Source organism: Peromyscus californicus, unplaced genomic scaffold (assembly GCF_007827085.1).
Source record: "Peromyscus californicus insignis strain IS unplaced genomic scaffold, ASM782708v3 Scaffold_20__1_contigs__length_68692818, whole genome shotgun sequence".
Taxonomy (NCBI): Eukaryota; Metazoa; Chordata; class Mammalia; order Rodentia; family Cricetidae; genus Peromyscus; species Peromyscus californicus.
The window spans coordinates 269,483-413,661 of NW_026294503.1; the positions used below are offsets into that span (position 1 = coordinate 269,483).

General features: G+C 42.0%; 3 protein-coding genes across 6 annotated transcripts in view; 1 reads left to right on the top strand and 2 right to left on the bottom strand.

The window, feature by feature from the left end:
• Positions 1–1,284, bottom strand: part of LOC128116388 (cytochrome b-c1 complex subunit 7) — a 5,280-nt gene extending 3,996 nt beyond the window's left edge. The window contains exon 1 of one of the 2 annotated variants that reach the window (XM_052747567.1): positions 1,116–1,284. In XM_052747567.1, the coding sequence (XP_052603527.1) occupies positions 1,116–1,134 (19 nt within the window). In that variant the 5' untranslated portion in view covers positions 1,135–1,284. The remainder of the gene's footprint in view (positions 1–1,115) is intronic. The other variant, XM_052747568.1, reaches the window with a different exon arrangement.
• A 9,385-nt stretch (positions 1,285–10,669) lies between these two features.
• Positions 10,670–36,446, bottom strand: Mterf3 (mitochondrial transcription termination factor 3). Of its 3 annotated transcripts, XM_052747570.1 has the most exons (9): positions 36,088–36,446; positions 34,435–34,495; positions 32,569–32,905; positions 30,839–30,991; positions 24,722–24,911; positions 20,370–20,517; positions 19,928–19,999; positions 15,462–15,623; positions 10,670–12,937 (listed from the first exon to the last, which is right to left on the bottom strand). In XM_052747570.1, exons 3-9 carry the CDS (start codon positions 32,891–32,893, stop codon positions 12,743–12,745), a joined length of 1,245 nt encoding a protein of 414 aa, XP_052603530.1. In that variant the 5' UTR covers positions 32,894–32,905; positions 34,435–34,495; positions 36,088–36,446; the 3' UTR covers positions 10,670–12,742. The 3 variants fall into 3 exon arrangements, with proteins under 3 accessions (XP_052603530.1, XP_052603532.1, XP_052603533.1); XM_052747572.1 differs by lacking the exon at positions 34,435–34,495; XM_052747573.1 differs by lacking the exon at positions 15,462–15,623.
• Positions 36,447–36,559: 113 nt separating this feature from the next.
• Ptdss1 (phosphatidylserine synthase 1) lies at positions 36,560–105,056 on the top strand. Its single transcript, XM_052747569.1, has 13 exons — positions 36,560–36,859; positions 48,131–48,222; positions 54,967–55,011; positions 57,952–58,076; positions 62,775–62,933; positions 70,464–70,615; positions 74,704–74,845; positions 76,742–76,854; positions 79,039–79,104; positions 95,237–95,336; positions 101,485–101,553; positions 102,571–102,640; positions 104,035–105,056. Exons 1-13 carry the CDS (start codon positions 36,681–36,683, stop codon positions 104,142–104,144), a joined length of 1,422 nt encoding a protein of 473 aa, XP_052603529.1. The 5' UTR covers positions 36,560–36,680; the 3' UTR covers positions 104,145–105,056.
• The last annotated feature ends 39,123 nt before the right edge of the window (positions 105,057–144,179 follow it).

A 144,179-nucleotide genomic window follows, 5' to 3' on the forward strand; every position in this document is an offset into this window, starting at 1 on the left:
GGGCTACATGACACCCTGACTCAAAAAATTCAAATATAAAACTTAATGAGTAAAAAAAAAAAAAAATCTAAAAACAAACTCACAGGAGCTAAACTGTACACACAGCCACGATTAATATTCATTTAACACGTATAGTGTGCCAGGCACTACTCTGTTCACCCTTTCCACATTAGCTAGGTTAAAAGCCTGTTGCAGAAAAGGAGGGAGCCAATTTGACCTCTGTTGCAATCAAGTCTCTAGTATTAAGCACGAACACCTACTCTGACTACGTTAAATTTGGTAAGGTTCCTTAAAATTTTGTCAAGTAGGTGACCTTCACAATTTCTAGGGACTGTGAGAAAGGTACCAGTATTGTTTTGAAACGCTATTCCAATTTATACCGCCAAAAGGCAAAGATTTGCTCTAAAAAAAAGGGAGGGGGCAGGGGTAAGGGATACTACTTGAAGTGAATGTTTTCAATATTCTGGCATTCTACCCCACGACACATTTGTTCTAGTGCCTACAGTAAACACAAGTCCTTCCAACTCTGCAGCTCCAGCTCACGCTCCAGATACACCTCAGCATAAACATATCTTATGTCCCTCTAATTGGACAGAAGCTCGTGGTGCTGAATGTGGGGTCAGAACGCTATTTGCTCCGGTCACTGTCACCAGCGTGAAACAGAACAGAAGCGGTAGGATTTATGTAGCTAACGCAGAGGGCAGCGTCTGGCTCTTAAATGCTCCCTCAGTTCACTGCGGCAGACTTCCGCTACCTTCTCACCTCCTCACTTCCCCAAGACGCCCTAAGGCCGAGGGGAGGCCGAACCCGCTGTCCAGCCACGGCCGGCTTCTTCCAGCAGAGGTCCCCGTTCCAACCCTCAGGCTGGCCGGGCCTGGCTCAGCGAAACCTGTCCTTTGAGCTGTGCTGGGACGTCACACAGTATTTTCCCCATTGTGTGACGAAAAATGTTTCTTGCAACTGAGCGCACAAAATCATCAGCCCAATGTGTGGACTTAACTCAGATAAGAAAGCCTAAACAAGAGCCTTCCGCGGGCCGTCAGAGCTCAAAGTGACTAGGCAGAGCAAAAGGGGAGCAAGCTGGTAGGAAAATCAAACCGAGAAGGACCACTTACCAGCAGGTCGGCCCGCCATTTTGACCTGAGAGTGAAGCGCTGCCTTCTGGGTAAGTCCTAGAGGACGTGCGGGGCTCACGCGCAGGCGTCCTGCATACCTTAGGATGGGGGAAGGGGAGGCGGCGGCGGCGGAGGAGGAAGTGGGGGGGAGGAGGAGGGAGGAAGGAGAGAGGAGGGAGGGGGGAGAGAGGAGGAGGGAGGGAGGAGAGAGGGGAAGGGAGAGGGGGAGGGGGGAGAGAGGAGGAGGAGGGCTCACGCGCAGGCGTCCTGCATACTGGGGGGGGGGGGGGGGGGGCGGGGCGCCCGCGCAGGCGCAGCTCTGACGGCCCGCGGAAGGCTCTTGTTTAGGCTTTCTTATCTGAGTTAAGTCCACACATTGGGCTGATGATTTTGTGCGCTCGGTTGCAAGAAACATTTTTCGTCACACAATGGGAAAAATACTGAGCGAGAAATTAGGAGACGATGATATTCAAGGTTCTGTTACAGGAAGGTACTTTTACGGTATTAATGGAACCATTACTTAGAGACGGTTAATTTACATGTATCTCCTGCATTCTTTAAATAACCTCTAGGTTACCTTTAATACAGGATATGAAATAAACGCTACACAAATAGCTGTTACACTGCATTATTTTGGAAATAACACAGGAAAATGTACATACATGTGCAATACAGATATATCCTGCCCCAATCTGTGGTAGATTGAATCATTAGATGTGGGATCTTCAGACACAGAAGGGTGGCTGTATTCTCACTTAATTCTAAATCTATGGTGTAATTACCGTCCTTATCAGTATTGGAGAGAAAAGGAAGCTGAACCTCAGAAAGATTAGATAACTTATCCAAAGGCACTGAATTGGGAGGAGTCCACTTCTTTTTTTGTCTTTTTTTTTTTTTTTTTTTTTTTTTTTTAACTAGAATTGAGAAATACAGGTTCAAATTCAGGTTTCTTTATTTCTAGAATCATATGCTACACAACTAATCCCAGAAAACTAAACCTCTAGGCTTCACTTTCTCCACGTAAGGATCCATATCAGACCATTTTGGTAGAAAGTTAGGTCAGATAAACTCTAAAAATAATGACTTTAAGGCGGGAGTAGTGACACATGCTTATGATCCTAGAATTCAGTAGGCTGAGGCAGGAGGATCACTGCCAGTTCTAGGCTGGAGTTGTCTACATAGTGAATTTGACACCATTCTGGATCACCCACCACCCACTCACCTAAAACAAAACAAAAAAACATATTAAACCTAAGGTATATTTTAGAATCTGTATATAATATTAAAAGTGTAGCAAGTACATAGACTGTATACTTTCAAGGTCTCAGCCCCAACAGGTGAAGTCTAAGACAGAAGGTGAAGTCTAAGGACAGAAAATAGGGAAACTGATAGTACTGTTGAGTTTGACCATGATTCAATATTGTCTTTACCCTGCTGTCTTTCAGTCTTAAGTTGAAACCTGGGACAGCATAGAACTGTATCATTATGAATTCAAGATGTTATTTAATGGCTTTAGTCACAAGTTCTAAAGTTTTGTTGCCTTCTCCCTTCTGTTTCTGCTACCTTATATCCCTCAGCTCTAAGAGTGTATGCAGTAGTCAATACGAAGTGTGAACGACAGGAATATACAAATAGATTAGTACACTGGCATATTGCTTTGCAGAGGTTATTCATTAAACTCTTCATCCTGACATGTTTCAGCATCAGGGTGAAAGTGGCTAGAGAGGAAGATCAAGGTATGCCAAAGTATCAAATATCCACGACAGTAAAAAAAAAAAAATCCAGCTTTATAGGCAGTAAGCCTAGGGCTTGGTGTTTGTTAGTGCTTGTTAATGATGGTTTAAAATGTTTTAGGGGATTGGGGAAATGATTCAGTGGATACAAACACTTGCTGCTCTTCCAGAGCACCTGGGTTCAGTTTCCAGTACCAATGTCAGGCAGCTCATCACCACCTGTAACTCTTCGCTCCAGGGGATCTGATGGCCTCTTTTGACCTCATGCATGTGTGAACATACACTCACACACATATACATGCAAATTACTACAATGAATCTTAATATTTTAAAAATTGTTTTATTTCTCTACTCCTGGCATAGAGATTACACTACTTTGACTCCTTAATACGTGTGATGCTTTGGTGTACCCTGCCAAAAAAAAAAAAAGCTCAGCAAGTTTTAAAGAGTAATCTTTGACATTTCTTTTCCCTTTAGAAGATTGGTGACACTCCAGTCATAATGAAGACATCCAGAATGCATCAATCTGTTGCATTAAACCACTTGTAGTCTGAAGATAGACATGCTCAAGAAACAGCCATTTATGTTTTAAATTGCTTAAAACTTTAGGATTGTCCATCACAGCAGCACAGCTAACACATTCTTTGTATGCCCTGTGTGTGTGTGTGTGTGTGTGTGAATATGTGTGCATGTATGTGTACATGTATGTGTGTTGACATGTGCATGCCAGAGGTCTAAGTTGAACATTGTTGGTTGTTTTCTTACTCTTTCTTTGTGGGCCTGTGACCCAGCTCCCAAATAAATCACACATGGAGGCTTATTCTTAATTATGAATGCATGGCCTTAGCTTGGCTTGTTTCTTGCCAGCTTTTTTTAAAATTAATTTTTTAATTCGTTTTACATTCCAATCACAGATCCCCCTCTCTTCCTTCCTCTCATCTCCCCAGCCTCCCCCCCTCCAACCCACCTTCCATTCCCTCCTCTGAAAAGGTAAGGCCTCCCATGGGGAGTCAGCAGAGCCTGGTCCATTCAGTTGAGGCAGGTTCAAGCCCCTGCACCAAGGCTGTGCAAGGTGTCCCACCACAGGCAATGGGCTCAAAAAAGCCAGCTCATGCACCAGGGATGGATCCTGATCCTACTGCCAGGGGGCCCCAGATCAAGCTATACAACCGTCTCATTTATACAGAAGGCCTAGTCCAGTCCCATGGAGGTTCCACAGCTGTTGGTATAAAGTTCATGAGTTCCCATTAGCTTAGTTTGGTTGTCTCTGTAGATTTCCCCATCATAATCTTGATGCCTCTTGCTCACAGAATCCCTCTTCCCTCTCTTCGACTGGACCCCTGGAGCCTGGCCTGGTACCTGGATGTGGATCTCTGCATCTGCTTCCATCTGAATGAAGGCACTATGATGATAGTCAGGGTATTCACTGATCTGATTACTGGTAGTGGTAGACCACTGCTAGTAGTCTAAGCTGGGGTCATCTTTGTGGAAAACCAATTTGGTTTCTCCCTATCCCCATGATGTCTACTTCTATCAAGGTATTTCTTTCATTGCCCTCCCACTTTGTCCCTGTTCCAGCTTGACCATCCCATTCCCTTATGTTCTCATCCCCCATTCCCTGCTCTTTATTGCCCCCCCCCTTTTAGTTTACCCATGGAGAGCTCATCTAATTCCCCTTCCTAGGGTAATCCTTGTTAGCTACCTTCTCTAGAGCAGTGGGCTGTAGTTTGGTTATCCTTCTTACCAGCTTTTCTTAACTTTAAATTAACCCATCTGTCTTTTGCCTCTGAGCTTTTACCTTTCTCTATTCCTGTATACCCTTCTTTCTTACTCTGTTGCTGGTTGTGTAGCTGGGTAGCTGGTCTCTGATGTCTCCGCTTTCTCGCAATCCTAGATCTCTTTTCTCCCAGATTTCTCCTTCTATTAATTCTTTCTGCCTGCCAGCACTGCCTATCCTTTCTCCTTGCTATTGGCTGTTCAGCTTTTTATTAGACCAATCAGGTGTTTTAGACAGGCACAGTAACACAGCTTCACCGAGTTAAGCAAATGCAACATAAACCAAAGTAACACACCTTAAAATAATATTCCCCAATAGTTGAATGTCTTTCTCAACTACTCTTCACCTTAGCTTTTGAGATAGAATCTTTCACTGTATTTAGCGTTCACCAATTTAGACAAGATTGGCTGGCCAGCAAGCCCGAGGGATTCTTCTGCTTCCATCTCCCCAGCATTGGAATTACGTGTGAACTGTAGCCCTCAGTTATTACATGGGTTCTGGGTATTAAACTGAGGTTCCCGTATGTGAGCAGCACTTGGCTGACTAAGCCATTGCCTTAGTTAGCCCCAAGCTAGCCTATTCTGAGTGGATTGTTCATAAAGGCAAATGAAGTCCCCAGACATAGACAGACCAGGTAGCTGTTTTTTGTTTGTTTATTCATTTCACCCTTTGGAGAACTGATGGAAACACACAACTGTGTCACATTAACCAATGTATTTTAGAACCTTAAATGTCAAATTAATAAGTAATAGGAAAGATACTATATCTGGTCCTGAGCAATCATCAACTTAGTCAATCATAGTAGTCTTTCAGGATATCCAATACAACATAGAACTCTGGTGTAAAATAAACTACATCCTAATTAAAACTCATTATGTCCCAACTTTGACTTGGCTGGGTGTTTCTGCAAAGACTGAAACACTCACACTGCTGGCTTTCCTACCTCACATCACTTGACATGCTGAAATGGCTGGATTTTTTTTTTAATTGTTATTTTGCCAGCCATCTTCCTCTCCACCCAGTTTCTCCGGTAATTGGTCCTCTTTATAGTTCTAATAATTATTCTAAGACTAGCCCTAATATATAAATGGTTTTTAAGGCACTGCTTAATAATGTTCAATGAGCCAAACCATATTGGCCCAGAGTCACTGTGGGAGGAAACTTCTTGAGCAAAGACATAGGGACCAAGTCACTTGCCCTGGTTAACATATAAATAGTAATTGGGGAAAATGTACCAGCTCATGCTATAAATCTTGCTGGTGCTAAGCCCAAGGTTTCTTATGGCCATCACTATGTCTCATTGCTTATCTTCAGATTTTCCTGATTCCCAGTAACTAACTGTGGACAACTTTAAATACTCATGCTCAGAGAAGGTGACATGATGGATAATCCCAAATGGTCTGTTCGAGTAGAGCAGGAGATACTGGATGAGTGACATTTTATGCTCGAGCAACTCATAACATTTCAAAAGAAAAAAAAATCTGTAACAAAACTATTTTCAAAGACCAGTGAATGCAAAAGGAGAAAATCCTCCACTATTCTCAAAGCTTCCCAGGAATGACACATTGTTGGCCTGTAGTAAATTTACTCCTTTTCTCTAAGCTCACTATATTTTAGTTCTTCTTAGGAAGGATGATTAAGTCAAACACAAATTAATTTACTGGAAATTTGTAAGAAATACCTACCAAGGTATATGTCTACAAATAGACAACATCAAGAAATCATTTCTGGGATTAGAGAGATGAATTAGTGGTTAAGAGCACTGGCTGCTCTTCTAGAGTTCCTGAGTTCATTCCCAGCACCCACAAGGCAGCCCACAACTGTCTATGACTGTAGTCTGAGTCATGGGATCAGATGCCCTCTTCTAGTGTGCATACATGCAGACAAACACCTATACATGTAAAACACATAAATAAATCCTTAAAAGAAATCATTTCTAATGAAACCATCAACTTACAGTAATAAAAAATTTAAATCAGCTGGGATGATGGCTCAGCTAGTTAAGGGCTTGCTGCACAAGAATGAAGAACTGAATTCAAATCCCCAACACCCATATAAAAATGCTACCCACGATGATACACACTAATAACCTTAGCTCTGGGAAAACAAAGGAAAGAATGTCCTTAGGGCTTGCTGGCTATATAGTCTTGTGGAATTGGTGAGCTCTGGGTACAGTGAGAGACCCTGTCTCAAATAAGTAGGTGGACAGAAAAGATATGACTTTGACCTCTGACATTCACACACACACACACTTTAAAGATTTTATATTCTACTACAGACATTTGCTTAGTTATGTTCATTGCCACTCTATTTACTAGCTAGGAAATGGAAACAATGTCAATGTCCTTTAACTGATAAACAGATAATTAAAATGTATATAACCACAATGAAATTATATTCTGCTGTAAAGCAAAATGAAATAATAAAATTTGCAGGCAAGTGGATGGAACTGGAAAATAATATACTGATTGAAGTGATCCCAACCCAGAAGACAGATTCTGTTCTGTTACTTGTGAATCCTAACTTTGAATCTTTAGGTTTGAGTGTACAGCCTGTAGTAAAAGGAGCCATTTACTCCATTCCATGCAGGAGCCAGGAAAATAGAAAGGCATCCTGGGGCAATCAGCAAAGAAGGAGCTCTTTGAGGGGATAGTAGGACAGAGAAGCATGGAATGGGAATTGGGGGGGGCACTTTAACTGGGGAGGGAAGAGGAATTATATAAAATGGAGTTATTGCACATGGGGTGATAATGCTTTCAAGATCCATAGACTACAAAAAAAATTTTACTGTCAGCCATGGAAAACCTCCCTTCAAGTTGTTGGTCAGGAGCCAGGAGACTACCCACAAAACAAAGGCTGTTGCTGTTGCCCTAGGTTGCCTCCCATACTTGGTGGATTTTCCCTGTGATAAATATGTAATGTCCTTCCTGATCTCTTTCAATTGATTTTAGTTTGAAGTCTATTTTATTAGATATTAGGATAGCTACACCAGCTTGCTTAAGTCTATTTGATTGGAAAGCCTTTTCCCAGCCTTTTACTCTGAGGTAGTGTCTGTCTTTGAAGTTGAGGTGTGTTTCTTGTATGCAACAGAAGGATGGATCCTGTTTTCATATCCATTCTGTTAGCCTGTGTCTTTTTATAGGTGAGTTGAGACTATTGATTGATGGATATTAATGGCCAGTGATTGTTAATTCCTGTTATTTTTTGGTGGTAGTGTTGTTTCCCTTCTTTGGTATTTGTTGGTGTGGGATTATCTATTGCCTGAGTTTTTCATGTGTGTGTGTAATTTCCTTAGGTTGGATTTTTCCTTCTAATGCTTTCTGTAGGGCTGGATTTGTGGATAGGTATTGTTTAAATCTGGTTTTATCATGGAATATTTTGTTTACTCCGTCTATGGTGATTGAGAGTTTTGCTGGGTGTAATAGTCTGGGTTGGCATCTGTGGTCTCTTTAGTGTCAGCATAATGTTTGTCCAGGACCTTCTAGCTTTCATAGTTTCCATTGATAAGTCTGGTGTTATTCTGATGGGTCTGCCTTTATGTTACTTGGCCTTTTTCCTTTCGGCTCTTAATATTTTTCTTTATTTTGTATGTTTAGTGGTTTGATTATTATGTGGTGAGGGGACTATTTTTTTTTTTTTTTTGAATCCAGCCTATTTGGTGTTCTGTAAGCTTCTTCTATCTTCATAGATATTTCTTTCTTTAGATTGGGAAAGTTTTCTTTTGTGTTTTTGTTGAATATATTTTCTGTGCCTTTGAATTGGTATTCTTCTTCTATACCTATTATTCTTAGGTTTGGTCTTTTCATGGTGTCCCAAATTTCCTGGATGTTTTGTGTCAACGACATTTTTGGCTTTAGCGTTTTCTTTGACGAACGAATCTATTTTTTCTACTGTGTCTTCAACGTCAGAGATTCTCTGTTCCATATCTTGCATTCTGTTGGTTATGCTTGCATCTGTAGTTCCTGTTTGTTTAGTCACATTTTCTATTTCCAGCATTCCCTCAGTTTGTGTCTTCTTTATTGTCTCGATTTCAACTTCTAAATCTTGAATTGTTTCCTTCATCTGTTTAATTGCTTTTTCTTGGCTTTCTTTGATTTCTTCCAATTTTTTGTTTGTTTTTTCTTCCATTTCTTTTAAGGGACTTTTTCATTTCCTCTTTAAGGGCCTGTATCATCTTCTTAAAGTCATTTTTAGGATTGATTTCTTGTGTTTCTGCGTTGGTATGTTCAGGTCTTGCTGGTGTAGAAACACTAGGTTCTGATGCTGTCATATAGGTTTTTATGTTGTTGCCTGTATTTTTGCATTGGCATCTATCTACTCATCTCTTCCTCCGCTTGGTGCAGGCGATGCCTGAGGGTGCCTCTCTTGTTCTAATTGGTAGTCTTGGTCCACTGGGAGTTTTTGGTCAAATCAGTGCTGATGGGCTCTGTTTCTCCAGGAGCAGCTTAGTCCAATTGGTGTTAATGGGTTCTGTCTCAGGGAGCAGTTGTTCCCAATCAGTGCAGGGTGGACTTATGGCTCCGATCGTTGTTGGTGTCACATGGGATGGTTTTCTTGGTGAGGGGGCAGGGAAAGAGGATGCTCTCTGGTCCCTGGGGCTCCACTGGCAGGGACCAAGCAGCTGCTAGAGGGGCTAGAGATCTGGTCTGCCAGATGGGAGATAGGGCCTTACCTGTTCCCAGTCAAAGTAGGGTGGGCTTATGACTCTGGTGACCCGGTCTGGTGACTGGACGGCTTCTTCTCTTGTGTTCTTGGGTTGCACTCTGCCAGCTCCTCAGCTGATCTTGTTTCCTCAGACTACAGGCTTCTGAGACCTCTCCCTAATTGCCTTGCATCTTCAAGGTGATCTGTATGCAGGTTGCACTTAAAGAATGAAGGATTCACTTGACGCCCTCTTCTGACTTCGTGTGCCAGGGTCACACAGCACCTCCCATACTTGAAAGAAAGCCTATTGCCAGAGACACCACATGCTTTGGACATAAGACTTAGAGAAATGGAGCTGCAACTGACCTGGAAGCCTCTTCCCTAAGGACAGGTTCTTAACATATTGGAAGATGCAATGAGATCTGTCAAGGGACAAACGCAATCAACAGTCCTACCCAGGTATAAAGCCTATGACTACAAAAATGATGGGCCTAGAAAAATATCCACAACTGTGGAATAGTGGGGATATCTTAAAGGGTAATCAATAACTTTCTATTTGGAGTTAATTGTCCAATCAGCCTGCTCAATAGGCGGGAAATGCATGCTTGCTACTGTAAACCTGCCAACTACCTGTTGCTGGAGACATCACAGAACCTAGAGAATCTACTATTGCCATCTTCCCAAACCAACATAATTTCTAACTGTATCTAAATACTTATCCACAATCTATTATCACCACTTTACTAGAGCAGCATAACTACTTAACTTTCTAAATCTTATCCTTATACCTAGAGATAAATCTAGCTACTACCTTTCATCAGAAAAGCCTGTCTTTACCGTAAATGGAGACCATCACAGAAAACCACAACTGGATAAAATGCAGAGATCAATGGATTGTGGCAAGCTCAGTCCCAATGGATACATCTACATCACAGCTCTTGCATGTATGGCTCAGAGAAGATAGAGGAAGACGGGGCAGAAATATTTAAGAGCCAGTGTGGTGATACTTTGTTTGTGATCTAATCAATAAAGCTTACCTGAAGATCAGAGTGTAGAGCTAGGCCACTAGTTAGCCATAGAGGCCAGGCAATGGTGGCACACACCTTTAATCCCAGCACTTGGGAGGAGGAAGCAGGAAGTTCAGGAGTTCAAGACCACCCTGGGCTATACAAGATTGATCCAGTCTATAAGAGAAACAGGGAGTGGTGGCACATACCTTTAATCCCAGCAGTAGGGAAGTGGACACAGGAAGTCATATGGCTGGGCAGAGAGAGGACTATAAGGTGGGAGGAGACAGGAGCTCAGTCTTTCAGGCTGAGAAGTTCTCTGAAGTAATGTTAGACCCCAAAGTTTAGGGTCTTGAGTGGGCGCCCCAAGAACCCAGACTCTGATCCAGTTGATGCAACAGCACGAGGTGTTTATTGAAGAAGCAGCTGTACAGTCGGGCTAACTCAGCTCCAAAGAGCAAGAGTCGTGCCTATTGTAATCACATGGGTACTTTTAAAGGAAAAACCCACAAAAGCCATAAGATTACAATTCCCATACAATTTCATGGCCTGATCACAGGGTGCTCACATTGTGGGTACAGTCACGTCCGCATGCACATTCTTCCAGAAACCTCAAAGGGGGTATCAGGGCGGGAGTGGAGTTTACACAAAGGTCACAATGGTTCTTCCTGGAACACTTACAACTATCCCAGTCACAGTTGAGCGCATCTCTTAACAGAGATCTCTTTACACTGTTACATTGTGGCAGGGGTGGTTGAATGATGGCTGAGTCAGGTTGCCCTTGGAACTAGTTTTCTTTTTAGTTCCTTATTCTCCTGGGGCTTGGGGGGTGTAAGCCTGAAGGGTTAGGGTCTTTCAGTAAGAGGTGGTAGTTGTGGCTTGCTTCTTTTTCTCTCTGATCTTTCAGCATTTACCCCTATATCTGACTCTGGGTTTTTATTATTCAGACCAAATAAGATTCATGCTATAAGCCAGGACACTAAGAAGTCTACTATGAAACAATCTCTCTTAGAAATGGCTGCATAAATAAGACTGGGATGAATGGCAATATCAATGGACATGCCAAACATGGAAGGGAGAAATTTTTGAGGGGTCCCACCCCTAGACAAATAACTATAGGCAACTAATGACTACTGGCAGAAAAATTTAGACTCTCTCTGTGATGAGCTTCCATATTGATTGGTGTAGTGGTTTGAGTAAGAACGATTAGTTACCAGGGAGTGGCACTATTTGAGAAGAATTATGCTATGGGATGATCCTTCTGTACACTGTTTATAAGTATTACTATCATTGCTTAATAATAAAGTTGATCTGTAGGTGGAGAGCTTTTCTCTCCGGGTCCCACCAAGTCCCGACAGTCTTGTGGCTTACTGGTACCTTACATCTTGCTTGTCCTGTCAGCGGCTCCAGGCAGTCTCCCTCTCTGCCTTCCTGTTCCCTCAATTCTCCTCTCTGTTAGTCCCGCCTATACTTCCTGTCTGGCTACCGGCCAATCAGTGTTTATTTATACAGAGCGATATCCACAGCACTGATCAACCTACAGCAAGGCAGGATAAAGTTAGGTGGGACAATCAAACTGAGGACTGGGAGGAAGAAGGTGAGTCAGGAGAGACCCAAGCAAGCAGCCCAAGAAACAAGACACCAGAGGATCAGTAAAGCCATGGCCACATGGCAATACATAGAAATAGGTTAATTTAAATGTAAGAGCTAGTCAGCAATAAGCCTGAACTGGCCGAGCATTCTGTAATTAATATAAGCTTTTGTGTATTTGGGACTAGGAGGTCAGGACAGAAAAGCTCCACTTCCATTTACAGAATTAGGAGGTGTGGACGTATTGGCCCGTGCCAGGCCCAGTCTCTTCCTCTCTGCCTATATATCAGGATGTAGAACGCAAAGCTACTTCTCCAGCACATATCTCCTTGGATGCTGCTATGCTCCCTGTCATGATGATAAGGACTAATCTCTGAAACTGTAAACAACCCTCCAATGAAATTCTGTTTTATAAGAGTTGCCTTGGTCATGGTATCTCTTCACAGCAACAGAAAAGTGACTAAGACAGTTAGCTAATGCAGAATGATGAACCCTGAAACCATATACACACAAGCAACAAAAAGACTCAGCACACTGTATTTGTATATTTGTGCATGCACATATATACATGTATACTTGCACTTAACAGTAATAAAAGGGAGCTATTAACTTGAGGGAGGGTATGGGAAGTAGGGGAGAGAGAGTATCTGAGAGAATCTGGAGAGAGGGAAGGAAAGGGGGAAAGTGATGTAATTTCTTCTAATAAAATTAATAATAAATGTAAAAAGCCAACCAAACCAAAAAATTACCAAAAATGAGAATTATGAGAAAAATGTTTTCAATATTGAAAACTGAGGCATTTATTTTTAAAAAATACACTGATTTATTCATGTATACATTTACTTTACAAGAATATATTTAAACTTTCATCAAAAACTAAAGCGTTTTTAAGAATTTTTCAAAATCTTTTACTGAAGTTTTGGCAATCTCTTTGCAGAATACTTCATCAGGAACAGATACGAACTTGTCCAAAGAGACATAGTTAGGTTTTGCTGGATCATACTGCACTTTTCCCAAGTAGGTAAGAAACAAGTGTCTTTCTTTAATTTTAAATACTCTTGTATTAAATACCTGGAAAAGAAAGGAATTTACAATAAAAAGCTGAGGGGGTAGCTCGATTGAAAGATAAATGTCTAGGAGAGGCTCTGAGTTTGAGCCCCAGCACACACGTTAAGTATTAATAGATAAGAAATTACGAGTTGAGCATAGTGGTGTTCACCTACAATCACAGCACTTGGTAAACTGAAGCAAGAGTAGTAGGTGTAGTGGTAGCCTAGGTCATGTAGGAAGTTCCAAAGTAAGCCTGACATATTGAGCAGAAATCCTGGGCTATAGGGCAAAAGCCCATCTTTAAGAAAAAATGGAGAAGAAGAAGGTAAATTATAATTTAAGAGGGACTAAAAACCAACACAGAATAATAATGAAAGAAAGCCTTTGCTGGGCAATGGTGGCGCATGCCTTTAATCCCAGCACTTGGGAGGCAGAGGCAGGTAGATTGTTGTGAATTTGAGGCCAGCCTGGTCTACAGAGCAAGTTCCAGGACAGTCAGGGCAACACAGGGAAACCCTGTCTCAGGGAAGAAGAAAAAAAAAAAAAAAAGCCTTCATGAAATGCAGCCAACACGATGACTCTACAGACCTGGGAGAGCATTGGAAGAGCAAATCCTCAGGTCTCACCCCAAAACCACTTCATCTGAAACTTGGAAATGAAGCCCAGAAATCTGTTTTAACTAGCTTTTTAGATTCTAGATTATCTGCCAAGTGTGAGAACCAACATTAGAGACCAAGATCTGTGTCAGCACAAAGGAACTCATCATCTGTGTAGTGTTAAAGTGTCTCTGTTTTGATCTTTAAATTCTGTTACCCAACAAGAATCAAAATAAAATAAGGCTGTCCCTTTGGGGGGGGGGGTGTGAAAAGGGAAAGCATGCCTTTTCCTATTAAAATCCTCACTGTTGAAAAGTAACTTGCTTTGAGAACAGTGACCAAAGAAAGTACATGCTGCTAACTTGGAGTGACATTGGTATGCTTCTGGAACAATCCCTTTGTGTCTCTGCACTGATGGTCATGAGGTCCACAGAAAAAGAAACATGAGACCGAATAACATGTAGCAAAAGGAGGCCTGTGTGGACTGGCACAAGCCATCAGTGCTGGACTTGTAGACAAGATGCTGGACTGGAAGCCCCCGTGTAATGTTATAGAGAAGAGTCAGAATAAGAAAAAAATAGACTTGACTGCAAAGAGACTGAGAAGACCACTGTTGGAAATTAACTACTATCAAGAGAGGCAGACTGGTACCCTCCAGACACACCTACAGCCTACAGATCTTCAAAACCCACTGCAGGTTTTAGTGAGACAGTGATTCCTGGGCCAGTGGTAGACAGGAATCTCACTTTGTCCCTTTGTTTTCCTCTTTTGTCAAATAGGGATAATTGTTGGAAGAATAATTATAATGAGTCCATACACACAAAGCAGTGAGAACTCAATAGGTATTACTATATCTATGATTTTCTCTCTCCATACCAAATTAATTGCCCCATGAGCCCTCTACTAATATGTAAGCTTATTTTAAACCTCTGCCTCTCACATTAGATTACAAGCCATGTATGACTGAGTTCTGTAATCTTAGTGCTCACAAACATTCTAGCCCAGGGTAGATTGTCCATTTTATAATGAATTTCTGGACTCCACTTGTGGGATAATCTTTCTGTACACTGTAAAGATGTGTCTCTGCCTAAGTCACCTTTTGATCGGTTTAATAAAGAGCTGAACAGCCAATACCTAGGCAGGAGAAAATAGGTGGGACTTCTGGGGAGAGAGATGAACTGAGGAAGAATCTGAGGCAGGCAGGAGATGCCAGTGAGATGCAGAGCAAGTTGGGCATACAGAATGGGAGAGAGGTAAAAGCCATGTGGCAGAACATAGATTAATAAAAACATGTTAATTTGAATTATAAGAACTAGTTGGGAACAATCCTAAGCTAAAGGCCAAGGTTTCATAATTAATAATAAGTCTCTGTGTCATTACTGGGGAGCTGGTGGTCTCAAGGAAAATCCAACAAGAAAGATAATTATATCCAATGGGAAGGTAGGAAGAGGTCAGATTCTCATATAACCCACTCTCAATTATCTAATGGTCTAGAAGACAACAAACTGTCACTGCTTTTTCATAGATTACTTATAATTATTCCATAAGCTGAAGTCCCACAATTCTATGCCTCCTATACTTTATTATAATGAGCCAGCATCATCCTATATTAAAGGCCATTCAGAGTATGATGGGTAAATACACATCACTCCATGTGAAGGAAGTGGACTAAATGCAATCTAGTTTTGAGAATTATTAAGATTATATATCTTTTCATATCTCTACACCATGAACAAAGGACTTAATATTTTTAAACTTAATGGAAAAAAACCCAAGAGACTGTTTGAGTTTTCTCCTGATTCCAACAGTCAAAGGTAGGAGTAGGTAAAAACTACAGGGGTAGAGACAAACCTCAGGAGCCCTGCAGCTGTGAACTTCCTACAAATACACAGCACCACACCTGGAAGCCTGCAAGGGCAGCTGTCTGAGAGGGCTGGGAGATGTGTTACCTGTGGGAACTTGACAATGATGTGGTGGGGAATATTCATCACATTGTGTACATAATCAAAAGTCTCCGTAAGTTTCCTTTTGTTTGCGGTTAGCATCTTTGGGATTCTGGTGACCATATGTTGAATTTCATTATGTTTAAAACCAAGTTCAAGGCGATAAACCTACAAGAAAGTAAATTCCTGGGAGTTATGAGTAGAAATAGTCTTTTGGTACTACGCTGGAGGACAAATTGATTCTTCTGAAGTTTAAAGTAATGACCTTTTAAAATTCAGGGGCATTTATACCAGTACACCTCAAGGGATTACAGTTCACTCGTTGGGGTCACCCAAATTTCAAACCCCTTACCTGAGCAAGAGCTTTTCTGCACTGATGGTCATGAGGTCCACAGAAAAAGAAACATGAGACCGAATAACATGTAGCAAAAGGAGGCCTGTGTGGACTGGCACAAGCCATCAGTGCTGGACTTGTAGACAAGATGCTGGACTAGAAGCCCCCGTGTGATGTTATGGAGAAGAGTCAGAATAAGAAAAAAATAGACTTGACTGCAAAGAGACTGAGAGAACTACTGCTGGAAATTAACTACTATCAAGAGAGGCAGACTGGTACCCTCTAGACACACAGCCTACAGATCTTCAAAACCCACTGCAGGTTTTAGTGAGACAGTGATTCCTGGGCCAGTGGTCAAGAATCTCACTCTGTCCATCTGCATGCTGGTATGCAGAGATTGTGCCATCTTGAGTGATAACCTATTATTTGAAACTGAGCTATACTGGAGGCCTGAATTTGGGGAAAAACAGTGTGCTTTAATCCAATCTGCAATAGCCTCAGGGTGAGAGACAGCCTGGGGAGGTAGTTGTGGAGGCAGAAGATGAAAAGTACAGGTGGCAGGAGGCCTACATGGTGAAATGCATAGGGAAAAGTAACCCTGCCCTTGGTTGCCAGGAGCACGTTGGCCTCTGGAAGACCCATCTCCTGCTCACTGCTGTAAAGCCTAAAAATTGAAGCTTCTGTGGTGTACCTGACATCTACTGCTGCATCCCTCCAGCTAGCTGAATAAAACTTAGAGAAAAGTGTGAAGACAGGTCCACTGCCTGAAGAGATCTCAATGTTGTGACTGCTTCCCACACTTTCAGTGAAATTGGGAGATAGGTCCAACTGGAAAGTAGTCAACATAGGGATTATTAGCTGGGGAGTTTTGTGAGGGTAAGGGGACCTGCCCAGCTTATGGACTGCAGAGCTAAGTGAATACAGCTATGGTGGAGCTTCCAAATAAGCTAAATCAGAACCAACACAGGACCAAGCTATACTACTCTTGAGTCTATACATGAAGAAATTAAGTCAACATACTGCAGATACTTGCATATTGATTTTTGTTGCAGCAGTAATATGGACTCACTCTAGATGCCTATGAATAAATGTAATAGGTAAAAAAAATGTGGTACATATACACAACAGAATTTACTTCACCTCTGAAGAAAAATGACATTAAAGGAAAATGAGGCTGGGTGGTGGTGGTGGCCCATGCCTTTAATCCCAGCACTCGGGAGGCAAAGGCAGGTAGATCTCTTGTGAGTTTGATGCCAGCCTGGTCTACAAAGTGAGTTTCAGGATGGCCAGGGATACACAGAGAATCCCTGTCTCAAAAAACTAAAAAAAAAAAAGAGTAGAATTGGAGACCACTATGTTAAGTGAAATAAGCCATACTAAGAAAGTCAAATACCACATGATTTCTCATATACAGACTTCAGACTTAAATTTAGACATAAATGTATCTATACCAGTGTGGATGCATGTGCATGTAGGTCATGAAAGTAGAAAGGAGACTGTGAAGGGGTGGAAAAGATCTTAAAGGAGGTGGGAGGGGAAAAAAAGAGAGCAATGGAATTCATGTTGACTTACAGGCAGAAGGCGAGCTACTTGGGGAAAGCAGAGTACCAACAAAAGGGGTGTAAGGAGATGGGGAGGGCAGCAGAGGGGAGTGAATAAGAACAAAGTAAAATAGCACATATATAGGAAACCATGATTTTATATAACTTAAGAAAACAAAAAAAAAAAAAATAAGATTTTCAAAGCAGTTTTTGAGCTTTTGCTCCCAAGCATATACACACAGTTGTCATGGAATAGAAATCCAAATTCTGGATAGAAATGATAGATGAAATGAAACATCCAAATATCATAGGTCCTCTCTATATTTTTGCCCTCTCTGAAACTGTCACCACACCCTACCCCACCCTGGCCAATCAATCTACCTCATCACTTTTGACTATACTCCTTTAAATTCTAAGAGCCATGAGAACAGGGAATCCCTCCTCAGAACAGCACCTAGGTGGGAGGTTATTATAATAGCACTTCAATGACTGAGTATGAAATACTTCAGCATCCCAGAGAACAGGCCTTACCTTACAATTTCTACTCCTACTGCTGTTTTGTGCAAACCACTGAACTGCTATTGGTGTCATACTACACTCTCTTGGAGGAGAGACAGGAAAGTGTACTTGGCATGTTCTGTCATAGAAATGGAGCTGACAAGTGACAACTTAACAGAAGTTGAGTCAGCCTCTGTACTTGATACAAGCTAGAGTCATCAGAGGAAGGAGCCTCAGTTGAGGAAAGGTCTCGATGAGATCCAACTCTAAGTCATTTTCTCATTTAGTGATCTGTTTGTGGTGGTATTGTGTTCCCCAAAATATTGTGTACCTTAATAAACTTATCTGGGGTCAGAGAACAGAAAAGCCACAAGATACTTAGGCTAGAAAATGTTAGCACACGCCTTTAATCCTAGCATTCCAGAGACAGAAATCCCTCTGGATCTCAGTGAGTTCAAGGCCGCATTGGAAACAGCCAGGCATGGTGACTCATGCCTTTAATCCCAGGGAGTGGTGGTAGAAAGCAGAAAGGTTTATAAGGCGTGAGGACCAGAAACTAGCAGCATTTGGCTGGTTAAGCTTTCAGGCTTTCTAGCAGCAGTTCAGCTGAGAGCCATTCAGATATGAGGACACAGAGGCTTCCAGTCTGAGGAAACAAGACCACCCGAGAAGTTGGCCAGGTGAGATAGCTGTGGCTTGTTCTGTCTCTGATCTACCAGCATTGACCCCAATAACTGGCCTCAGGTTTGATTTTATTAATAAGACTCTCTAAGATTCCTGCTACATCTGTTGAAGAATATTACTTTAACTATGTAAATATATGCTACATTTGTTATGGTGTGTAATATTACTTTAACTATGTAAAGGTGCGTTCCATTTGTTTATGCTCCATTTGTTTAATTATGTAAAGATGTACTGCTTTGCCTGCCTATGGCACTAGATTGGTCTAATAAAAAACTGAATGGCCAATAGCTCGGCAGTAGAGGGATAGGTGGGGCTGGTGGGCAGAAAGAATAAATAGGAGGAGGAACCTAGGCTCAGGAGGAGAGAGAAGAGAATGAGGGAGAAGATGCCTGGGGCCAGCCAGGCAGCTCAGACAGACAGACATGGAAGAAGCAAGAAAGTAGGACATACAGAATGAAAGAAAGGTAAAAAGCTCCAAGGCAAAACGTAGATGAAGAGAAACAGGTTAATAAAATTATAAGAGCTAGTGGGATAAGCATAAGATAAGGCCAAGCTTTCCTTCATAACTAATAAGTGTCTGTGTCATGATTTGGGAACTAGCTGGTGGCCCCAAAGAAAGCCTGAAACAGTGATTAAAGGGGGAGGCCCAGCCCATGGTGGGTGGTGCCATCCCTGGGCTGCTGGTCCTGGGTTCTATAAGGTGGGCTAAGCAAGCCATGGGGAGCAAGCCATTAAGCAGTACCCCTCCATGGCCTCTGCATCAGCTCCTGCCTCCAGATTCTACCCTGTTTGAGTTCCTGTCCTGACTTCCTTTGTGATGAACAGCAATGCTGAAGTGTAAGCCTAATAAACACTTTCTCCTCAACTTGCTTTTTGGTCATTGTGTTTTGTAGTAGCAACAGAAATCCTAACTAAGACAGCCTCCAACATTCTCAAAACATAAATTCTCATGATAGTCAAAAGTGGTTTCACAGAATGAAAACAGGCCAGGAAGCACAGACATTGCCTGTCACACCAAGTAATGAAAAGCTGTTTCCAGGTCCCAATTATACCTTACTGCTTCAGGATCCTGGGTCCTAATGTCTACAGGTTATTGACTTAGGTAGAGTGGGTAGCATATGCAAGACAACTGGCTAAAATAAACTGTCATTTCTGTCCTTTAGAAATAACTTGTTAAAAATCTGTTTTTTCTTTTTTCTTTTTGCACGATGACAACAGCAATATTTAGTCTCTTATGAAAACTTGGCCAAAGGTGGTGATGGCTCATGTCTCTAATCCCAGCACTCAGGAGGCAGAGGCAGGACACCCAGGATTACACACAGAAAAACCCTGTCTCAAAAAAACCAAAAAAAGCAAAGAAAAGAAAACTTAAGTACATAAAGAAATTAGCTTCTTATAGCTTGAAGATATGTTACCTTCATATTTTCTTTCACAGGCTCCAGACTTCCCGTTAGTAGCCTTGGAAGACGAACAACCAGATCTCTAGTCTACAGTTAAAACATAATAATTATCATCACTATACATGCACATTTAACTAGCTTGGAAAACTAAGGCATTATGAGGAATACCAAGCTAAAATTTAAAATATGACCCAATCAAATAACAGAAAGCTTGGAAATATGTATGAACTTAACATTATTTGATAAGAAATCCAACATGGAAACAGAATTTAAGGAAGCTATTTGGCAGTATATTATAAAGTAGTGGAGCCTCCCTTTTAATCTATCAGGGTTACTCATTTTTGTACACAAAGTATCATGCATTTACAGGATCTGTGTGGGTCAGGCACTTAGAAACATGACACTTAAAGGTTACTAAAAGAGGGAATACATTTCCTTACACTTTTTTCTTTTTTACCTTCTTCACACTCAGTTCAAGTTCTTTCTGAAAAAATCCCAGTCTGTTATCCAGTCTTTCCACCGAGAAGCTCAAGAGAAATGGTGCCTGTCTGACCATCCGTGCGATATCTGCATTACTGAAATGTTTTGACTGTAGATAAGCTACTCTGGAGAAATAATAAAAAACAAACATATGCATGATAAACACTTCCTAGAGCAATAAAGCATATTATGTTACTTTCTGAACATCTAAAATTTTTTTGAGGCTTTGAGTACATACAGGAGTACTATTATTTGCATAATTTCCATCCCCACTCCTCCTGTGTCCCGCCCTCATCTCTTTACAATTTTTACTTTTACACATATATATTCACAATATGTATATATTAATAGAAACTTCTGAGTCTACTCAGGACTAAAGTAACTTTTAAAGGATTCTATAACTTCCCCATAAAAAAGATCAATAAAAGTACTCTGTAAGCTGGGTAGTAGTGGTGCATGCCTTTATCCCAGTACAGATAGGTGGATCCCTGAGTTTCAGGCAAGCCTGGTCTACAGAGTGAGATCCAAGACAGCCAGGGCTACACAGAGCAACTGTCTCAAAAACGTCACCCTTCCCCCGCAAAAAAACCTCTGTAATAGCTGAAATATGGGCACATTTTCAGGAGAAGCACCTGATACATTTTTTACTGGTTTCCATTTACTTTGAATCAGAAAATAATTCTAATATACTTCTGGGTAGATCTTTAAATTAAACAAATTATTATTATATGCATATCATGGGGGAAAGGAGACATGCACATGCCTTGGTGAACAAGTGGAATTCAGAGGGCAATCTTAGGGGTTGGCCCTAGCCTTCCACCTTGTTTTGGGACAGGATCTCCTATTGTTCATGGCCACATAAGCCAGTTTAGCTATCGTCTGAGCTCCAGAAGATTATACTCTCTGCCTCCCATCACCAAAAGCCTGCTGAGATGGCATCTGGCTTTTTGTGGGTTCTGGGGAATCCATACTCTAGTCCTCTCACATTTAGATGGCAAGCACTTTATCCACTGAGCCATCTGTTTCCAGCCAAAATTTTTGGTTTTGAGACAGGGTTTTATTACCTACCCCAGGCTGGCCTTGACCTTTTCATTTTCTGGGCTTAGTTTCCCAAGTGCTGGAATTATAAGCATGCATTTTCATATGTCACACAAAACAATATATATTTATATAAACTATATGCAGTTTATTCATTTGGAAATTCTACAAAGGACTTGCAATTTTACATTCTAAGTTATTTTCATTGAAAAGAAAATGAGTATATAAAATTGGTGCTATTATGGATATTGTAGAAAATAAGCCTGCTATATCTAGCAAAGTCAAAACCCAAGTTTTTTTGTTTTTTTGTTTTTTTCCCGAGACAGGGTTTCTCTGTGTAGCTTTGCGCCTTTCCTGGAACTCACTTGGTAGCCCAGGCTGGCCTCGAACTCACAGAGATCCTCCTGGCTCTGCCTCCCGAGTGCTGGGATTAAAGGCGTGCGCCACCACTGCCCGGCCCAAAACCCAAGTTTTAATTAAATATTTTTTATATTCTTTCATATTCACTAGAAACTCACTGTTTATCATATACCTTTTTGAGTCTACACAGATAAAATATCTACAAAGATTCTAATAAACATTTCTCTAGCAGTCAAGAGCATGTGGCAACTTGAACAAGAAACTTTGCTTCCTTAACACAGGTTTCTTTCACAGAATTAAATGTAGGAAGATGCTATGTACAGTAAGTATCAAGACTCTGGAGTTTGGCCAACTTAGTTGGGATCCTAGCTCTGCCATTTATACTGTGTGTGTAATCTTGGTTAAATAACTTAAACTTTCTATACCTCATGCAATAATTATGGTGAAACCTCTCAAGTGAGTCCCACTGCCTGACATTCATGCTTTTCTAGAATAAATCTGGTCTAATGAGGTGCACTGGCTTTTGAATGAAGAAATCTGTACCTGCAGCCAGGATGCTGGGTCTGAGTTTCTTAGAATCACTCTTTCCCTGTGCCACATGATAGTTTGTAACATAGGACTCTATAAATCCCATGATGAGAGAGCATCAGTCTTTTAAGTCTGATGCCTGGTCCAGCGCCTTAACTATGTAAGATGTGTGATATAAGAAATGCAGATTATTGAGTTTCATTTTTTTTTCCCTAACTCACAGAAAAGGATTAGTGTATTATTAGCCAAGAAACTGCCAAGCCCTTAGCAGATCAATTCCAATGTGGAGAACAATCTACAGCAGTGGTTCTCAACCTGTGTGTTGAAATCCCTTTGGTAAAGGGTCAAAAGACCCTTCCATAGGGGTGGCATATCAAATATTTACATTATGAATCATAACAGTAGCAAAATTACAGTTATGGAGTAGTAATGAAAATAATTTTATGGTTGGGGATGACCACAACATAAGGAACCATATTACATGGTAAGCATTAGGAAGGCTGAAAACCACTGGTTTATAGGGATTGGAACTGGGCAGCAAGAGACAAGTGTGATCTTGGCAGGACCGGAGGCAAAGTATCCCAGGGAGAGATTGAGAGAAATGTGTAGGCAGAAGTTTCTGTGTCCAGCCAGCAATTCCCAAATAGCTGGCAGCCACTTCCCAAATAATTGACTCTGAGGCTTAATATTACTTATGAATGCTCAGCTGGTAACTCAGGCTTATTACTAACTAGCTTTTGTGCTTAAATTAACCCATAATTCTTATCTATGTTTAGCCATGTGGCTTGGTACCTTTTCTCAATATGACATTCTTATCTTGCTTCCTCTGTGCCTAGCTGGCGACTCCTGACTCCATCCTTCATTTTCTCAGCATTCTTAGTTTGGTCATCTTGCCTACACTTTCTACCTGGCTACTGGCCAATCAGCATTTTATTAAACCAATTTGAGTGACAAATCTTTACAGTGTACAGGAAAATTATTCCACGGCAGAAATGTCCAACTGATGTGACAGGTGATTGAGGTTGAACTGAGGGGTCTTGGTGTTTCATTGGAGGTGGATTGTTGTAGAATATTATTTTAAGGTGTGTTATTTTTGTTTATGTTGCATTTGTTTAACTCTGAGAAGCTGTGTTACTGTGCCTATCTAAAACACCTTAACTGGTTTAATAAAGAACTGGATAGCCAATAGCAAAGCAGAAGAGAGAAACAGGCTGGGCTGGCAGGCAGAGACAATATATAGGAGAAATCTGAGAGGAGGGGAAGAAAAAGATGGAGGAGTGAAGGAAGAAGTAGCCAGAGAAGTAGGAAGACTCCAGGGGCTAGCCACCCAGATACACAGCAAGACATGGAGTAAGAGTAAGATTTACAGAAGAGAACGCGAAAAGCCCAGAGGCAAAAGGTAGATGGGATAATTTAAGTTAAGGAAAGCTGGCAAGAAACAAGCCAAGCTAAGGCTGGGCATTTATAAGTAAAAATAAGCCTCCATATGTGATTTATTTGGGAGCTGGGTGGTGGACCCCCAAAAGAGCAAAATCCCCCAAGTAACAACAATGGATGCCAAAAGTTATAAGTGATAGTTGTGATTTAGGTAATAAGGTAAACAGAATAGTACTTCTGAGAATACACACCAACACATGGGAGACAAATGGTGAAGTGAGAGTTAACCTAAGAACAGGGCCCTGTCTTGCTCTGAGTGTTATTCTTAATGTCTAACACATTAACATCTTATAGTAAATGTTTCCACAGATTAATAACTCTTTGACTGATGAATGAAGTGCAAAGATGTTTATAAATGTTCTATTTAAAGAAATGGTCATCAACTAATCTTGGTTGTCAACTTGACTACACCTGGAATCAACTAAACCCAAGTTGTTGGATGCACAAAGCTACACATAGAAACCCTGTCTTGAAAAACCAAAAAAAAGAAAAAAAAAGAATTAGAAATGCTGGGTATGGTGGCACACATCTATAATTTCAGTACTTAGCAAGCAAAAGTAGGAGGGTTATGAGTTCAAGGCCAGTCAGGGCTACATAGTGAGACCATGTCTCCAAATATGAAAAAGTACAGAAAAACAGTAACAACAGTAGCAATCTGCCCAACTTGTAAGTCTGCGTTTAGATAATTCAACTACTTGTTAATAGAGACTTAAGAGAAAAATTTCCAGGTTCTGAAGAGAAATATTTCAATACTAACTTATCAGTAAGTTGAAAAGAGAAATAATTGACAGTTGACAAAACAAATACTTCAAATATTCTATTTCGATTAAAAGTCCATAGCTAAAAGAACCATTCATACTCACTCAGTAGATCCTTGAATAGCAGACTAGAAAATTTCTCACACATACATAAGTAATTCTTCCATAAGCACTTCTTAGGTTATGTGGGAATAACTTCAAACTTTACCTTGTCTTAAGATTTTCAAGGTCTTCAGAGAAAATAGTATAATTTTTTGTCAGGAATGGTCCCAGGTGGTTATCTTCTAAACCCAAATCTTTAAGAAATAGGAGTATTTGCTTAATGTCCTTTTCAAAATCCAGTCTTAGAAGGAGGTTGGCTACATCTAGATGTCTTTCTATCCTAGACAAATCCACTCCTATAACAAATGAAAAGGATTAGTTAGAACTCAATTTGCTATTCAGCCATTAATTTCATACAGGAAAAAGTACTCTATTTAAGGGAGAAATGACATAGACAAATGGAAACTTAAGGTATTTTTAAATAAAACTGTTTGCAGAAATAAATTTAAATCAATAATTGTATTTATGTCAAAGGTCAATGTAGAGAGGAAGACAAAACATTTGTGTTTAAATTTCCCCCAAAGAGAAAGTCACTAAATCACACGGACAGCTACTTTGGGAGGCTGAGTCAGGAGGATCATAAGTTTGAGGCCTGCTTGGGTTATATAGTGAGCTCATGTTCAATGGTCAAACTTGAAGAGACAAATATTTTAAATACAAAAATAAAATTAAATTAAAAAAGGCTAGAGAGGGTAGTTCAGTGATAGAGTGCTTGTTTAGTATACATAAGACTATAAGTTCAATCCTTAGTACCACAAAACAAAAACCCATTTTCTAAAATTATTTCTAGAGGTACTTTTATATAAGTCTTATTTATAAAAGCAATGAAATAACATTTTTACCTAAAAGTATCCACAATCAAAAAAAATCATCATATTCTCTCTTTGAGTTTGAGGCCAGCCTGGTCTACAAAGTGAGTTCCAGGACAGCCAGGGCTGTTAAAGAGAGAAACCCTGTCTTGAAAAACCAAATAAAACAAAATAAAATAAAATATCATCACATTTACTCACCAATTTTAGAAACAAATGCACACCTACCCACACCACACATGGAAAAGAGACCAGAAACTAAAATAATTTTCTACACACTAGTGATGGCATTTAAATTCAGTAAGAAAAAGATAATACTATTCCATTAAAGTACAATGGGATCACTAGTTACACTAAAATGTTTTTGTGTCTTATTTCCAGATTGATTAATAATCTAAATATGTGTTCGTTCTATACATAGAAAAAAAGAACATAAACAAATATTAATTATGGAAAATAAAAAAGCCCATGGCTAGCTTTCCATTTACTTTGTAAGAGAAAGGTTTGGAAAGTTACTCAACAAACTGGTAATAGTAGTTATACTTGGGGGCAAGGGTACCTCTTGGAATAGCTGAACTTTAATCAACTACATGTAATTCTTTTGTAAGTGAAAAATAATACAAAATCAAGTGTAATTAATGAGTGAATAAAAAAATGAGATGGAAGCCAGTTTGAAAAATCTGTGATAAATTAGGGAAACATAGCTTTAAAATAACCGAAAAAAACTTGGACTCCAAGTGAGTTTACACACATGGGAAGGTCTTCCTCAGTGTGAGCTGTTACACCCTGGCTGTGAGGAAATGGAAAACTGCTTTTTAGCAGCAGTGGGAGAGCAGAATCCCATCAGGAGAGCACAAGGCTTACTTAAGTCACTCAGCTCACTCAGGATTCTACTAAAATGAAAAGCCAGACACTGGCTGCCCACTGTGGACCAGATACTTTTGCTAAGCACTGGGAATAGAAAATGAGCAATATATGCTGTAACAGATATTGACATTGAATCTATTACTGTTACATATATTTAGTCATCAGTCAGATCTGCAAAGCAGTAAATATTATTCTACAGAGCTCAAATAAAAAGAAATGTAAGACAGTGGCATGAGCAGAGCTAAGTGGACACACAAAGGCTATCTAGCAGTAGAGATAAGGAGACCAAGCCTTTTCTGGAGCTCAGAGGGAACTGTAAACTATTAGGGAAGTGCTGCATGATAGGAGCTGTTGCCATGGAATGAGCAGTTATAGGACCTGGAGAATGAAGAAATGACTGACCTGGCCCTTCTGGCCTTTAGCTGCTCTGGCAGAAGCTGCCTAGAAGCCAGCTGGCCTAGGAGCCTCTGTGCACAGGACTGGCCTCCTGGGAAAGGAGGAAAACAAGCAGAGGAGGACCATAGCTTTGTTACTAAAACACTGACAAGCACCAATGGATCCTCTGAGTTACTGCCATTTACAGTTACTTCTAAGACATGCTGTTGAGGTTATCAGCACATACAAAAAGAATGGCTGAAACATATCTGAAATCTAAGTATACTGTAAATTATTTATAGGTCTATGTTGATCCTTTATCACCCCGAGTAACTGCTCTAGGCTAGGGAAGCTGTTCTGGAAGGAAAGGTAACTTACTCTCCTCCATCAGATGTCATCTCTCACCTCTGAACTTACTACAGAAAGTCTTTTAAGCTGTGTACATTCTGAGGTTCAACAGATGTTTAAGGTATATCTACACTGTTTAATGATTAAACAAAGGTAATTAACCTATCACCACATGTACCATTTTGTGGATATTTAAAACACACTTAGAACTAAGTATGGAAACTCTGTACCCTCCCACCATCATCTCCCTATGGTCACCTGCCCTACCCCAAAACCACTATTCTTCTCTCTCTCTGCTTCTAATGTGACATGCGTTTGTATGCAAGTCCTCGAAGTCCTGTTGGAAATGACAGTACTTCGCTCTTGCTACTGGTGACTAGTATTGCATTGCGTATATGTGCAGGACATTTCCTTTAACCATTCATTAACTTATGGATGCTTAGGTTAATGAAAGAGCCTTTATTTGTATTTCTCATTTTGGACTTCTCATTTTACCTCCATCTTCATCTTCCAGATCTTCTCAAATAGGTATTTGTAACCCTGACTAGCCTAGAACTCACTACATAGACCAGGATGGCCTTGATCTCAGAGATCCACTATTGGTTTAAGTATTAAGGCAACTCCATGTAGTTAAAAGGGAGGTTTATTTTGTGGGGTAACTTACAAGTGAAGGGATAGGTAACAGGGTCTGGGAAAGTGAAGCGCAGTCCAGCGGTGTTCTCTGGAGAATTCTGTTCGGTCTACCTCCAGTGTCCAGGATCCAGAAACCAAAAGAAATGGCCCATTGGGATCTCGGGTCTTCAGGGGTCCTCTCTTGGCTCTGCCTTGTAGGCGTGATAGTTACCAAAGCCTCAAGTGGGTCAGAGCTGGACCCACTATATCCCACCTATCTCTGGCTCCACATACAGGGATTCAATGCCTAGCCTCACATGAAGCTCTGTGAGAACATAAGTCATTTCCTACACATTTGGGTAACATCTGGCTAACTAGGTCCCAAACAAGAGTGAAACATTACCATATACTGTCATTAGTGCAGGCATAAAAGCAGGCAGAGTGGAACTCAGAAGGGTCACTCAGATGGTAGGGCCAGAAAACACATATCTATGGTGATATTTTAATTATGCTTAAATGTGGTGATATTTTATCTGTGCTTTATTTAATAAATCCTGCCTGAAGATCAGGGGAAAAGGCCAGACATTTTAAGTAAACAAAGTCAGGCAGCACACACCCTTAATCTGATCACTTAGCAGGCAGGGTCTCTGTGTGTTTAAGGCCATACTAGGGAACAGAGCCAAGCATGGTCACACACGCCTTTAATTCCAGTACCAACCATAGAGACCTGGAGGTCTGTACAGACAGACAGTGACAAGGGAGCTGGGCTAAGAGCCAATGAGAGGGCAGAAAAGCAAGGCATATAAAGGTGTGGGTAGAAAGGAAGTAGCTTGCATTTGGAAGCTGCATTGGTGAGATAAGGTTGGCTGGTGGCTCTCCCTATTTCCCTGATCTTGAAGGGTCTCACTCCTATATTTGGCTCTGTGTTTTTTATTTAATAAGACCATTTAGAAATCTGTCTACACATATCAGAAGCTGCTTGAACTTGAGGTAAGTTCTCCAAGGGTGAAGTAGGCAAGAGGAGAGGCTGACAAGATGAGCAGGAGCAAAGCAGGGAGAACTCAAAGGCCTTGGAAGGCTTTGAAGATTTGAAGCAGTTAACCAGAGCTCTCAATTGGCAATTTAGAAGGAACACTACAGGGAGTTTTCAGGGCCAATACAGTGAATAGGAAGTTATCAAGTTAGGGGCTGGAGTTAGGCTCAGGAAGTATAGTGCTTGCCTTGTAAACATGAGGACTTAAGTTTGATCCCCAGAAGTCACATTTAAAAACACCCAGCAGGGTGGTATGCACTTGTAATCCCAGCACTGGGTAAGTGGAGACAGATACATCTCTGGGGCTCACTGGCCAGTTAGTTTAGCCTATTTGCAAGTCCAGACCAAGGAAAGAACCTGGCTTTTGGCCACATTTACACACACACACACACACACACACACACACACACACAAATTTAGCCTATTTGCAAGTCTAGACCAAGGAAAGAACCTGGCTTTTGGCTACATTTACACACACACACACACACACACACACACACACACACAAATTTAGCCTATTTGCAAGTCTAGACCAAGGAAAGAACCTGGCTTTTGGCTATATTTACACACACACACACACACACACACACACACACACACACACACACACACACACACACACACTCTCACACAGGATTACCAAAGTAGGAGGTGCCTACCTGATAATTCAGTGACAAATGAGTTCTAAAGAAGGGTAACTACAGAATAAGAGCAAACTTGAGACATGGACTTGTAGCTTAAAGTCCTCCTGTGCCCACCCAGCTCCTGTATCCTCCTGGTCCTGCAGCCTCTCAGATCCAAATGAACACAGAGGCTTATATTAATTACAGACTGTATAGCCTATTGGCTCAGGCTTCTCACTAGCTAGATCTTACATCTTAAATTAACCCATTTTTATAAATACTTTACCACATGGCTCATGGCTTACCGGTGTCTTTACAACTGGCTTCTCATGGCAGCGGCTGGTCTCCCTGCCTTGTTCCTGTCTCTCTCTGAATTTCCTGCCTGCCTCTAAGCTGCCATGCCATAGGCCAAACAGCTTTATTTATCAACCAATCAGAGCAACACATATTCACAGCATACAGAAAGACATTCCCCTATCAGGGACTATGGAGGATAAGGTTCTGAACAGATGCTAAGGAAGGAGGAAGGAAAGAAACAAGGACAACCCCTAAGGGTTGTCCAGAGATGGCATGGCACAGGTATTCTTTTCCCTTTTCTGATAAACAAAACAGCTCTCCAAGACATGGGGAATGAGAAACAAAAGGGAGCATCTTTGGTAAAACAAGATTTATCTATATCCCCCAAACATAACATATAAAAACAGACTTATCAGAGAGAATAAGAAACTGAAAGGTCCACAAATAAGAATTCTAATGGAAGATGCCAGTATGTGAAACACTGAAAGTTTTAGAATTTGGACTTTTTGGGTTTTGGATGATCAACTCATAAAGTCTATGCAAATATGCTGGATAATATGAAAAAGCCTCAAATCTCAAACACTCCTGGTTCCAGGTATTTTGGATAAGGAGTGGTTGTGTGAATAAAAATGACCCCCAATGGCTCATAGGGAGTAGCATTATTAGGAGGTGTGGCCTTGTTGGAGGAAGTGAGTCACTAGGAGTGGGCTTTGAGATTTCAAGCTAGGCCTAGTGTGACTCTCTCTTCCCGCTACCCGTGAATCCACATGTAGAACTCTCAGCTCCTCTCCTGAACCATGTCTGCCTGCATGCTGCTATGCTTCTAGCCCTAATTAAACGTCTTCCTTTATAAGAGTCCCTAGAGATTAAGAGGTGCAAGATGAAGTAAAAGCTAAAAATGGGGAACTATGTATGGCTATATGTGGAAACTTTGATTCCTCCATCTCTTACCTATCCAATTCCTCTCAACTCCCCAGGGTCATTACTGAGAAAATCAAGTAGAAGTGCCAAACCAGACTCAAGGAAGACAGGTTCAACAAGGTTGCTAGATTACAGATAGAACCAAAGGAAAAGTGTGCAATGAACAGCTCTAGCTGCCTTTAATAACCTAGATTCAAGGATAATATACTAGCCAGCATATTAAGTTATGCAGGCTGAGAGAACAATCCAGATGAGGTCAGTTGGTTCCAGGAGGAAGGTTAGGGATAACATCGCAGACAGCAGTGCACCACAGGCTGACTGGTAGGTTAGAAACTTACCAAGCTGCACTAGCTGCTGCAGAGTCTTGGAATGATCTACGTAGTCTCCAAGTGTGAAGGAGGATAGGGGCAACAGAGGGTGTGCAACAATCTGAATAGCTTCCTCCTCTGAAATTGGTTGTATTGGAGACAATGGAGGTAAGTCATCCAGTTCTTTGCAGCGAGTCATGAGGAAAGAGAGAGGCAAGTTAGCACTGTCATGCACATTTGGAAAATTATTTCTATAAAGGGGCTACAAAAATGGCTCAGTGGTCAAGAGTATGTATTGCTCTTGCAGTTTGGATCCCAGCACCTACATCAGGAAACTCATAATCCTATAACTTCCGTTCTAGGACCTACCATCTTGTGGACTCCATGGGCACTAATACTCACATGTACTCCCACAAATACGTATGCGTAATTAAAAATGAAATACACCTTAAAAAGAAAACAACCTAAAATTTCCATAAATATTATATCTTCTTTAGTTTGTGTCTTTCACTGGTTAAGTACTAAGGTCATTTCAGAATTAGATGCTTATGAAGTCTAAGCATAGAATAATGGTCCATACCTGTAATCCCAGCATTCCACTGGGCAGGCTGAGAAAGGAGAATTACAGCAAGTCTGAAGCCAGCATGGCCTAATAGTGGCGACCCACACAATATCCTAAGATTTAAGAGTACCCAGAGAGACTATTCTCCCTTCAAGGTAAGAAGTTTGTTGGTAAGGTTCAAGGCATTCAATCCATTTTTGAGACAGTGAACACAACCCAGGCAATCCTCCTGCTTCAGCTTCCTAAATGCTAGAAATACAGGTATGAGTCACCTTGTCTGGGTAAGGCACAAAACTACTTCTCTACACTTTTCATCAATAGGTAAGAATGTTAAAGGTCTACTGCTCTTCAACCACATTCTGAAAGACATGGTTTGTGAACATGGCCAAAAGTATGACTTTTTTAAATACCCCAAATCCACATTCTAAAGTTATGATACCCCGAATTTATTCATTTTCATCCAATGCCCTCCTCTGCAAATTCTCTTAAGAGAATTTCTATGTTCCTACCATCTGCAATCCTTTGCCAATCCTCTATTCAGCCCTGATATGTAATTCTTTGCTGTTGTTTTAATACGATTGGTATGAAAGATATTTGAAATTGTAACTTTAAGGACCCCAGACTATGATCTCTTATTGTTTTACCTTATTAACAATTCTTTCTCATTTTTCACAGGCAGCTTCTCCTCCCTGCCTCCCCTTTTAGCAATCATTCACATTCTCCTAATGGAGTATTATTATACCTGTGGCATAACAATGTATTCCTATATCAAGAGGCATGGAAAGAGGAGGGTAGACTATACAGCAATTCAAGGGAAATTTGAAGTGTAAACTCACTGTTCCATTTGGTAATTATTACACAATTAAATATATGTCAAAACTGTATACCCCAAAGATAAGTATCAATTAAATCCTAATATTTCTAATTAATGCCAAAAAAGACACTTTTCAAAAGAAGCTACAAAATTAAATATTTAGAAAGCAAATGTTTTATACATTCAGCTATAAAATAATCTGACACAAATTAACCTAGGAACTTACTAAAATAACAGTTTAATAGAACTAAATGAATACAACCGACACTGTTCCTTTTCCTGCCTGGTACAAAATAGGACATGAAATGGGTGAGTATTGTCTAAATATATAGCATGATCAAAACTAGCCCTGAAAAGGGGACTTTACTCAATGTCCAGAATTACCTTCAAGAGGCAGCTCAGAGTCAAAACTGGATATCCTGTCTGGTTTTTCACTCACTGAAGCAAGCAGAGTGCTTTGCACAGAACTGCTCTCTTGTCTATTGGAGTTGGCAGAATGGAAACTATTCCAAGATGAGGAAGTCCTATAAGTCTTAATTCCACACTGGAGTAAGCAATTGTCAGAGGACAACAGAGCCTGAGATGAGAAGCCACTTGACAATGTTTTTCCTGGTCTTGCAGAGTGTTTTGTGATTTGCGCAGGTTTAATGAAGCTACTCAATTTAATTGAGTTGAACCATCTGGGTATCTGTTGGGCTAACAGGGCCATTTTTTTCTTAGTCTACAAAAGAAAAACAAAATCATCAAAAGAAGAAAGATTAACTTACTCAAATGTTTAAAATAGCAGTCAAATAGCAAATAAATAGATAATAAATTACTTCCTAAAATAAAGAATTTAAATAATTATGTCCAGGGTAGGCAAATGTTTCCTATATATGAAAAGCCACAAGCAAAAGTAATCTCAGCTACCAATCAAAACAGAAACTTATGAACTGGAAAAATAAAGATATGACTTACAATTTAAAAACAAAACAAAGAATCACTTTAAACCAAACAAGTCTGTAAATGCTCAAATTACAACAGACCCAAATCAACTGTTAATTTGCTCTTCACGAGGAGACTGTAACAGTAATAAAATGAAATGTTCTTGGAACTTGGTTTGAAGTCTACATAGGAAATATATTGCAGATTATAATGCTGAATTATTAAAATATATTTTATGCATATAAGTTAGTCACAAAGTAAACAAAAAGAAATACTATTGGGGAATATTATTTTAAGGTGTGTTACTTTTGTTTATGTTGCATTTGTTTAACTCTGTGAAGCTGTGTTACTGTGCCTGTCTACAACACCTGATGGTCTAATAAAGAGCTGAACAGCCAATAGCAAGGCAGGAAAAAGAATAGGCAGGGCTGGCAGGCAGAGAGAATATATAGGAGAACTCTGGAAGGAAGAAGTAGCCAGAGGAGGAGGAGGAACTCCAGAGGCTAGCCACCCAGATACACAGCAAGCCACAGACTAAGAGTAAGATTTACAGAAGTAAGAGAATGGAAAAAGCCCAGAGGCAAAAAAGGTAGATGGGTTAATTTAAGTTAAGGAAAGCTGGCAAGAAACAAGCCAAGCTAAGGCTGAGCATTTATAATTAAGAATAAGCCGGGCAGTGGTGGCACACGCCTTTAATCCCAGCACTCGGGAGGCAGAGGCAGGCGGATCTCTGTGAATTCGAGGCCAGCCTGGTCTCCAAAGCGAGTTCCGGGAAAGCTGCAAAGCTACACCGTGAAACCCTGTCTCGAAAAAAAAACCAAAAAAAAAAAGAATAAGCCTCCGTGTGTGATTTACTTGGGAGCTGGGTGGCGGGCCCCCAAAACAGTACAAAGAGTAAGAAAACAAACAACAACAAAACCCACTGTTTTAAATGAGTCATAAATAATATTGCTAAATAGAACACTGAAACTGTTGACTGGTCTGATATCCAGTCCTTCAAAAGAGACCTGAAAAAAGGTGGTTTGGCAAAACCCTGCTGCAATAAAAAGAACAGCTTTCAAACAGAAAGGGTCAAAATAAGGAGCAGCTGGGCATGGTAGTGAACGCCTCCTGTAACCCTCTCTTGGGACACAGAGAAAGCATTAAAAGTTTAAGGCAAGCCAGAACAATGTATTTGAAGCTGTTAAAAAAAGAAAAAAAAAAGGACAAAATCCAAACAAGTAACAAATCAACTCCAAAACTAAAACAACAGAAACAAAGAAGTGACCAGCAATACTTAAATATTAATTAAGATAATACATATAAAAGTATGGGGGGGGGTCATACCTGTAATCCTAGTACTCAGTAGCCTAAGGCAGGATTGCTCAAAGTTCAAGGTTAGCATGAGCTACAAATGTGAGACAGATTCAAATAAATAAATTAGAAAGGCTCAATAAATGTTAGCCATAATTATCAACTAGACAGACAAAAAATGTTAATTATGAATTAACTCTTGCTTATGCCTCTGTATTTTCTCTATACAGTGGAATTCAGCTTGTTTTATGCCCTGAATGGAGGGTCTAATGTCTTGGAGGTTTGTAGTTTGGGGACAATGGCTAAGAGTTATACAAGAGCAAATCTCTTTCCTTCTGAAGTGACCTGAGGAAGGATGTGTTTGTAGTAACTTTGTGGGATAGGTAACTTTTGCTAAATTTTAGTTGGAAAGGAATTTCCAAACCTGTCAAATTTTCACTCAAATTTCTTCTGGTCTCCACAGTAGTTACACCAAAGTGGGAACTCAGTTATGTCACATACACAAGACCAAATTTCTAGGGAAGGTTCAGTACAGCCAGGCAGGTCCTATCCACAAGTGGTCAAGGACAGCTATAAACGGTGTGGTTCAACACAAAATCATAAGCTTTCTTAAAACATTTTCTCCCACGGGAGTTGTAACTTGACAGCCTGGTTCTTGATGTGAACTCTTGGCAATGTCAGACTGGACATGCCATTCTAGCCCATGATGATGGAGGCCCAAAAACTGTTCTCTACATAATGCTTGTATGTGTGCTGTGTTGGAGAAAACTCACAGCTACAGTTTACCCCGGGCTACACTCTCAGCTTCAACTACGTTTCTATAAAGGTAGAGAATACAATAAAACGATTTGTCTAAGCACTTTGTGATACATTCAAACCAACTCCCAGAACCCCAACTTCATTCTGGAGTTTGTCTAGAATCAAATGCAATAACTTTTCCACAGCTAGTGGACTCACTGTTAAATTCCAGTTGTATTCAAAGATCTGATTGCTAAAGACTAATTTTTACCCCTCTCCCCCTTTTATTTGCCACTACACTCCCTCACATGACCAGTGTCTAAACCATCTGAACAACTGGCTAAAGCAGAAGGAAAAAGCAGAGCTTCACCCCCTCCCTGGACCCACCTTCTCAGGGACTTTTCTGCACCAAGCTAGAACCTTGAAAGTCAGGGAGTTCCAGTTTATTGAGTGGGAGTGAATACAGGTCAAGTGCAGGCACACACAACACTCAGAAACGAGAGAAGATTTGCACTTGTGTGTAATGCCCTGCGGTGTGTACATTAGTTAGACGAAAAGAAGAAAAAAGGTCCTTAACATATTTCAAGTAAATCTTAGGGGATTCCAGTTCTCGGCTGTATCCTGTACTATTTTGTTAGGAACAGGAAAAAGCGGAAACAGGCTTTTCTGGGTTCAAGATCTCTACGTTTAACTAATCCTGACCTTGGGAGGTGAAAGGCGCACTTCGTAATAAAGGACCTCTAGATAGCGCGGCCGCTCTCCCGCGGGCAATTTAACCAACACTCTTTAACCAAGAGTTCAGTCAGGACACCTTAGAGTCTCTAACAAAACTCCACAGGAAGCCAGGACACTCTCTGGGCCCCCTTCTAGTGCTGGTAAACAAGCCCTGCAGTGTTCCCATTACAAGGTTCAGGGACGCACCCCCTCCCCGGGTCACCGAGAACCTACCAAGCCGCGAGGCTCCCAGCTGCTGGCTGCATGCAGACCGGCCTCCAACACCGCCGGGCCGCGGCCTTGCGCTCCCGTTACACCTGAGCCAGGTCCGCGGCGGCGCAGACCGGGTGCACCGACCGCACCGCCCGGTCGCCCAGCAAGTCCGCGATTCGCCGCGCCCGCCCCGCGCCGCCACCTACGTGGGCTGCGCTCCGAGTGGGCGAGACCATCGGCGGCGATGTGGAGGGGAAGCCGCGGGGGGTAGGTAGGTAGTCGGGAATAACTGCCAGGGTCTTGGAGGCCCTGGGGCCGATCGACGCGCTCTTTGAATCCGAGGCTCCTCAGCTCTGTAGGGAGGATGAGTGCTCCGCGATGTCGTCCTGCCAGGGCCCGCCGCCGCCAGCTGCGCTCTCCCCCCACCCCAGGCCGCGGTGGTGGCGCCGCGACCCCGCCCTCGCGCGTCGGCCCTTCCCTCTGCGAGTACCCTTCTCAGGGGCCAGACCGGGTCCCAGCGCCAGGCAGCTACAGCACCGCGGTCCGTCACTGCCGGGGTCCCAGCCTTCGCGGGCCGGGGCCTCCGCTGCCGCGGCAGGACGGGGAGGAGAACCATGGCGTCCTGCGTGGGGAGCCGGACTCTGAGCAAGGATGATGTGAACTACAGAATGCATTTCCGCATGATCAACGAGCAGCAAGTGGAGGACATCACCATAGACTTCTTCTACCGGCCGCACACTATCACCCTGCTCAGTTTCACCATTATCAGCCTCATGTACTTCGCCTTCACCAGGTGAGGTGGGCCTGGCCGCGCGCGGGGCGCCCGAGAACAGAGGGCAGTGGTGGCAGGGAAGCTGTGGCGGGGAAGGTGGGCCGGTGTGACTGGTGGTGAGGAAGCAAGTAGCTGCTCCATGCGTGCAAGCTCATGGACACACGGCCCACGCAGCTCTTTCGCCCACCGCGTGGCTTACAATTCTCTCTGCCTGCTCTTCCACCTGCTACCCCTCACCTCCAAATCCCATCTCTCACATTCGGTGCCTTGGACCACAGCAGGAGCTCATGCAGGTCACCTAGCCGGGTCACCCACATCCCTCGCTCTGCATCATTCCCCACACGTCACTACCGGGATGCTCTGCTCCGCAACCACTTCATCCGTGGTCTGTTCCTAGCACACCGCATGAATCATTTCATGACTGCACCACTTTTAGGACAAACTACATACATAAAACACATCATGCGCAGGCCTGGTATACAACTAGATTCCCAAATGAACTCCCCTGGTATTCAGTATTTCCAGGCACACACAAACACAAATGCACACACTGTTTTTTCCAATGCAACACCTCTTATATGCATTGCATACAATCATCTAACATAATCTTTACCCCATCTCAAACACCACCTCTATGCCACAGCATCAACAGTGGCTGTTGACACACATCCCAGTGGACAACTCCCATCAAGCACAGCCCAATATCCACCAGCTCCAATGCACTGTACTGCATAGACTACAGCTGATCACACATCACATGGGGCAGACCCCACCCTGTCATCCATCTCCTGACATACATGCTGAAAAGAGATAATGTCGAGCAATTGTGTAGTACTTGGAGACTACTAAACCCTAACTATAATAAACAGAACACATAAAATGTATACAACATAACACAGCTCTCTTAATCCTCTAAAATAATATGCATATGTTCAAAGCACTTCTAGTAATTGCATATGCTCATACTTTTCAAGGGTACTGTTCCTGTGGCCCCTTGACCCTAGCCAAGGAGCTAATGGATCCCAGAGCACACACACTCCATTTTTATTTATGATTTATATTATCTGAATTACATCTTTTAAAGACAGGGAAGTCATATCCTGCCCACCACACCATTATGGCTTCCAAGAGTGACTGAGAGAGACTGTGTTTTCAAAATTGGCTGTGGTTTTAGTGAAGTTACTTAACTTTGTTCTGAGTGTGAGGGTCCATGCCTGCAGAATGAATAAAATGTTTGTATTCACTTTAGGGTTATGAAGACTAAATGAATATGTGCAAACCTGTTGAGTAGAGTACCTGGTATATGATGCCCCATTAATGGTAGCTTTCTTGAGTTTCCACCCCTTTCTTTTTCTTTGCAATAGGATTAGGCAGTATAGCCCAGGCTAGCCTTGAACCCTCACTCATCCTGCTGTAGCCTAGTGTTGTGAGTATAGACTTATACTACCACACCCAGCTTCTCCTGATATTTTTATCCAATAATCAAAGTCTGGGGGAAATGTGCAGAGGTAAGTTGATCAGTCACAAGTATTTGAAGAAACTTCCGGTATTTAGTAGAGGGGAGGACAAAGGCATGTAATGGGACATGGGACAGTATTGTATCACACAGACTAGATTACAAATGTTTATTTTATGAATCACTTCAAAGATAGAAATAGTAGGTAACAGTTATTCTTTCTTAGGGGTGCCACTACCATCATTGAAAAGTCTACCAATATTTTACAGATCAGAACTTCCTTCCTATAGTTCCTAGTTTTGGAGAGAACTCACTCTTGAGACTAGTTACTGTCAGCTCCTCATCGTGTCATCTGATTTTACCACATAAGATATGTATGCTCACATAATGTGTTCAGCCCCAGTTTCCTCATCTATATGCAAAGTGAAAATATCAGCATTAACACCTCATAGGATTGTCATGAGAATTAATCTTTTTTGGTAGTTCAGCTCAGTGCATGGCACTAAGTTAAGTGGTTAAGAAGCAGGATTTCATTGTTTGATAATGCTTTCTAAATTATATTTGTTACTGAATAGGCTATAGTTTGTTCTGGAATTGAGAAAAAAGGTAGAGGCATTGGAATATGGACTTAGTAGAACATACCTACTCGTTTCACATTAACTTCAGCTAATAGGTGGATTTAAAATGACAGAATGGTGAGGGGGTTCTTTTGAAATGAGAAAAGCAACAATACCATCTAATGATGGTGAGAAGAAAGAATCAACTACATGTCTTTAGTATTATTGCAGACCATTTCAAAATAGATCTGTCTTTCTCCTTTCTAAGGCAGAAAGTAATGTTCTGGAATTTAATTTTATATGCCATATTCTGTCTAGTGGATGCATTGTAGCAGTGAAGTGCGAAAAATGAGTGAATTTTAGCAGCTTGTCAAAGATAATTAAAAAAAAAAACATAATCTGAACCTTGGGCTATAGACCTTTCCAGAAGTTATAACAATTTTATTTGTTATGCTAATTTCATAAAGAAATCACAATGAGGAACAAATCATACATTTTACCTTACATAAAATCAGAAGCATAATTAATAGAATCAGGAGTTATTAGTATCTATTTTTTGTAATAACTTATGATTCATGTAAATGGGATATTATAACGATAGCTCAATTTTACTCTATGAAGATTGAAAGTCATGTTTTTTTTTTTAATTTTTATTTCTTTTTATGGTCTTTTGCCTGCATGTATGTCTGTGTGAGGGTGCCGGATCCTCTGGAACTGGACTTACAGACAGGTGTGAGCTTCTGTGTGGGTACTGGGAATTGAACCCTCATCCTCTGGAAGGGCAGTGAGTCCTCTTAAACGCCAAGCCATCTCTCCAGCCCCGAAAGTAATGGTTTCTAAAATGAAAATTTTTCACACCATGCTCTTTTGTAATGACTGTCTGTAGTACCTTATATGAACTTATAGTTAGATAATGTTCAGTGCAATTCTCTCAATCAAACTTTTAAAATATGGCTTAATATTTGTTTTGCAAAGGCTAGTTATCTAAGAGAATAGAATATTTTGGGGGTTTTGTATTCCCAGGATGTAAGAATAGTGCCTGGTGAGATTATGTGCTATGAATACCCTGTAAGAATTTTGGAACGTGAAGGATTTGATACCTCAAACAAAAGTCTGAGGTAAGGTTGGTTGTCCGGGAGTTCTTCTGTTAGAGTTCTAGTGGGTTGAGTATTACTCAAGAGTCCTTATTGATGGGAGGTTAAGTACAGAATTGCTATTGGAAGATGGTAAAATCATTCAGAGATAGTGCCTATTGGTAGGTCCTCATGGTCACTGAGGGCATGTGCTTGGAAGGTTGCTTTTCTATACCTCACCCCGAAACTTCACTAGAAAAGTCTTAAAACCAGAGGAAACCTGTTCTCTCATCCCTACTTTAACTGCAGTTATTTGACATAGTGACTTTCTAGCAGCCAAGGCTACGTAATAAGACCCTGCCTCAAAAGCAAAATAAAACCCCCAAATTGCAATCACACAAGTTCTGCCATTGTTATCCATGATCTGAAGGGGTGCAGTGAGTTAGCAGCCCTGTTAGCACTTGCCAACAGGAATTGTTCCTTGTCTAGATGAGATTGCCTCATTGAAAATGGCTGTACCTATGTGGTTATCGGTTCACTTGTTCTTGTTTTCTCCAGATATGGAACTAAGAATAGAGGATAGACAAGGGACAGAGGAGTAGACAGATGTTTGATTTGTTTTTAAGTAATGGTTTTTACTTAATTTCCCTTTAGGAAGTATACTTTTTCATTTTTCCTTGAACCATATTTCTGGCTCTCTCTCTGAGTCTAGGGGTTTCTCCCAGCCTTCCTGATTTTTCCCTCAAGACCATATAAAGACCCTATAGAAAATGCCTCCCAATACTACCAATGAGGTTGTCTTGGTCCTGCTTTCCTATATTATATTTTTTTCTCTATGTAACAGAAACCTTGATATCTCTGGCACCAAGAATATTAATTGATGGTTTGTAGTAATGGCTTAAGAAGTACACAAATGAGGCTAGACCAACCCTAGAGATAGAAAAGAATACTGTTAGGCTATATTGTGTTAGGTTGCATTTGAAGGCCAGTTAACATTGATCCTCACTATTTCTCTTTCTCAGTTATTTGAATCATTTTAAAATTAGAATTAAATAAGCATCTTTTTATATTTTTTTGAACTCTGTTTTTTTTCGTTTTCTTTTTCTTTTCTCCTAATAAAATTGTAAACTTATTAAAGGGAAAAGCTGTATGTTTCTTTGAGGTCGTCATCTGTAGTGAATAGGCCCTTGGGTGACTCAGATATTTATTTGGTTTCAATGGTGCCCTACCCTAAAGAGATTATATGTCAAGGAATTACTGCCTCTTGGGCTCCTCTTTAATAAATGGTGCTAATTCAGGCTGGTCCTTTCAAATACTTGTTTATTGTTTCCAACATAGCACTGTTTATCTTGTGATAGTATCCTGGTAGCTCTAGATTGGTGTACAGGAATCAGATGTTTTTACATTTCAGCTAGTTCTAAAACCAGGATTGCTTCAGTCTGCTTGGTCTGCCTCCTTGGTCCTAGCTTTGTGTTCAGTGCTGCTCAACAGCTGAGCAATCCCTGTTCCATTCAGACTAACTCTTTGCCATCGTGGGATTCACCTGGTTTATCCTTATAGATCTTTTGGACCTTTCTTAGCTGTTCTTCTTTGACCATTTCAAACTTTAGCTCAGCAAATCATCAGCCCCTCAGAACGGCATACCCTCAGGCTCATTAGCTCTTAAACCAAAACTGTGATCCTGCCTGCCCCCTGCTTGATGGGTAGCTGTGTGCCTACCACCTGGGAAAAATGCAAGCTGGATATGGAGGCTCTACCTCGTGGAGTAGATTGTGTTTTGTTCCTCTACATCTGCACACAGCATACTCTTCAGACTCAGTCAACTCCCTGGCTTACCCCAGTACTGCTGTCTCTCTCTCTTGGCTCCTCTTGCCCACTCACAAGATCACAGCACCTCACACAGCTCCTTTGGATGGTTCTTTTCCTGAACATCTTCATGTTCTAAGAATCACAGAGGATGACTTGTATATATAGTTCTCAATGCCTTTTAGTATAGCTTCTCTCATTGAAATATTTGTTTCCTGTCATATCTTTAAGGCCCTATATCTTTCATCCTTGGAAGGCCCAACATCTTCCATTATTGAAAGGATGAAGAATGTCCTATGCAAACTTGAAAGAAGTTCTTTAGTGGATCTTTGAGCAAAGAATTCTTGACCCAGCTCCCAAATTCCTTTAAGATAGAATGAATGCATTGTTAAAACTATGACATCTGGGTGACATGGAAGTGATGATCCCTGGTTGTGACTTGGTTTATCTGATTCAAGTACTCAAAGAAAATTAGAGGAGAATAGGTACACATAGCCTAGAGGCCTAGATCTGGTCATATTTCTGGTTCCATGGAGAAAAGCCTTGTATAAAGGTCATGAATGAGTGGTTGCCTAGTCTCCTGAAGACTATACTGCAGTTGCCATAGATGTCAGAAATGGAACTGACGTAGAATCTGAGTCCCAACGCTCTCCTGATTTGTCCTTTTCCTGCTCTGGTTGGCTTCACTCTGGGTGGTTTCTGCACTACTAGATCCATGTTCACTGAGTGGAGGTGTTTGAAAACCTTACTAGACTACCTACTGTAGTCTCAGCAGGTCCCTGCAGGTGACCCTTTGCAGGAAAGTCTGTCAGTGGACTCTCTACGTTGGGCTAGAATCACCCTCATGTTATCCAAGTCCCACTGACTCTGCCATATCATCTGGAACATTCTTGCCATTACCCCCACCCCCACCCCCACTATATTGCACATGCTTGCTGTAAACCTGCTGAGCACTGAAGGTCCCTTGACAGAACCAGATGGGATCTGTGCCTTTGGGAACTTAATGACAATGTTGTTCACAGCTGGCATCTTTGCATTGCCATTGTCTGGCCAGTGCTCTTTAGCACAGGTCAAGTTTAGCGGAGAGAGGCGAGAGGGAGGGAGGGGGAGAAGGGAGAGGGGAGGAAAGGGGAGAGGAGAGAGAGAACTTTGTACCCCCATGCCTATGTGTTGGTGAATGAGAAACCTTGACCTAGAACCTGCATTCCAAAGTCCCCCAACACAGCACCAATGAAGCAGCAAATGGAAACAACAGAATGTTCAGACATGTGAACTAATGAGAATGGGCCGTTTTGTGCTAGGTACTCCTTTAAGTAGCCTTTAAGTCATTTAATCTTCATGAGGACCTCATGAAGTAGAGCTTATGACTAGTCTTTATTATTATTAATGGAGGTATTATTAATGGAGGAGGAAACAGGCACATAGAAGTTAAATAATCTGCCCACGGTCACACAGCTGGCATTTCAACTAGAGACTGTATCACTCATCACCCACTGTGTGACTCCTACACAGGAGACAGCTTGGGACCAGTCCTGGGACCAGGACCCATCGATAAGATGCAGCTATGATCACCTCCCATCTTAGAGTGAGTAGGTGGTTTACTCACAGAGCCTGTAGTTTTCTCAGTGAGGCACAGAACACAGTTGATAACCATACATAGAGTCTGGGTCTTGCCTGTGAGTGGGATTGCTGGGATCACTAAGTATGGCCCTTTCTGCCAAGTTCCTTGTTATGAATAACTGGAAACTATCTGTACACCCCAATCCAAGGCTAAATTTCTCAATGACTTGGAGTTTAGAGAAGATGGACTCATAGCAGGCCTTGAAAGTCTGGCCTTGTGTACTCAGGTTACCATGAGGCTAGATAGGCAGCCCTGCAGTGTTTGGGTCCTGTTGTGCATTCACACCTGTGCTCAGTGCAGGAGACACCATATCTTCTCTGTACCTAATGCACGCCAGATTGTGAAGGTGGGGCTGTGGCCTGACAAGACTCAGATTACCAACTTCACCTGTCCCCCTCCTAAAACTCACTACTGAGTTTGATTCTCCTGTTCAGGATTTTTTCCAATTTATTAAAGTCCTCATAGTCTTTACATTTTTTGCTAATTAGGCAGATACAACACTGCCATTGTTAGTGTTGTTTCATCACCTTTTTTCCTTTCAGACATATTTGGTTTTGCCCAATAATGTTGCTCAGAAATTAGAGGTTACAGGTTTGTTTTTATTATTAATCATTATCATAATAATTACTGTTAATAACAATAATAATTACTGTATTATTATTTATTATTGTTATTCTTTTGAGATAGGGTGTCTTACTTTGTTGCCCAGGCTGACTTGAAACTGCTGTATATCCCAAGTTGGCCTCAGTATTGATCTCAGGTTCTTATGTTGACGTGTATTTTCAAGTGTTTTGACTAGTCAGTAATTATTTTTGAATTAAGAAAAATGTGTTATTGTGTCTATGTAAGTGTGTGTGTGTGTGTGTGTGTGTGTGTGTGTGTGTGTGTGTGTGTGTTGGGGAAGTTTATGTATGTACTGAGATCAGAATACATCTTTGTGTATGTGGAGATCAGAATGCATCTTTGTGGAGTCAGTTCTGCCTTTATGTGAGTTGTGGAGATTGAACTCAGGTTTGCACACAACCCTTTATCGACTGAGCCATCTCACTTTTCAGTAATTTTAAATGAAGATTGATTTGCTGATTTCTACAGACATTTATTCACATTGTTTGAAATCCAGGTTGTACCAGAGGTTTGTGTAGGGAAAAATATCTCCCAATAACCTCTCTTTTAGACCCTAATGTTGAGTAAAGTCTATTTCCCTGTTTCGTGGGTGGTTGTGCAGAGACATTTTAGGTGACTGCAAGCACAAATTGTAGCTTATATTTCTATACATATTAACCCTTATTTGTACAAATCATTGCTTATCAGACCTACTATTCTAATGTTTGTTTACTTCATGATGTCTTTTTAACTCCCTGGGACAGTTTAATTTTTAGAAACTTTCATTCTTTTTTATGGCTGCCTAGTTTTCTAGACTAGTCTGTAATTCTGTCTTGTGTCTAGTCTTTTAAATATATATAAAATTTTACAATGAATGGCCTGGTACACATGCCACTTCACATTCACAAGAGTGTGTCTGAAGTAGAGGTTCCCAGAGTAGAATGGCTGAGCCACAGGATATATGTGGTTGTAAGTATAGAATGTTACCCAGTTACCCTCCATAAAAGCTGTAAATTCATACAACTGCAATTAATGCATAGGGTGCTTGCTTACCTATTTCTTCATAGCCTCCCCTGCTTAGATAATAAAAAAGTGGTCTCTTGATGTTACTTTAATTTGTCCATCTCTTCCCACGAGTGTCTTTCATTTTCTGCCAATTGATAATTTCTTCACAACTCTTTTCCCCATTTTCCTGTTGATTTTGCTATGCTTGTTATGCTTTGTTAATTGATTGTTGAAGGAATGCTTTCCATGTTAGAACACCTAGCCCATTGTCTTCATATGAACCACAGGTCCTTTCCTCACATGTAGATCTTCTTAGCTCCCGTTACTGCTTTGGTTTCCTTCACTTTATTGCTGTGCTGATTTATTATTTGCTCATGGTTTCTGTGTGTTGTGCTGTACTTTAGGAAACTTTCCACTCTGAGGTGGTTGACTTGTTTTCAATTAATCAAATTTTCTAGTAGACACCCCCCTCTTAGTTTCTAATAATACACAATATTTTGGAGTAAAGTATGAATTATGGAATCCCCCTTTTTTTCATACAACAGTGATTAATTTTACCCTGGAGTTTAACTTGTAGCACATATATAATGCGCCTGTCAAAGTCCTTCCTGCCAACTCTTTGCCTCTGTCATGACTCACACTGACTTCCTGGGTCAGGAAAAACCCTCCCAGCAGCTGGGCATAGGGGAAGCATCATCCTTGGGAATCTAGCAGCCCCGGTTCCAGTGCCAGCGCTGCATCTTCTAACCTGTGCAGCTGTGGGAAAAATTATTCAACCTTTCTGAGCAATTGTGTCATTTTTAAGATGTGGTTGATAATATCTATTTGCATTTGGCTGTGAAAATTAGCAATAGTGTTAATTAACTGTCTGTCAAGTGTTTAATACACAGTAGATTCTTGATAGAGGGGCTGTTATTGTCACCATCTCACAGCAAGGGCAGTGGGGTGTTGTTTTGAATGAAGATGTTGTCTTCCTCCTGTACAGCCATTCTTCAGTGAGACCTAGTACCCTAGAAAGAGAATATGGAGCCTCCTTGCTTCAGCCAAAGGGCATTGCAAGTTCCCTTATAAGGACCAAGCTGGCATTTTTAAGGTGATGTGGTGGTCAGTAAATTATTGGGGTGTCCATTAAAATAAAATTGCACAGTGCTGGCCTATGAGATCCGTTGGCTTCTGAGGTTTGGCATTGGAGTATGCTCTGTGAAGGAACTGGCGTTTGTTACACTACTCGGCACAGAGGACAGTCTAGGAAATACTGCATGATCTCATCTCAGAATCTGTGCTCGGCCCTGTCCTAACTCTAGAAGCTGATGGCTTGCTGGCAGAAACTTAGCTGCCTGCATAGAAGCTAGCATCTAACTTAACTTCTGTTTTTTAAACCAATATCCAAGGACTTGGTCCTTATCAAGGTAACTCATTATTTCATTCCTTGTTTCTTAATGTTCTGATGACTCAGACTTGTTTTTGTGTGAAAACTTTTTCCCCTAAAATTTCTAAAATTTCTTTATTGTGTGAAAGAGAGAGAGTGCGCGCACACAGTGTATGTGGGCTTGTGTGCCACAGCATGTATGTAGAGACTAGAGGACAATCTTGATCTCTCCTTCCATCTTTGTATAGGTTCTGGGCATCAAAGATTTGCACACCAAGAGCCTTTACCAACTGGGCCATCTTGCTGGTCCTTCTAAGATTTTTTTATCTCTTATTTTTCCTTCAGTAATGCTTTTCACTATATAAATTCAGCTGCTGCTGTTGCTTTCTTCTCTCTCTCTCTCTCTCTCTCTCTCTTCCTTGAAACAGGGTTTCTCCATGTAGCCCTGGCTGTCCTGGAACTCACTGTAGACCAGGCTGGCCTTGAACTCAGAGATCCACGTGCCTCTGCCTCTGCTTCTCAAGTGTTGAGATTAAAGGCATGCACCACCACTGCTCAGTACAAATTCATCATCTTTTTTTTTTTAATCAGTTTTAGTTGCTTGCTACTTGTCTCCTTGTCTTTAAAATATTGCCTTCCATTCTGTTTCATGTCGTACTTTCTGCCTACTCATTCTGAGTTTTAAAAACTGCAATGCTGAACTTTCCTCTCCCAAGCTTCTCAGAAATTATCAATAATTCAGGAAAACTCCTTCTTGTCTTATGTTTCTATTTCTCCCTTTGCATTTGCTTTTCTTGAGTCCCATATATGCTGCCAGTCATTGTCTGTCAGTCTGTCTGTCTTGCTCTTTCAACATAAAGTGTCCAACATTGTGTTTGCATAGTAGCTCTTCCTTATAAACTGTAAGTCTGCAATATCTGTTGAGTGTGTAGCATGTGTAAGGTCCCAAGAATGGAAGGGAATAAGTCCCTATTTCAAAAGTATGCTCTGGCAAGGTAGACAGGGAACACATTGACCACTGAAGGGACCAGGCCAATCACTGGGATGATGGGGCAATAGACAGGTGATGTTAGAAAGGCTGTGCCTGGGAAGAAGGGTAGCCATTTCCTTCTTTATCATTCTGCTTCTGCTCTGATTTTAAATCTTGTGGTTTTTTTTTTCTCCTCCTTGATTTTCTTTTTACGGGTCACTTTCTTGTTACCTGTTTTCATGCCTCTTCCTACATCCTATAAATCCCCAGCTTCCCATTTTCAAGAGTAGTTGATATAATCTTGTTACATTGCTGCCTTCCTGGTGATCTCTTGTTCCATTCTGACTTTTTGAAAAATTTCTTGCCCCTTCCTGTATCAACCAAGTGCATCTTTTATTGTTTTTGTCATCAAAAGACATTTCTCAAAAACGAACCTTGTGTTTTCACATCTTGGGGTTTTGTTTTTGTCTTTGAAGAACAGTGAGTCTCAAATGCATGTTTGAATAGAATGTATGTTGGTGTTTAAGATGATTGGTTTTATTTATATATTATTTAATATAATTTTGGTGGTGGAGACAAGCTTTGTGTGTGCTAAATACTCACAGCACTGCTGAGCTGTACCTTCAGCCCCCAGTTGCCTTTCCTGTAAGAACTAGGCTTTATTATGAGAGTGTTGGTTTTAGGAAGTGACACTAAGCAGTAAACTGTGTGTAGTGACTTCGGTCAGCAAAAGAAAATCTGCTGTCTCCAGGTGTTAGACTGTGGAAAGCATACTACTGTTTGGTTTCCTGCTTAGATCTGAGAATGAATTCTCAGTGTTTTCTATTTTCAGGGATGACTCTGTTCCTGAAGACAACATCTGGAGAGGCATCCTCTCAGTTATTTTCTTCTTCCTCATCATCAGTGTGTTAGCATTCCCCAATGGTAAGTAATGTCCTGAGCTGTTGTAGTTCTCCTATGCATCATGCCCTCCTGACTTTTTAAAATGCAAGTCATCTATAAGATGGGTTTTGTATAGCAGTCATGGGCACAGACTTCGTAGGCAGACTGCCTGTTCTGCCTCCTCTCAGCTCTGTGGCCCCTACTGTCCTTAAATGTGTTTCAGTTTCTCTGCTGTGTGATGGGGATAACAGGCAGATATTGTGAGAGCTAACTAAATTAATAATATTAAACCCATGTGTTGGCTTGTTTTTTATTGCTATAAAAAATACTTAGAACTATATACGTCATAAAGAATGGAGGTTTTGAAATTCACAGGTTGGAAGCTGAAATCCATTCTATATGTTACTGACTTTTGGTGAGGCTTCTTGCCTTTGCATCATAGTGCATTGTCTCATGACTTCCCACTAGATCCTGCCTCCTACAGCTTTCACTACCTTTTAATAATTCCTCCACATGAACCCTTGGGAGCCAACCTGGTGCAAACTCTGATGCATGCTAAGCTCTCTATAACTGTTCTTTTTGTTTGTTTGTTTGTTTGTTTGTTTGTTTGTTAGGTAATTGTGTTTTGGGGCTGGGGGCAAGATCTCCATATGTATTCCAAAGCTGTCTGGAATTGGCTAGACAGCACAGTGTGGCCTTGACTGCTTGATCTTCCTGCTTTGGCCTCCTGAGTGCTGGGATCACAAGTGATTACAGGCATACACTGCTGTGTCCTGCTTAGCTGTTCTTTTCCTTGATGTTTTTTATTATTAACAGCTGTACAGTACTCAGTTACTATTTTTCTTTCCCTCCCTCTTTCTCTCTCTCTCTCTCTCTCTCTCCTCTCTCTCTCTCTCTCTCTCTCTCTCTCTCTCTCTTTTCTTGGCAGAACTAGCTCCAATGAGTCAATTTGGCACCTGCTATCACAATTATCTTTGCTGATTGTGCATTTGGATTGAGCAGAAATTTGATGAATCTGGACCTGCTCTGTCAGGATTAGAGAAAGAAAGAAGCAATACCTTTCTTGTATTCTTCTAAGTAACTCATACTTTCCCTCTGAAGTGTTCCTTATAAATTGCTATATTTTGTTCTTAATTCCTTTCCATACCTCCTTTCTAGAAAATTCTGTGCTAGTTCTCTGAACCCATTTCTTTTTTTTTTTAGACGGGGTTTCTCTGTGTAGCTTTGGAGCCTGTCCTGGAACTCACTCTGTAGCCCAGGGTGGCCTCGAACTCACAGAGATCCGCCTGCCTCTGCCTCACGAGTGCTGGGAATAAAGACGTGTGCCACCACTGCCTGGCTATCTGTACCCATTTCTTTTTTTTTTTTTTTTTTTTTTTTTGGTTTTTCGAGACAGGGTTTCTCTGTGTAGCTTTGCGCCTTTTCCTGGAACTCACTTGGTAGACCAGGCTGGCCTTGAACTCACAGGGATCCGCCTGGCTCTGCCTCCCGAGTGCTGGGATTAAAGGCGTGCGCCACCACCGCCCGGCAAAACTGGTTTTGGTTTTTTTTTTTTTTTTTTTTTTTCCGAGACAGGGTTTCTCTCTGTAGCTTTGTGCCTTTCCTGGAACTCACTTGGTAGTCCAGGATGGCCTCAAACTCACAGAGATCCGTCTGGCTCTGCCTCCCGAGTGCTGGGATTAAAGGCGTGCGCCACCACCACCCCGGCTCTGTACCCATTTCTAAATGCTCAGTATATTGTATTTTTCTCACACCTCTGAGATTTTTGGCAGTCTTCCTTATGGGTTATGCAGCAGATCTTCTCAGATTTTAAATGGTATCCTTCAAGATGTATTTATCATGTGGGTGCCCATGCTTTGGTAGATTGCTCTGTATGGCATAGGAATCTCATTCTAAATGATACTGCATGCTATTGGACATGGTCTATGACAAAGGCCTTTAGGTTTCCTAAACTGATGGCAATTGAATTTTGTTTTGTTGTTTTGCTTCTCCTGTGTAGCATTGTGTTTATAAAATTATGGTAGTTTTTGCTGGTAGTAATAGAAGTCAAGACAGTAGACCCACAACTCTGAGTTTCTTCAAGAAGGAATTCTAAGTGGCCCTGTTACTTGGAAGCTGAGTTTAACTTTCCTAACATTTTAGCCTGAATTTGTTTGCATTTGTGTGTTTGTGTGCTTGTGTGTATGCATTCACAAGTATATGTGTGTAGAGTGGAGGCCAGAGGTCAATGGTCAACATCAGGTGTTTTCTTCAATCACTGTCCATCTCATATAATGAAGCTGGTCTCCCAGTTGAACCCAGAGATTGCCAATTCCTCCAGAGATGCCCTGACTCTACCACTTGTGCTAGGATTACTGGTGGACCATCATGCCTGCCAGGCAGCTATGTGGGTGCTGGGAATCTGAATTCTGGTCCTCACACTTTGGGGACAACTTCTTTACCCGCTGAGCCATTTCTCAAGCCCCAACTTCAGCTTTTAAATTAAATTAACTTTAGTGGAAATCTTACACTATATGAAAGCCTACAAACCTTATGCAGATGTAATTAATTTTTTTTTCTTGATGATTATTCACAATTACTAGGATAGGAAGACAAGATGTACATTATTGACCTGGCTGTAAAATTTTCTAAGAACAGTCCCCACTGTCAAATGTTTTTTTGGCTCTACCAGCTTTCCTTTTCCTCCCATATATGTATTATTCATGGTCTTCGGATTTTAAGCTTAGAAGGAACCCTTGGTCATTATACAGCCACTTGTTTCCTTCAAGGGTGCCAAGTTGGAATGTTGCTGAAGTAGCCAGCTGTGAATGTCTCCCCTGTTCTGTGAGACTAATATTGTCTTTTAAAGGTAGTATATAAATATAGCTTAGTTCTCAGTGGCCACATTTTCATGACTTGAAGGTATATTTGTTTGTGTGTTTTCTGGTTATTTTGAGTCCAGAGCTTTCTGAAAATTTGAGGTGAGTCTCAATAGCACTGATTACCAAGTGTATCTTTCCTGGTACTTCTTCAGTAACTGGGCACCAGGGTTTCTTTCAACGATGCCAAAGGCATGGAGGTCGAGAGATTAAGTCTATTGGAAGTAACATTTGGTGTGACTTCTGGGTTTTCCTCCATTCTCCAGTAAAGCCCTCCAGTTGTGCCCTCCCTCCTCATGGGACTGTGCTTTTGTTCTGATTTGGGAAGGTAAACCTGTGCTGTTGGTCCCTATCTATGACCTATTCTTAGCTAAGCCATGCACACTCTATAGTCCATATGAAGAGAGGAACACCAGTCTACAGCTCATCTAGTTCAGCCCACTCAGTTTATAGATGAGAAAGCTGAAACCTGTGACCACCAGGGTCATCATCAGAGGTCGCCTGCCTGGCCCTGTCTGCCTGGCTTTCAGGCCTGGGTCTGCATCTTCCTTCCTCAGCCTTGCTCCAGCCATCTCATCTCTCTTATTAGGTGCATTATGTGGGGCCTTCACCTGGTTGTGTAGTATGTTTCCCTTCCTTCTGTTTCTTTTCCTTACTGTCAGCTTTTCTTTTCCCATAGTGTGGACTTGGTTGACCTATGCATAGACTGCTTTGGATATTGCAGAAGGCAGGTGAAGGTTAGGTATGGTGCTACTCTGCTACCTGCAGATGGTCTATGATTGGAAGAAGCTAGAAGATTGTTCTGAACTTTCCTGTGAAGAGATAAAACAGGAGCTGCAGATGTCTTTATAATAACCTACACTTCAGATAAATAACACAGGCTCAAACCCATTAACTAATTAATTAACAATAACTAAATAACTAAAGAGCTGCATTAATCATCCAAACACCTCTTAAATGCCCCTCTTCCCAACACCACCACAACAGCAGTCATCCAAGGAAGCAATCAGATTTCAGCATGCATTTCCAGAGCTTCCAGGGGACAAAACTTACCAAACCATAGCATCGGGAAGGCAGGCTGTGGGATTCTCTTGAAGCCATGCTTACATAGCACACATGTTTACATAATTTGTTTTCTAAAGGTCACTTGTTCACACTTTACATAGGTTGTAGAACTCATTTTTTCATGTGGAAGAATGCTTTAGAAGTAGCTTTAGGGTCTGGAGCGATGGTTTAGTGGTTAAGAGCATCTGGCTGCTCTTCCAGAGGTCCTTAGTTCAATCCCCAGCAACCACATGGTGGCTCACAACCATTTATAATGAGCTCTGGTGCCCTTTCCTGGCCTGTATATGCATAATAAACAAACAAACAAACAAACAAATAAATACACACATACATAAATAAACACATAAATAAATAAATAAATAAATAGATAGATAAATCTTAAAAAAAAAAAAAAAAAAAGAAGAAATAGCTTTGGGGGTCCCTTCAGAGAGTTTGCAGCCTTTCCCTTAGCTCCAGCTTTCAGGCTACTGGCCTTCCCGGAAGGCACCATAGAAGGGTACATTCTCAAGTAGAGTATATATTACATGACTCATCTCTGGCTCTAGTGTTGTTACCTTATTCTGTTCTTCTTACCCTTGTCTCATGTTCCCAAGTGAAGTAATGAAAACGAATGTGAGAGTGGGAGTCCCAAACTCATGTTTTCCTTCAAAGACATTTGGGGACATGCCTTCAAGTATAGCATACCCCTTCATAGGTATTTGTCCTTGACCTATGAAAGGCTGTTCCAAATGCTTGTATGTAAGTCAGTCTGTGTTCATGACCATGTGCTTCATCTTGCATGTGTGAATTCAGATACGACACCAGTGTTATAGTTTCGGTCTACGGACAGGGCTCTGATTTTTTTTTTTTTTTTTTGTAGGGCCTGAGTAAATTGAGTACTAGAAAATCCTCCTCGGAATAGCTTAAAGGATAAGGGAATTGTTGACTCTTATATAATGTTGAGTTCAGAGAGGCCCTTGAGCTTGGATAATGCAGCAAGTGGCTGTAGAGTCCCAACTGTCTTTGTGAGCGGTTAACCTTGGGCCTTTCCACCCAGGTGGTCTTCAGCAGACACCCAGGGTGAGTATTGTCCAGCAGCAGATGAGCCTAGGTGGTTTTCTATGTTGTTATGAGTGAAACAACTTGTTTTAGATTTTCAAAAATCTTTGTGTGTGTAATGGGTGTGCATTTATGTGCCCTTGTTGCTATCTATGGGTGAGTGCAGGTCAGTGATAGCCTTAGGTGTTGGCTCTCTGTGTTGTTTACCACTGCGTATGTCAGGGTATGTGGCTTGTGAGCTTCTGGAGATTCTTCTGTCTCTGTCTCCCATCTCAGCATTGGAACCCTGAGATTATAAATGTATGCTGTTGCAATCAGCTTTCTGGGATATGAACTTAGGTCCTTACATCTGCCTAACAAATGGTTACCCACTAAGCCACCTACCTAGCCTCCTGCTTTTGATTTTTGAGACATGGTCTAGTTATGTAGCCCAGACTGGCCTTGAATTCCTAATCCTCTTGCCTCCACTTCCTGTGCTCTTAGACTATAAGCTTGTGCCATGACACTGAGCTTGAAAAATTATTTCCTGGAAGCTCTTTAGTGTACTTGTTCTCAAGTCTTTTGGGTTAGAATTGGGGCATATACTTCTCTTGCCTAGTCCTGAGGACAGGGATTTATAATACCCAGAGGCCAGTGGGCATACAGATGTCTAATAGGTGTATACTGACTGAACATTTTCAGGGGACTAGGATTACCTCTGGTGGTTTAGGGTGCACCTGAGTTAAATGAGAGAGGGGTGGACACTCACGGGAATCCCTTGTCAGTGGGTAGTTGTGGCAGGATTTGGTTCCTAGGCTTCTTCCTAGTCCTGTAGGGAGACATCATTCTATAAGGAGGTGTAGTATAAGAGCCCTTGGGAGATCAGGGAAGGAGGCGTATGGTGTCTACTTCACATCCCCTACGATGCACCTCCTCCTTTTCTAGTCTCCATTCTTCTTTGTTTCCTTTAACAAACAAACAAACAACAACTAAACCTTGACGCTTTTAAGTTCTACCTCTATCCCAGGATAGCAAATAATTGTCAAGTGCAAGTTTAATTTTAACTAAACCATCCCGTCACTGGGGTGAGATGGAGTCCATTTGAATCTGCAGTTAGTTATGAGACTTCTTAGAAGAGGACCTTCCAGTGGCTCTTCTAGCTTTTGTGGGCCCTGGGTATATTCTGTAATAAAGACCTTCCCTTGACCCTGTGACCTCTCATGACTGTGCATCTCAGTGACTCTAGACCTGACTGAGAAGCTTCAGAATCTAACTGTACTTACACTATTGGCAGACTGTGTGGCTGGATGCAGACTACTTCATCATTCTAAGCCTGTTTCCTCATCTTGTTCCTCAAACCTGCTCACAACACCTGCTTGACATGATTGTTTTGCGCATTGGATATTAAACAAACAAACAAAACCAGGTTGTACTCTGCTACTTCTTCATTGAACCCCACTTGGAGCCATCCGTGTCATGACCTTCAGTTCCCATGTGAGGGTGCCACTGACCAACACTACCTGTGCTGGCTGGAGCTGGAGAAACACCGAAGATAGCTGTGGATCCTTCCTTGTTTTGTCACCAGCTCCTGGGGTCAGTTCCAGCAGTGGGCAGCTGAAGGCAGATCCTATGCTGTAACAGGCTGGGAAGAAAGTCCTGCCTGGCATCTCCCTCTTGGCATGTTTTTCAAGGTTAAGAAGCCTGTTTGAAAAGGTGTGGGGAAAGAAAAGAGAAAATGAAAATTAACAGTGGAGAGCCTTTCTTATTGTTACCTGTATGTAGATCAACAGAGCTTTCTTTTCTGGCTCAATCCAGTTTATTCTAACTTCATGTCCTCTCTTTGCAGGTCCATTTACTCGACCGCATCCAGCCTTATGGCGAATGGTTTTTGGTGAGTCCCATTAGTAGATGACAAAATTCTTTCTACTTTAAAATTTTTTTTTCTCACCAGGCAATGGTGACACACGCCTTTAGTTCCAGCACTTGGGAGGCAGAGGCAGGTGGATTTCTGTGAGTTCAAGACTAGCCTGGTCTACAGAGGGAGTTCCAAGACAGCCAAGGCTACACAGAAAAACCCTGTCTCAAAAAAACAAGAACAAAACAAAACAAAAATCTTTTCTCTGTGTATCATGATGGTGGTTTTATATTGTAGCTTAAAAACAAAACAAACCAACCAATTTTTTAGTGTACCTAATACAAAAAAATGTTGCTAAGATTCTTTGATCAAAAATAAGTGGTTGGTGATAGCACAAATTCTCACACATAGATAAGTACCCTTTCCATGTGCCTGCACTAATGCTTTTATTTCCTATTTCAGAGCTTGGCTTCAGCAAAGACCCTGTTTTCTGACTTGTTTCCTCTACTAGTGCAAGCTCAAGGTCATGTTAGGAACACATTTGTCTTGTCTGTGGAAGCCCAGCAGTGCAGTTTCTAGGAATTTGGAAAAGTGAAACCTCTTCTGGTATACAGAGCCTTCATTTGGTCTGGTTTGTTATTAACCTTATAAATATTGAGTCTTATTGTTACTTGATTCTGAAATTCAGAAAGTCAAATGGCCTGAGTGAGTATAAGATAAATTTTTAATACTTAGAATATTTGTCTTCAACCTGCCCAAGTAAGCCATACAATAAATTCTTGTAAGTTAAGGCAGTTTAACCATGCTTGGAAATGTAAGAGGATATTTTGCTAAACTTGCCCTCCTTGTTACATCCTTCAGCTAGTAAAGGTAACTCTTCATCTTTGTTTGTTTTTTGTTTTGTTGTTTTGAGACAGATCTGTGTAGTCCTGGATGTCCTGAATCTCACTATGTAGATCAAGCTGGCCTTGAACCTGTAGAGATTCCTCTGAGTGCTGGGGTTCTCTTCATCTTACCAGCTGTGTTCACTGAGTATGTGACAGATTTGAATATCTAGGCTATCCAGGAGAATAAGACAATTAAGACCGTGTCCTTGGGAGCTTCTCTTCCAGGACCAGAGGACAGCAATAGGGAGTAAACTATTAGAGTAATCAATCGTCAGCAATTGTTACTAAGTACGAGCTAGTTCAAGCCGGGTGAAGTGACAGTGACCAAGTGGCTGCTTCCACTGGAGTAATGAGGGGAGGCCTGAGGGAGTGACTCAATCTAAAATTTGGATGTAACTCAAGGTCTGTGCATGTAGCACAGTGGGGGAGCAGGGCCTTAGGTAAAGAGGCTGCTGAGGTGGTCTCATGTCTGGAAGTACTTGGCATTTTACAGGCTCAGGTAGGCAAAAGAGCGGAGAGCCAGCATAGACGGAAACATTCAGACTTGTGGGTGGGGTGAAGAGTGTGGTGTGCAAAGGACATCAGGAACATTTTCCTAGAAGGATTTTATTTACTACTTGAAAAAAATATTCCTGGGGCTACAAAGGTAGCTCAGTTGATAAAGTGCTTGCTTCACAAGTTTATGGACCTGTTTATCCCCAGTACCCCAAGCCTTCCCCAGCATGCATGCTCACACACACGCGCACACACACACACACAATTTTTGCTGTAGTAGCCATGGTTTCATAGTCCTCAATGCACATCCCCAAACTGTAGTCTAAACATTTCTGTGTCATAGGTCATTTTTTTTCTCTCTTAAAAGAATTGTTCAACAAAGATTGTAATTTTAAAATATTATAGTGGGGGGGGTTCATTAAAGATGAAAATTTATAAAACTGGTATACAAATTGCAAACCCAAGGTAGTTCTCATGTATCAGAAAATTTATGTTCCTTGGCCCTGGGATGTGTGGCTGGGTTGGCCCTGCTCTACAGGAGGCCTCAGTGCAGTGTTCCCCTTGGTGAGTAGAGAGGGGCTGAGCTAGAAGGCCTGGGGCTGCAGCCCTTGTAATGGATTCATTCCAGATACACACATCCTCTTCTCCGGGGTGACTGTTTAGAGATCAGAGCTAAGCCAAGTTTGTGATTCCAGGTGATAAGTTTGACAGTGCCGGGATGCCTGCATCACCGATCTAACTCCAGTAGGCTCAGCAGAAGAAATGGCAGTCCCTTCTGGTGACAGGGCAGGCAGTGTCAAGTCCTTTAGAAAAGTAACATACAAGCTTTTGCCTTGTAGTGTATTAGTGGCTTCACTTTTTTGTTATTTGTTTGGTTTTTTGGAGACAGAGATTCTCTGTGTATCCCTGGTCATCCTGGAACTCACTCTATAGACCAGGCTGGCCTCAAACTCACAGAGATCCTCCTGCCTCTGCCTCCCGAGTGCTGGGATTAAAGGCATGCACCACCACTGCCCAGCTGGATTTACTTTTTTAAATGACATCGTGTTTTGTTATTTAGGATAGCAATTATGATAGGTATGACAAAAAAATAGTACTTGTCAGGGCTAATGTGAAGGATAAGTCTCAGATAGAATTTGAAAGTGTGACCCCCTTGTAGTCTGCTCATTCACCTTCATAAAGCCTTGTTTTGTCATCTTTTTCTCCGTTGACCTTGGAAGGAAATTAATCCTGTCACTTCAATACCCCTTAGTTCATCCCCCTCTCTACCATCACCGCAGCCTCACAGTGAGATATCTCTCTTCAGGGACATATTTTCATGGCCTTTCTCTACTTCATGCTCCCCCAAATCCACCTTACACATTATCTGGCTGCTGGTCCTTCAAGGCTTAGCTTAAGTAGCATTTCCTCAGAGAGAAGAATCCCTCTCAACCTGAGTTAGGACTGTGTGTGTCAGATCCTCTCACCCAAGAAAATACCTGGCTATGATAAATTCTCAAAAGGCTACATTATGATATTCATGCATACTCTAACTCCAAACCACTTGGTCTAATGTGTGTCTTTCCTAAACTTGACCTTATTTTGTTTCCATCAGGCCTCAGTGTGCTGTACTTCCTCTTCTTGGTCTTTCTCCTTTTCCTGAACTTCGAGCAGGTTAAATCCCTAATGTATTGGCTAGATCCCAATCTTCGATATGCAACAAGAGAAGCGGACATCATGGTATGTACTTGTTAGTGGCCCTGTTGTGAATTTGGTAGGGTCCTGGGTACAGGATATAGAGTCCACATTTTAAGTTGATCCCTTTCCTTATTTCCTGGGTGTATAGCTAAAAACTGGATCTCAGGGTGCACTGTTATGTGGATTTTCCAAAGTGATGTCATCCAGGAAAATGAAAACCTCTCATGAAACAAGGGTGTATGCTAAGAAGAATACACATACTGCACACACTCCCATCACATGGCCTTGGTCCTGAACTCTGCTTGTATCACTTATCTATTCTGCAAGGTGAAAATGGTAATGCATGTGGTAGATGGGGAGGGCTTATTATGAACTGAACAGAGTAATGATGTCTAAGCATCCCACAAGGCCCGCACAGTGCTTGGCACACACTGGTCTCTTCAACTACTGCTGTACCAGTCAGGATCATGCTTAGTACTTCTGCTATTGTGCCTGAAGCCTGATGGTATAGTCCTTCTACCTGCGTGCACAACGGGGCAAATTTTGTTATGTATTTAGAACACGCATGTGTGAACCCTTTTTAGTGTCAGCTAAAACAACTATTATTTTTACTTTCTTTTATTGATAAGACTATATATTTGGGAGGAAAAATCTTTATACTCACAGCGATCATTTCTGTGATGAGATGTTTTGATTTTTTCCCAAACTATTCAGTTCTCCATCTCTTCTGACACCAGCAACACTATGTTCATGAACTGTTAGTCCCCATAACTAAGAAGTCAGTCCTCAAGACTGTATTCCATGTGAATCACAAACCTATATTGCCGTTTGTGTTTCTGAATACGCAGCCACACATAGAAGCATTGCACTGTCTTCATGACTTCAGCCTGCAGGACTCAGGGATCCATTTTACCAATTTATTTAAAGGGATATGGTATGAGATGCAGATGAATGGCAAGAGAAGAGGTACTTGATTTGATGGCTGGCAGGGTTCCAAATGCAGCAACTTCAGTCCCTTTAGAGGTAAGGTGTACCACAGTCCCAGTATGCAAATGTGTCACTCTCCTCAAAGCTCTCCAAACCCTACAGTTGAGGGGCTTTCATGGAGGTTTTGTCACAGGATGCAAGGTGGGTCTGGAAATTTGGTTTCTAATACTTCTTTGTCTTTTGAGTACTGAGCTCTCACCTGCCCAGGAGCCACCAAATATTGACTTATTAGAGTCGGAGACACTCCAACACTCTGAGGTTTCCAAGGCATTATGAACTCCCTCTAAAACAGGTCAAAGACCACTAGTACAAAAGATCTCAGTACCCTTTCTCCTCAGGAAACTGCAAGGGAGCCAGGGGCTAAAACCAAAGTCAGTAGCTATTGTTTTTTACTCTGATATTGTCTTTTAGTGTTTTGAATGCCTACTACCCAACACAGGTTGAAGGAAAAGCTGTGATGTTCTGGAGAAAGAATAGGCATTGGAGCACAGACATTTGCTCTGTCAATTAAAAAATAACAAAGAGCTTAAAAGATCAGGAAGGAATCATCATCACAGAATGGCTCGACCTTTTTGGGATGATACTTCTAAATGTTTATCTTAACTTTCCTAGGGTACACAGCGAAAGCAAAAACAAGAGGAGAAATTATTTAGAAGCCTAGTTAGGATTTCTCACTCTCAAGGAAAAGAATAACAAGGATAACTTAATTGTTTGTGATGATGATGATTATGTTAACTTTCCATTGTGATTACAAAACATCTGGGAGAGCTGGATGTGGTGGCTCAAACCTTTAATCCCAGCACTTAGGAGGCAAAGGCAGGCAGATCTCTGAGTTAAAGGCCAGCCTGGTCTAAGTAGTGAGTTGTAGGACAGCCAGGGCTATGTAGTATAATGACCCTGTCTTTATTTATTTTGCTATTTCGGAGGTTTCAGTCTGGTTGGTTGGCCTTGCTGTTTGGGCCTGTGACAAGGCAGAGCACCATGACAGGAAAACTGTTTACTTCATGGTAACCAGAGAACAATAAAGGACCGACATTCCACAATCCTCTTGGAGTACATGTCCCCAGTGGCCTAAAGCCTTTTTCTAGGCTGCACCTCTGAGAGTTTCTACCACTTTCCAGTAGCCTAAGTTGGCAACTAAGCCTTTAATGTAAGAACCTTTGGAGAATATTCAAGACTCCTGCTGTAGCAATAATTCAAATGATGATTGTAGTTTATTCTGCTAGACATTATACTGGACATTTTCTATATTCAATATAATCCTCACACACAGGTCAGCTATTCATACCATTTTACGGAGGAGGAAAGAGAAACTTTAATACTGTCTTGCTCAAAGTACAAAGCTCTTTGTGCTTCAAAACCTGTACTTTTCATTCTGACTGTGCTTCAAGTGTAGCATTATAGTAAGGATGGTCATGCTCATATCAGTCTTAGAAGTAGAAGAAAGGTATATTGTAGATAAAATATTATTATGGTCAATCCATGTGAGTCTATTAAATGGGTAACAGAATTTATTAAGATATAAATTGAGGAAATACACTCACAATTACAGAACAGAGTAGACAGCAGAGGTCATCATCCTCTGATCTGACCCAGAGCGAATCCACCTCACAGGCACGAGCAGGGAGCCTTCTCCTTTTCCTTATAAGAGGTCATGTACAAGGCAGGAAGCACCACCTCCTTTGGGCCATATAGCCCAAGGTCATGGGCAGAGCAAATACCACTATAAAATATTTTCTAAGGCAGCTTTTTTAGGCTTGATCAAAAGAAAGCCGACTCAAAGGAGGTTGTGTTGATGTTTCTGTCACAGGCCTCATGGCCTTTGGGAGCAAGTTGAATCCAATAATGTTTGTGACACTTCTTCAGAAATCTAACACCACAATCACAGCTCCACAATAGCTGCAACTAGCTTTTACAATCTTATTTCTAGTGCTGGGTAATTATTGCTAAGCCAGACAAGGTGTGCAGCTGTTTTCAGATTCCAGAAGTCTGGGTAATGTGGCCCCCATAATCTCATAGGGAGTGGCACTATTAGGAGGTGTGGCTTTGTTGGAGTTGGTATGTCCTTGTTGGAGGAAGTGTGTCACTGTAGGGGCAGGCTTTGAGGTTCCTATGCTCAGGATACTGCCCAGTGTCTCAGTTGGCTCCCTGTTGCCTGCAAAATGTAGGACTCTTAGCTATTCCTCCAGCACCACATCTGCCTGCATGCTGCCATGCTCCTTGCCATGATGATAATGCATGGAACTTCTGAAATTGTAAGTAAGCCACCCCACATAAATGGTTTTTTTTTTTTTATAAGAGTTGTTATGGTCGTGGTATCTCTTCACAGCAATAGAAACCCTAAGACAGATGGGATGCCACCCTCCTGCTCCATTCTTATTGTGGTGCTACATCATAGTTAGTGCCATTTTTGTTATCCATTGTTCAACTAACTTCAGATCAAAAATATTCAGAAGGGAAAATTACCACTTTACTAAACATGTACAGACTATTTTTTTGTCATTATTCCCCAAACCATTCAGAACATTTGTACTGTGTTAGGTAACCTAGAAATGACTTAAAGTATATAGGAGGATGTGCATAGGTTTTATGCAAAAACTCGTTTTATATGAGGGATATGCAAATCTAGTATCCTCCGTGTATTCTGGGACCTATCCCTTGGGAGAGAGGAGGCAGCCAAACTGCTATGCCTACCCTGCAGCAAGGACCTCTGGGGCCTCTGAAAGTGATTAATTTAGGGCCTCTGGAGGTGATTCATTGGTTAATCTACTTTTTAAAATTCTAATGCCAGGATATGCAACTTTGCTTTTTATACTTTTTTAAATGTCTTCCTGTAATAAAAGCATAAATGTATGTTCAAATCCCCCAGAAGCACTTCCAGTTTATGATTATGCTAAGAGTGGCCACTGAAAATAGACACTCCCAACCTAGGTCCTTACCTAGCCCTAAGCAGCAGAGTAATCATAGGGTGAGAGGTTGAGGAATTCTGGGCTGGTGGCACCTTGTCACTCTCCTTAAATTAATAGACAAGTGGCTTTAGCTCCAGGTTTTTTCTCTGTCAGCCAGGAAGACCTTGTAACAAGAACACATTGCTGCAGGATCTGGGAACTTGCCTCTAGGATTCCTGCAGTGAATGAGATCTTGATAGGACTCCAGCACTCATACATTTCCTGTTCAATTTAGAAAAGTCTTTTATAGCAAAAGGAGTAGAGTAATTTGTCATTTTATAAGTGAGTTAGTATAAGGAGGGTTTTAATTGGTAGTTTCTAAATGACAGTTGCAACACTGATAAAATGGGAAAGAAAGTAATTTGGTAAAGGTTCAACATATCTTTAAAAAGTGATGTCACATGTACCTGGCCACTGAGAATAAAAGCTAGCAATGAAACATAAGGAATCAAGTACACTTAGAAATTTAAAAACACTTTCTAAAAACCATGGGCTGAAGAAGAAATCATGGCTGAATATTTGTAAATTCCCAATGACAGTGAAAATGCTCAGAAGATACAGCTGAGGAAGATAGAAAGCCTGAATTGCTTTATTGGATAAGAGCTGACTCACTCAAAGGGAAGAGACCCCACCCCAAAATGTATTCAGTATTACGTAAACTCAAAGCTGAAAGTTCTCAAACACTTAAGAATGTTAGTTCCATTTCTACTTTTAGTTTTGAATATATTGTATATTTCTAAGTAATTTTAAATCTTATATTTGTTATGCAAGCAGTTATCATGTTTGAACTCTTTATGTTAACCAGGAGTATGCTGTGAACTGCCACGTGATCACCTGGGAGAGGATCGTCAGTCACTTTGATATATTTGCATTTGGGCATTTCTGGGGCTGGGCCATGAAGGCCTTGCTGATCCGTAGTTATGGGCTCTGCTGGACAATCAGCATCACCTGGGAGCTGACAGAGGTAAAGCATGAATGGGGGATCCCCAGGGCGATGCAGTAACAGTGTGTGTAGGGGAAGCTGTGAGTTGTCAGATGGAAGTTAGTCATTTCATCCTTCAGTCCCTGATGTACAAATTAAGACTTATACCATCCCTTGACAATACTGTATATTTTTGTTTAAGAAGCAAAAACTAAACAAAACTCTGTGTCCTTAAGGACTTGTGCTCCTTTGTGGTAAGTCTTAAAGAAAAACAAATGATACCAAGTTAACAAATGAAGTTGGTGTCCAAAGTGAGAGAAAACGATATTAAAGAGGAAATCTGTGTGTGTAGGAATGAGTCACTTTGCCCACACACCAGCTTTCTTTTTGAGATCTGTAGAATCGGTGTTCTGGATTACTAGAGCAGGTGTTGTGTCTCTGATCATGGTTTCCCAGTAGAGCCCATTACCTGTGATCCAAAGTTAGTGCCCATTAATTAATGAGAGGTACCCCCTGAGAAACTATTAACAAAATGAAAGTTGGAGAACTACTTCCAATTAGTTTTAAATTTATTAATCATTCCTAGCACACATAATTTGGCTATGTGCACAGTGTATTTCTCAGTGCTAGCCACTGCTGATTTGAACTTCCAGAAGCATTCCAGTTAGGTAGGCTTCTATCAGTATACTTCTGGTTTGGGAGGCCAGAGTCTACAATCAAGCTATGGGCAGGGTTGCTCCTTTGAACACTGCTCTGGCCATCCTCCCCAGGCCTCCCTCTTAAGAGCCTTTGCCCACTTGTTGTAGTCTTTAGCATTCCTTGACTTATAGATGCATCACCCTGATCTCTGACTTCATCTTCAGTTAGCCTTCTCCCTGTGTGTCTGAGCTTTTGTGGGCTTCTTTTTATAAGAAAATGAGTCATAAAAGGATCAGGTCTTACTTGACTCTAGTGTTACCTCTTCTTAAGTTGCTACCTCTGTAATGACTTCAGTTCCAAGTAAGTTTGCTTTCTGAGGAACTGGAGGCCAAGGCATGGGAATTCTGAGAGGATGAGGCTCTATTCATCCATAGTACTGCTCAGTCCCTTACATCCCATCAAGAATCCTTCTGATGAGTGGGGGGAGGCAGTATGTATCTGTTTCCATTGTACAGAGAAGGGAAGCTAAGTTTAGCCTGACATTGGAGAAGAGCCATTGCAGATGTAAAGCCTGCCTCCCTTCCATTGTATCACATTCTACCTGGGTAAGCATCATCCTTACCCAGTTGTTCTGTGACTGTGTAAGGCAAATGGCCTTTGACTCCTTTGTTTTCCTTCACCTGCCAGTGGTGTTTTCTGCTCTTCTTTGCTGCTCCCCAGCATCCTGTGGTCTCAAAGTCCTGGAATCTATTCTGAATAACTGTACAGCCACTGAAGTCTTTCATCCCTCTTCTACCACTCAATGTCTGATCCATCTTTTGCTGAAGTGTTTCTCTTCACATTGTTGTGAAAGTGATCCTTTCCAGTCATTCATCCTATCAAGACTTCTTCCTACAAACTCTTTAGTTGTCCATTGCTCTTTAGAATCAGCTTATGAGTCCCAAGAGGAACTGACTGCACATCCCAGCCTGGCCTCACTAAACCCATCTCCCCAAGCTTATGGTGCAACCATCTTTGTTATTTGTATTTTTGAAGACCTTCTCCATCAGAGCCCAGGCCCAGTCCTTCCCTCTTCTCTTATCCTCACCCACAAGCCTGCTGTTTCCCTGACCATACCTGAAGGAGTGCCTTCTTATCCCTACACTACCAGTGTTCCATGTTTAGACACAGAAAGAGCACCTCTAAAATACCACTCACATTTAGACCTTTCCTAGGCATCTCTTTTCTGACTTCAGAGGGTGGGACCCATGTCTGCATGTCCCACATCCAACTTCTATACCTTACATATCACAGGTGCCCCATAGTTCTGTTGTGAGTGAGTGAGTGAAGTTGTCTCTGCTCTCAAACTCCATCTCTCCCCAGAATCTTTTACCTTCCAGAAAGTTCCTAGGCTGAAGGGAGTCTTCCATGCCCACTCATGGCCATAGTTTTGTTTGTTTGGCTTCTGTAGTTTCTTCCTAATCTTAGGACAAGTGCTCCAGCTCTGCCTGGTAGCTCACTGTGGGGGGCGAGCCCCCACATTTATTTACCCGAGGGACTCTTGAGGAATAAGGGATAAGAGACTTAGGTAGAAATAAAGAGGGGAGAGAAACAGAGAAACACAAGATAGTCTCGGGTGGGCCTGGATCCTTATCCACCAGCTCGGAGCTTTATTCCAAAGGGCTATTTATAACAATGCCAAGGGGAGGGGCAAAGGACCTCCTGCTAGTACAGCCAAGTGTAGACCCTTACAAACACCTGATACTCAGGCCGGTAGTCTAGTCAACCTCTTATGCAGTCTTGCTGGTTACAGCCACTAGGAAACCTAGTGGCCTCCAACAGGTCTCTCTTCTTTATATTTTAAAAGAAAAAAACTTGATGCAACAGCACCAAACTTAAAGACTCCCTTAGCTTCATCATTAATATTAACAGATTAACATAATTCTAACATAAATATTGTTATATATAGTTACAATTCTCTCAATCTAACATCTTAAAGCAAACTTTTAATAAAATCATTTGAATTTCTTGCTAACAAAACATAGGATAAACTTCTGATGTATTCACATCAAACTTCAATACTTTCTTAACTTCACCAAACCATGGTGCGTCAATATCAATAGGTTAACATAGTGACTCTAACATAAACATTACTATTCATAATTATAAATTCTACAGACCTACTCTCAATATAACCATTAACACTTTCTTATAAACCTACATTCAAAAAACAATTTCTTAATAGAACTATAAAGCATAACATTAATTCACTCAAGTAACACAAAAATATTTTTTAAATTAAGTAGACTGAGGAATATTAACACTCCTCCTTTTCTTTATATTTTAAACTAACTCTCGAGCCAAGTTAGAAAAAAACCCAAACTTTTCTATATAAATGGTGATATTTTTAAGCGGTTCCATTTTTACATAAACAGTTCCATAAATCATCAGTGTTGATAGAGTCTATATGCATAAGTAAATTCAAACTGTCCCATTGTAATGAAGTTACTACTGTCAATTTCATTTCTTAAGTCCGAAAAATTCAAAAAGAGTACCAAACTTCTATTTTCAAATCTGAAGAAATGTTTCTCACAACTTTCTGCAGTTAACAATTCCAGCCCAAACAAGCATCTCTCTAACTTTTGTTTAGCCTTTTACAGCTTTTATAGTCCTGGTCTGTCTGTCCTCCCATAAGCAGGCCGTTCCTGGATCCCTGTGTCTGCTAGGAACTGAGCCGTTGCTTTCCCACATCAACTCTGACTCTGGGAAGAAAACCCAGCTGCTATGAACTGTGGCTTTCTTGGGCCTGTTACCTATCTTACCATGCTCAGCATCCTGGATCCCAGAATCCTCCGTATGCTGCTCTGTTGTATGCTGTCCTATTGCACCGAGGAATGTAGCCCGAGGGCAACTCCATGATTCCAGTCACATTCTGCTGCTGGGAGCATGGGCTGCATTCAGTCTCAGCAGTTCCCACAGAGCCCTGGTCTGGCTGTTCAGCCTGGAGCATTCAACAGTTTTCGTAGGGCCCCTAGTCTGGCTGTTCAGCCTGGACCACAGCTCTCACCTCCATAGCTACCTGGGGTCCAGCACACTTCAGCTGCTTGTCTGGTATTGACATTGCTTCTCTGGTCCTGGAAGCAGTCTGGTCTCTGCCATCTCTGCTGTTCACTGCTGTTCACTGTTCACTTTTCCAGCATTGTGGCATCATTGCTGGGCTTTCCAAGCTGCTGCCTGCCGATTGCCTTTCTCGAGGCATGGTGTCTCCATTCTGCTCCTCACCACGGCTTTTTCATGGCAGAAGGCTTGCAGACTCATGCTGCTAGTGCCGGCTCTGCTTCTGCTAGCTCTTGGCGTCTGCTTCTTGGGAAGCTATGACTCTCCACAGGTCTCAGCTGTGGACACACCTGGCTGCTGCTTTCTGAATCTGGCAGTGTCTGAAGTGGCTTTATTCTGGAGCTTTTGAAGCCAACTCAGACTGCCAAGTTTGCAGTCTGCTATGGACACTGCTTTTTGCATCCCAGGTTGGGAAAAACCTACTCTACCCTAAGTTTACCTAAGCCTTATTTAGGCCTACACAATATTTTTATACCTAAAGCTTATTCTACCTGAAAATATCTAAATCTACATTTCTCAAACTAAACTTATGACTTATTTAACCTTATATTCTGTAGGACTACTTTATAAACCTTACCTAAGTCTTACACTTCTTTTTTAAACTTACATTCTGTAGGTCTGCTTTATAAACCTTAACTGTTATCACTTTACATAGAACTAATAACACTAAAGCAAACATCTATAAGATATTTCTTAACACCTAGAAAAGATTTAACATCTAGAGAAGGTTTTTTTTAGCTAAACTATTAACAAAACCAGAAGTTTGCAAATCATTTCTAAAGTTCAAAGTTTATAGTAAAGTTCGGAGTTTATAGTCAGCTTTGATATTATTCTTAAGGTTTTTGAGAGTTTGAAACAAGAGCCTAATTTGACAATGGCTCTCTCAGCCCTGGGATTTTAATGAGTACTGTCGCTATGGGCTTGTAACACTTGTTGCTAGGGGGTTGTAACACTGTCGGGACAATACCACTCCCCAAAGTCACCTTTCCACCGAGTTCTCTTTGCCATTCTGGAACAGGCAGAGATGTACTCATTGGCAAATGGTTTCTCACCAGAGGCAGTCCCTTTACCCAAATTCATCACAGCTCCCCTAAGTGCTTCAATTCAGACAAATGCCATTGACTTCACTCAGTTACCACAGAAGCCTCGCCTCAGGGCGAGGATGAAATTCTTATTGAACTGCTCTAAAGCTCTTTGCAAAAATCTCTTGCACAGCTATTAGGCAATGTAACGTACTTTATCAAAGGAGCCTGCATTGATACTCCATTTCCCAGGCTGCCTTTTGAGTACACTAGCAACCTTCTGGTTCCCTTTACAGGATTTCGCTTTTGCAAGGGGAGATTTTTCTTCTTTTTCTGGAGGCAACAACCCTTTAGGGCTTCACTCTAGGTCAGTGAGGGAAACTGAATGTGCTGGAAACAAAGCTTTCAGAAAGCTCTTTTCCCTGATAGAAAAGAGAGCTTTTCTCCTGGATAGTTCTCTGTCCTGTCCTGGCTCAGCTCTTCCCCAGACAGAGATTCTGATGCTGCTGCAGCTGCAGCTGAGAGGCTTGGCTTTACTGCTTTCCCCATACCAGCAGTCCCTCCCATCAGGAAGGAATCTGCCTGTGTTCTCATCAGGCCCTTGCCTCGGGATTTTCCCAGAGAGGTCCAGGTGAATCTAATTTTGCCCTTACAGAAAGCAAAGCTGAGAATGAAATTTCTGAAAAGTGTTTTTTAGAGAGATTAAGTTTTTCCCAAGAGAGACAAAGACCACCAAGTTTTCCCAAAACTTCTGTTCTCTAAACTTTGGCTTGAATGGCCAAGAGGGAACTAATTCGGAGGGTACTATGTTTCCATACTGTGGTAGCATCAGCAGAGTGAAAGTATTATTTCACCTGCATTCAAGAAAAATTCTTTCCCTGCCACTTGGGACCAAAAGCTTCCCACAGGAATCTTTTTCTCACCGTTAAGCTTTTTGATAGATATTTTTTTCTTCTGATTTTTCATTCCTAGCCCCTTAGTTGGAAAATTAAGGACATCCTACTTTCCTTACTTCTCTAAGTTTTTCCTATAGTACATTTCTATTTCCTACCTTCCTTAACTTTGATAGATAGGTAGGTAGATAGATAGATAGATAGATAGATAGATAGATAGATAGATAGATAGATAGGGTGAGAGAAAACCTAGATCGAGAGAAAACCTAGATTGAGAGAAATCTAACACCTTAGCCTTGAAGCATTTCACTGCCTACCCTATACACCTGAGAATAAAATACCATTGCCTTCATTTTTCAGTTCCTTATCAGCATGCATACACTCAAAACACCCCCTTCATTCCTTTCACTGAGCCCTAGGGTTGTTTTTTTTCCTTTGTCTTTTTCTTTGTACCTGTTCAGTAGCACCATCTGTGGGGGGCTATCCCCCACATTTATTTACCCCAGGGAATCTTGAGGAATGAGACATAAGAGACTTAGGTAGAAATAAAGAGGGAGAGAAACAGAGAGAAACACAGGATAGACTCGGGTGGGCCTGGATCCTTGTCCACTGGCCCAGAGCTTTATTCCAAAGGGCTATTTATAACAATGTCAAATGGAGGGGCAGAGAACCTCCTGCTAGCTAGGTCCAGCCAAGTGTAGACCCTTACAAACACTTGATACTCAAGCCTGTAGTCCAATCAACCTCTTATGCAGTCCTGCTGGTTACAGCCACTAGGAAACCTAGTGGACTCCCACAGCTCACAACCTAGAAAAGCACTTCAGTGGTAATGTCAGCCCCTCCTTAACGAAGAAGCATAGCAGCCACAATCCTGTCGTGCAGTAGTAGTTGTACTGTGGCCTCTCAGTTGTAGGCACATCAAGAAATGTGTTTGTGTGCTGCTAACTGATAGAATGTTTAATTGCACTGCTGTAACTTCTTAGGATTCATTGTTACCAGTGATGACATCTGTATCTTTGTCATTTCACTTTAAACTGGATCTTCTCTCAGTAGGGTGTAGTACTTCAGACACAGCTCACATAACCTTTGTTTTGGATACAGCAGTTTCCCAGAGACTTCGTCTCACTCTTTATCTTACTATGGCCCTCTCTGGAATGGCCTCTTTTTCCATCTCTTGAACTCAGTCACTTCTGTTCACATCCCTACTCCAACATGGTCTCCTCCCAGAAACCATCCCCAGTTGCCCTCAGTCAGAGTGAGCCCATCTCATCCCCACAATCCATTGATGTCACCACTGTAGCACTTGTCCAAGTCTGGTTTATCTTGGGATTCAACTTCCCTGGATACTCAGCCTAGACTTACTGTTATCTGGCCACCGTTCGTACCATGGTGCCTATTGGAAGATGGCATTTTTGGGTACCGGTAGTTTAAATGTCCTGTTGAGTCTCTCAGTTTCCTTCACTGTGCCATCAGCAGCCAACTTTTCTGCTTTTACAATTACTCACTGATTGGTCACCACCCTGGAATTGTTTCCAAACACATTCTCATGCTTCTCATTTTGAGGATTTTGCAGCACTTCATTGTCAGCTTTGAAACATTTCTCTATTCTCCTTGAAGTTACTTCTGTGTGTCATTAGCCAATGTGACTCATTGGGGCTGTGACTCAGTGGCAACTGTTCTTTGAAATCCAGGTTTTTGTTTTCTTTTGTTCGTTTTTAAAGGAGAGCTATTTGGGTAAATGTTGTTTGCAAATCCTTCAATAAAAAAAGCAAGAGCCTGTTTCAGACTTTGTTATTGTTGTTTTTATATACATTATGGAAAAAGGAAACACATTTTCTGAACAGTGTGTTATTATAAAGAATGTATATGCATGGTACCCCATTAACAGTATTTTTCCAACCGTCGTCTCTTGTGTTCCTCAGCTTTTCTTCATGCATCTGCTGCCCAACTTTGCTGAGTGCTGGTGGGACCAGGTCATTCTGGACATCCTATTGTGCAATGGTGGTGGCATCTGGCTGGGCATGGTTGTTTGCCGATTTTTGGAGATGAGGACTTACCACTGGGCAAGCTTTAAGTGAGTCGTCTCCTTTGGAACCTTGGTCACAATTTTAGTATGGTTTGGGCTTTATTACAAATGGGTTTTAGTATGATCTCACAATAACAGATGAATGATACATTGGCAATTACAGTACAGATGATTATAAATCTGGTTTTAAATACCCCTCTAGAAAATGCTGCTGGGTGTAGTGATTCACATATGCCATCTCAACACTTAGGAAGCTGAGGCAGGAGCATTATGCAAATTCAAGGCTAATCTGGGCTGTCAAGTGCCTTTCATACCAGCTTGGGCTACATAGTGAGACCTTGTCTTAAAACATGAAAAATAGCTATAGAAAATGCTAAATCATTTACCGTTTCATCTTTGAGCATCCTTTTGTTCAAAATAATTCTCACAGCCACTCCTTTAATTCATTTCCATAGGCCAAATCCAAACTCATCCATAGATTCAGTGGTTTGCCTCTGGGGATGGCCTTCGCAATTTTTATCAGACTGTTTTTTGAGGGAGCTCTTAAAAAACATTAGTTTCATCCTGTCATACACCCTGTCTTAGGGATTTATTGCTGGGAAGTGACACCATGGCCACTGCAACTCTTATAATGAAGACATTTAATTGGGGCTGGCTTACAGTTCTAGCCCATTATCCTCATGGTGGGAAACATGGCGGCAGGCAGTCAGGCAGACATGGTACTAGAGAAGGAGTCCAGAGGTTCTACATCTGGATGGGCAGGCAGCAGAAAGAGAGAGAGAGTGATACTGGATCTGCCTTGAGCTTCTGAAACCTCAAAGCTTGCCACCACCACCCCTTGTGACATACTTCCTCCAATAATGTCACACCTACTCTTAACAAGGCCATACCTCCTAATAGCGCCATTCTCTATGAGCCTATGGGGGCCATTTTTATTCAAACCACCACACACGTCTGTTGTGGCTTCTTTAGTCTTAAGTATAAGTTGTCATCCACAGGCTGGGAGGAAAGACCTTTCTCCATGTCCCACCAGGTACCCAAAGTCCCATAGCCATCCACAAGCTCCTTCACTGGGGACTTGGTCTGCATTCCAGAGACTAGACTAGTCCTACTTTCCCTTGCTGACCCTAATGACTTGTCATCTTGTAGTTGGAGTTTTCCTGCCTGGCCCACAGTCAGGACAAATCTCTGTCACCCGCCAGTCCCACAGCCACTCAGACCCGACCAAGTAAACACAGAGACTTATACTGGTTACAAACTGTATGGCTGTGGCAGGCTTCTTGCTAACTGTTCTTATAGCTTACATTAATCCATTTCCATTAATCTATACCTTGCCACATGGCTCGTGGCTTACCGGCATCTTCACATGCTGTTTCTCATCGTGGCAGCTGGCAGTGTCTCTCTGACTCAGCCTTCCACTTCCCAGCTTTATTCTCCTCCTTGTCCCGCCTACACTTCCTGCCTAGCCAATGGCCAATCAGTGTTTTATTTATTGCCTAATTAGCAACACATTTGCCATACAGAACATCCCACAGCATCATCTCATCAGGAAAGCTTACCCTGACTCTAGTTTGAGTGTAACACCCCCCACCCCCACCCCCATCTCCACCCCTGCTCTGTGCTTGTACGAGGGCAATTTGTGTCACCACCATTCTGCTTCATTCATTGCTTCTCAGCTTGTGGCGAGCTGAGGTATGATAATGGAGGTAGATGTTTTCACTGCGTAGGAAGTTTATATCACAAAATATGAACATTTCTCCAAGTCAGCCAATATTCTTCTAAAAGATGATTTTAAAGGGCTTTTCCATATATATCTCAATTTATAGACAAATCATAAAATAGTAACTGGTTCATGGTTCATTTAGTTGTTTCTAAGGTTTTTTTTTTTTTTTGGTTTTTCGAGACAGGGTTTCTCTGTGTAGCTTTGCGCCTCTCCTGGAACTCACTTGGTAGCCCAGGCTGGCCTCAAACTCACAGAGATCCGCCTGGCTCTGCCTCCCGAGTGCTGGGATCAAAGGCGTGCGCCACCACCGCCCGGCATGTTTCTAAGGTTTTACTGTTACAAAAGCTACAGTGAAAATCATGACATGTCTGTGTATCTGTACATTTCTAGTCCTTGCTTTCTCTCTTTTTAATTGGTAATCTTCTCACAACTAGAGTGCACTGATTTACAGCTCACCCATCCTGAATTTGTACATGTATTCATTCACTGTTTCCTTGAATCTATTTTTAAACCTTTCAGATTCATCCTACATTAAATTGAAAGGATTTTTGCCTATTTCTTCAGGAGTTTTCTTTTCACTGCCTTTTATAGTTCAAGAATGCTTGCATGTTGCCATAAATGCTTTTAGCTTTCCATTTTGACATATCCTACTCCCACAGTAGTTGGATTGAGCCCAGTGCCTACATATGCTAAGCAAGTTCTCTACCACCAAGTCATACTCAGCTCTCTTTCCATCTCCAATCACATTAAATTGCTGTGGTGGCCTTCAACTCACTCTGTAGCCCAGGTAGACCTTGAATTTATAATCCTCCTGCCTCAAGCTATTAGGAATTTACTAACATAGCTCAGGCTGACCTTGAACTCCATCCTCCTGATTTAGCCTCCTGCATGCTGGGATTATAAGCCTACACAACCATGTTTAACCTAGGTCAGATTTATATTGGTATGTGGTACAAAGGAGAGATTTTATACCTTTTGCCATTAATTATCTAACTTATCCTCTTTAGCTTACTAATAATCCCTTTGCCTATTGACTTGAGGCCTTTGTAATTATTTAAAGGTGATCTACTGTGTAACAGTATCTGGGCTACACACTGCTCCAAGCAAGTCGAGCAAAGTGCCACTTTAGAGCCTTGCATCAGTCCTGAGGATATACACTGCTCCTCTCTTTGGGGTGGTAATAATAGCGAGGCCCCGGTTTAGTAACTTGCCTAAGGACACATGGGTCACTAAGCAGTGGAGTGTAAATTTATACCAAGCTGACTCAAGTACAGCCACAGTACTTCCCTGTATTTATGCATTTATCCTTCCGAGTTCAACTTGGAATCATTTTGTCAAGATGCCAGAATATAAGCCCACACTAAACAGAGGCTCAGTATTTTCAAAGCCACATTAAATATAAATAAATATAGACCTTTTAAACTAAATTAACCTCTTCACTGCATTAAATAATCTGTTTCTGGATTGTGTTGTATTTCAATTTCTGTTTTGTTACGTTTGACATTTTGAAAATACAGGACCTTTGCCATCCTTCTTAATTTGGGCAGTCTCTGTTCTTGTTGCTATCATACCTCCAACCTTGTTGGGATGTCTTCCCAGCACATCCTTATGCTGGGAAGACACATAAGGTGGGTGGATAAAGGACCTGACCTGCTTCTCTTCTGTCTTTTACTCCTCTACCTCTGGAAGGAAAGGTCTGGAATGTTGTTATTTATGCAAGAGTCCTCAGTATAAACCTCTGTTGAATTAGACTCCCCACCAGGTATTTAAATGGCTTGGGTTTTGGCTTAACTGGGCTAGTTGAAAGGTTCATACCCAGTTCCTATGTTGACAAAGCTGGTCTGCACCATCCACCTACTCTTTGAACCTAAATCTTCTCATGTGTAAGATAAATTGTGACATGAGACATTTGAATGAGTGATTTCTAGGATTAAACTCATGAAAAGTTAAACATCATTGTCACCACTAACTCTGGGGAAGGATAGAGGGAAATAAATGATGTTGGTGAGCTCAAGAACAGGAAGCATGAGCCCTTTTACCACAACACCCCCTCAGGAGACAGAGTGGGAGGGAATAGTATCCTTGCTCCATCTACTTTCTTCCTGAGTGCTTCCAGGTTGTCTTTAATTCCTGTTAACTTCTTTTGACAACACTTCACAAACTTAGCCCTCTCATATTTCAGCAGCACCCAGATCTCTGATCTCGTTGACATTATTGTACCCTTCCCATCATCCCTGAAGCCCCATCCCCATCCAGTGTGCTCCTGTGACCTGTGCTTGAGACCCTTCCAATAGAAAGGATCCTCTCTGCTCTGAGCACTTGCTAGAATATCATTGGTATGTTGTTTTTTTTTTTTTCCTTTTTCCCTCCTTTTTACTCCTGGATTTTCATGGTTTCTATTCTCTTCTTCCAGGGATATCCATACTACCACAGGGAAGATCAAACGTGCCGTGTTGCAGTTCACCCCTGCTAGCTGGACTTATGTCAGATGGTTTGACCCTAAGTCTTCCTTCCAGAGAGTGGCTGGGATATACCTTTTCATGATCATCTGGCAGGTAATCTGATAGATGCCCATTCTAAGGGGATGGGGGGGAACAAAACACGAATCTTCCTGAGACTAGAATTAAAGGCAGGTTACATTTCATGTCAGCTGGATACTTTGGAAGAGATTTTATAGCTGGCATATAGGGTAATTAAAATCAAGGCTACTCTCTGAGGAGTTGATTCAGTGTGGAGACATTTTAAGATAGGAGTCTCTGAATTACAAATTAGAAACTGATTTCCTGGAAAAGGTCATATTTAGTGCCCATCACCTAATGAATTAGGTGTAACACCGTTCTGAAGAATATTTTAAATACCAAAGGAACTATGGGAAGGCTTTTTAAATTTTTTAATTTAATTTTTAATTTTAGTTTTTGCAGTGCTGGGTATAGAATCCATGGTGTCCAGGGAATGTCCTGGAACCCATCCTTAACAGATACTAGGGGCCATTGCTTATAAAATCGAGGCAGTAAGTGGGTTGGCGTTGAGTTTTGTCTTTTCCTTATTAGAAGGAAGCACAGCTGGGTTTTCTAGGGTCTTGCACATGCCAGGCAAGCACCTTACCACTGAATCTTTTCTTATATTCCTAATTCACTTTTGGTATTCAAAATTGTATCTCAGCTTTTCCCAGTTTGTATAATGTTCACAGAGCTGTCTCAGCTTTGGGAATGGGACCCTTGCACAGTGTGAATCTTGAGGGAGAGAAGCATTCCAGGTGGAAGAAATCTCAGTATTACTGGGGAAGTATTCTCATGCCTCAGGTTTTGGAGACAGACTTTTTTTTTCTGTTTTTGCTTCCTGTCCCCAGAGGTTTTCACAGCTTCTGGAAACTCACCATGAGAAACCACATTTTGCTTAAAAGTTCTTTCAGAATCATCAAACATAAAACTTTAGGACCTTCATACATGCAGTGTGTTGCACATGTACATATACCACACACACAATAAATATATAAATAGATGGGAATAAAACATTAAAATAAAATGGAAAAGATCAATGTGTATCACTTTTAAGACTCACAAATCTTGTTCACACATGGAAAGCAATTCCTTTCTTAATAGATGGAGTTTATAGTTACAGAAGTGCAAGTGGGTAAATCATTACTGTGGTTTGGAGAAGTCACTCTGCTTCTGTATCTGCAAGGTCCATATCTGAAGATTCAACCAACTATAAATAAAAATATTTAAAAAAAATCCTTATAATCAGGGAGTAGTGGCACACACTTATAATCCTAGCACTCAGGAGAATGAGACAGGTGGATTAGTGCAAGTTTAATACCAACCTGGGCTACCTAGTACCAGGTGAGCCAGTACTGCGTCACAAGACTCTGTCTCAGAACAAAAGTTGGATCTGCCCTGAACATACACCTCACATGCCTCCGGTAGTCAGCTCTCAGATGGACCTCAAGTGTCTTTAGGTCAGTGCTGATTTATCTAGAGTTGAACTTTCTTTAGACTGGCCTGATTTCTATAAGACTGTAGAAGTACTGATTTGTATAGTTTGTCCTGGGCTCAAAGTCTGTCCTGACTGTCCCAGCAGATCACACAGAGGAACCAAGTGGCAGAAATGCAAATCAGGAAACATTTCAAATAGCTGATGACCAGAGATCATGCACTACCTTTCCACCACTCTAGTCATACATGTGCATGCGCATGTATGCGTGAACACACACACACACACACACACACACACACACACACACACACACACACACACACCGACCTGCTCCCAGTTGGTCTGTAGTTATATACGGTCTGTTACTACTTTAAGTATCAATCCCTGGGAGACCCCATATATTTTCTGAGAATGCTTTGGACATGCTGGTCATTTTTAGCTCTAGAAAGCCTGTTTAAGGAATGTATGCTCATGATGTAGCCTGGCACAGGGTAACTGATCTTTCTTCTCTTCAGCTGACTGAGTTGAATACCTTCTTCTTGAAGCACATATTTGTGTTCCAAGCCAGCCATCCCTTAAGCTGGTGTAGAATTCTCTTCATCGGCTGCATTACAGCTCCTACAGTGAGGTAATTCTGTCTAGTCCCACTGCCATTTATTGAGGACATATACTTGTTTTGTTTTTTCTTCCTAACAGATTTTCTGTGAAAATATTATGCTAAATAATTGTCCAGAATATGAAGAAAACGTTTTGATCTGAGACCTCAGTACAACAGTGAGATTTTTTTAAAGTGGTTACTTAGTGGCATTCCCCTACAACGGCCCTTGTTTTCAACACCTGTACGTGCTGTCGCTGCTGGTTTTCTTACATCCTGTTAAAAAGTAGTAAAGGTGACAGCAGGTTTCCTAAAATGGGATTATTGTAAGTAGAAAAGTTTGTATAAAGTTGAAGTCACGAGTGGCAATTTGTTTTAGAATGAGACTTTGTTGAGATTCAGTTAAGCTGACTCCCTTTTTAAGTGCCCTGAAAGTCCTCCAGGACAGCCATGGTGAGCCTAAGTGTCCATGCCAATATTCTTCTGCATTCATGTAGGGCCAGAAGAGGGACATCATTCACTGTCCTTCATGTATACCCCCAAGGGGCAATTTCAAACAGAACCTTTTCTTTTGTCTTAGTTTTCTATTTAGAAATGGCATTTACACAGTATAGCTCATAAAGAATGCAGTAGCCACATCAGTGATCTGCAGAAGGAATACATACATAGAAACTAAGCAGTTAAAGGAGTTGCTACCTTTTAAAAACCATAGAATTATTTAGCTTATCCACGCCCCCACCCCTTTTTCACATTTTAAAATTTATTTGGGGTAGAGGTGGGGGCCCAGGCACATGTGTGCCATGGCACTCCTGTGGAGGTTAGAGGACAAGTTGCAGGAGTCTTCTCTCCTTTCACCGTGTGGATCCCAGGAATGGAACTCTAGATTGTCAGGCTTGGCAGAAGGTGTCTTTACCTGCTGAGCCATCTTGCTTTTAATATCATTTAAAATATAAAATGATAAAAATAAAAAATCATATTAAAAGCCATCACTTTTAATATGCATTTGAACCACACAGGTGGAGGGGCTACCTTACCAAAGAGAGGAGATATTGTTGCCTTGCTCAAAGAGACTTTCCCAACCATTGCCTCTTGTCATTTGTTATTACCCCAACACCAGCTAACAAAAGTAGAAAAACTATTCTCTAGAGGGTAACATGTCGATCTAGTAAAGGCAAATAAGGTAATAAAAGTGTGGGCAAAATGAGAAAACCTGTGTTCGATTTTTTTTCACTAGAGACTTTGAAGTAATGAGGTCATAGTTCATGAATGAGTGTTATATAGTGTCTGAGTCCCACAGAGTTCAATGTAAAATTTGTGTGCATATATTATATTTCTTTGCCACAGAGTCTGTCAAATCCTCAAGGGAACCTGTAACCTCCCCAAAATGGTGAGCTCCTGGTTCCCTTACCTTCTGTAGGCACAGATAGAGCTCAGGAGTACTTGTGAGCTCCAAACCACAGTTTTGTTTGACATCTACTCACCAAACATAGCCAGTCCATACTGAAATGTGTGGTACATGTAAACACACATTTTACATGAGTTAATTCAAGAGCAATACAAAACACCTCATTCTTACATTTTGGTATAGTTTATATATTGGTCACTTTATTAAAGTGACTTTTATCTGTCTTTAACTTCATGTGACAGCTAGTAACATCTGAAAGGTATCTCTGACTCATATCTAGTTCTGTCAGTGGGTGCTGCTGTGAGCACTAGAACACTCTTTGCTAATCTTGTCAGCGGCATTCCGAGTCCTGTCATGCAACTAAAGTGAAGTGCAGCTGGGGCCCCTCCAGTTTCAGCAAGACAAAGATGTCTCTGTTTTACCTGTACAATCAACACCTAGATTGTATACCCAAGATGCCATAAGAGGCAGTTGAAGAAGCCCAGCGCTGATCCTCTGGAGTGGTCTCCACTCTACAGAGAGACTGGATCAGACCCAGGCTGCCTTGCTCAGGGCTGGACCAGTGTTGTCTTTGCCAACAGTGTGATCCTGTAAGCTGAGCTCCCTTCGCTCCCACCCAACCCAAGTTCAGAATCCCTTACAGGAGTGTTTGAATAGCCCTAGCTGGCTGCTCCCTTGAATACAACTAGACCAGGCAGCTAGAATATGGCAAGCAAGGCAGGGCAGGTTTTTTATTCCCTCTTCAAAGAGATACCATTGTGTAGAATCTTGGCCTGTAGAGGTGCTCATGAATTCCAATTCTGCTCTTTCAGACAATACTATGCTTACCTCACCGACACACAGTGCAAGCGCGTAGGGACACAGTGCTGGGTATTTGGGTGAGTATCTGTGATTGCAGGGGTTTCAAAATCATTTGAGCCTCTAAATTTCTTTGACTATTTCTTGTTAAGAGTCTTCCAGTGTAATTTCCCATGAAGGATGTTGATGAAGGTCAGAAACTATTTCCCAAAGAGAGTCCTTGTTTTATAAAACAAATTAGATCCAGTATGGATCAGTTGAATTTCTCTGAACATGTTTGAGTTTGGGACATCATCTTGCCCTGGGCTGAGCCACACTTCATGTTATTTCAAACTTAGAAGGCCCCTGTGAAACATCTTACCGCATGCCGAAGTATAATTTTATTGCTCCAAGAATTAACACAGCCACATGGTTACAAATTGTGGGTACAAATGCTGTTAGTTAATATACTGTTTACTGTTTCATATTCTCTATTACCCCTCCAAACCCTCTTATGCATGAGCCTCTTTTCTGTGTGTCAGGTAAGTCATTCTGCTGCGTAAACACCAATAATCTACATTCCTATTTCACATCCAGAGGGGCCTGGGCAAATCTGTATAGGAAGGTGAGTCCCTGAGGTAGCCTAGGTTCAAGACCTAATCTAGGTTCTAATTTGAGTGTGACAGTCTAAAATAAATGACTTCAGGCAGAGTTAGAAATCATTACACACATGGTTAAAACTTCTAAGCAAATATAAAAGAAACTATCATGCAAAATCCAGAGATGATTGTTGTGATCTTCCCTCCCAAATTCTCCTGTGTGTGTATAAACATGCTACTATAACAAAGATTCTAAGAGGTCCTCTATGGTTTTAAAGAATAAAAATTTAGATACCCAAGTTAGAATTCAGTAAGTTCTTCTCCACCCCAAGGAAACAAAGGGCCATTGTCACTAGTTTCTCCTGAGTCTGTGGGTGAGCCTATTTTCCTGCTCAGGTGATTGAAGCTTCAAGAGTAATCAGGTGGATTAAGTTTCCTTTGTTTAGGGCTGTGTGGGAAGAAGGAGAATTCACAGTTCTAGGATTCTGGTGGACTCTGACAGAGGAGGTCCTCTGACATCATGTGTTTAGTTCTGGAAAGGAGGGGTGTTAGCTGTTCCTCCTCGTGTCGATTGAAGGAATCTTTCCAGCCGTGAGCTCTTTGCTCTCAGTTAGGGATTCTCCGCATGTACAGTTTTTCCTTCATGTTTAAAAGTCTTCAGCAAAGATCTTCTCCATAAAAGTATATCAGTTTACTAGTGGAAGGAGACATGGGTCAGATAGGTGGGTGGTGATGTGACAGTTTCCTTCTAATGGCATATCCAAGAAATACAGTGCAGGTGAGTAGGAGAAACAGCAAAGTTAACAAGGCTAAGTGTGGCAGAAAGGTACGCCTTACTGGACAGTGATTAAAATTAAGTTTCAGGGTCTAGAGCAGTGGTTCTCAACCTTTGGGTCACAATCTCTTTGGGGAGGTCAAATGGCCCTCTCACAGGGTTTTCACATTAGATATCCTGCATATCAGATACTTACTATTCATAACAGTAGCAAAATTATAGTTATGAAGTAGCCACAAAATAATTTTATGGTTGGAGGTCACCACAACATGAGGAACTATATTAAAGGGTCGCAGCATTAGGAAGAGATAGTTCATCATTTAAGAGCTCATACAGGAGTTCAGTGTTCATGTTGGCAGCTCACAACTGCCTGTAGCCTGTAACTTCAACCCCCGGGGATGTGATACCTCTGGCCTCCTTGGTCACCTGCACACACACACACACACACACACACACACACACACACCCTCTTAAAAATAATAAGTATAAATTTTTGAAAATATGAAGTCAGGTGCAAATGTGAGCTGTTTGGGAACTGAGAACTGCTGGAACCCAGGCTTGGAAGAATTAGGGGCCAAGCTAAAAATGAATCAGTCAATCCCTCTTCATAAATCACAGGAGGACCCTATGAACACCAAGTAGGACCACCTTCAGTGAGGTACATACCAAGGTCTGGGAAAGGAACAGAGTCTACAGGCACTGAGCATTCACCCCACACCAGGCCTCCACTTCCCTCTTTTGCCCCACCCCCACTCCAGTTGCCCTTATATTATTTCCTCTCATAAAATCAAAAAGCACTGAAGTGTCTGATTTCTTTTAATAATTAGTAACTGTTGTTAAACGCCCTGCCACTCGTGGAGGGCCGTCGCCTGCGGCGGCCATGCCAGCAAAGGAGAGTGCTCATCAGAAGAATCATAGGCCATGGTTACCTTTTTAGAGCTTTATTGGGAGAGAGGGAGAGAGGGGGAGAGGGGGAGAGGGAGAGAGAGAGGACAGATGGAAGGAAGGAGCGGAAAGGAAAGAGAAGGATGCACAGAGGGCCCACCTGCTTTTTAGGCTAGGACACCGTCGCAGACTAATGACGTAATTAAGGACCAAATCCTTACAGTAACTGCTTTATACTTTTGTCACTAATTTAGGAATGACTCCAGGCTTTAGCAAGATGTAGAGGGAGAAAAGTATCTACATCCCATCATAATGACATTTTATCTTTTGGAAGGTGGCAAAGGGCAGGGCAAAGGTCAAACAGGGCCGCCTGCCTCAGGTTTCCTTTCCACCATTTCATACATTTTTCTCCTGAAAGTGATACTTTGTTCTTATACATATTTAACACTCAAAATGCTTCTGTGAATTAATTGCTGAGTTAGCTAACTACAGACTTGCTGTATCATCTCCCTCAGTTGAAACAGGTCTAAGTTGTTTTGTTTTGCTTGTGTGTGAAGTGTTTTTGCATGTGTGTGTGTTAGAATATGTGTTCACATCTGTGTGTGGGTGCATATGCGCTGTGTGTATGTACACATGCATGTGGAGGCTTTGAGTTAGATGTCTCCCACAGTCACTTTCTACTTTATCCACTGGGGCATCTCTCAGGTGAACCCAGAGCTCACTAGTTGGGAAAGTCTGATTGGTCAGCTTGCATCTAAGATTTTTTCCCCATCTCTGCCTTCTGAAGGCTGGAATTACAGACAGGCCACCATGTGTGCTCAGAACTTGCTGGTTTGGGACCCAAACTCCAGTCCTCATGCTTGCACTGCAAGCATTTTATCCCCTGAGCATCTCCCCATGCCAAGATCTGAGCTTTTCAGAAGTTTCTCATAATTGTGCCATTCTTCCTGGCTCACAGCCTGTTGTTTCCTGTTTACAGTCTGCCAGTCCCCATTCCTCAGCATAAGAATACCACTCTGACATCTAGAACTTTCATGCCTCAGTTCCAGTAGTAATCCCCACACTGTCTTGCTCCATTATCTCAGGAACTCCTCTCTAACCCTTGGCCCTGTATTAACACCACCCTTTTTCTGCCCAGTTAGCTAGCTGCCAATGGCAGAGCTGAGAGTGAGTCAGCACTCCTGCACTAACTAGGTTGTAATTTCCAGTGCCTGCCTCTAGGCAGAGGGCCTCAGGCAATTCCAATGTTTATTTGCCTTTTAACCTTGCTATATCTAGGTCACGGTGGCAGCAAGCATCAAAGATTCAGAAGGGGGAACTGTCTGAGATCCATCTACTGTATTGTCTGGCTACCTTGTTCAGCCTGGGGAAAAGCACAGGTATTTACATTTGAACTGAGTAAAGGGAGTGTCTCAGAGCCTTGCAAAAGGGCGATTCCTACCTCAAGGGTTCTGGAAATAGGTGGGGCAGTTAAGTGCTATCACAGTGGACAGGCTTTCTGTGTGCCAAGCCTTTGGATTTAGCCCAAACTAGTGCCATTTGAGTCTTAGTAGGAAAGCTATGCCAACCTTTTAGAAGGTTGCTGTTACTTAGGAATCCATCCAATGTGTTGAAGACAGTGTCTGGTGGTTAAATGAGTTCCTATGATTATTGAAACTAAATGCATCCCATGCTCACCACTTCCCACCCCCTCCTGCTGGTCTTCACACCTGGACTGCAGTGGTAGCGACCTTCTATCCACTCTCCTTCATACTATAGTTTGGCTCAACCTCCAGAATGATCTTATTAAAATGTAAACCTTCTTATATTAAACCCTCCCTGACACTAAAAGCCAATCCCTAGAGTAGCCTTCATGATGCAGATTCCTCTGGCTTCAACTTTACTGGTTCCCTTTGTTCCCTTCACTTCTGGCCCTTGCCCATGCCTTGCCCCTGCCAGGCATTCATTTGACCACCCACACCAAGAGTACCCTACTAAGGAGTTTCTCTGCCAATGCAGTATGACAAATCAAGCCAAATTGAAAAAGTATAAGAACAGGTATATTGAGCAAAGCAACTCCCGGGCTGGTTCACTAGCCTCAGAGAATGAGGCCAGAGAAGTCACCTGCCCAGGCCAGGGCAGGAAAGTTTTATAGATTGTAAGTAAGGGGTGATGATGCATCCAGCACAAGGTTTGTGCCCAAGTATGGTCAAAAGCTGAGCACTTAGGCGGGGACTTGGGAGGCTGGCAGGCAGCATTACTGGAAGAAGCTACAGTAGTCACCACGAATGCAGAACTGGGCTTTCTGGAGCCTATCCTTTCTGAGCAGGTGGGGTTTTGGAAAGACAGAGAGAGACAGAGACAGGGAGACAGATAGACATGGGAATGCAGCTTTCCGGACCATACAGGGGCACCGGAGGCTAACACTCACAGCTGGTCTCTTCTAGTCTTTGCTCTGTGAATCCCACCAATTGAGAAGAAGATCACCACCACAATTTTGACCCAAGTTTGAAGAAAGCTTGATTTTACTGGGGTGCACACAAGAGCTGTCCAGCAGACTGCCTTCTAAGTTGGGTTAAAGAGAACAGCCCGGGTCCATTTCTTGGGCCCCTTTTAAGGAATAAAATCATGAGTACTTGCAAAGCAGGTTTGCAGAAGAGAGACAATGGAGCGATAAGGAAGACCAGAAAAATCTCAAAAACCACCATGTGGTCTACATGTGGACTGAGGGTTAGGGAGGGTCAAACAAGTCAAGGGCATAGGTTAGGGCAGGTCAGGCTCCAAAACAGACTTCAAAGCAACAACTCAGCTCTAACATAAATGGAAACTTATTACAGCATAATGGCCCCTACCTTCAAAATGGAGTCAGGCAGTTCCTCATTCCTACCTGCACTTATGTGTTTCTGTCAGATCTTTGATAGAGCACTGTCTTTAATGATGCCATTGAGTGGCAATTATTATTCTAGAATTGTTTATATGATGGGTGATAAGTTGATAACATGTTGGAGGATACAGAGTCCGATTATAATAACTATTAGAAGTAATATTAGAGGGCCAATGAAGTGGGGGGAACCATCTTAGCCATGACCAGTCAAAATTTGTTTGAGAGACTTTGACTTTTCCTTGTAGATCATCAATTTAGTTGTCAATAATGTGAAAGAAATCAGAGATATTAAAAAGCACATTCCAGTAAATTGCTGACAACTAAGATTGTGTTTAAGTAACGGGTAATCTATAGTAAATCTATTTTGTAGAATAGTTGTTCTTGTTATGCCTAGATCATGGGGACCCTTAAAAGACCACCACAGAAACCGAATCCCATATGTAAAAGCAAAGAGCCTTTATTCAAGCAAGTTCCAGCTTGGACCCTCCGTGTATCCAATGCAGTACCATTGGAGAGTGCCGAGCCCAGGCAGGGTGGGGTTTTTAATTATAGTAGAGGTTGGGGGTGAGGGGATTTCTAGGGTTCAGGACTCTGGCTAGGGACATCTTGGTAAAAGGGAAATGGGTGTGTGCTTGGGCTAAAGGATACCTTCTAATGGTTGGAACTGAACGTTTGGAATGTCAGGTATTTCCCCTTAGATGCTGGCCCTTCCTGGGTAGAGTTAGCTTATAGCTTTTCCTGGGGACTAGGTGGTACCTACCAGTAAGCCTGTCACGGCAGCTGTGTGGTCAAGCTGTTTTGGGCCCCCACAGTCTCAGTTCTCGCATTTCTTGATTAGTTTTGGCTAATATTTCTACTGTAATATTAGTAGCTTTTGAAATTAGACCTGCTATTTTAGAAACCTCTCATTGTAGTGCTAATCCTGAAATTTGCCAGAAAGACCAGTTCCACCATTTTGGCTGAATTTAAACAAGCTTTTATTAAAATATTAAATACTATCCAAGATGGAATTTTATCTAGACCATCACCTGGAAACTTTCCAGGTGAGTGGCCACGAGACTTGTGTTGACAGAGCTTATATGGGCAAAACCCATAGGCCACCATACTTTCCCATGAGGCTTTGTCCTTAGTTTCCAAGAACTCCAACTCCCAGAATCCCAGGAAGTTATCTATCTGGTTTTTGGGCAGGTGTTATCTTTTAAGAACTACAGTTCCCAGAATCCCAGGAAGTTGCCTGGTCTTTGGGCAGGTGGGGCTTACAGGTTAACTTTGGGTCTAACAGTAGTCCAACAAAAAGCCCTGGGACAGGTAACAGAAAGGCCACAATAGCAGCAACTGTAGTGGATCTAATAGATGTAAGGAATCATCTCAATTTTCAGGAAGAGCTCTTGTAATTCTATTGTAAAGATTTGCTGAGTAAAATAGGTGTAACACATCCTGTACCACATAAGCCCTCATATCCTGCAGGGAGTACAGAATAAGTATTATTTTCACAGAAAAATGTCCATCCTAAGGCCAATCGTTTACCAAAAGGGAGAGTGTGATAAGAAGTGGAATTACAATAGGAAGGGACATTTGTGCAATCAAAACATAGACATTATCAATGGGAACACCAGCTACAGCTTTTGAGACATTAGTGGGGCATGTTCCATTTTGTCCTCTGTTATCCTTGTATAATTTTCATGAGAAACCCCTATTCCATACAAATTTCTTTCTTAGAGCCGGGGAATAGAGGAATCTTTTCTGACACAGAAGGAGTTTTCTCCTTGAGTTTTTAGTGTTAAATGGACCCAGACATTTTTAAGTTATAGATAGGGTTACTCTGGGTATGTTAAATTCAATTGAAGTGATTAATGAATCATCCCTTCCCCTTCTTATTTTTATCACATCTGTAATTTCTGTTATCAGAAAAATAAAACTGTTAGCCATAGGACAATCTTGGTGCAGATTCTAACAGCAAGAACACACTGTTTAAAGTTTGTGATAGTCAAACTTTAGGAAGTGTGATTTTTTTAATGGCCTTTTTTTATTCACTTTCTACCTCTGGGAGCTAGGCTCCTCTTCTGTGGGTTCCTTGGGTGCCTTCTTGAGATGTGAGTGATGAACCCAGGAAGGAGTACCAGCAACCTTAACAGCAGTTGGCATCCAGAGAATCACAATATAAGGTCCTTTTTGGTCCTTTCCATCTAGGTTCAAGTTGGCCAGGTTTGAAGCTGCAGACCAATACAGTTACTCTGGGTTGGAATGGGTGATCTGGTGGGCAGTGCCCAGCCAGTTGAGCATCCTAGACCTGAGGGAAAATCTTATCCAAGGTTAATTACAATCCTTTTAAGGACTTAGAGATTGGAGTGGGGCAATTGCTAACAGTAATGTACCCGAGGGATCGTGGGAGATGGTCACCCATAGACTATTTCATGTTTGGTGAACTTTTCTCGGTAGGAGGTACAACATACCCTGAGAAAGTTGTAAGGCAAGAGGTTATCAACCCAGTTATCAGTCTCAAGAGTATATTTAGTTAAAAATCTCTTTAAAGTTCTATTCGTTCTCTCTATTTCCTGAGCTCTGAGGATGATACATACAACAAAGTTTCCAATTTATGTTAAGAGCCTTAGAAGACAATTGAGATAACTTGGCTGTGAAGGCTGAGCCATTATCAGACCCCAGAAATATGAGGAGGCCAAATCTGGGAATAATTTCCATTAATTTCTTAACTACCACTTGAGTAGTTTCCGCTCAGGATGGAAAGGGCTCTCTACCCAGCCAGTGAGTATCAACAAAGATCAGCAGATATTTGTAGCCATATAGTCCTAGTTTGGCTTCAGTAATGTCCAGTTCTCAAAAGTCACTGGGTAATGTACTTTGACTCTGTTGACCTAGGGGAAGCATGTCCTTCTTTGCATTTACATGGGCACAGATCAGGAAGCGATCTGAAATGCTCTGACGTTTTTCTCAGTGTCCAGGTAGCCAGACAGGAAGAGAGATAAGTTCTGAGATCTTAGGTTACAAGTGCATGGTGTGATTCAAGGCCATTAGCCAGTTTGGGCCCAGTACCTTTGGTATGCAGATTCTTCCATCAGGCAAGATCCGCCATCCATTGCAGCTCTGAAAGCCCCCAAGTCAGAATATGACTTGATCTCTTCTGGATCATACTCAGGAACATCTTCATTGAGGCAGAGTGGGGGCTCTGGGACAGCAGATGGTTCTAGTGCAGTTTGGGTTCCCCCAAAGCAGACTTGATCTGCATGGTTGTCACCTTGGGTTTTGTGAGGTTTTGTTGTTCTGGCCAGTGTATTATGGCCAGTTCAGTTGTCAACCAGATGGCCTCTATCAAGTATGCAATTTCATGTTTATTTTTAATAGTCTTTCTCTCTGAGGTGAGTAAGCTCCTCTGTTTATATATCTGTCCATGAACATGAGCTGTGGCAAAAAGCATATCTGCTGTCTATGTAGATATTCACCTTTTTTCCTTCAACCCATCTTTCCTACTTTTTTGTTTTGTTTTTTTGAGACAGGGTTTCTCTATGTTAACAGCCTTGGCTGTCCTGAAACTGGCTTTGTAGACCAGGCAGGCCTTGAACTCCCAGAGATCCACTTACCTCTGCCTGCCAAGTGCTGGGATTAAAGGCATGCAGCATCACTGCCTAGCCCTTCAGCCCATCTTAAAGCCTGAGTCAGAGCAATTATTTCTGCTCCCTGGGCAGATGTGCCCCTGGGCAAGGCTTGTGCCCAAATGAATGCCTTCTGGCCTGTGACCACCACTACCCTGGCATACTTGGTTCCTTCTTCCATTGCTGCCATCCATGTAGAAATCCACATCTCTTTTGGTAAGAGGAATGTCTGTCAGGTCTGGTCACATACATTGGATGATGTCCAGCATCTCCATGCAGTCATGGATCGTTTCCTCAGTATTGTCATCTGACAGCAGGGTGGCAGTCAGTCCTTATCTGAGTCATACAGGCATTTGACATCCACTGATTGGTGGCTTTCCTCAGCAGGATTTCCAGAATGTGTGAAGCTGTTACAGTTAGAGTCTGTCCCAGTGTGAGCCTGTCAACTTTTTTTTTTTTTTTTTTTTTTTTTTTTACAAGAATTGTGGTGGCTGCTATTCCTCTTAGTCATCAGAGGCTATAGGATCCAGTCTCTTTGAGACGTAAGTTATAGTGTTTTCCAGGGACCCAGGGTCTGAGTCAGGACTCCCTTGCCAATGCCCTTTCTTTCATGGATATTAAAATGAAAGGAGTTGGAGAGTTAAAGTGGGGGCTTGTACAGGGGCCTCCTTTAAGTTCTTAAAGACCTGTTCATGTTCCTCAGTCCATTCCAAAGGAGAAGTATTGTCCCTGGCCATAGCAGAGTACAAAGGTTTGGCAATTTCAGCAAACCCAGGTATCCAAAGACAGCAGTATCCAACAGCTCCCAGAAATTCCCTAACTTGTTTCTTGGTGGTTGGAGGTGGGATTTGCATTGTGGCCAACTATGTGGCCCTAGGACAACAGTCTTTTCCCTACTGGTAGTTCATAGCCCAAGCAGGTAACCTGGAGTGAGCCAATTTGGGCTTTCTTTTTAGAAACTCCATAGCCTAAATGGGCTAGAGTTTCCACAAGGTCTCTGGTAGCTTTCAAACAATCCTCCTCATCTTTAGTGGCCAATAGTAAATCATCCGCATATTGAGGCAAGGTTACCTCCCGGTTCTTAACTATAGAAGAGACTTAAATCTGATTGAGTGCTTCATTGAGGATGGTGGGAGAGTTTTTGAATCCTTGAAGCAGTCTGGTCCAGCTTGTCCCCATATCCCCAATTCAGGGTTGGCCCTTTCAAATGCAAAGATGGGCTGACTTAATTCTAACAGGAATAGAGAAGAATTCATCTTTTACATCCAATACAATGTAAACTTTATGCTCTGGTGGTAATAAACTGAGCAAAATGTTAGGATTTAGAACGTTGGGTGAATGGATTCTACCCATTTGTTCATTTCCTTCAAGTCTTATACTGGTCCTTAGTCTGAGTTCAGGCTTTGGGGCATGCAATAAGAGGGTATTCCAGATTGTCTGGCAAGGAGTAAGTATGCCTGTTTCAAGCAGGGACCTACTGTGAACCTTGATCCCTTCCCTGGCTTCCAAACTGATGAGGTATTGCTTGACTTGAATAGACATTGCTAGTTGCACTATGACAAGTGCCATGTTTTGCCAAGCCAGAAGGATTGTTCTCTGCCCAAACTGTAGGAATTTCCTGGATCAACAACTTTTTCCATTCCCCTTCTAGAGACTGGGTTGGATTTTGGAGGAGCAGATATTCCTCACTCATTGGGCAGGTTATAGTTAAATCCTTAGCAGGGCCTCCTAATTGCAACCTAGGAGTATCTTCTGAGAACGATATTGCTGCTTGGAGCTTCTTCAAGAGGTCCTGTCCCATTAAAGGGTAGGGACATTCAGAAATAACAAGAAAAGAATGAATCACAGTCCCTTGTTCTAGGTTAGCAGTCCTGTCGGTGGTTCATTTATATTCTTTGATATCCTGTGGCCCCCGTTACTTCTATTGTTTGGTAAGGGGTCCTAGGGGCTCCCATAATGCTGAATGAGTAGCCCTCATGTCCACCAGAAAATTTACAGGTTAGCCCCTATTGGTGAAGGTAAATGGGCTTCTGGGGGCCTTGTTCAAAGGAGTATTGGCCTCACTAATCCTCCATAGCTAGGATTGGCTTGGGTTTGGGGGGACCTGTTTCTGGCATGGACATTCGTTTTTCCAGTGGCCTGTTATTTTTTTTTTTTTTTTTTTTTTTTTTTTTGCAATAGGCACATTGGTCCTTTTTTAAAGCTCTCCCCTTTTTATCATGGTGTGCATGGGCAGTGTTGAAAGTGGCTGGGGCTGTCACACAGCCACAGTGGGATGCCCCATCTTGTTTATCAAAAGATCTTCTTTGCTATCTCTGCCATCAAACACCTTCAGGGCTCTCTCTAATAGTTCTGACCTGTTCTTTCCTGCAAATCCATCCACCTTTTGTATCTTTCCATGTATGTCAGAGGCTGACTGAGCAACAAAGGCCAGGTTAATCGCCTTGAGATTTGTCAGGTCCTCTGGGTCTATAGGGCTATATAGCTGATAGGTGTCCAGGAAAGCTGAAGGCGATTCATCTGCATCCAGTTTCACATCTGCTAACTTAGATATGTTAGTGGGCTTTTGGGATGCCATTTCGTCCCTTCCAACAGAACCTGGTGGTATTCACTGGGTGACCTCCTACCTTTCTCTGTGGTGTAGTCCCATTGGGGTCTCTGTCTTGGCAGACTGTTGTCAATTGCATTTACCCTCAGGTTATCAGCCACTGAAGCTGTTTCGGGGAGTGCTTCAGCTGCTTTTGTGAGAATCTATTCCCTTTCTTCAGTAGTAAAAAGGGTATGGAGAATCTGCTGACTGTCATCTCACGTGGGGAGATAATTGAATGAGATCGAATCAATTAGAGAAATTAAGGAATCAGGGTTAGTACTGAAAGGGGGCTTCTGAATCTTATAGAGAATCTTGTAGAGATCTGTAGTGGAGAAAGGGACATACAAGTAGTGATTTTTAGTGAAAAGCTATAGAGGAGCAAGGACCAAAGGAGATGCCACCCTAGAACCAGAATTGGAGGAGGAGTTGGGAGGGCTATATTGGGACCCCTGGCTTGTGTGTGGAGGGGAAAAGACATGAGGAGGTAGGGAAGAGCTGGGGGGAGGTAGGGGGAGGTAGGGAAGAGCTGGGGGAGATGGGGGTAGGGAAGAGCTGGGGGAGGTAGGGAAGAGTTGGGAGGATAGAGGGAGGTAGGGAAGAGCTAGGGGGAGGTAGGGGGAGGTAGGGAAGAGCTGGGGGAGATGGGGGTAGGGAAGAGCTGGGGGAGGTAGGGAAGAGTTGGGGGGATAGAGGGAGGTAGGGAAGAGCTGGGGTGGGGGTGATGGGGGAGGTAGGAAAGCTGGGGGGAGGTAGGGGAAGTAGGGAAGAGCTGGGGGAGAAAAGATGGGGAGGTAGGGAAGAACTAGGAGGTGGGGTAGGAGTAGATGTGGATGGGGGGCAGTGAGGCTATGATGGTGGGACTAGGGCGGTAAAGGTGGAGGCTGAGGTGAGGAGGGGATAGAGTGGTAAAGTTATATATGGAAGGAGGAGGGATTCTTCCTTCTGCGAATTCTGCAAAAAGGTTTTCAGAGGGCTCCTGCATCTCTGCTACAGACCCTCGGAGAGCCAATCTGCCGACAATCAGGGCTTGGCCACCTTGCCCATTAAGAACCATACAGACCTTCGTGAGGGGCGGGAGGTTGGAAGTTGCTTCAGCCCAAGGCAAAATGTGTCAATCCAGTCTGATCTAGGTAGCCATGATTACCAAGGGTGACATCTGAGAATCGAAAGTGCCCTGGGAGGGCCAGTCAACCCCGAATGTGGGCCATTCAGTTTCACAGAATGTTCAGAGGCAACTCTTAGTGAGAGGATAATCATAATCCTCCTTGACTAGAGGGGGCTAAATTTATCAGAATGTTTTAAAACACAGGTAGAGGGCTGTCAGGCTTATTATCTATTCTATCTGTCTGTTTAGTCACCCCAAGTCCAAATAAGCCAATTAACACAGAAAGTAAAATGACAGAACAGAAACAGTAAACAGGAAGCCAAAGACAAGTCAAAAAAAAGGGACATGAAACCAGACCTCAGGTGGATGGTGCTACGTCTCACTCTTTGTCCTGGGCTGGAGAATATTGAGGTTCCATTGAACACCCTCACATCCTAGATCAGGATCTCAACAGACCAGACTATGGCTTACCAGGGAGGCCTCTAGAGGCTTACTGCTTTTCTTGCACAGCAGTTCACTCTGATAGTCCCTGAAACTGAAAGCACGCCTCAGAGTCTTGGAACCTCTCAAGATGCACACTTCCTGAGGTGACCCTTCAGCCCTGGATTTCTGAAGTGAGGGTCCAGCTTTAGAATTTGGATGGATGATCTGATCTCGATATGATCTCGCTGAGGCCTCCAGAAAATGTTAATCCCATTGGGCAAGAATAAGACCACTACCACAATTTTGAGCCAAATTTGAAGCAAGCTTGGTTTTTATTGGGGTGCACACAAGAACTGGCTAGCAACTCCTCCTGAGTCCAGTTAAAGAGACCAGACCTTAGACTATTTCTTGGACCCCTTTTAAGGAGTAAAATTATGAGTAGTTGCAAAACAGGTTTACAGAATAGAGATGATGGAGCCATAAGAAAATAGAGAAAAATCTCAAAACCACATATGGTCTCCATGTGGAGGGGGGGTAGGGAGGGTCACGGTATTCTCAAAAAACAAGTTAAGGTCATAGGTTGGGGCATGTCAGACTCCAGGAAACAGACTTAAAAGCAGCAACTCAGCTTTTATGGTAAATGGAAACTTTTTTTTAACAATACAGCATAATGGCTCCTTCCTTAAAATGGAGTCAGGCAAGTTCCTCAACTCAGCTGTCACTTTCTTATTGAGATGTGTCCATGTACACAGATAATGGCATAACTGAGGCTTCTTATGTCCTGGAGATGCTGGTGTTCAGAAAAATCTGCAGGTCTTTATGAAACCCATTGAGTAGATCCTGATCAGCATTTAAGTAGAGGGCTAGAGAGATGGCTCAGTTGTTGCTGGCCACTCTTCCAGAGGACTTCAGTTTGATTCTTATCACCTACACAGTAGCTCATGACCAACTTGTAACTCCAGTCCCAGGGAATCCAATGCCCTTTTCTGGTCTCAACAGGCATAGACATACATGCAGGCAAAACACCTATACATATAAAACAAAAATGAGGAAAAATGAAGCAGAATGGAAAACCACCAAAGTAGGTGTCAAAGGACATATTACAGTTTAGTTAAAGATTTTAATTGCTCTTATTTTCTAGAATTGGGGAACACTTATTCTGTAAAGTAGGACAGATGCTCCGATAAACTGAGGAGTATAGGTCCATTTTAATGGAGATTAAAGGGTGGGGAGAAAGCAGAAACAAAGAATAGAAAGATTATCACAGAATTATGCTCCTTTAAGACAAAGATAAAGAAACAGAAGCATAGACATAACTTATTGTTGGTATTAGATTGCTTCAACTTACTTCCTTATAGGATTAGATAGAAAGAACTCCTTTATGCCTATGAAATTGGCCTGTTTGGCACATTTTGCATTTTTGTAATCTCTAATCCCAGTTTCTTAAATCAGATAAATACCTTGGTTTCTACTTGGTGACAGAAACTCCTTTGGTTTGAGTGACTCCATCCTGACTTTTAGCCTGCTCTATTGGGACCTGAGGCAAGAGCTCAGTTGAAAACAATGGCCTACTGTACTTTTTATTTAATGAGGGTTGCAATTATTTTATGAGACTTTTGTTTAAATGGTGTGTGGGGGGGGGGGGGGAGAGGAGGGGAGGGGAGGGTGAATTGGAAATGCTTTGTTACCAACTCTGGTCAGCTAGTCCTGTGCTGTGACCACATGACTGAGAAAGCATCTTAAAGGAGAAGGAGTTTCCTCTGGCTCACACTTTGAGGATGCAGCCTGTCATGGTGGGGAAGGCAGGCAGCAGAGCTTATCAAGGCAGCAAGTGATCACGTCTCTATGGACTGGGAAGCCGAAAGAAGACATGAAGTAGAGCTAGCTAAAAACCTCAGAGGTCCACTTCCTCCAGTGAGCTCCATCTCCTAAAGGTTCCATATTCTCCTAAAACAGCACTACCAGCTAGAGACCAAGTATTAAAATATAAAACACAAGCTTCTTGAGCGGGACATTTTACATGTAAACCATAACACCATGCTTTTGAAAAGGGACTCAAATCGGAGTGAACAATCGGAATCTAGTACTATGCTTAGGATATTTTGATGACCGAAGTGAAGATACTCACACTTGTGTCCTGACACTTGTGTCAGCTTCGTTTTTCATTGTCCCAGCACAAGAGTGACTCTGTGACACTTACCAGCACCACAGGCTCAAGCTGTAAAAGGCCGCTGCCATCTAATGTTAAATCATGGCCTATACTCCAAGATTGGAATACTAAGTCTTTTGTAAGGATTTATGAGTTTAAATGATGCTTAAGCAGGGGCTTTTAAGGGGGTGGTAATTAAGGAGCAGTGGTCTCCAATAATTCCAGATGGCTACCATTTAACTTTGTTTGGGTGCATACAGAGAAAAAGAAAGTCCCAAGCTCTAGAAGATAGTATCAAAAATACTTTCTGCTAATTTTTTCTGCTTTTCTGAAATGGGCCTAATTGCAAACACTCTGTTGTTTAGAACCAGCCATGTATCTGATGATGGCTGTGATTTTTGTCTGCCTGTGGACAGAGGATCAAGGTCCTCACGCACCAATGATTGACTATTTGGATTCTGTTCCAAGCGTAGACTCTCTAACGTGGAATTATTCAACATCTGTATTCTTCGACCATCTTTCTAGCCCAACTCATAACCCTCACCTCATCCATTCTTATCTCCAACCTCTGAGCCGTAATAAAGGCCTAATACTTTTCTTTAATGTTTTAATTAAATGGAAATCATGAATTGTTTGCATGTGTGTTAACATTTTTTTGTTCTTAGCAAAATTGTTTAAGAGAGGATAAAAGGGTTATATTGTCAGTAAAACAAAGGATATTTAGTCATGAGACTCTTGAAAGACTAGGAGGGAATATAGTTGATGCCTTCAAGTATTGACAGACTCCATTAGAGGGCTCTAATGCTACCTGTGTATGCCAAAGGTTATAAGAAGACAGCAGATGAAGGGTAGAGGAGGCAGTCTCTAGCCCATAACAACCAGCCTCTAGCAGCTGAACTCTGACCAGAAAACTGAACCAACTCTCAAAGATAGTAGATTCTCTGTGCTTCAGAAGGTCCCCAAGTTGGCTTGAGGGCTCACTCTCAGGTGATGCTGGGTGTTCCTAGATATTAAAAACAAGTGAGTCAAGATTTTAGAGAATAGAAAAGGAGAAAAATATTTCCAGAAAAAGTGTGATGGGAAAGAACTATGTCATTTTGTAGAGGACCTGCTTCCTGTGTCTGAAGCAGGAATCTTGACCATCGGCTTTGGGACTCATCTGTTGCATGTTTATGGCAATGAACACGCTCTAATAAGGTGAACTAACATTGAACCTCTCGCTCCTTGTCTACTTAGGGTCATTGGTTTCCTGGAAGCTATTGTTTGCATAAAATTTGGACAAGATCTCTTCTCCAAGACCCAGATACTCTATGTTGTATTTTGGCTTCTTTGTGTGGTAAGTCATTACTCTCACACCGCAGAATATTAGCTGAACTTCCTAGCTATCTTTAAGGAAACTGAAATACAAAAATAAGATTCTCTTGTACACTAAGTTTCCTTAGAAGTTCATAGACATTTTCTTAATAACTTAAGATTGGGCACTAGTCTAAAAGTTTAAGACTAAAATACAGCCATACAGCAGCTTAAATGGGTCACCTTGGCCATTTCCAAATAGATGCCCTCAGCAGGTACACCACCTATGTGATTTCTTTGCTTCTGGGAATGTGTCTACATGAGGTGAACTAGTAAGGACTTTGAGGAAGCAACAAGGACATTTTCCATGCCCTCTCCTTCATCCTATCACTGTGACTTTTATAGTATAACATACATGGGTTTATATACAACTTGGCATCACAGAGTAGGTTTTGGAAGCAATCAGACCACAGGTGTTCTGCTTTGTAGGCCACACTTCTACCCCAGAGAGGGACCTACTCTGAAGAGAAGAGTTTAGTGGGGCATCAACCTAGAGCTCCATCCTTTTATTTCTGTCCTTTACTCTTACCTCTGAAACTGAAATGTTGGAATGTTGGCTAGCTTGATTATAATCAGGTCTTGTGCAGAAACCACGCCTGCTGGGAGTTCATGAGAGTGGTGGTCTATCATGTCCAGAGACACTGTTTCATTCCCTGACCTTAGACTTCACATTTTTATAATTTCTTTGAATTGCTGCCCACCCATAGCAAGTAGTTGTCATACCTGTCAAGTCTCTTTTGCTCTATAGCATTCCTTATGTCTCTAGCTCATCCTCCCTTGCAGTTTGAGGGAGAAAACAGCTCATCTGTCCTATAGATTTTCTTACTGTCTTCCCAATTTCATCCTCTCTTGGAATAAAATACATTTTTGATTTTCTATAAGGTATTTTTGTTTTATTTTGTTTGTTATTTTTACAATGTCTGTTTTTAGGGTTGTAGGTTTGAAATGCCAACTACACCAGCACCTTTCACCAGCTCCTTGATCTTGAGCAGTAACAGGGAATGAGTATCTCCAACGTAATTAAAGTACGGAATTAATAATTAATTAAAGTACAGAATTAATTATATTTTTCTATCCTAGTAAGATTAGAAGAAAGAGTTGGGGGCATTAGGTGTATGTGATGTTTTGCTTCTGATTTTCTTGGATTGTTCTCTGACATGGTCACTTCAGGTTTGGACTGGAATATGATCTGCTACATGGGTAGAGGGCTGCTTACCTTACCTGCTACAGGAGAGCCATGGGACCACAGCAGGATAAGCCAGAGTGCCCCCCAGATATGGTCGAGGATACTTCTTACCATAGTACATCATGAGCAGGTCACACATGAGCAGGTCATACATGGTTGTTCTAGTCCTAACCCATGTAATGGAATTGATTTTGTTTATATCCTCCTTTCACAATATTGAACTTTGTGAGTATAAAGAAGCTTGATCATCCTTTTGCCATCATTGTCATGAGCACAGAACCTGGCATATAGGAATCTCAGCAAGTATGTAAAGAATGAGTTGGAGAGGCAGAGACTACAGATATCCAGGCCAAGGGATCAGCTTGTACAGACATGGGACTGTGAAAGCAAAGAGGGAACACTGGAGAGGATAGGAGTTGCCTGTATAGGAAGGACTATGCATACTTATAGTTGAGTCTTCTAGGAGTTGTAAGTGAGAAAGGAATGTAGTCTGATTTTTGTCACAGAGAAGCACTGTGCAGGATGGGGTCTCTAGGAAGAATGTTAAATTAGAGTATGTTTGTTGTTTGGTCCTAATTGACAAGTGACAGGTAGAAGCGAAGCAGAGTCATTGGAGGGCAAGGAAAGGGCTAGCTAGGTTTGTTAGTTGTTCTAGAGATGTTTGCATAGGACACTTGCCCTGTCATTACCCAGAATGGACTTGAAGATAACTCTGGTGTTTCTAGATTGTGGTAGTAACAGGGCACATGAGAGCAGCCTATAGCAGTTCTGAGTTGAGGTTAAATTTTTAGATGAAGATATTTTATCTCATCATCTGCCTCACTGAATTCTTCATCTGCTCAGTAACATTGGATAAGGCTTGCTAAGGGGTGACCTGACCCAAGCTATCCCTATGTAGGACCAGGAGAAGCCATGAGATTATAGGAAGAGTTAGAAGACACTCCATAGGGACTTGAGATGCTGGCCAAAGATAGGATTCCATGGAGTAGCTGGATTTAAGAGGCCAAGTAGGGCTTTTGTGACAGCCATAAGATGACAGTGAGACGCTGAAGAGGGCGGAGTCCCTGACTGACATCATCAGGCATGACACATGGAGAGGTCTCTGTGTAAGATGAATCTTAAAAGGTCTTATTAATAAAAAACCCAGAGCCAGATATTGGGATGAAAACTGAGAGATCAGAGGAGCAGAAAGAAGCCAGCCACGTTCTTACCGCTAGGAAATCCTCAGCCAAAGAGAGAGCCACTTCTTGTATACTCACACCTATATGCCTTTCTGTTCTGCCATCTTACTTCCTCTCTCTACCCAGCTTCCCTTTTTTGCCCAGCTCTGTCACTTCCTGTCTGTCTGTACAGACCTCCAGACCTCTATGGTTAACTAGTGCTGGGAATTAAAGGTGTGTGCCACACCTGGCTCTGTTCCCAGTGTAGCCTTGAACTCACAGAGATCCCAATGAATCTCTGCCTCCTGAATGCTAGGATTAAAGGCATGTGCTACCATTGCCTGACTTCTATGTTTAATATAGTAGCTGGCTTTTTCCTCTGATCCCCAGATAAGGTTTATTGTGGTGCACAAATAAAATATCACCATTACTCGGCTTGAAAAGAGGCCACTGAGCTGGTTAGCTTCCATTCTTATAACAAATACCTGAAGTCAGTTCAAAGAGAAAGGTTTATTTTGGCTCAAGGTTTATTGTTTTGGGGGCTTCAATCTACAATCATTTATCCCCATAGTGTTAGCCCAGTAAGAACAAAGTGTGCTTGTGTGATAGCCGGATATGAAAGAAAAGGCTTTGGCATGTTCCTTTATATCAGCAACATTTGCTGAGTATCCTCTGAAGTCAGTGTCCTCCTAAGATCCCAAAAGAAAAGAGTCTCAGCACTCCCTTTGGCATCCCCTTCTTTACGAAGGACGTTGTAATATAGACATGGTAACAAGAGAACATGAAATCCAATCCATATGCTAACTAGCAGGTCTCTACATGATGGAGTTTTAAAGATGGGAAGGAGAGACTCATCAGCACCTTTCAGAGAAGCCGCCTATGACCTAAGACCTTCTACTGGGCTCTGCTGTTTAGAGGTTCCTACCACCTCCCAGTTGCAACAAACTGTGAACCAAGGCTACCATGGACCTCTGGGAGACATTCAAAGCATAGCAAGTCCCTGCTGCTGCCTTGTGTGTTTCACAACCCAAAAGAATGGAAACAAATCCCAACACTTTTCATACCATGGCCTTTATTAAAGAGCATGAGACGATCATTATTCAATAAGAGAGCAGTAGGTTACACCATGCCTACCATAGTACTCAAGAAACAAAGGCCCTAATTCTTTCCTTTGCTTGGCAAGGCACCACATACAGAATTTAAGATTAATGTGGAAGCAAGCATCTCATGTGCTGCCTAATAAGGTTGTTGAATAGTCATCATACATTTTAATGTTTATTACCATAATTGTAAAGCCAAGATGGATTCTGCATGCTCACTACTGCCACATCCATGGGCACAGACTGCCTGGCTTTCATCCCACAGAGTTTTCAGTTCTCCCTCCCTCGTTTCTCTTTAAACAAAATCCATGCAATTACTGTTTTAAATCCAGACCTTGACATTTTAAGTGGGTACTTGCCTGGATTTCCACAGGTATGATTGCAAATCCATAAATTACAAGCTTTTGTCTCCTGAACCAAGTAGAAAATGGGCCTCTAGGTAAAGTGGTACATTTGGCAACCACATTAGGCCCTTTGTGTGGTGATCGTGATGATGAGGTGGCCTGTATTTTCCTGGTCCTTCTGCAAAGCCAGCTCTGTCTGCTGATTCCTGTTGGGGAAAGCCCCAGCTGCAGCCGGACAGCACAGGCTTGGAGATGAGAAAGGAAAGAATCTGACCCCTGGTGGTCATAATCTGCAATGGCAGGCCAGTGGCCATTACCTTCCTCCTCCCAGGCTCATTCCATAGCCTGGGAAGAGGTGCCTAAGCTCCCTCTCCCAGTGTGAAGCTGTTGTGCCCTTGTAACACCTAACACAATGGAGGCTCACACACACATGATACATTTCTACTTGTGGCTATTCTTTCCCTTCCATGAAAAATGGCAAATTTAATGTTGATGTATGTTATAAAATTTGGACAAGTATTAGAATATGCTGGAGGTTAGAAGCCATTTACATTTTGTAACTGTAATATATTCATTCATTGCATAGTTTTTGTTGTGAGGGAGTGTGAACTTCTCTTTAAAACTCCACCATGTAGAGACCTGCTGGTTTGTGTATGGATTGGGTTTCATGTTCTTTTGTCACCATGCCTCTGTCCCAGCCTTCTTGGTGGGCATCTAGCAGGAGCACTGAGATTCTTTTCTTTTGGGTTCTTAGGAGAATGCTGACTTCAGAGACACTTAGCAAGTTGAGGACATGAAGGAATGGGCCAGAACTTAGGCTCCAGGCTATAGGGATAAGCTCACAATTCTGCTGCTCTTGTCTGTCTGCTGTTCTGTGAGGTATTGTTTTTCTCAGTGGATGGAGGAGCTCCACAGAAGGATGGTGATAGGAAGATATAAAGACATAAAACCAGTATCTGACTTGAGATCAATAACCTCTTTAAAACTAGGACCTGGTCTGTTCCAGTTTTTCCCCATGTCACCCAAGTCCCTGGAAGGCATTCACCGCTATTTTTCCTCTTCTGTTAAGTGGGAAGATTAAGAATCTCTAAAGTGGCCTTCTAGATCTAAAGCTCTGATTCTCAGAAAGAAGTAAAATTATTCTCTCAGGAAGAGCAAGTCCCACCATGATTTCATACCGGTCCCCATGGTTAGGATGAGATGATAGGTAGCGATGTACCCAAGTGTCTATAGGAAATAGTGTGAACTCTCTGGGTATTAGGGATGGCTTAGTGTAAAGTGTTCTTGAGAATGGGCTGTTTTGTTTGATTGCGTTTGTTTACTTCACTCACTCTTTCTGGCCCCTCCTTTCCCCCTCATACCCCCTTTCTGCTGTCCCTCTTATTCCCTCTGCCCTTTGCTACTCAGTCTGGGCAGCCAAAGACTTTTCCTAAACTTAGTTTTTTGACACATTTTGAAATTTTGGATTCTCACTATCCATGAGAGATGGGTTTCATGCCCCCACCTCTGGGATACACAAATCCACTAGCTATCAAGTCCTACATTCTTGTTGACATTGTGCTTGTATAGTGTATGCATGTCCTCCTATAGCATTTAAAGCATATGTATATAAAACATAAATACTGTGTAACTTGTTTTTTAGGGAAGGATGATGAGCATTTTAAAATCTTTATTTTGGTACAAATACATTTTTTTTTTTCTCAAAAATTTCTAAACCAGTTTGTTGACTCTGAGGATGGGAAACGTCTACATGCAGTGGGCCAATTGTCTATACTTTTGTCCTTACACTGAAGTTTAAGCTGAGATACCAGCTTCTGGGTAGCCTCTCATCTCATGCAGGTTGTTACAAAGTATTTTCAGTCTCTTTGTTTTTCTATCTACAAAAGCAACAGCAGCAGGGGTCAGAGTAGAGCAACTGGCTCTGAAAAGCCAGGGTGGTAAGCTCAGCATTGTTCTTGCTCAGTCCACAGGGATGCCTTCCCAGGCATTGTTGCAATGAGGCTGAATGAGACTTTTCTGTCCAGAAGTTCTCTTTCTTAAGCTGAGTTTGTGGACTTCTTAGCAGTGGATGCCAGGTAGAGCCATTTGTCTGGTCTCACCATAGCCCTTCTTACAAATGGAGTATCTATGACCTGCCCAACCAGTCCACCAAACCCGTTCCTGCTCATCTCTGACTGTCCCATCTCAGCCACATCCAACCGTTTTGAAGCCTTGCCCTGAAGACAGATGGCAGAAAGGCACTGAGCTATCTTCTGGATTCTCCCAGGATCCCAGTTTCTGGAAAGTGAAGTGTATGTGCACTGTCAATTATAAAGGGGCTTTGTGTCTTTTTGTCTTCCAGGCCTTCACCACGTTCCTGTGTCTGTACGGCATGGTTTGGTATGCAGAGCACTATGGCCACCGGGAAAAGGTAGAGCAGAAACAGAGGTGGCCTCCATTTAAAAGACCCAGTGGGTAGCGCAAACACACAGAGGGAGAGAGATAGCATAGCAGCCTTAGGGAGTGATGCCAGTCCTGCCATATAGGAACTTAACGTGTCAGAAGGTGCCCCTGTTACACAGCTGTGCTTGCTTGTGGCTGGCCTGGTCAGTATCTTTATCCTCCTTTTGCAAGGAGTTTAAATCTTAGTTACTTAAATAAAATTTTAAAAATTAGCTAAAACAAGTGTAGAAGCGGGAAACCCCTGAACCCATTCTCAAGGTTGTCTTATATTCTGGCTCTTTTGCCTTTTCAGACCTTTTTATATGTCCCACTCCAGGCCCCCCACCTGCATTGCCTGCTTCTTACAGTTAAAGTAGAGAATGGTTTGAGTGGGTTTTAACACTAGAGTAGTTCTGGGCATTATTGTGTTTGGTGTGTGTGTGTGTGTTGATGTGTGGGATTGTTTATGTGTGTAGGGGGGTGTCAGGGAGGATGCGGGTGGGGGAAACTTTTATGTGCAGGCCAGAGGCTAACTTCAGATATCATTCCTCTCTGTGTACTTGTCCATTGTTATTTTTTATTTTTATTTTTTAGCAGTCCCTCTCACTGGTTATAATAAGCATGAGCCACTATGCCAGGCTCTTTGATTTGGGTTCTGGAGATTGAACTTAGGACTTTACTGACTGAGCTATCTCTCCAGTCCTGTCTTTGTTTAAATAAAGATAATGCTGTCATCCTTCATTCATAACTTTGAGCTTGGATATCTGTATATGTATGTGATATCATCATCAAACCTAGGGCCTTGTCCATGCTGTATCCCAGCCTCAGAGCTAATGCTTTCTAGAAGGTTGATTCTGTGTGTTCTGGCAGACGATCACAGGCTTCTAGCTGAGAAATACAGGGTGAACCTTTTCACACTCAGCCTGCCCCCCTCCTTTTTTTTCATCCTGCCATTCTTCTCAGGACTGACCTAAAGCTTACCCATTAAACCTGTGTCTCTCTCTAGACCTATTCAGAGTGTGAAGATGGCACTTACAGTCCAGAGATCTCCTGGCATCATGGGAAAGGCTCAAAAGGTAACAACTGTCTTGCTCACTGTTTAAAGCTTTATTGAGTCCTCTGCACCTCAGACCTACTGTGGAGACTTAGGGTCAGTGTTCATCCTCTGAGCTTCAGTAGAGACATTGAAGAGTCTCAACCTACTTATCACATCTCTCCTGTCTACTAAGAAACACATGGTTCTCCAATATCTAGCCAGAAGCTTGCCTTGTGAGATGAGGCTACAAACTGGGTTCTGCTTTCCTCAGGCAGGAAGTTCTACACTGCCTCAAGCCTCATGGTGGGAGCACTCCCCCTCTTGGCTTTTATAGTGGGTGAAAATGCTTAGAGAGTGCTGTGTGCCCCTGAGAGAAGGCCTTTCAGAAGAGGTTGCTGAATGTGATGGTTTTTATTCTGGAAGCAGAGCTGTGTGAATGGGACCCTCAGCTGACCTCTCTCTGGGAAGCATTTTGTAATGATCTAGGGTGACTGGGTTATTTGAAAATTTTAAATTTATGAAACATTGACAGTGAAGAGACTCCACTGGCCAGTACTTTTTAGCTCTTGTCAGAACCAAGAAGCATGGCTGAGGGGAGCAAACTGTGAGTCTGAGAGACTGAGCTTGATGTGGCCTGTGGTAAAGAAGACTTGTGAGTTCTTTAGAAATTGTGCCGAGAGGTGACCCTGGGGAGCTGGTGACTAGGAACTCTGCTTAGTTCCCTGCCACCCTGTAGACTGTTGTCATGTGTGGGCAAAGGGAGTCATCAGACCAACCTTATCTGGTTCCATCCAGTTGCATATCAGCCCTGGACACTCTTGGTTTCCCGGTAGAAAGGATTCATGAGTGGAAGAGATACCGCTTATGAAGGAAAGAGTCAGCCCAATGTTACAATGTCACCTCAGGCTCCCACTCATGAGCAGTAGGCTTGTAAAGATGTTGACCTTTCTGCTAATAGTCTTAATTTTATGAAGTCAAGAATCTGTTCCAACTGAGAGCTTACAAAGCCTGTTTAACAGTTCACTGTGTACAGCTTGGGGGATCTGTACTGTTGTTGTGAGCATCGGATGGATACTGATGTTGTCCCTTGTTTGTGCTCTCATTTGTGCTCACCCTTCTGGTCCTCATGACTGTGCTGTGTCCAGTCTATTTTACATACTGCCAGAGTAAAAATTCCTCAGGGCCCAGGTCTTATGGTGCATTTGCCTTGTATACATGAGGCACAGCCAGACTCTGTCAGGTTCACATGGCCTTAATTTATCAATGAGGCCACTAGAGGGAGAGCAAGTGTCAGTTGGCTCAAGTCAGTGTTGGGTAAGAGCTGCTTCTAGATGGCAGGCTACGGCAGGCTAGAAAGGGAGAACCACAGATTCCAGAAGCCAGCCGCAAAGCCCAAAGGCCCCTGGTGATGATGTGTTGGCTTCCTTTGGGCAGGTTCTGAAGACAGCCCACCCAAGCATTCAAGCAACAGTGAAAGCCATTCTTCCAGAAGAAGGAACCGGCATTCCAAGTCCAAAGTCACCAATGGAGTTGGAAAGAAATGAAGAAGCCTAGTTAATATCAGATGTTCCAGAGAGTGCTTAGACCTGAGAGGGCAACAGAACATCTTCGGATCTTCCTATGTGGAGATCAAAATGTACAGAACATACAGAAGGGGGCTTTGGGGATCATGATTTGAGATTATAAGTCTTGGCTTCCATAGCCCTGAACACACATTAGGCTGGCCATGACTTGGGGTTCTTTGCCAACAGGAGGTGTCTCCTAACTTCAGCACATGGCCTGTGGTTGCTGGTAGCTATACAGTGTGCTGGAAGGACAGGATAGCTGTTTGCCAGCAATGGCTCTGTGCTCATGTGTCTTGTGGACGCTGTATAAATATCTTAATTCAGATGATTTAACCAATTGGTTAATGAACTGCTCACTGGGTTTTATTTTTATGAATCTGCCTTTCCATTTGATTGATTGTTTAAGTTCAGTTTGCTTTTCCATCTTTTACTTCCTGTTGTCAAGTTAGAATGCTTAAAAGCTTCCAGAATCCATTGCTGAAATTGGGGTTCCTTCTAGAGAAACAAAGAGTGGGGGGAGCTTTTGTGTCCCTGCTTAGCATACTCAGTCCCTAGCCACATGACATATGACCAGCAGCCTAAGTTTGAAGGAGGCTGGCTGCTTGCACTGGCGTCTCAGATTGGAACCTGTTTTGTTCCATTCCAAACGCTGTTTGTCCAGACTGAGTGCACAAAAGCGACCCTGCCAGAGGAGCTGGGTTACTGCAGCTCCTCTCCTGCCAGGTGCCTTTCCCATGGGCTTGGTTTTTCTTCTATGGTTTGTTGCCTACTTTGTCTTTCTGTCTCATGTGAGGTGCTAGTGAGTATTAATTAACTTTCATCTGTGCCATGCTCTCCTAGAACGTTCTCCCACCCTGGATCCTTGTTTTAAATAAACCAGTTCACATGAAAGTCTCCTCAAATATCTGTCTGTTAGAATGGCATTTCTTCATTATCTTTTTGGTCTTTCAGCGGTTTATAAGCAAGCTTGTATTTTACAATTGACTTTAAGATAATACATATGTATATGTGTTCTATATGCTGAAGAGAAAAAAGAAACATTATTTTTAAAGGGCTTATGATATATGTCCTAGTCTGAATCTTCCAGAGTAATCCACAGGAAGTGGAAGTGTAGCCATTGTCTGTCACTGTGGTCATGCTGACCAAGTTGGGTTTTCTTCTTCAAACAAGTGGCCTGTACAGATACAAACCTACTAACCCTTGCTCTTATTTCCTGGAGCACAATGATTTCTGCATCTTTGCTGTCTTAAAGGAAATCTTTGAACTATAGAAGTTATGTTTTCCTTCTTTTAAAAAAGAATTCTCAGATGAGAGGGTTAAATGAATCATAAACAGCCAAGGTCACAGTTAGTGCCCTGAGTGACCACTTGATCTAGAGCCACCTACAGACATGCCTCTTCAGCCAGACTGTTCTGAGAAGATCAGCAGCAGCAGCTAGCCCACACTGGGAATCCAGGGCAGGCCATAGCTCTCAGCTTCCCCACCGCATCCCATGAATGTGTTTAAAGGGGGGCAGAGCAGTGCATGCTGCATATACTACCTGTCATTCCCCATCCCTTCTTTCATAGTTTTGGTATTGAACCCAGGGCCTCTTGTGTGCTAGACAAGAGCTCTGCCTCTGAGCTTTGGCCTTCTCTCACATTCCATCAAACAAGCTTTTATGAATATAGTTATGACTTTAAAACATCCCTCTGCTTTGCAGATTGGTGAGTTTGTTTTGTTTCTGTGCAATTTTGGTGAGCCCCAAAATTTATATCCCTCTTATAGGTTCTTTGTCATGCCATTGAGGGTTTCCAAGGTCCTTCTCCAGAAGAGCTGGGTCTTGTGCTGTAGGACTCATGTAGTGGGTGGCCCAGCCCCTCTGAAGGGGCACATGCCCATCTTCTACAACCAGACAGTTAAGTGCCTGTGGAGTTAATGGTGAATTTGACATTGCTGTGGTGTGCGTAAGAACCAAAGCACACATGCGTTAATGTTTCCTCTCTGACTTTGTAGGAAACAGCTAGGAAAGCACGCTAAGTTCAAACTTTCTATTTCCCCCTTGAGTAAGTGCTCTTAGCTGCTGTAATGACCAAACCAACACTTTCCATGGCTGTGTTACCATTACTCCTCCACATTTCCAGGTTGATGGAAGTAGAACACATGTTCCAGAGGCATCTTTCAGTGAGTGGTGACTATAAGTCACTTCATGACCCCCTTTGCAGATTGCTGTCTTTAAAGACACCACTGTTGAGGGTATAAAGCAGGAGGAAATTTTTTGTGTCTTTCTCCCTAATTCACACTGCACTGAGTGTCAGACTCTCCTTCCTTTTCATCATCCTTGGACCTTACAGGCCTCTCTGCCTTCCCTCTTGTTCCTTTCACCATTCATAAAGAAGCCTTTGACGACCTGCTCTCCACCCATGCTCAGATGTTTCACTGCCCTGTTGAGCATTTTGATGATACCCAGCATCTGGTAAGTGCCAGTCTTCACTGGGACTGCCCTGGAAATCAGGTTCTCACCCAAGAAAATAAAATTGCTTACATCAGTCCCAGTCTTCTTAGTCCCTACTCAGAAGCCACTTGCCTCAGAGCATCCTGAGAAATGATACCTGCTTTGTTAAGGCCTGCGTTTTAGAATTGGATTTCCAGAATGTTTGGGTTACATTTCAAGGCCCTGACGGAGTGACTAGTTGGGAGGCTGGGTAAGAAGGGAAGGCTTACTACTGGATGGGAAGCAAGAAGTGGGGCCTTTGGGAGCAGACTGAGTGTGTCCTCTAAACACTGTGTTTGACATCCATTGGCTGTGCCCAGGGACTGTCATAGGACTGCTGGGCATATCACAGGTGAGTGTGACTTAACATCCAGAAATCCACAGGTGGACTATTGTGCCTCTATATTTCCTATTTCTCTGATGTAGAAAGGCCTCTGGTTCCTGCATCTCACCACCCAATGGAACACCTCTTTATGTGTATGCATGTTTCCATGATTACATTTGAGATTTGGTTCTTTGCAGTCAGTATTGGAATGACTGATACTGATGGGCCACAATCTTACTGCTCATCCGTAATTAAAGATGTAATTTTTACATTTTTTTATTCTGAACTTTATGGTAAGATGGTCACAGGTAAGGCTGTAATATTTTTTTAGTTTTGCCCTTATGTAAACTTAAAGCAATTTGTTACCATGTATTGATTGTACAAAATAATGGGTTTCATTCTGACATTGTCATATGTGTGTATACAGGATACTTTGATCATATTCCCCATTACTCTTTTTTGTCTCCCCTGCCACCCAGATGGCCCCTTTTCTCTTCCCAGATAATTTAAAGGAACTATTATTGTCTACAAAAGAAGAAGAAAATAGCTGGACTTGAATTGTTTAGTTTGTAGGCATGCTGAGTTGTAAAATATCTTCCTTGTCTCTGATGTCTACTAAAAATGCCTTTGGTCCACTTTAAAAACGTCACCTGTGACTTTGTCTACCCTGCTATTACTTTTCTTGCAATGTGTTGGATGGATTGAAAAAAAAAGGAGGGGGGGAGCCCAAGAGTTTTCTATGTAGCCAAGCTGGCCATGAATTCACAGAAGTCTTCTTATTTCAGCCTCCTGCGTGCTGTGCTTACAGGCATGTACCACCTCACCTGGCTTGTTGGGTAAAAATTTAAAGCTTCCTGACCTCTAAGGTGACATATTTTTACCACACTCCCACATTGTTCAAAGGTTTACTATAGTCAAAGGTCCAGGTCCTGTCAAGGCTTCATGTAGCTCAGCTTAGCTTACAACTCCTTGTAATCTGGTATCTCAGTATTCATGTTGAAAGCTGGTCTTTTCGTTCAGTGTACCTTACTAGCTAGAGAAGTGGGTGTCAGGCCAGCTTCCTGCCTACAGTCCTAGCAAAGACTTCCAGACCCCCAGCATACTGCCTTCCTGTGGCGGAGAAGAGGATATTAGCACATCCCTTTCCCCCAGAGCCTAATAAAGACAGGAACATCACTGGGAAAATAGAATTTGCTAGAGGGCTTTGCTGCCCAGCTGAGTCAACCAGCTTGGGGGTCTCCTTAGTTATCTGGACTCATGCTTACATATTGTAGTATGATCATGTGTTAATTACTGCATTTTCTTTGGTACTGAATGTTACATTGCTATTGAAACTATAAGGATTGTGGGCTCCAGTGGCATCCTGAGACAGCAGGAAGGTTTTCTTAATTACAGGCAGGCAGGACTACTGAATGCTCCCTTACTAGAAATATGTACTGTACTCCTGACTTCGCCCACTGCCATAACAAAGGGCTACTTGCATTTGCTGTCACCAGTCTGATTGCTCTATGCCACAGGCTGATGAGGTCCTTTCTAGACAGGTACAACTGGGAAGGACTAAGTTATCTAGTTTGCCTGGATTTTTAGGATTCCCCACCTTCTCAAAGAGTGGAAATACCTAGATCAGCTGCAGGAGGGTAAGTTTTGTAGCACCACAGAGAACAAGTCTTCAAGACAAAGACGCTGGGGACCTCTGAAATAACTTTGGATGTAGCTCTCAAAACCCCTATCTTCCCAACAACCTCCAGAGCACCGGGCTTGCTTCACTTGTACACCAGAGTCATAGCCCTATTCCAGAGGAAAGGTTGTCCCAGATCTTCACATGTACATATGTTCTGTGAGTCCTGTCAGTTCAGTGGTATCTGGCTGTTTTCTGGAATGAGATGGCATGGAGCAGTTGAGCACTTGCCTGCAGGCACTGGGCCAAGAAGGAGCTGTCAGGTCAATCTAGGACCCTAAGGCTCTTGTTCCAGATGTCTGGACATAATGTTTATGTTCCTGTCCTGTTTCTCCATCACCTGACAGAGCTTACTTGTCTTTACCCATAGCACTCCTATCCAGTGTCATCGGATAGCAGATGACTGGTGGACAGTCAGATCTTTGGAGAATCACACTCTTTATGTACCCCTCCTCCATTCAAAGGGATTCAGATCTCAGGGCCTCTGGAGTTGCCCTCATTTGAGATGACCAAACTGCAAGAGTGGTACTGGCAATTAGGTTCTGTCCACAGCTTTTCCGTCCCTTTGTGCCTATGATCTGAAGTGAGCTAAGATGCCATCCCTAGACCTGGTTCTACCTCTCCACTGGAATTCTTTTTCTGGATGGTTGATGTAGGGTGTCAACCTCCAAGGCAGTTTGTTCCTGTTATTAGCTCCCTCTGCCTGTAGGAATGTGATTTACAATCTGGAGTGGCCCTAAAGCCCTTCCCATTTGAAAAATAGCAAGTATGGGAAAGAATGTAAATTATATATAACAAATTCCTATGGTCAGCAATAATGGGATGGCAGGGGGGGGTTATTTTTTTTAACGAGGGATGCATATGGCTTTAATTTGTAAGGGGCCCACCATATTTCTAGGAAGAACAGATAAGAGTGCAATGTCCTGCTGAGATACAGTGTTTTTCCAAAATGAAAAATAGCACTTCTTGGATGACTCACTAAATACTTTGAAGTACCCATTCTACTACACCAATGGGGAAGGGACAGTAGGTGGCAGTAACATTCTAATATTTGTAGGATTAGTTGTCTGGTGTGAGCACCCCCCCTCCCCCCCTTCCCCAGCTCCCAAATTTTACTTCCCAGGAGGTTTGGCTAGAATAGTTTTGTTTTCTTCTTTACTAGTTTGTTAGTGGAGATTCTGTTCAAGGATCATACTGCTACTGTAAGCAGGAACAACAGCCACAAAGTTGTCCTGAAGCATGGTGGGTCAGCTCAGGCTTTGGTTTCACAAGCTGGGCAGCAGTGGCTCTTGACCAGCCAGGAAGGGAGGGAACCACTTGTTGCCATGTGTATTCCTGCTTCTGGGATCATCAGACCACAGAAGCTGGGGTAATGTTGGCTTTACTTATGTTGAGCATTTTCCCATTTAGCCCAGTCTTCTGGTTCAAAGAGGTATGTGAAAGCTGAAAAAACATGCAGAGCTCAAACTTTCCAGGCTACTGTCATAACAGCGCCATCTCTGCCAGAGCACCTATTAAAGTCAGTGTGCATCTGATTGTCCTTGGTGTGGTCAGTGACTGTGTTGACAGCAGAGCAGTGTGCATAATGTGCGTGTGAATATACTGCTTAAAATTACGAACATACACAGAATACCCCCACAAACACCCATTCACTCACGTACCCCCTTTGCCTTCCTGACATTTTCTTTGAGCCACATTTGATTCATAGAAGGTTAGCCTCATCTGGAGTGTGAGGTAGCCAGACCCACATAAGGCATGAAAGAGAAGGACCATTGTGGACTCCCAAAATGTCTGAGTTAGAGTGTATGTAAATGTGTTGGCCACCCAGATCACCCCAGCTGAGGATCCCTTATTTAATACCTTCTCTGCTAGAAATTTGTGTTTGTGTACATCTAAAAATTCAACAGGAGAAGGAGAAAAGTCTAATGGTAGTAACAACAGAGAATGTATGTCAGTCTCATATTTGGTTTATAAATTAAACGTATGAAGGGAAATGACAGGCATGGAGATGATGGCTCAGCAGCTAAGAGTACTGGCTACTCTTACAGAGGACCTGTGTTCACCCAGCACCCATATGGTGGCTCACAACCATCTGTAACTCCAACTGCAGGAGTTCAGGTGCCTACTGACTGCTGTGGCTACCAGGAGCACACACAGTGTGCAGACATGCATGCAGGAAAAACACTCATACACGTAAAATTTTCAAAATAACCTTAGAAAATAGAGGGAAATGACATAATCAAAGGCCTGGGACTAGGTAGAAAGCTCAGTTAGTAGAATGCTTGCTGCAGTAAAGTGCATGAAGACTTAGGTTTGACAAAAGTTGGGTATGGTGACAGATTTGCCTAGCCCCATCAGTGCGGGGATGGAGACAGCAGCTCACTCACAAGTCAGTCTGACCGAATTGGTAAGCACCAGGATCAGTTAGAGACCCTGTCTCAAGAAATAAAGGTGGAAAGTGATGAAGACACTTGATGTTGCCCTCTGGATTCTACCTGCAGGCACACACAGAAGTTCTGGAATAATGACTGCTTTAAAATATGTTGCCATATAAGTCAACTCACATTGCCACTGGTTTTTCAAACAACGATGCTCTGAACAGCAGAATTACCTTTTAGGTTTTGTTTAACCATGTAAGCATAACTTCTGGTACTCTGCTACACAACTGGCTGCCATCATGACACTCACCCAAAATGAATGTTACAGAGTAAGCCCAAGAATGGAAACAAAAATCTACAGCATTCACTGCCTCCAGTTCCCCATTTCACCTATTTCAGCCCTTGATTTGATTTTTTTTAAAAAAGTTTCTAAGTTAGTTACAGAGGTAAAGAAAATTCTTGAGTGTCCAGCTAGCTGGTCAGATTGAGAAAGAAAGGGAATATTCCCATTTCCCAAGCTAATTTTGTTGCCAGATTTTACTGTTGAGTTGCTGCAGTGACTATCAAGGGCTGCTTTTTGGCCAAAATAATATTAAAAAACTAGCACTTGAGCTAGGGATGTGACCTGGTTGGTAGAATGTTGGCCTACCATGCACAAAGCCTTGGTTCAACCCTCCTGCACCACATAAACCATAGTGTGATGCATGCCCACAGTCTCAACACTTGAAAGGACAAACAGAAGTTCAAGGTCATCCTAGTTTGGGTTACATGAGACTGTGCAATTCATGAATAAAAGTGAAAGCTAACAGTCAAGTTGGAAATATAGATCAGTGGTAGCTAGTATGCATGAGAGCCTAGGTTCAAGTCCCAGTACTACAACAGTAAAAAATTTAAAGCTAATATTTAGGCTAACCATGTACTAGGAGCTATGCGTAGTGATTCCCATGGGACATCTGACTTAGGTTTGAAGAAGTGACTGTAGCTAATTCCAAACTGGATTTAGAATCACCATGGAAACAGACTTCTGAATGTGTCTCTGGGGGTGTTACCAGAAAGGTCTGACTAAAGTGAGAAGACCCACTCTGGAGGTAGGCTGTATGTATCCCATGGGCTGAGGTCCTGGACTGAAGACAATGAAAACAAGTTGAGCACCGTCCCTCATCTCTGTGTTCTCTCCTTGGACACATTGTGACCAAACTGCCTCACAGCCCTGCCATTGTGTGTCCTTTCCATGATGTTCAAAGTAGGAGCCAAAACAACCTTCCTTCCTTCAGATGCTTTTGTCAGGTGTTTTGTTAAAGTAACAAAAGTAACTAATCGAGGCTGATCTCGTTTTCCTTGGTTCTACAGAAGCCCTTGGTCCTCTAGCCTGGGCACTCAGGCCTGCGTCTGCTCTGAGTTTTGCTTCACTTCCTCAGCTGCCACATTTAACTGTGCCCCTGAGCCCCACATCCTGCGTTTTGGAGGGCCATTTTGCTCATTTTGTTTTCCTGTTAGAGTTCAATCAACCATGGAGATTGATAGCCTTTCTTTTACTTAGTGCTAATTAGAAAATACATTAAGCTAGGTGTGGTGGCACATGCCTTTGATTCCAGCACCCAAGAGGCTGAGGCAGGTCTCTCCAGGTTCCAAGCCAGCCTTGCCTACATGATAAGGCCCCATCTTAAAAAACAACAACCAACAGAAAAGAAAATACCACAAGGTATCTGTCCGTTGAAGATAACTGAAGACTACTGGTAAGTCCTCAGGGCACGTGCCAGGAACATACCTTCCAGAACAACCCTTCCACCTTAACGGTTTGGATATTTTTGCCAGACCCCAAAGAAGGTCCTGAGTTTCTCCCTTAGCTACGGGTTCATGCATATCTCTCAAAAATTCAGGCTTTGTGGGGCCCTCTACTTTGGGTTTACAACCTTGAGGTCTTTCCTATGGAAAAAAAATACAAAAAGCTCTTAGGCATAATGTTTCATAAAAAGTAATGCCATGTGGCCTCATTGTTAGGCTACCCCTGGGTGTCTTGGAAAAGTCCCCTTGCCAAAGGAAGGGACTTAAAAGCATTGGTTTCATTAACTTCACAGAAAACCCCCCACTAGCAACTAAAATAACTCACTTCACCTGCTTAGAGTTCAAACAAGCTACATCTTGTATTTTTTTCCCCATAAATTGTGCAAATCCCAAGATACCATTGTCCACAGGAAATGTAGTATTCTCTTACCCTCCGGGCTTTCTCACCTACCCAAATTTTCGGAATATGGGTCTGATTATTTGTTCCCCAAGGCCAGCAAACTGGCTAGTCCCATCAGCACATTCCCACTCTGAGATGCTTCCATTCTTGCTGGCACAGCAGGAGGCATCAGACAAATGGTCTGCTCTTCCTCCTGGACCAGACTCAGCCCTTGTTGCTTATGGAGGCAAATCTGCCATCCAAGCACTCTCTTTCTTTGTGAGGAACCTTCCTTTAGGGTCTTAGTATGTACCCATCACTGTCATGACTTACTCAATCCAAGAAAGTACTATAAGGGCTGTTTCCAAAAGAAAGGTGTGACACTTCTTCCCTTTCCTCCCCATTGGTCTGCAGGCAGATCCATCACTTCCCTTCTGGGCTTCTTGCTAATGGGGAACGTGGCTAACAAGTATCTTGCCAGGCCCACAAAACAGAACTGAAAGGTTCTGTGGCTGCAGTCTCCCAGCTTCCAATTTTCTTGTTCCTTCCCCTTGAGCTGGCAGGACTTAGGTCATTAGACCTGATGGTTTATAGAAGATTTCCTGTTCCCATAGAAGTCTCTTTCCTCCTGGTGGGACCAGTAACCACTCTGGTTTTCAGATGGGGACCATGGTAGGGGTTCCAGAACTTAGTTGAGCTGCAGAATCTAGGATGCCAGGAGCTGCATCTGCTCTGTATCTAAGGAAGATATTCTCTTGCAAGGCTGCTCATTGCTTTAATGAGTACAGAACTCACAAGAAAAGGCGCTTCCACTGGTGGTTGTACCCAAACTGAACTAATTATCTTTCATTTCACTAACTCTCCTGCTGGGACCAGTTTAGTTTAAGGAACTATTTTTGCCTTTGAACACAAATGTTCTTCTTTCTTGCATCTATTTACCACAAGTTTACCAGATAAGTAATAATGGGACACTGAGTTAAACGTTTTCTTGTGAATAAAAATGTGTTTGTTTGTTTTGTTTTGTTTTTGAAATGTGATTCCCAGAGAAGACTATTCTCACATGCAACATCCATTTATGAGAGTGTCTATACTACGTTGACTCTAAGGTAATGGAGCCAAGGACAAATCACTCATCTGGCCTCAGGGAGAGGCCAACCCTCCATTCTGCAAGATTACTACCCTGTAATCACCCCTCCCCCCCAGTTCCTTATTATGCTGATAGGAACCAGAGGGTTAGGCTGTACTAAAAGAAGGCCGAGGAAAAGAAACAGAATCACACATTTTCACTCCCTTTCCCACCCAAAGAAAGTTGCTCCCAGATGCTCTGCCTGTTGTGCAGTTTCTGATTCCAAATGGTTCAAGGAGGAGGAGTTAGCCTGGGGGGTGCAAAGCCCTGTGGAAAAAGTCATAAGAACAAAAGAAAGAAGAGCCAGTGGAAAAGTCTGGGGGAGCAGGGTACTCCAATATTTCCTAGGTCAAGACACTGAGGCTCAAAATAGTTAAAACACTAGGTCAGAGCTGGGTTCCCTCCCATCCCTGCTCCTTGGATTCCTGCCCTATGTGTGGTGTTCACCTACAGTTGCCAAAGGTCTGCTGTTGCTTGTGAAATAGGAGCCACTATCTTCTCAATCAGACTTTTTCCTCTCTTCCTCGACTTGCACATGTCTCACATCCAGGACCCAGATCTGTTCTATCAGGGCTTCTATCATCAAGCGTTCCAAACTTTAAAGGTAATATGCAAAAAGAAGTATACTCAGATGAGGGTACACTGTTAGTTACTTTACTCTTGCTGTGACCAAATTCCTGATAAGCGATGCAAGGGAGAAGGGTTATTTTGGTACAGTGTTTGAGGATATAGTACACCATGGCAAGAAAAGCACAGTGGCTGGTCATATTGCACCCTCAGTCAGGAAACAGAAATAAATGCTTGTACTCAATTCACTTTCTCCTTTTTATTCAGTCTGGGATGCCACCCATGCAATGGTACTGCTCACATTCAAGATGAGTTTTCCTTCCTCAGAGACACATCCAGAGGTGTGTTTCCATGATGATTCTAAATCTAGTCAGATTGAAAATGAAGATTGACAATTAGAAGAATGGCAGACACCCCTTCCAAGTGAAGCATTGTGGATGGCCATATATGAGGTGACCTGTTGTATTTAGAAAATGCAAAAAGGAGGGCCAGCAAGATGGCTCATCAGGTAAAGGCATTCATCACCAAACTGGATGACCTGAGTTCAATCCCCAAAACCCACATGGTAGAACCAAACCAATTCTCCCAGTTGTTATCTGACCCTGTAACATGTTCTGCGGCATGAAAGACACACACACACACACACACACACACACACACACACACACACACACCACTTAATAAGTGCAATTTTTATAAAGAGAGTACTAAGGACTGAAAAGCAAGTGCTAAAGTCAAGGCTTTCAAAAGGTACATGAAGGACAAGAAGGAGAAATGAGAATGGATGTCCATTGTCTGGGGAAAGAGCTTAGCATGCTGGGTCTTCCTGCTACAGACCCTATGATTGCACTAGGTCTTTTCTTTATCTTCCTGCCCTGAGGATAGAAGCAGGGCCTGACACATTTATGAAAGTGCTCAGCCAACTAGGCTATATACCGAGCCTGCTCCATACTCTACCAGGTCTCCTCAGTCAAGTTCTGGCCTCTATTTGCTCTGGTAATTTTCTCTTTCCATCTCTGCCTCTGGCCATACTGGCCTATGATTTTTATCCCATGAAACTGCATTAGGGCCTCCCTAATTATGTCCTGTCCCACCCATCAATACTAGGCAAGTTGTCATCTTGGAGGATCTCCCTTCCCTGAACAGCAGGGAGTCTCAAGGAGGGACAATTGGTGTGTCTGCCTTGACCATGAACCTTATTTACTTAGATTCCTTTCATATGTTCTCAGCCAAGATAGTACTTTTTAACATGGGAAAGTTAGAACAGAACTGAAAACCAAGATGGCTTAGCTTCATTTTAAATACAACTCTGAGCTCCTCATCAGTAACTGCCATGCCCTGCATCCCAGAAGTGATATGGATTAAAACCAAAAACACAAGAAAGGGTCACATCAGCACCAGGAGGTAGATTTTGAAGACTAGACCAATAAACTTGGCATTGGTTCTCAATAAAATCTAGAGTTCTTTCTAAGAGGGAGTGTCTAGAACCATCTTTACAGAGGAAAGCAAGGATCACTGGCATTAGCACGGGTTCATTAAGAACAAACCATAGAAACTGTGGGTGGTGACATACTCCTGTAAGCCCAGAATTTGGGAGGCAGGAAGATCAGGAGTTGAGGGTCATTCAGGTTCACATAGCAAGTTTGAAGCTAGCCTGAGCTACATGAGACCTCATTTTAAAAAACAAGCAATAAAAAGAACAAGTTTGAAAAACTAACACGGTATCATTTTTACACATGATTATCAGGCAATGAGGTCAAGAGAATGTTACAAATGACCAAAATCCCAGAGCAAAACTTCCACTTAAATGAAAAACAAAAGGTAAATTGCCTCACTCTTCCAAGCCCTCTAACACTCTACCACAGATTTGAGAAGCAGAAGACTAGTATATGTCCTTGTGATGTTCAGTGTTAGTGGTCAACTTGACAGAAATAGAATCCCCTGGGAGACAGGCCTCTGAGCAAGCCTATGGAGGGTTATCTTGTTTATGTTAATTGAAGTAGGAAGACCCACCTACTGTGGGTGGTACCATTCCCTGAGTGTGAGATTCTAGATTGTATAAAGTCGAAAAAGCAAATTGAGCAGGATGCATTCATCATTCTCCATATTCATTGTAGATGTGACTAGCTGCTTCTAGCCTCCCACCTTGACTTCCCCACCACGAACTATGAGCTAAAATAAACCCTTTCTCCAGGCCAGTGAGAGACTCTGTCTCAAAAACCAAGATGTGTACAGAACAAATCTCAAGGTTGACCTCTGGCCTCCACCAATATGTGCAAACATGCACCTGCCCTTAAGACTGTCACCATAATGTAGGCCATATACTTGTCCATCAGCTCCAAAAGCTTACATCCACCCCCATTTTTGTAGTTACTTTTCTATTGCTGTGAAGGGACACCATGACCATGGCAACTTATAGAAGAAAGAGTTTATTAAGCTTATAGTTTCAAAGGGTGAGTCCATGGCCATATCACAGGGAATATGGTAGCAGACAGTAGGCAGGTGTGGTGCTGGAGCAATAGCTGAGAGTTTATATCCTAATCTGCAAATAGGAGACAGAGAGAACTAATTGGGAGCAGCATGGGCTTTTCTTTCTCTCTCTCTCTCTCTCTCTCTCTCTCTCTCTCTCTATCTTTCTTTCTTTTTTTTTTTTTTAAGATTTATTTATTATGTATGCAGTGTTCTGCCTGCATGCCAGAAGAGGGCACCAGATCTCATTACTGATGGTTGGGACCCCCCATGTGGTTGCTAGGAATTGAACTCAAGACCTCTGTAAGAACAGCCAGTGCTCTTAACCACTGAGCCATCTCTTCAAACCTTTAAGTCTGCCACCAGTGGCACACCTCTGCCAACAAGGCCATACCTTCTAATCTTTTCCAAGCAGTCACCAACTGGAGACCAAGTGTTCAAATATTTGAGCCTATGGGGGTCATTCTCATTCAAACCACTATACCCATATGTATGCAAGCATGCATGTTAATTGTTTTTCTTTTGTGATTAGAGAATGTAATGTATACAGCTTTTGAGTGTACATCACAATACTGTTAACTGTGATTATTATGCTGTACAGTAGATATCTAGAACTTACCTGTCTTGCATAACAGAAACTTGCCCTGATCAATACCTTCCCATCCCCCTCCCTAAGCTCTTTACAAGAACTCTCCTATGCTCTGCTTCTACAAATTTGACCAATCATTCCCCTTAAAATTGGATCATACAGTATTTGTTCTGGTGCCTGGCTTACTTTTCTTAGCGTAATCTCTTCCAGGTCTAACCATGTTGTCACAAAGGATATGATTTCCTTCTTTGTAGTGTGGAATATTGTGTTGCATGGATGTCCAATGTTTTGTTTATTCACCCATAGACTTTTAGATTGTTTCATTGTCTTAGCTAATATGATAGGCATCTGAAAATACATATGTCTGAGATTTTGACTTCAGCTCCTTTCAGTACATATTCATAGATGGGATTGTTGGATCATATGGTAATTCTGTTTGATATTTTTAAGGAAACTTTATATTACTTTCATAGTAAACACCATTAGAATTTATATTCCCAATTTTTACCAACTGCACAAGTGCTGCATTCACCTGTTATTTTTTTAAATATTCTAACACATATCTGATTGTTGTCTTCATTTTCATTTTCCTGAGAATTAGTTACAGTGAGCATGTTTTGCATATAATAGCCATTAGTATGTCTTCTTTGGTGAACAATAATATACATCATATCTTCTACCCATATTTAAAATCATGTCACTTGGGTTTTGTTACTGTTTATTATTATTGGGTCTTGGATTTTCTTATAATCTTTCAGATATAAGACTTATGACTTCTGGATTTTTTTTCTAATCTATAGGTTGTGTTTCCTATTCTGTCATTGGTTTCCTTGTTGTGTAGAACTTTTTATGTTTTGATGTAATCCCACTGGTCTTGCTCTTGTGTTGTAGCCCACTAGATTTCCTAGTGGCTGTATCCAGCAGGTCTGCATAGGAGGTTGATTGGACCACAGGCCTGAGTATTAGGTGTTTGTAAGGGTTTACAGTCAAGTGTAGGGGGCGGGGAGGAGAAAAAAATAACCCTAGGACTTGGTGAAAGGATTGAGGGGGTGTTGTGAGTTTAGACATGCCGATAAGGAATGAAGAATGAAGGCAACAGTATTTTATTCTCGGGTGTATAGGTTAGGCAGTGAAATACTGTGAGGCTGCAACATTAAATATATATATATATATATATATATATATATATATATATATATTTACCCATATACATATATGGGTTCTCTCTCTTTCTCTCTCTTCCTTCTATAAAAATTAAGGAAGGTAGACTGTAGTAATTTAATGCAGGAAGAAATTTAGATAAGGTGGAGTAAAAATGAAGGAATATAGCATAAAGATAAGCAACTAGACAGAGAAACTATGGGGCTATGAATGAAAAATCTTAGGAAAGAATCAAATGAAATATCTATCAAAGAAGAGCTTAACAGGCAGAGAAAAGATTCTGATGGAAGCTTTTGGCCTGTGGGCATTGATTAGGGACAGTCCAGATCTGAGCCCAGAGAAGCAAGGGGGAATTGTCCTTGAGGTGGACAAAACCCTCTGCTCCATCATCAGTGCCTGAGAAAACTTTCACTCTGCTGATGCTGTCACTGTATGGAAACATCATACCCTCAGAAATAGTTCCCTGTTCGCCACTGAAGCCAAAGTTTAGAGAGCAGAAGTCTTGGGAAAACTCTCTCTCTTGGGAAAAATTTAATCTCTCTCTAAAAAAAGCCAAAAAGACTTTCAGAACTTTTCTCAGGTTTTTTTTTTAATAAGGGCAAAATTAGTTTCACCTGAATGGGAAAATCCCCTGAGGCAAGCACAGGGCAGCTTGAGGAAGCTGCTGGTGCAGAGAAGGCAGGGAAGCCAAGTGTCAGAGACATTATCTGGAGAAGGAACCAGGACAGGACAGGGAGATATCCAGGAGAGAAGCTCTCCTTTTTTCTATCAGCAAAAGGACCTTTCTGAAAAAAAAAATGCTTTTGGTTTCCCCCACTGACTTGCCTCCAGCCAAGTGGAGAAGTACACCTGTTAAGCAGAGGTGCAGGAATCCTGATGCAAGCTTAGGAAAGAAAAATCTCCTGTTGCAAAAGCAAAACCCTGTATAGGGAACCAGAAAGTTTGCTAGCATACTCAAAAGGCTTTCTGGGAAATGTAGTGTCAATGTAGGTTTGAAACAGTGTCTTATATTGTCTAATATCTGAGCAAGAAGTTTTTGCTAAGAGCTTTATGGAAGTTCAGTATGATGATTTCACACTCAGCCTGAAGTGAAGCTTTTCGGTAGAACAAACTGAAAGTTCTGCTATAACAGAAACATTTGTCTGAATTGAAGCACTTAAGGGAGCTGTTATGAATTTGGGTAAAGGGACCACTTCTGGTTAGAAACCGTTTACCGCTGAGAGCGCATCTCTGCCGGTTCCAGAATGGCTGAGAGCTCATTGGCAAGAAAGGTGACTTTGGAAAGTGACATTTGTCCTGAAAGTGTTACAGCCCCCTAGCAACAAGTGTTACAACTCTATAGTGACAGTACTCACTAAAATCCCAGGGTTCAGAGAGCCATTGCCAAATTAGACTCTTGTTTCAAACTCTCAAGAATAATATCAAAGCTGACTGAAAACTCTGAACTTTACTAAGGCTTGAGTAGGACTTATTTAGGGTTTGTAGAGTAGTCCTATAGAATATAAGTTTATTATGTAAGCTTGAATGAGACTTGGATAAGGTTTATAAAGTAGTCCTATAAAATGTAGGTTTAGAATATACAGGCTTTTAGTCTAGGGACATGGTGAAGGTTGAATATAGTGATTATATGGTGAAAATGCAATAAAAAAGTAATTTAGAGTAGGTTTTTCCCAACCTGGGACACAGAAAACAGCATCCCTAGCAGACTTGGCAGTTCCAAAAGCCACCAATAACAACAAGAAGCAGCTCCATAGATTGCCAGCTTCAGAAGGTAGCAGCCAGGTGTCCATGGCTGAGACCCGTGACGTGTCATAACTTCCCAAGTAGCAGATGACAAGAGCCAGTGCAAGCACCAGCAGCCAGAGGTTCTCAGAAGCTGAGACCTTTGAGGCATCAGTGCAGAGCAGGTGGCAAATGCCTGGGGGTCTATAAGCCTTCTGCCATGAAAAAGCCTCAGTGAGGATCAGAATGGAGACACCATACCACAAGAAAGGCAAATGGTAGGCAGCAGTTTGGAAAACCCAAGAGTGATGATGCCACACTGTGGGAAAAGTGAACAGCGAGCAGAGCAGCAGTGAACAGCAGAGATGGCAGAAATCAGACTGCTTCCAGGACTAGGGAAACAGTGTCAGTGCCAGACAAGCAGCTGAGATGTGCTGGAGAGCAGGAAGCTATGGAGGTGAGAACTGTGCTCCAGTGTGAACAGCCAGACCAAGGCTCTGCAGGAACTGCTAAAACTGACTACAGCCCGAGCTCCCAGCAGCATGGCAGCCATGCAACAGGACAGCATAGAGAGACTTCTGGGACCTGGGGTGCTGAGCACTTGGACTGTCAGCAAAGCAGGTAATGGGTTTTTCTCCCAAAGTAAAACTGTGGAAGAGCCACAGTTCAGCTCATGGCAGCTGAAGGAGCATTGAGCCTGTGTGACTGTGAGGTGAAGCTCTCTAGCCTGGTCTGGGAATGACCTGGTTACAGAAGGCTACAGACTGCAAAACACAGCAGTAAGCTGAGAGCGAAAGTTTCAGAGAGACTTGCTTGAACTGAAAAGTTTTGGTTATGGGACTTCCCGTATTTGGAGCTGTTTGCTTCAGAGTCATTATGACTCTGACAGCTATACACAGACTTAAGGGCAGCTGACAAGCCAGGCCCTGATTTTGAGCACTCAGAGGGACTTTTAGGCCTGGTACAAGAACTCTTTTTGAACTCAAGACAGTAATGATTTCATTACAATGGGACATTTTGTATTTACTTATGCATATAGACTCTATCAAAAGTGGTGACTTATTAACTGCTTATGGAACTGTTTATGTAAAAATGGAACTGCTTAAAAATGGAACTGTTTAAATAGACAAGTTTGGGTTTTTTTTTTTAAAAAGGAGGAGTGTTAATATTTCTCAGTCTATTTAATTAAAAAAATGTTTTCGTGTTACTTGAGTGAATTAATGTTATGTTTTGTATAGTTCTATTAAGAAATTGTTTTGAATGTAGGTTTGTAGGTTGAGAGTAGATTTGTAGGAATTATAATTATGTAAGATTGAGAGTAGTTTTGTAGGAATTATAATCCTGTATCCTATGTTTTGTTAGCAAAAAATTCAAATGGTTCTATTAAGATTTTGCTTTAAGATGTAAGATTGAGAAAATTGTAACTATGTATAACAATATTTATGTTAGAATTATGTTTACCTGTTAATATTAATGATGAAGCTAAGGGAGTCTTAGAGTTTGATTCATTTGCATCAAGAGTTTTTTCCTTTTAAAATATAAAGAAGAGGGACCTGTTTCAGCCCACTAGATTTCCTAGTAGCTGTACCCAGCAGGACTGCATAAGAAGTTGATTGTACCATGGGCCTGAGTATCAGGTATTTGTAAGGGTCTACACTTGACTGTAACTAGCAAAGAGGAGGTCTTTTGCTCCACCCCTTGGCATTGTTATAAATAAACCTTTGGAATAAAGTTCTGGGCCAGTGGATAAGGATCCAGGCCTACCCAAGTCTATTCTGCATTTCTCTCTGTTTCTCCCCTTCTTTATTTCTAACTAAGTCTCTTATCCCTCATTCCTCAAGAGTCCCTGGGGTAAATAAATGTGGGGGCTGGTCTGCCACACTCTTGCTACCCATGTACATCCAGGAAACCATCGCCAAACCCATTTCTTTCTGAGTTTTATATTTAATGTTTTCTGTGGTTTTGGTTTGTTCTGTCTCTGAGACAGAGCTTCTCTGCTAGTGGTTTGTGCCTAAGGACAAACGCAGCAACCCCATGACTTGCTTTTCATCCCACCAGCTCCATTGCCACACAGTAGGAATCTGTAGTTCTGTTCATTTCTGGACAGAGACAGGTTTGCTCCACTTAGTGAATATTTGGGTTCAGTGAAGTGGGGCTGTCCAGCCCAACAGCCTACCCCCTACTTAGCAGGGCTGTACAGGATGAGCTGTTCTGATCCTCAAATGCAAGAAAAGCCTATTTTCAGACACCACAACATTTAATGAGCATCTTTCTTGTGTTGAATTCTGTGTCAGTTGCTTTAACATGGCTAATCCCACTTAGTCTCCTATCTAAATAGTAGGGAAACATGTGCTGACTCAGAGAAAACATCCTCAATCTGGTTCAAATGTATTGTATGCACAATGTCACACCAAGGCGGCAACTAGTAGAATCATCTATCATGGAGGGAAGATGCCTCCTGAAATGGGGATATCAGCCACAGGCTCTAGTTACTGGAGGGTGTTATTTTTAGCTCAGTAACAGGCAAGACTCAGAGTTACTTATGGTTAGTGAATCACATTTAGCCAGCAGGTGAGTGTTTTGTTTTTGTTTACACTATTGTATTTTTTCCACTGTTAGAACATATCTTTTTTTTTGAGACAGGGTTTCTCTGTGTAACAGTCCTGGCTGTCCTGGAACTCGCTTTGTAGACCAGACTGGCCTCAAACTCACAGAGATCCACCTGCCTCTGCCTCCCATGGGATTAAAGGCATGTGCCACCAATGCCCGGCATCTCTTTTTAAATATAATTTTTTATTGATTCTTTGGGAATTTGACATCATCAACCCCAATCCCATTCATCTCCCAGTCCCTCCATATCTGCCCTTCACTCATGTAGCATCCCCCTAAAAGAAAATGAATAAAACAAACAAATAAATAAACAAAAATTAAAAAATAAAAATATTAATTTTAATAAAGCAAAACAAAAACAAACAAAAAACACTTCACCCTCATCTTTTCTGCCTCTTCATCACCTCTTTATTCATCATAGTGGCACTGGGAGCTGTGGTGTGTCATTGAAACAGTATACCCTTTTGTCTAAATAGCTTTGCTTGCAAATATTCATTGTATAATGAGTTGTTGGTCTGGTTCAAGGCCTCTGGCTTCTTGTACACCATCAATATTGGACCCTCATTGAAATGCCTCTTGGATAAACTGTTGTTGCCCCAAGTCATGAAGATAGTCCCTTCACCCACTCCAGTGGGTCATAGATAGGGTAGATGTTAGGGGGGTTCAACTCAAAGTCCTGGATATATGCCTGAGTGGTAGCTGAGACGGTCAGTCTGAGGTGGTAGGAATACCCTGCCCTAAGGCAAGGGGCAGAGCCAGTTCTCCCACACCTGTAGTGAGGAGTGGGGCCAGTTCTCCCATGAGGGTCAGGGCCAGTGAGGGTCAAGGCCAGCTCTCCTAGGACCAGTGGAGGACAGGGCCAGTTCAGCACTGCCCTTATATTTCAACATGTATGGTTTGTGTGGGCCCCTGTGGTAATAGAAGCAATAGACATTGACATAGACCCCTGCTGCAGCAGGACTATGGGCCCATATGTTACCATGGCCCTGGTGGCAACACAGGCCACCCAAATCAGCATGGCCCCAACAGCAGCATGGCCGTCAGACATCAACATGGTCTCAGGTAGTGGACAAGACCTGAGACATCTTCACAGCCTTCAGTGGTAACAGGAGCCAGGAACATCAAAATAGACTACAGATTGAGACATGGCCTTTAGCAGCAGCTCGGGCATGGACAATTACATGGCCCCAGTTGGCAGCACAGGCCACTTAGGTGGTCATGGCCTGGGCAATGACATGGCCACAGGTGGTGGCCCAGCCCCCAGGCATCCATGTGGCCTTTGATGGCAACATGAGTTATGGACAGCAACACAGATCCTGGCTGTAGTAAGACCACAGACCCAGACATGGTCCTTGGCAGCAGCCCAGGCCAGATGTCTCCATGACTCTGAGTGGCAATACAGGCCACTCTGATGGGCATGGCTCTGGCAGCAGCACAGCCCTTGGACACTAACATGGACCCAAGTGGCAACCCAGACTCTGGGCATCCACATGGCATTCTATGGTAACAGGAGCCACAGACATCAACACAGACCCTAGCTACAGGAGGGCCATAGACCCAGACATGGCCCTCAGCAGCAGCTCGGACCTGGATGACACCATACCTCTGGTGGCAGTGCAGGATGGAATCTTATTTTTTAATTTAAATTTATTTTAAGAATCCCATATACTAGTACTGTATTTACATAATTTCTATCCCTCCCTTTCTCCACTCCAACTCTACCCATGCTCCCCATTCCCTCTCAAATTAATGACTTCTTTAATTATTATTATTACACACACACACACACACACACACACACACACACACACACACACACACAACCTACTGAGACCTTTTAGTGTTGCTTTTATGTACATCTGTTTAGGGCTTACTACTGGGGACTGAATGACTTATCACAGAGAGCCTATCCCTCTATAAAACTGATTATTATTCTTTCAGTACCCATTGATTGTCTGTAGCTCTTCAACTACGGATAGGAGCTTGTGAGATTTCTCCCATTCATGTTGGCATGTCAACTGATATTGTCATTGTGAAGAGATTATTTAGGCCACCATATTGTTCAGATTCCAAGGGTGGAGTTTCCTATCATGTCTAGAATACACTGTTTGTCAGTAGGAATACTGGTTCTCTGATCTCTATAATCTTTCTGCCCTCTCTTCTATGATTTCTCTGAGCCTAAGGTTTAGGGGATGTCTTGTAGATCTATCAGTTGAGGCTTGGCTTCCCAGTTACTTAGTCACTTAGTTTCTGCATTTGACTAGTTGTGCAACTCTGTAATTCCCCCAGATAGTTGTTTGTGAACACCACTTTCAAACCAGTCTGCTAGGAAAAGGATCTGCTACAAATCCCTATGCAGTTCTTTAAACCTTGATAATGCTCTGTATGCAACAGTCCTATTGACATTACCCTTCATAGAGAATGACCGAGAGTTCCAGAGGTTGACAGTGAGAAATAAGACACAAGGGAGACCCATGTTCTTTGACTTTGTAGAGTAGGCAGAATACAAATGCAAACCACATTTCCCAAAAAGATCTTTCCCCTTAATTCTCCAATCCATATGTACTACATGAAAAATCTAATCTGTATGTTTCTTACTCATTTACACTTACCTCATCAAAGCATTTCCTCTGTAGAATTATTTGATGTCCAAGGAGACTTTAAAGACTTTTTTCTTTTAATGAGCCTTTGTTCTTAGAAATAAAGAAGCTGCTGAAGTTGTATAGGCAAAGAATAAATGAACTTGAACTCCAGAAAGGTCAAACTTTGTTTCAAGTAGGATCTATATTTGGAAGAAATAATTTTGGGAGTGTGCTCTTTTTCCTTTGAGAGATTTCTCCTTTTATTTTTTTTTTAAAGAGGAGTTCTTTTTTTTTTAAATGACAAAGTTTATTAACTAAATGTGGGAAAACTTCATGAAGTTTGAAAACATAGTTAAGAATTTTGAAATGAGGAAAGTAATACAGAAATAAAAATATTGGTAAAATTATAACTCCTAAATTTGCAAATGGAGCAAGAGTATAATTTTATAGATGCACATGTCCACAAACTTAAACACAAGAAAAAATGAAAGGAAACCGAAACACAACAAAATTTTTTTTAATTATGCTCAAAAATTAAAAATATATGAGAGAAAAAGATAGATTATATAAAAAGTATTAAAGATTATATTCATACCCCTCTAACAGAAATGATAAAAGGAAGACAAGCCCACAGAGACACCTCTTTAGTACACAGGAGACTATAGTGAATGGAAATTGCACAAAATAATTTTCCTAAATAAAGATGAAATAGATCCCTTTTCTTTTTTTTCTTTATTAAGAAATTTTCTACTCACTCTACATACCACCCACAAATCCCACCTCCTCCCTCCTCCCATCTCCCAGCCCTCCCTCCCAAGCCTACAACCCTACATCCCCCAAATCAAGGTCTCCCATGGGGAGTCAGCAGAGCCCAGCACACTGAGCCTAGGCAGGTCCAAGCCCCTTCCCACGGTACCAAGGCTGCGCAAGGCGCCACACCACAGGCACTGGATTTCCAAAAGCCTGCCCATGCACCAGGGATGGATCCCGATCCCCCTGCCTGGGTGGTCCCTATACAGTTTGAGCCCAACAACCGTCTTCCGTATCCACAGGGCCTAGTCCCCTGAGGGTTTCACAGCCACTAGTCTACAGTTCATGAGCCTCCAATAGTGTAGCCGGTCATCTCTGCACTTCTTCCCGTCATGATCTCGATGTCCCTCGTCTGCAGAATTCCTCCTCTATCTCATCGATTGGTTTCCCAGAGCTCAGCCTGGCACCTGGCCGTGGATTTCTGCATCTACCTCCATCGGTCACCGGACAAAGGTCTATGATGATAGGGTATTCGCTAGACCGGTCCAGGCACCCTCTGGACCACTGCCAGCAGTCCAAGGTGGTGTCCTGAGAGCCTCCCCAGCACCCTGCTTCTTCCTTTTCCCATGATGTCCTCATTTATCATGGTATAAAGAGGAGTTCTTAATGGATACTTGGATTTTCATGCAAAAACAATTTTCTCTCTGGATGATGGTAGATATCATTAGGTGAATAAAGTCTCCTTATGGGGCTCTAAGGTAGTATTCAGCTTTTAGGTAGAAGAGAAGGGCATCTATTTTGGCTTTTGAGAACTTGTGGCCAAATCTACTTCCAGGAAGTTGCCTCCTCCTAAGACCCTAGCCTGTCTATGCTGGAAAGAGCAGAGTTCTCTGGTGTGAAAAATGTCATGAATCCATAGGACTGATTCAACTCCCATCCTTCTCAGTCCTGAATGCCTCCCTTTATTTGCTAACATTTCTGTCCTTGACTCATGTCTGAGCGGAACTGTGTACTGAAGCTTTAAGGGATAGGAAGGGGTGGAAGATGCTGTTCTTGCTCTTTAGAGATTAGCAATTTTACTGAGAAACAAAGCAACCAACATGTGTTGTCAGTTACTCAGTATTTAGGACTTCTAGGAAGGAAAGGCTGGCCAAGATCTGTCAGAACACGGGAGACTTCCCTCAGCAGGTTAGCCTGAGGACCTAGTTGTTGCAGCCTGCAGATTAGCACAACCTTCTCAGCTACAGGTACTTGGAATGCCATCAGTTGGACACTCTTTCAAGTAGATGGGATTAAAATTTTTGTTTGGTGTTTCCATGCAGAAGAGAGTGTGGAAGGGATGCAGGACCAAGGATGGTAGGATCCAAAGTCTCTGATGGTTCTGTAATTGTGCACTCCTCAGCCAAACCCAAGCTGTGTCAATCAGTTGCCAGGACTGCACTGTGACCATCAACTATTATTCTTCAAGCCACTTGGGAGTACTATAACCCACCCCAAATGCTCTCCTTATATTCTACAGTAAATACACATTTCCTCATCTCAACACATTTCTAGTGGGATTTCAGTTCACTTTGTATTCTATTCTGGGATGTCTGTCCGACAGAGGTGACATGATGTATATGCTAATATGCTAATATCTGGCTCAGAATATAAGAAAGAAAACAGAAGGCTATGGGAAAATATAGTCTAAGGACCCATTTTCTTTGTTTCTCCTATAGAAACATTACAAAAATTTGTATTTTTCCCTGTAACAACTCTACAGAGCAAATACTATGATAACCATCTTATAGATGAGGAAGGAGGTATCTCAAGGCTGACTCATTTACCCATGGGTAGTCAATGAAGAGAAACCCAAGACAGGCTTAGGTTATTATATTATAGGCCTTTCTGGGTATTCTTTTGGGCAGCATATCTTCCAGCCAGAGGAGAAGCAAGGTGTTGAGGTGTTTACTTTGGGAAGATGTACGAAGAATGTCAGATCTGAGAATGGAGGCTGAATGTTGATGCTGTGGAGGGTGTATGTAGTTCACTTTTCAAATAGGGGTGGTGGCAATTGGAATCAGGAGAAACATTGAAATATCTCTGAGAAATATGAGCAAAGGGTGGGACAGGGAATCTGGAAGCAAGAGAAATGAGAGTGGCCATGGCAGGGAGAAGTGGCTTTAGTCACTATGCCATATAAAAGCATCAGAGGTAAAGGTGAAAGGAGAAGGAGAGGACATTCTGGTCCTGAGAAAACATTGATGGCAGTGAAACCCAAGGAAGGGCACAGGTTTGAAGGGAAAGACACTGAATGTGTTGTGTTAAAGATTTTTGGGGAGCATCTGTAGTCCGTACTTCTAGCTCAGACTAGACTAGAGGTCTGTCTTCATGTTGAGTTGCTATAGGCCAAGATGGGACTTATGGATGGATGGGACTATTAGTCAAGAAAGTTGACCAGCCCACCAAACACTGACTCTTGGGAATCACCAGACTTTGCCTTTCAGATACAGAATTGCTGATTCTGAGGAGGTTCTTCTGCATCAAAGCAGGAATTCTGGAAAACAGAGAGGTGTTCAATCTTAAGTACCAGTGACAGGAATGTTGTGACCTCCAGTGGATATGTAGGTACCCAGGAATACATGATTCTCTATCAATAGTGTGATTCTCACAATGAAATATTACTCTGGGGTCAATTTATTTCTTATTATCCCAATTGGGCATTTATTTAGGTTCAAGAAACTATTTGGAGGTCTCTGAGCCTAGAACCTAATTACAATTTCTATAGATTTTTATATTTGTATTCCATTTATATTTATAATAATTTTCATAATAACATGAGCATATAAATAGAAAATTCTACTTTGTTTTATTGGAGCTTATTGAGGTATTACATTTTAGAAAATCACATCTCTGAAGGAAATACTATTGCTAGCATCTGAGGTATTGCTATGCAGTAAGTGGTGAGTCCCTGTACCCATTCAAGCATCTGACTATTTGAACTTCAAGTATTTATGTTTAAACATAACATGAAATGCATTTCCCTTACAGAGTCCTTTCCTTTATCTTTCATGTTACAGTAAGGTTATTCTACTCTTTGTGAAAGTTTGTAAATGTAGATAAGTGATATGATTTATGAAATTCACTTTAGGAGGGCAAAGGTGTGGTTAAAAATTAATTTTCATAAAGGAGGTTTGGGATTAATGAAGTTGATAACCAATGATTTTAGGCTATTGCCATCCAATAGAAATGTAATATGGGACAAAAGTTTAAATTTAAATTTTATGCCATTTTAAAACAATTTAAAAAATGGAATAGAATTTATTTCAAAAGGGAAGTAAGCTCTGTCCCATGCTATAGCACAGAAGACTTCTGAGGACACTGTGCTAAGTAAAAGGAGCCAGTAGCAAAAATACAAATACTGTGATTCTATTTCTCTGTGGTGTCTGCATAATCAGTCATGTTTGTAGAAACAGAAAGTGGGGTGGTGGTTGCTAGGATTTGGGGGAAAGACAAATGGGAAGTTACTGTGTAATGAGCATGGAGTTTTGAACTTGTAAGATGAACTTCTGGATTATCCACAACAATGCAACCATATTCAACACTGCTCAATTACAACACTTAATAATAGCCAACATGATGAATCTTGTACTCTGTGCTTTCTTAAAACCACAATAAAAAGTCACAGTGAGTGAAATTAATCTTGGCAATAAATTTCTTTAACTCAATACGTTCAAAATACTTTCATTTCAATGTGTAATCAATTTGTAGAAAAATTATCAATGAGAAATTTTATGTTTGTTCTTGAACAAAGTCTGGAATCTCTATGCATCTTGTAGTGCATATCAGCCATTTCTGGTGCTGTCAGTTGCCTGTAGCTAGTAGCTGCAGTATTAGATAAGCTGACACTTATAGAGCAAACCTCAGGTGTCAGGCACTGCTGAGAGTCCTTTCCATGGAATGACTCTTTATCTTTACCTTTGAGACAGGTGCCAGGACACTCAAGCTCGAGGAGCATGCCTGAGGTCAAGAACAGAGCAGTCAAGTGGAGAACTGGACCCGGGAATTCTGGATCCAGAGCTTAGCCTTAACTACTGTGCTGCGGACACCTTTGTCAAACTCTTCCCTAGGATGCCTTTCTGACTAACCAGAGTCTGAACTTCATAGGAAGTTGCCAGAAGTTCTTCGGTGGGCCTAGAGTAGCAGAGCCCTAGCTGGGCAGGCTTTAGGACATTGGGTATCTGTCTAGTAAGCTTATGTTTCCCTGATTTCCTGTGTGGGTTTGGTAGCAGCAGAAAGAAACTTGTGTTTCACACACACACACACACACACACACACACACACACACACACACACACACACCTGCACTATTCTCTATTCCATGTTTCTATTAGGGACTTAGTGGATCTAGTGAATCAGGACAAAACACAGCTGTGACAAAAGACCCTGTCCTGACACACACAACTAATAAGACTTGCTAGCAGGTCTTTGCTGGTGAATTGCCTACATTCCAATAACTTTTTCTCCTGAGTGTTCCTTAATCAAAACAGATTTCTTCATTTCTTGGGCCTCCCTCAAGATTATTCTGACAATTTCCCATTAATTATCAAATTATGCCTTGCTGCAAAATGATTACATTTACTTCCTGCCTAAACACCTCCCCCTATTTATGAAAAGTCTCATTTAAACTAATATGCTTTTAACTTGTTTAATTTCAACACCTCCATAGAGGCTCCTAATGAGCAGATTCTGTGCTTGACTGGTCCCTTGGCTCTTCCTTGTGTTCTCTGTTCCAAGACCAATTTTGATTCTGCTGCCCAGGAAAGGAAAGGACATGCTCCTGGAGTGTAGTGCTTGATTGCAGCTTTTCTGAGTGATGGGTAAACATAAATAAGTGACCTTGAGTCCAAACCACTCCTAAAAGTTGGGCTGCATTCCTTGTTTTAGAAGTGTGAAAATGGGACCACAAGAGTAAAAATTTCCTCCCAGTTTCAACTGGGCGGCTTAATGAGTCATGTGATTATACCCAGATTCCCTTTACAGGGCCCTCTTTATTATCATTTAATAAAGAGATGATTCCAGGCTATGACCCACAAGGCTAGCAATATTATAACCTCAGAGCTGGTGAAATGCTTCCTCCGGGATGTTATTCCCCCTCTGGCAGGGGGAACAAGGGACTTGAAGACCTCTCAGTCCTCCTTTATGGAGAAGAGCCTGTGCCAAGAGCTCCTCTTCCTGGCACTGTCTTCTCCAAGGTGTCAGCTGGGTCACTTTGGTGGAGTGCTGGGAATCAGGTCAGTCTGTTCCTCTGATTAACCCTGATCTCATTCTGTTGGCAGCAGTCAGTAGCCAGATGCCCTGCTGCTTTCCAAAGACTCATGCCAGAGCACCTGGGAGGAGGAAGAGTGATGAGTGCATACTGCACACTGTGAGGCCCTTTGGATTCTAAGAGCTTGCAATGCCCAGGGTCTCCTGAAGCTTTCATGTTGGTATCACTATACTTCTTTCCCCATTTTATAGATCAGGAAACCAAGGCACATGGGTTAGTAACATTTACAAGGCCACATAACCAATCACTGGGAGAGCTGACTCATACTGGACCAGAGGTCTGTCTCCTAAGGGCTTGGTTCCTATGCTGTCTTGGCAAGGGTAATGATGGGGAAGGAAATACTAGGCTATGTTTGCATGTCTAAGACTTTAATAGTCTATATGTGGACATCCATTGTAACCAGCGTTGGTGCTACATTACACTCTGGCTCTTCTCCATGAGTATGTGTACTCAGCCATGGTGACCTCACCCTACCCATAAGCCTTACACTAGACATGAGTCCATTATTCCTGCCAGACCAACAGATCTTTCCTGAGAATTTTCAAATTTAAACTGAAAAAAATAAATGGGTGAAACTGAATAAGTGTGAACCCCAGACTGCCCAGGGCATGCTAGAGGCTAATGGAGCAAACAATTAAAAACAAAAAAAAAAAACCCAACAACAACAGAGAAAGAGAATTCCAATGGCATTTGAGTCCCCCATTTAACCCCTGTAGTGCAACTCTTATATTTCCTACAATGCAGATCTACAAGTCAATGATGCCCCCTTTACCTAAGCTAGTTCTAGTCATATTTCTGTCACTTATGATGAAAAGACTTCTGATGTGTCATGCTCTGGAATTTGATCGACTAGAGACAAACAGAAGTCTCTATGGGGCTTCAATCTGTGCTTTAGGAAGGGTAATGTGGTATTATGGCACGGGGCAGAAATGGAGTGCAGTTCCTTCCTGCGGTGTCGGCCATGACACTGATCCAAAGGAGACATGGAGAAGGTCCTGCCCAAAGCAGATGGCTGTGGACCAGCAGGAGCAAAATCAAAAAATGTCATTGGTAAGAAATTCTTAGGCTCAGTGATTGACTAAAATTAAAGATATATTCAGGCATTCTGAGAACTCTTTGTCAACTTGACACAAACCTAAATATACCTGGGGAGAAAGAAAATCTGAATTGAGGACTTTCCTCCATCAGATTGTCCAATAGTGTCTGTGAGGTATGTTCTTAATTGCTAATTGATGTAAAAGGGCTCATTGTGAGCAGTGCTGTCCCAAGTTAGCCTGGACTGTATAAGAAAGCTGCACAAATCAGTAAGCATGATGGTCTCTGCTTCAGTTGCTGCCTCCAAATTCCTGTCTTGAGCTCCTGCCCTGGATTCTCTTGATGATGGTCTGTAACCTATAAGCTAAATATACCCTTTTAGTCCCTAAGTAGCTTGTAGTCAGCATTTTATTATTGTAGTAGAGAAGCAAAGTAGGACAGTTGCACATGCCTGAAATCCTCGCACTGGGGGGTTCTTCTTAGTAGAAGAGGGAAAACTAAGAATTCAGGGTCTTCCTTGGCTACACAACAAGTCTGAGGCCAGCCTGGGCTACCTGAAACCCTGTCTCAAAAACAAACAAAAAATGAAATAAAATTAGACAAATGATGATGTCAGCAGTTGAACAGGGAACAGGTGGCAGAGCAGACTCAGAGGATGTACATGGCAGCAGTAGGTGATGAGCTTGACTGCAGACAGCTCTGGTCCAGCCAGGGGCAGCTCCATTAAGCTAGCACAGTATGTTCTGAAACTATTACTGAGGGTATACTGTGCCATCACCTGCTGCTCACAGCCTCAGTCGTGACCACTCATCCTGACCTGTACCTCATACCTGGTTCTACCAGTTGCTAGCTACTTTTACTTTTGTCTTTGAATCACCCTGCAAATTTGACTGGAGAGGTATTGACTTCCTGTTAATACATGGGCACTTTTCCATGGAATCTGCTTCTTCCTGCTGCTCAGTTAAACTGGCCATCTTTGCCTACTCTCTCCTGGAATGAAAAGAAAGGACGGCTAGCACTATTAAAAACAACACAGGACCATGCTGTGGAAAATGGGCTCCTGCCAATTTGGCAGTGTCTACTCAGGAAATTCTTTTGTAAGATATCTAGCGCCTACCATAGTTAAAAGGAGATGCAGGTACTAAATCCCCTCCACTTCTGCCCCCATCCCAAGAGTATCAAACTCTGCTACACTTACAGCTACCAATAAGCATCAAGAATGATTTTTCGTTTAAGCCCTAAACCATACCTCTATGTCTAACATATACTTTGCATGATGAAAAAATATTCTAGGAAAGGAATTCAGTAGATCTGCTGGTCAGAAGCAGGCAACAGAATCATGTGTTAGCTATTACACACACAACTAGGTGTCTAAGACTTAACAGACATTAGAAAGGGTATAAGCTGTTAGACACAAAGAATTCATAGAGTCTGCTCAAATGAGCATGGAGAGCCCAAATCGTATTTCCAGGCATTTGTACAGTTCATATACCATTCTTGTCACCAAAAACTAATTTCTAGACTTATGCAAATGAACAAACCATTTATTGTTGAAGGGAGATGAGGATTGCTGAGGTTCTTGCAGAAATCAGTTCTGGAGTGAGGACTTCCTATTAGAGCCATTAAAAACTAATGAAACACTCTGGAGTGTGTGTTCCTGATTGGGGTACTTCACACATTGATGAATTGCTCCTATGGTTCTAATTAAGGCTAAAACACATTCCTTGACCCAAGCTGAAGTTCATAAAATGAATGACATGTAGTATTGTTCATATTCAGAACTTTTGCATAAGCTGTTCTCTGCATACAATGTCCCCATCCCCTTCTCATGCATTTGTCTGAATAACTCATACTCATACTCAATCCATACCTTAGCATGGTGATCACCTCTTCCAAGAAGCCTCATTGATTGGTCCTTCATCAAAGTAAAGTTGAGTGTCATTCTCATGTATCCCTTTAGCATCTTCACATAGTTTCTTATCTCTGAGAGTCATTTGGTCTGTCCTCTTCATGTGATTTTTACTTCTAGTTTTTGTATCTTTGGTGCCAAGCAGACAAAGGTATTCCATTTGCTCATGAAATTGATTTCTTTTTTTGGAGATATGGTCTTGATATGTAGTCCTAGCTGACCTGGAACTCGTTGTATAAATCAAACTAGCCTCGAACTTGCTGTAATTAATTATTAATTATTCCACCTCTGCCTACTAAGTGTTGGGATTTCAGGTGTTAGCCTACTTGCAAAATTGAATTAAGTTCAAAAGCAGATAATGTTTTCCTCATTCCTATGTATTAAAAGAGGAGACTGTTAGTAGGTGTAGTCAGCTGAAGATGAACCCTTCAGTGTGAGGGCAATGGGTGAGACTATAGGTACACCACAGTTTCAGAATAACTTGAAAGTGAGTAAACAGAAAACTTCTTCATCTGCTGTCTGTTTAAATGCCCCAAGGCTCTCCTGCATTTGTTCCTAGGGTAAACTCTGGAGCCAAATCTGTGGCAAGTATCTCTGGCATGAACTGGTTTTAAATTTTTATCCCAAAGAGAAGAAATCGGCCAGAAGCCTCATTTAGCCTATGTTTCCCTGTGAGTTGTGCCATTGCCATGGAGCAAAGGAAGGCAAGGTATAGCCAGCCAGCCAGAGAGCCCAACAGGAGGCTGCTGACCTCATTTTGTTCACCATCAACCAAATGCACAGACTTGGTCATGACATTTGCCAAAGTGTTGCTGAACAAACGGCAGTAAAATGGTATTCCACCTATTCAGTAACTCAGCTGAGGGGCTGAGAGGCTTTCTGTGTCTTGGCCAAAATAATAAGATGTCTTCTTCCTTGGCAACTCAAAAATCTGTCATTTAAAGTACAACCAAGCCTGTGTTTCACTATGCTATGTTTCATTTAAATAAGCCATGGAGAAGGTCGGAGGATGACGTGGACTCATGCATTTAAAATGTGTAAAGTTAATGCCTTGGGATCATGTAGGAAGTGCTGTAATCAACTGATGGCTGTTCCCTGGGGTCCCAGGAAAGGAACCAGGTCCAGAGAACAATGCATTTTCAGTTTCTCTTCTGCTCCTTGATTCCCAGCCTTTACCCTTCTTATCCCTAAGTCCAAGATTTTATGTCATGAAGTCACATCAGGTCTGCCATTCTGGGGCAAGGTACCATTTAGGAAAGCTAGATAACACAGAGTTGAAATCATAGTTTGAGGAAACACACTGGACAGTGGCCCCTAAGGATCTCCAGGGCTGCCTTCAATTAGAGCTGGACAGGTCCTGACAACATCTTCTTATCAGTGAGAAAGCCATCCTGAGAAATGCTTTTGGTTATTCACATGAAGAATATTCAATGAATGCAACTTCAACTCAGTAGGTGATGTTCTGTGCTCTGGAAATTAATAACTATGGTCAGGGAATCATTAGATGTGTCTAAAATCCTTTGAAATACTTTCAGCAAGTCTGAATTCAGAATGATTTGATTCATGATCTTGGATCTGTAATCAAGCTTTCCAGAGAGGCTATTACCCAGCTTAGATTTTTAGGGGGAAAAGACTAGTTGAAAATTCACTTTCCACTTAGGAAGCCCTTAGTCTACCTGCAAGTTCAGGGGAAATAAAAGGAACTCTCTCCCCTTTGGCCAGTATTTCTTCTCAGAGTTATTCTGACTCTCTGAGGATGTGTTTTTGTTTCTCTTAACTTCTGCATTCTGCTTAAGGCAGCATGGGCTTCCTCACCCCTATTGATCCCCAAGATACGGAAACAGACAGAATAAGAACAGCAAAGGTCTGCCACTGTGCTGAGAAGTAGCTTCAGTAAAAACCGACCTCCAGCACTACTCAGCTTTTTATTAGGTTCCAGTAGTTGCTTAACCCCTGAACTGCCTCTTACTCAACTCCAACCCCCCATGAGGTTATATAAGATTGAAGCATATAAAATTGCTGACATTTGTGGTATGCTTGCTCTGTACAGAGTATTGTGTTAAGAGTTTGTCATGGAGAGACTTTTGACCAAGCACACACTGCTCCTATTTTATAGATGGGGAAACTAAGGCTCAACAAAGTTTTATAGCAGGAGCAAGATTGTTAATAAATGCAGAAGCTGACTTCAACACTAAATTGCCTAACTCTGTTGTTATGACTCATTGGGGTGGATGAAATGTTTTGTGGGTTCAAGGACAGAGTTTGGGAACTGTGATGTCATGGAGTGATGATGGTGGTGCTAAAGAATTTAAGTATATATACAACAAACATCTAGAACCTGAAAGAAGGCCATCATTGGGCGTGGTTATTGTTACCGATCACCAGCATATTGCTCTCCATTTCTCAACTTACAGATGATGTCCACAGCTCTCTCAACGTCTTTTAAAGTCAAGTCTCAAATATAAACAGCATCTAGATTTTTTAAAATGTTGCCAGTCTCTCTTCAGTGTTTTCTATCAGTGATACAATAATGTCCTTGGAAACAGATGTACAGACTGAGATTTCTCTATAGAAAGTTTGTTGGGAGTATTTTAGATGACCAATGGTAGGACCCAAAGGAACTGGCTTGGGCAGAGGAAAAGCACATTGTAGTATTGTTGCAACAAAGACCTCTTACTACTCCACAGGCTGGGCTGAAATGGAGGTAGTCTATGGGGCTTCTATGATGCCCACTCTCTAATATACATACTTACATATTATGTTTTTGTGTATCTGAGAATTTTCTTCTCTCTGATGCTACTTATCAAAAGTATTAGAAAACCCCTTTTTCTATTCCCAGGCTTGGACTTAAAAGGGCAAGATCCTTGGTATATTCTGGTTGTGGGAGACCCTCTAGGCACTCAGTCTTTTCAGTTCTTCCAGGCTCTAGGGAATGTTTCAATCTGGACTGTAATAGCCTTGGGACTATGATTTGAGTTGCCTTTGATTACTTTTTATGGGATGAGCAGACATCATACCCCAGTTCCTGCTTATCTAGGGCCAGAGTAGTATTTACTCAGTAAGCCAGTGCTAATATTTTGTTGTGTAATATTTTTTAACTATGTAAAGATATGTTACATTTGTTTATGCTGTGGAATATTACTTTAACTGTGTCAAGGATGTAATATATTTGTTTGTGCTGCATTTGTACATTTAATTATGTAAAGACGTGTTGCTGTTTCACCTTGCCTGCCTAAGGCACCTGAATGGTCTAATAAAAAGCTGAGTGGCCAATAGCTAGGCAGGAGAGAGATAGGTGAAGCTGGTGGGCAGGGAGAATAAGTAGAAGGAGAAATCTACGCTCAAGAGAAAAGAAGAACAAGAAGAGAGAATAAGGGAGAAAAAGAGGGAGATGCCTGAGGCAAGAAGCCAGGCAGCTGCCAGCCAGCCAGAACAAGCAGTGAAAGTAGGACATACAGAATGAAAGAAAGGTAAAAAGCCCTGAGGCAAAACACAGAAAAAGAGAGACAGGTTAAACTGGTTAAAACAGGCTTTCCAAATTTGATTAGGTATGCAGCCCTGGGGACGTCATCCAAAAATCACAAAGGGACACCCTAGCCCTTAGATTCTCTGATCCTGTCTGCCACCACCTCAATCATTACCCCTCATTGCCAAAGACTGAGTTTCTTACAGGCCTACTCCACAAGAACAGCATTACTATCCACTCTCTATAACAGCTTCTACAGGATTCCATCTAGTCACAAGCCTCTTTGCTCCTGAGATATTTCTACTCACCTCAATATCATGGTGGCCTCTCTGCCTGATGTGTCAGAAACAATAGTGTGGTATCAAAGATAGGAAGACTAGCTTTGAGGAGTGACTTCAGGGTGGTTCTGGGGAGTTGTGGGAAAGTTCTGTGAATGTTTAGTTGGTGGACAAGAGGTGTTCAGAAGAAAGACTTCTAATATTCAAGTGAGAGAAGAGAAAGACACAAAGACAAACAATAGATTGATCATTGTCAAGGAATTGGTTTTATGACCCTCTGTTATAACAATCCCTGTCAGTACTTATAGAAAAACACCCAGTCCTTAAGGAAGGAGTGGAAGAAGAGTCCTCCTTGAACCTCATGCTTCAGCCCTTACTTTGAAAATCTCCTGTGTCTAATTCATTCAGTGAGAGGACAGAAGGCCCCTAGCCAGAAGACTGGGCTCCCTGCTCTGTGCTCTTCCATATGGGAACTCACTCTTGAGAAGCCCACACTTAGTATGTCTTATCTTTTTTCTGAGTGTCTATCTTTCTATTAACTTCTGTGGTAGTTTGAATAGGAATGGCCACCAAAAGCTCAAATATTTGAATGCATGGTTATTAGGGAGTGGCACTACTTGAGAGAGATTAAGAGGTGTGGTCTTGTTGGGATAGCTGTGGCACTGTTGGAGGAATTATGTCACTGGGGTAGGTTTTGAGGTTTCAGAAGCCCAAGCCAGACCCACTGGCTTTCTCTTCCTGCTTCCTGCTGATTGGGAGGTAGAACTCTCAGCTACCTCTCCAGTACTATGTCTACCTGCATGCTTCTCACTATGATAGTAATGAACTAAACCTCTGAAACTGTAAGCAAGCCTCAATTAAATGTTTTCTTTTATAAGAGTTACCAAGGTCATGGTGTCTCTTAATAGCAGTAGAAAACTGACCAAGACAACCTCCATGTTAACTCTATGTTGAAAGTTCTTCCTAATAACAATGAGAGAGAGAGAGAGAGAGAGAGAGAGAGAGAGAGAGAGAGAGAGAATGCTCAAGTGCAAATGACTTGATACAGTGATGCACCCCTGCTGTCCCAGAACTTAGGAACTCAAGTGGGATGATTGTTTGAGTCTACCAGTTCAAGTTCCACCTGGGCAACATATTAAGATTTCATATAAAAAAATGAAATAAAATGCAAAAATATAAACAACAATAAAAAACAAACATGGGTTGCTATTAGTCTCCTCATTTCTGATTGGCTCTGTGTCATTCATCCTCATGTTCACAACACAAATTCTGTGACTGCCACAGGACAGCCAATCAGTAATTGTTGAGTAAGTGAATGTCCTTTGCTTAAGGTTCAGGGATAGTATCACAGAAATCACACAGAGAGCTAAACAGTAAGTAAAGATTCTAGTTCACAAGGTACAACTTCTGTTTTTCTCCAGGGCCTCCCTGGCCAGCTTTTGATACAGATCCAATCTACCATTTTTCATTCACTGAAGGGACAAGAGGGATTCCCTGGGAAGTGGTCTAAATGGTCCAAGGTCCACTTGTTAAAGTTTCAAATTTCTGTATGCTATGCTACATTCCCCTCACAAGAGAGTCTAGGCATGTCACCATCATCAGGTGGGTAGCTTTGTTGTAGGTAAGGGCACAGATAGGTTTCATGTCCCTTGTTGACTTTGACCAGTTTCTCCTCAAAGTTATCTATGGGGAATAAGTAAGAAAGAATAGGTGATTAATTAGCAGTGTCTGCCTCAGGAGTGGAAGGGAGAAATGACTGCTTTGATGGAGTGGACCACCCATGGCTTCAGCAGAACGACATGTCTTTATCCAAAAAAGGCTGCTCGGATCCTTCCCAAGGGTTTAGATGTCTGTGGCAGTCATTAGGAAATGAATTCTACCCATTTCTGAAGTAATTTCTTTTCTTCTGTAATAATGCTGAATCAGCTGGAAGAAGAAACCACCTCACCCCACCACCCCACTACCCCACCACCCCACCCCTGCTCCCAGCAGAATTGTATATCGAAAACTCAGTTTAGCCATCATTGTTTTCGCTTGTTTCATTTTTTGTTTTGTATTTTAGTATGAGCCTTTGATGAAATGCTGTGGTTTTGGCCAAGCATCAGTCTCATACATGGATAAAGAGGCACAGCTCAGGAGTCTGTTCCTGCCCCTGTCCTGCCTCACTTGGGTCTGAGACACATTATCCAGCAGGCTCAACAATAACACAAAAATGCTAGTAATCAAGAGCTCTGGATGGGAAACCAAGAATGTGAGGTCAACCCTTTGTTCCTTTCTTTTCAGGAAACGTATTCAGATCATCCAGAGACTGTCATCAGAGTTTTTAAGATCAGAGCCTGGGGCCCTGGTCACACAAACAAGCCAGTTTCATCTGATTGTCCACAACAAGCCAATTAACTAATCAACTAATGATGAGAAGCAGGAAAGTTTTATCCAGTGTGATTATCCAGTGTGACCTCATTGAGAAGAGGAACAAAGAGGTCAGTGACCACCCTAAATCTATCTTTGGGTCTTGCCTAAAATTTAGGTTTGAATAGAGGCTGTGAGGTATGCATATCTACGTAGACCTGGTCAAGGTGTAGTTCCCCTCATCATCATTGTCTCAGCGCTAGTCTCTACAGCAAGGTGTTCTGACAAGTGTCAGAACTAAGTAAAATCTCTTTCCTAGAGACAAGATCCCTTCCCCTCTGGTTGGTACCAGGCTTTAGCCTTTTACTTCTCTCAGCATGAGATCCTCAAAGGATACGTTCTGAGTTTTTTAGAGGGTGGGGAGGAGCATTGTTTCAATAGTTCAAATGGAGGGGTGTGGTGGTATTGTGGTCCCCAAAATATTGTGTACCCTAATAAATTTATCTGGGGTCAGAGAACAGACAGCCACTAGATACAGAAGCTAGAAAATGGTGGCACTCATGCCTTTAATCCTAGCATTCCAGAGGCGTAAATCCATCTGCGATCTCTGTGAGTTCAAGGCCACATTGGAAAGAGCCAGGCATGGTGACACACGCCTTTAATCCCAGGGAGTGAGCCTTTAATCCCAGGGAGTGGTGGTAGTAGGCAGAAAGATATATAAGGTGTGAGGACCAGAAACTAGAGGCATTTGGCTGGTTAAGCATTTGGTCTGGTTAAGCGTCAGGCTTTCAAGCAGCAGTTCAGCTGAGAGCCATTGGGATGAGGACACAGAAGGTTCCAGTCTGAGAAAATAGGACCAGCTGAGAAGTTGGCCAGGTGAGGTTAGCTGTGGCTCTTTCTGTCTCTCTGATCTTCCAGTATTCACCCCAATAACTGGCCTCAGGTTTGATTTTATTAATAAGACTCTCTAAGATTCATGCTACAGAGGGGTACTTGTATCTCTTTAGAATATCTTCATTCCTGCCAGTCTGATTTCAAGGGAGTGAGGGATGGTGGCTGGGAAAGGATTTAGGTTGGTCTGTGTTTGAACCATGGCAGGACTGTCCTGCAGTAATGCTCAGTGATGATGGAAAATTGACAGAGCTGATGCACATGGTCTTACCAGCAAGAAGCTTGAGAGGGACAACAAAACAGCAAGTGGAACCAAAACAGAAGGTGAAGGGATGCCAGGGCAGTGACAGGAACTATTCTGGATGAGAACAAGGTGGTAGACGCTGAGGATATGTCTCTAGATAAATTAGTCTTGGGCTGTCCAAATTGCCCTGTGAAGTTTTTCTGGTACTTTCTCATAAAAGAGACCAAGCACAGACATGCAGAAAACTGATGATTCAAAGTGATTATTTGAAAACAGAGATCGTCTTTTGACTTGAATATCAAAGGAAGGTTTCCTCCTGACTCAGGAATGGGACCAACCATCAAAAAACAAACAGATATTAGTGCACCACCTTAGTTAGAATGTTTTGGCTTATCTTTCTGTGTTATCATCACTGTTTTTCAGATTTGGGACCATTCTTTTTTTCACTTTCTCACTTTATATTACATTTGAATATAAAGAACAGAATACTTTTGGATTGAAAAAGACAGAGTATCTACTACACGCTTATTTTCTTACTGTTTAGGAAATTGTTTACTAAGAGATAAACATATTCAAATTTCTATGGATAAATGCATAGATGATAAATTGGCCAAAGATAACTCATTCTATGCCTTGAGTAATACCACTGATGCCTGAAACAGAACCACTGATTTTAACTCTTTCTCTTGACCTTCCCCAAACAGATCAAAATGAAAATAGCAGAATATGATAACTAGGGCAGCCATGTAATTTGTTACCCAAACTGGGACCATTTTCCAGTGGAAAGCAATGCTGACCATAGTTACTCTAGGATAAGACTCAAACAGAGATGCATGGTCACCCTAAGAGCATAGGAAATATTGTGTATTCTGGAGCCAGGTCTAGATTTCAATCCAAGCCCTGCATGCTTTCTCATCATGAGAGAGAGGACACATTACTAGATGCTTCATCTTCAGTCTCACTTTGTTTATTGTAAAGAAAAAGGATGTTTGCAAGATTGGTATGAAGATCACACAGCACAAGACTGGCACTCCATATATATTCATATTCCTTACTTTATATCCATATGCTAGTATTAGTAAGTTTGCTTATTTATATATTATTCATGCACCCATGTGTGACTAGGAGAAGCATTTAATGAGTAAGGCCAATGGAGCAGCAGAATCAGTGATATTCCACAGGTGATGCTTAAGATAATTCATGGAAGGGCATTTGGTTGTCCTGGTGATTTATGTGTGTCTACCAGTACTCAGCAGAAGGGTGCCAGGCACACAGGGCATTTCATAACATACTGAAAAGTTCTATATGATGAAAAATTAACTTTCACCCCTCACAGTCTCCCAGTGTCTCACAGGATATTTATATAGTTAAAACCATCTTTATTATATTTTGAGCCTACAGACATTTATTTTGCATAAAAAGCAATGCAGTTTTGCAGAGTTTTAATATGCATTGGGCTCTTCCAGAATGCATCAGCTGTATATATTAGGAAGGACTTCATTTGGATTTTAACTGAGAGTTGTTCAGCATCTCAGGAACTTTGTCGCTGGCAGGGATACTGCTGCTAGAAATGGTAAAGTAAGAAGGATGTGGTAGACACTAATACAACACACCAGATACATCAACAATATTAATCACCTTTATAGTCAAATAATTCTTCACATGGACATAAGCATTTGGTGACTATCCTAAGGACTTACATAATTAGTGTTATATCGTTTTAATTATAATTTTTAAATCTCTTTTTTTATTACAGAACATTATATTTGTAGCAGAAACTTCTAGATAATCACTGAGATACACATTCTCATCTCTTTCTTGTCTCTTACAACTAGACTCTATTACCCAGTCACCTTTGCAGGTAGTATTCATGTGACTATGTTCTAGCTAATGGATGCATCTTCCAGGCCTGGAGCACAAAAACCTCCACACACATTCTA

Bases quoted from the DNA above. Each gene is read 5' to 3' on its own strand.
- Mterf3 (XM_052747572.1), bottom strand. From the start codon at position 32,893: ATGGCCCTGTTAGCCCAACAGATACCCAGATGGTTCAACTCAATTAAA. The intron at 20,518-24,721 runs GTAAAGTTTGAA...TTATTTCTCCAG, and splicing joins CTTGAAAATCTTAAGACAAG to AGTAGCTTATCTACAGTCAA. The intron at 20,000-20,369 runs GTAAAAAAGAAA...TTTTAACTGTAG, and splicing joins TTGAACTGAGTGTGAAGAAG to ACTAGAGATCTGGTTGTTCG.
- Ptdss1 (XM_052747569.1), top strand. From the start codon at position 36,681: ATGGCGTCCTGCGTGGGGAGCCGGACTCTGAGCAAGGATGATGTGAAC. The intron at 55,012-57,951 runs GTGAGTCCCATT...TGTTTCCATCAG, and splicing joins CTTATGGCGAATGGTTTTTG to GCCTCAGTGTGCTGTACTTC. The intron at 79,105-95,236 runs GTGAGTATCTGT...TTGTCTACTTAG, and splicing joins ACACAGTGCTGGGTATTTGG to GGTCATTGGTTTCCTGGAAG.